Source organism: Lineus longissimus, chromosome 11 (assembly GCF_910592395.1).
Source record: "Lineus longissimus chromosome 11, tnLinLong1.2, whole genome shotgun sequence".
NCBI lineage: Eukaryota > Metazoa > Nemertea > Pilidiophora > Heteronemertea > Lineidae > Lineus > Lineus longissimus.
In genome coordinates this window covers 6711779-6855957 of record NC_088318.1, presented here as the reverse complement: position 1 = coordinate 6855957, position 144179 = coordinate 6711779, and the positions used below count along the sequence as shown (strand labels likewise).

The 144179-nt window shown below is 42.8% G+C and overlaps 9 protein-coding genes and 1 long non-coding RNA gene across 11 annotated transcripts; 5 read left to right on the top strand and 5 right to left on the bottom strand.

The window, feature by feature from the left end:
• The first annotated feature begins 18547 nt into the window (after positions 1-18547).
• On the top strand, positions 18548-19531 carry LOC135496119 (uncharacterized protein F54H12.2-like). Its single transcript, XM_064785256.1, has one exon. The coding sequence runs from the start codon at positions 18548-18550 to the stop codon at positions 19529-19531; it is 984 nt and encodes a 327-aa protein (XP_064641326.1).
• An 18118-nt stretch (positions 19532-37649) lies between these two features.
• LOC135496118 (uncharacterized) lies at positions 37650-39337 on the bottom strand. Its single transcript, XM_064785255.1, has 4 exons — positions 39135-39337; positions 38345-38534; positions 38061-38172; positions 37650-37897 (listed from the first exon to the last, which is right to left on the bottom strand). Exons 1-4 carry the CDS (start codon positions 39335-39337, stop codon positions 37650-37652), a joined length of 753 nt encoding a protein of 250 aa, XP_064641325.1.
• Positions 39338-40497: 1160 nt separating this feature from the next.
• LOC135496117 (uncharacterized) lies at positions 40498-42185 on the top strand. Its single transcript, XM_064785254.1, has 4 exons — positions 40498-40700; positions 41301-41490; positions 41663-41774; positions 41938-42185. The coding sequence occupies exons 1-4, from the start codon at positions 40498-40500 to the stop codon at positions 42183-42185; spliced, it is 753 nt and encodes a 250-aa protein (XP_064641324.1).
• Positions 42186-50550: 8365 nt separating this feature from the next.
• Positions 50551-52563, top strand: LOC135496116 (uncharacterized). The gene has a single exon (XM_064785252.1). The coding sequence runs from the start codon at positions 50551-50553 to the stop codon at positions 52561-52563; it is 2013 nt and encodes a 670-aa protein (XP_064641322.1).
• An 8787-nt stretch (positions 52564-61350) lies between these two features.
• Positions 61351-66112, bottom strand: LOC135496204 (uncharacterized protein K02A2.6-like). 2 transcript variants are annotated; one of them, XM_064785383.1, is made up of 2 exons: positions 62168-66112; positions 61351-62119 (listed from the first exon to the last, which is right to left on the bottom strand). In XM_064785383.1, exons 1-2 carry the CDS (start codon positions 66080-66082, stop codon positions 61931-61933), a joined length of 4104 nt encoding a protein of 1367 aa, XP_064641453.1. In that variant the 5' UTR covers positions 66083-66112; the 3' UTR covers positions 61351-61930. The 2 variants fall into 2 exon arrangements, with proteins under 2 accessions (XP_064641453.1, XP_064641451.1); XM_064785381.1 differs by having other exon boundaries at positions 61351-66112.
• A 4628-nt stretch (positions 66113-70740) lies between these two features.
• Positions 70741-80656, top strand: LOC135495721 (serine/threonine-protein phosphatase CPPED1-like). The gene is made up of 7 exons (XM_064784593.1): positions 70741-70769; positions 74376-74493; positions 76519-76621; positions 76743-76852; positions 77066-77299; positions 77627-77818; positions 78217-80656. The coding sequence occupies exons 2-7, from the start codon at positions 74421-74423 to the stop codon at positions 78426-78428; spliced, it is 924 nt and encodes a 307-aa protein (XP_064640663.1). The 5' UTR covers positions 70741-70769; positions 74376-74420; the 3' UTR covers positions 78429-80656.
• Positions 80657-84340: 3684 nt separating this feature from the next.
• Positions 84341-88159, bottom strand: LOC135495866 (uncharacterized). Its single transcript, XR_010448607.1, has 3 exons — positions 87395-88159; positions 87073-87196; positions 84341-85330 (listed from the first exon to the last, which is right to left on the bottom strand). It is a non-coding gene; the product is annotated as an uncharacterized LOC135495866 (long non-coding RNA).
• A 59-nt stretch (positions 88160-88218) lies between these two features.
• Positions 88219-97433, top strand: LOC135496286 (diphosphomevalonate decarboxylase-like). The gene is given in 6 exon segments (XM_064785540.1): positions 88219-88303; positions 90487-90684; positions 91167-91311; positions 93110-93280; positions 95060-95177; positions 97309-97433. Coding segments are annotated over 4 exon segments (579 nt in total). The 5' UTR covers positions 88219-88303; positions 90487-90538; the 3' UTR covers position 95177; positions 97309-97433.
• A 26682-nt stretch (positions 97434-124115) lies between these two features.
• On the bottom strand, positions 124116-125558 carry LOC135496115 (uncharacterized). The gene has a single exon (XM_064785251.1). It carries the CDS (start codon positions 125556-125558, stop codon positions 124116-124118), a length of 1443 nt encoding a protein of 480 aa, XP_064641321.1.
• A 109-nt stretch (positions 125559-125667) lies between these two features.
• Positions 125668-127032, bottom strand: LOC135496114 (uncharacterized). Its single transcript, XM_064785250.1, has one exon. The coding sequence runs from the start codon at positions 127030-127032 to the stop codon at positions 125668-125670; it is 1365 nt and encodes a 454-aa protein (XP_064641320.1).
• Between the last annotated feature and the right edge of the window lie 17147 nt (positions 127033-144179).

Below are 144179 nucleotides of genomic sequence, written 5' to 3'. Positions count from 1 at the left end.
AGGACGTTCTGACGAGTCAAAGTGTTTGAGCGTTTTTCGAATGCATTTTGTAAATCTTATGAACTTTTCTTCTGATGGCTCTATAGCCGCGACTATTTTTGCAATGATATCCTCAATCAATTCTGTCATGATGTTTCTGTTATCATCAAAAGCAAATGAATTTGTTTGTGATCATCCGAGAGACCCCGTCTGTTGGCAATTTCAATTCATGATTAACCAGATTTTCTTCCAAGACAATTCTTGTTTTCTCCGTAAAAAGCTCAATTTTAGTAAAAAAAAACCAAAAGTACATCGAGAGGTATAAAACTGAAAATGAGCTCCTGCGTCTCTGAATTTCAGACCACGCATGGACGGCTTTTCCGTTGCCTCCGAATCTAATTTAACAAGCGGTTTTTCACCCCTGTCTGCCTCGGGTGCAAAAAAACGAATCGATAAAATATAGTAGCGACTGTACGTCGCGTTGTCTAAAACAAGAAGTTTACGCACTGCTTGGAAAATTACTTTGAATATTAACAATTCTCCCTTTGAATTTAAGCTTTCGTCTTGGCGGCCGTGGTGTCAAACAAGAATGTATTTCTTTCAAAATGTGTTCATAAAGTTTCTTGAAATTTTCGCTTTCAAGCCAAGCGCCTATATTTTTCGCAGATGCAAAGTAATGTGTAATTTCTTACTAACCCGGTAGGAAATGTCAGTAAAACGTCGCGTTACATAACCGTCTTTAACTGTTTGGAAATAATTTTTTGGAAAAGTGATATATTTCAAACTTGTATTTTTCAAAAAATGAAGACTCTATGAGGTCAAAGTGAAATATAACCTGTTTGATGGAACTAACTATTGTATCATTCATTCAGCTTTATGGGGGTTATGGATGAAACTTAAGTTTTTTCCAGCGCGTGCACGGGCATACAGTTGTTGTTGTATATACTTTTTATGAATGATTATATACTGTACTTACAAATACTCAGTCTTACATATAATTCCCTTTAGAATTCCTGAAGTCATAAACACTAGTGAATGAAACAGTTGTAGTACACAGTCACGCTCCAAATGTTGAATGATATATTGAGGCTATACTGTATGTGTATGAGAAAACATCAGGTTGAGCTGTCTGGAAAGAGAAAAACGAGGGTTGACGTTAGTTTGCTGTCAGAGAATATCGCTTACGATCATGTAAAGTAATGTGTAATTTTTTACTAACCCAGTAGGAAATGTCAATAAAACCTCGTGTAACATAAGCGCTTTTACTGTCTGGAAATATTTTTCATAAATGAAGGCTCTTTAAGGTCAAAGAAAAATATCACCTGTTTTATGGAACTAAGTATTGTACCGCGTTCACGTGCATACAGTTGCTGTTGTCTTTTTATAAATGAATATATATGTACTTACAAATACTCCTACATGTAATTCCCTTTTAAATATTCCTGTACACACATGCTTCATCCGTTGAATGATTTTGTGAAAACATCAGGTCGAGCTGTCTGGAAAGAGAAAAACGAGGGTTGACGTTAGTTTGCTGTCAGAGAATATCGCTTACGATCATGTATCACACGCCTTTGTTCCAAAGATGTGCTCTTTGCTTTTTACTTCACATGATCAGGAATTGATGTAATGAGACAGACTAAGTACAGCGTGTCCTTGTCGCATTGTATAAATAATCAGCCTTAGCGCTTGTCTATTTTGTTGAGATGTTATTCTGGAAAATTAAATAGAGAGGATATGATGAGTTGAAAAACAAATAAAAGCCTTTCGTTTAGTAGAGACAGTATTTTTGTGTGTCCTTGTGAGTAACCAAATAGGCCTATACCTTTTAATCGGGCGGGCAGCAAGGGCTGTTTATATCTGCATGGCGCTGGAAGAGAAATATGGGGTCGCATGTTATTTCATTTCCCAAAGGAGAGATGATTATTGTTGAATCAAAATCATACTGAGCCGACAGAACTATAAAAATGAAGGCCCTACCTTGATTCACGATAACATGATGTCTCTCGGCTTTGGGGCACTTGTCTATAAGCCATCCCTCTGAAAGAGAAAATAATGGACGGATGTTACTAAGTCTGTTTCTGAAGACTTTTAGCCGAGCTAACTAAACGGAAAAATAACAGTTATGAGGCCTACCTTTTATCCCGATTGCTTCTCAGCAAAATGTGTGTGCGTAAGTTGCCCGCACATGCGAAATGGGGGAAGTTTTGCCCTCACAGCTCTTAATAAAGGTTGAAATATCCCATTTTTGACCAATCATGGAGGCTAGAAGTGTAGTTTGCCACACAAGTAGTCACTAGACCATGATAGAATATTTTCGTATTGATTTACAAACGAAATCCTTGACCTAAAGCCCTTCGAACTGATCAAGGCATCTCCAGGCACTTTTGAAATTATTCTCAAGAACAATCTCCCACTGATTATATAATAATAATAGCTTTATTCACATAAACTAATAGTTTGTAGTGATTACAGAGGAAATTCAGAGGAAAACTGATTATATAGGGCGCTTAATATTTCATCACAGATCCAAGCTCAGATTAGATATAACTCGGCCGAAATAACAGCCAGTAAAGTGCGAAAATGACTTTTTTCCTGTTCAGGATTCATTATAAAACAATTAGGCACTTTAACTTCACCTTTCGGTCACCCAATAGCTCTTATTAGATTGTGCGTATTAGAAATGATGCCAAGAGAATAAGTTCATAAGAGTTTTTTCGTTGTTGCTAGAACGAAAACAATTGTTATCGCTCCAAGGACGGCTGGAAAAGGCCTAATTTAACATGCCGGTTAACCAGCCTCTCACTAGTACATTCTACCTTTTTGAAATGACGCCAAAAAATCATTTAAACAAGAGCTTGATTTGGCTCATTGGCATACTAAATAGCGCGCTGTGTTTTATCAAATTCAGAGGAAAACTGATTATATAGGGCGCTTAATATTTCATCACAGATCCAAGCTCAGATTAGATATAACTCGGCCGAAATAACAGCCAGTAAAGTGCGAAAATGACTTTTTTCCTGTTCAGGATTCATTATAAAACAATTAGGCACTTTAACTTCACCTTTCGGTCACCCAATAGCTCTTATTAGATTGTGCGTATTAGAAATGATGCCAAGAGAATAAGTTCATAAGAGTTTTTTCGTTGTTGCTAGAACGAAAACAATTGTTATCGCTCCAAGGACGGCTGGAAAAGGCCTAATTTAACATGCCGGTTAACCAGCCTCTCACTAGTACATTCTACCTTTTTGAAATGACGCCAAAAAATCATTTAAACAAGAGCTTGATTTGGCTCATTGGCATACTAAATAGCGCGCTGTGTTTTATCAAATTCAGAGGAAAACTGATTATATAGGGCGCTTAAAATTTCATCACCGATCCAAGCTCAGATTAGATATAACTCGGCCAAAATAGCAGCCAGTAAGTGCGAAAATGACTTTTTTCCTGTTCAGGATTCATTATAAAACAATTAGGCACTTTAACTTCACCTTTCGGTCACTCAATAGCTCTCATTAGATTGTGCGTATTAGAAATGATGCCAAGAGAATAAGTTCATAAGAGTTTTTTCTTTGTTGCTTGAACAAAAACAATTGTTATCGCTCCAAGGCCGACGGCTGGAAAAAGGCCTAATTTAACATGCCGGTTAACCAGCCTCTCACTAGTACCTTTTTGAAATGACGCCAAAAAATCATTTAAACAAGAGCTTGATTTGGCTCATTGACATACTAAATAGCGCGCTGTGTTTTATCAAAGTGATCTTGAACTCATCAACTAAGTAAACTTTCCAAAGCAGTTCAGAACATTTAGTTCTGCAATTAGATAATGAGTTGGTCTTACATCTCGTCCACGAAATAACAATGGGAAGATATTGTGTCAACTTGGCACTAGAACAAGGGTAAAGAAGGCAATTCAATTTCACATTGCGCTAGTAACCTACATCTCATTAGATTTTTCGTATCAGTAATTTGTTTTTCAACAGCAAACTTGTTCTACTTTGTGGAGAAAATCATTTGAGTAGGCCCAGCATATTCTCGTCACAAGGCTATTCTGAGCAAAATGATGTTTGCTATGGTGGTTTTTCTCTTAACCATGATGTGATACGATAGAATTAAACCAACGCGTTGGCACCGCCGATTGTTGCTTTCAATACGACTGATTTGTTAGTGCGCATTTCGTCATCATGTCAGACTAACAACTTTTATTCTATAGACCAAAGATTGTGGATGATCAAAATGATGATGATGAAGCTGAAACACTCATTTTTCACAAATTGAGTGACTTAGCTTCTGTCCCGGAAAGGGCGACGGCACATTCAGTGGGTTTTGACCTGGCTAGCGCCCATAATTACACGATTTTGGCCGGTTGCTCGCAACTTTTCCGCACAGATTTACAACTCGTTCTTCCAAGAGCGTGTTATGGTTGAATCACGACTCGCTCAGGTCAAGCCTTAAACTACATGTATATGACAGCCGTAGGCGCAGGTGTAATCGATTCCGATTTTAGAGGCAATTTGGGTATTTTGCTATTCAATCATCATCCGCAAAACGAATTTCGTATTCGACACGGCGATCGTGTGGCCCAACTTATTTGCAAAAGAGCCCTTATGCCACGTTTTCGAGAATCCAAAGATGAATTGCCCTAAACCCCGCGCGGCCAAGGCGGTTTTGGATCAACTTGCGGCTATTCTACGAAAAATTAAGAAGCCGTGAAATGAGCTTGTGATAAAAACGGACAATCCAAATGTAACGCTCAAAGTACAGTTGTGTTGTTGTCACTATGAGAGCACAATTCTCTTTTGATGTTTTGAAAAAGAAGCCCCATGATTTGGGGTGGAGCCGTTCACTAAAGTCTACTGCGGCATCAGACATGCATTATATTAGTGGGCGAAATAAGAGTTGCCGAGATTTTGCCTCGACTTCGATCAAAGATGTATTAGAACGTGTCTGTCATTTTGGGAATCTCTGCCCCCTATGTAGAGTCGACTGTCCCTGTTGGAAGACAATGCAAAGAGCTTTTGCACTACCTGATCTTTTATTGTTTGCGTTGCAATCATTAGTAAGCGAACAATTGATAAGAAAGAACGCATCTCCTGATGAAAGAAAGAAAACACAAGAGACGAGTTACTCTATCCTTCGTTCGGGTTTACAAATAGATCTTGTCGCCTATCGCGCCATGCAAGATATATTCTGTTTCGTTCCAGAGGAAGGGTCTAACTACGTCAAATTCTAACTGAGACAACAGCTAGACGCCTACCATTTACTAAGAATATTTCAAGGATAGCTTACTTTAATCTTGACCAAATGGAGGAGCAGGAACAAGATACGTATATCGTGTGCCCCTCAAATACGCCCGTACAAAGGGGAAGTCGGCCCAACACTAGTTCGAATTTTAGGATTCCTTTGGCGAAGCCGCTCGATTTCACGATGTCGCCTTTTGCATACGAATGTGGCATCGCGGAGGTCTACTACGCACATTCTTGGTCGAGCGAGATCAACTTTAAGAGGTGTACTTACCAGATAGCGCTGGCAGATTTAAACGAACCCGACAAAGCGCCCGTATTGCTTGATGCCTGCGCGCAGAGCGAAAAATGGGTCTCGTCAATTGAAGATTTGACAACGGCGCTAAATAAATTTAGACAGAAACCAGTTCAGTGGAGTGGTGATTTTCTTCTCACGCGGGGCCAACACGTAGTCATAAAACTGAGACACGGCGAAGCCATTTTGATGGACACTTACTCAGCAGAAGTGCTCGGTTTTGCGAAGGCGAAATATTTTCACGTCGATGGAAAAATTATTATACCCAAGAGTAATTCTGAGGCTAAGAAAACGACACCAGTACACACTGTTGGCAAAGACAGTATTGGGGGAACATTCGGCCAAGGAAACCCAGTGACGGCGGGCCCTCTTGTGGGCAAAAAAAGTTCCGAAGGAGAGGACACCGATCGCACTTTTACAAGCGATGATTTTGGCAGGTCAGACGAAAGTATGGATGATGATGATGATGATGATACGTCTAGTTTACAAGGAGATCAGGCGGCCGTGAATTTACCCCCTCTGTCGAGGCGTAACACGCCCGGAAGAACACGGCAAATATCTCTCCAAATCGTTTGAAAGAATACGCAACAGACCCCTGAGTGCGAAGTGTTTTCAATTCATAGAAATTAACATTTGCGACGATATGGGAAATCTAATCGATTTAAAATTCGGTAAAGTCATTGTGACATTACACATTCGACGCCAGCGGCGCCACTAGATGAAAGGTAGACGATAGCTAGATTACCCGTTGGCCTTGTAAATATCACAAATCATAAAAAAAACCAGGACAGAATCATTTTTAAGCGACAGATGGAACGTCAGGGCTCTATCACAGAGGGAGAAGAAATTAACGTTTACACGTATCTGTTGAGTGTTCGTGTCACCCTCCGCATATCAGCACCCATCAACGCGCGGTTGCAAAAAATATCGCTAATTAACTTCGACGCGGAAAACCGCATCGATCTGACTTCAGAACAAGCCCAAGTGTTGCTGTGCATGAGTGAACAGTTAACAGATGCTTTTTCGTGCCAACATCATTCAGACGAAGAATATCACTATTCGCTCCGTGCAGTAGGACTGCTTGTTAATTTCACCAGAAGGAATAGGCTAGAAATACAAAGCTTGGACAAGTGCCGCCGAATTTCACTCAAACTGCGTGAATTTCGAAACTTTTTAAGAGCCTACGGTGAAGTTCAGAGAAAATTGCATTTCGTAGGTGATCATTTGAACCAACAAGAAGCAATCGAATGTCCTTTTTGCACACCAGACGCCTAAATCCGTCGGATTTCATCAAAGCTTTATATTCAAATATCATGCGGCGTGTTATTAATATCTCTTCGCTCAATTTAAGTAATATGGGCTTTCGAAATCTCGAAGAGTGGCTGTTAGCATCTCGTCGGCACGTGTACATTGGACGAAACTTGACGCATTATCTGAGGGATTCGGAGATATTGCGCTGTGGCACGAATAATACGAATATGACAGAAGAACAACGCAAACGTCAGAAACGCTTACTTCAAGCCATCAGGGATTCTATTCGCTGGCAGAATCCGTACATAATTGACGAAAATACCATCCGAGAACGCTCTTTGACGTTTTATAACGAGTACATACGGCGGAGAAATCTTCTCCGTTACATTCACAAATTGTCGCATGCAGTTCTGGGCTGTTGGTGCAAACCAGAGCGCTGCCACGGAGATCTATTGAAAGCATTGCACGAAAACGAATGCCCTATTTGCAGGTCTGTTGCATGCTAAGTCAGAAATAGTTGCCCGAAATGATCACCAGGCCATCTGCAAACACAAAAAGGAATTAAAGTGATAGAGGTTGACGGAGACGATACCCGTTTGCGGCAGGACCGGTGCCGCATTTGACGGAAATCTTGAAAACGGCTTGAAAATTAGTGATTTTCGAGGTCTATTTTAGGACCTCTTTCTCTCTCTGATAATGGCACTCGAAGCAGAATTCCGTTTAAAAATATCATTCCGAGGCAATCTGGGAACGCAATGGGAACACAAAAATATACACGTTGCAAATGATTTGTTGAAGTTTTTGCACAGGAAGGCAAACGGACTTATTCATAAACGCATTTCTCAGGAATTTGATAGTCTAACTGACGCGAAGAACGCTCTTAAGTATCACTTTGAGGTTCAAGTTCTATTCAGCAAAGAAGTCGATGTCGTGGCAGATGATGGATCCATTATCGAGCGACAATATGAGAAACGCACATCGGAACCCTGGTTTTGCACCCAATACAAAACAAGTTTTCTATAAGAGCCAATTAAAAGACTTGTTACAGACAGATTTTCAAGAAATCATCTCAAAATGCGAGTCCTATCTACACGAAGGTTCGGGATGGGTTTTTGAACATGTGAACGCGTTGAGATTAACGGTGGCACAGTTTGAGCCCCCTGAGGGGTGGCACTTCGCATCCACACCCTTTCTTACCCTCGGCGGTGAGAAATAAACGCGCTTGTATTCAGACGAACATTGATTACGGAAATGACGATAAATGTTTTTTGTTCTGTATCGCGGCCCACTCAGAACGCCTGGCAGGAGGTCGCATCAGATCGGACAGGCAGTTTGACATGAATTCATGGGAAAGACGTACGAAGCTCGATTTGAGTAATATTTCCTATCCAACTAGCATTGGTCAGATTTCCACTTTCGAACGACGGAACAACCTCTCCATTAACGTTTTTCGTTGGCTTTCGAAAGAGAGTCATGAAGTTGCTGGCACAGCAGGACGTCATGCTGTACCGTTGCAAGTACTGCATCTTTCAGCAAACAGGAGATCAATTCCGGAAGAGAAGCATATTGACTTGTTGTACTGGCAAGATCACTTTTTTCTGATCACAAATCTGAGTAGGTTAATAGCTAGTGGTCGCCACGGGAAAAAATTCGTTGGCAGATCGTGTTTGACCTGCTATTCCTCAAAGAGTAAAAAACGTGCTCATGAAAGATGTTGTCTAGATACGGGCCAAGTGTACACCTTTCCGAGGAAAGACCATTAAATGAAATTCGACAATTTCAAAGCCATGTGCACGAGACGGCACCTGATAATATATGATTTTGAAACTTGCCTTACGCCATGCGAATCAACTCTGAGTGATGGTTCAAGCCGCCATATCCCCATCGCGGTAGCGGGAAAACGTCTCTGCGTCAATCCCGATTACAATTCTTCCCTCTTCATCTACGTGGCTCCGATTGTGTAAAGAAATTTCTCGAATGGCTCAATGAACAGATTGAGGAAGCGCACATTATCTATTTGCATTGTTCAAAAGACAGTCTTGAACAATCATATGTCTTCGCGTGATTGGAAGAAGTTTGTCTCGCAGCAGCATTGCGAGATGTGTGGCATTGAATTCACTATAGGCGTGAAATGTGCATCGACCATTGTCACATGCAAGCGGATCGGATACGATACGTGCTCTGTAATCGTTGCAACTTGACTTATGCTTCGGAAAGGGAATTACAGATCAGTTGCTTGGCGCATAATGCCACAAGATATGACAATCACCTTTTTGTAAAGGAATTGGCAAAACAAGATGGAGAATCGAAAAAGTTTCGAACATATTGCCTAAAAACACAGAGCACTACTTTGCCATATATTGTCAAACGTTAGTCTTCCTGGATAGCTTTCAATTCTTGCCCCCGTCTTTAGCAAATCTAGTGGAATTGATGAAAAACAAGACTAGCACTATTGTAGACCCGGAAAGTGGGATGAAGCAGAGCCAGAACGCATTTCCTCTCCTCTCCGAATACGTGAAAGGATCGAGTGAAATGTACGATCTTTTGTTGCGCAAGGGTGTCTTTTGCTACGAATATCTCGACAGGCCATCAAAACTTCAGGAGAGGCAGATTCCGCCGGTCGAGGCATTTTTCGATTCTCTAAAAAACAACCCATTTCATCGGAGGATTACGAGCATGCAACAAAGGTGTGGCGAACAATGAACTGCAAGACCCTTGGTGATTATCTTGTAGTCTATCTCCAAACAGACGTTTTACTACTAACCGATTGTTTTGAGAAATTTCGTGCCATGTCCATGAAACATTTTCAATTAGATCCAGTAAAATATATATCGGCCCCTCACATGACATTCGATGCCATGCTCAAAATGACAAGAGTTCATATAGACTTGATAGAAGACCTGGAGAAATATCTGTTTGTCAAAAAAGGCATTCGTGGAGGTGTCGCTTCCATTTTCCAACGACGGGCCCACATATCTGTTGACGATGATGATGATATTGAAGAGAAGGGGGTATTTTCAGGAGAAGCAGACAAGAAGAGTGGCGCGCAGATATTTGCCATCGACGCGACGAATCTCTACGGCTACTCCCTCAGTCAAGATTTACCGGACGGAAACTATCGCTTGATCGAGGTTGACGACCCGAACGAATTTGATGTTTTGTCTTTGTCAGACGATAGCCCTACAGGATACATACTGGAGGTGGACCTCGAATATCCTACTTGTCTACACGATTCGCACAATGACTTTCCTTTAGCGCCAGAGAAACTGTGCATATGCCCTTCGCAGTGGAGTCCGCTAATGCATGTTTTGGCGGGAAAACTAATGGATCCCCAACAAATACGAAGTGCCGCCAACGGAGAAAAACTGATTCCTCATCTTGGACCGAGAACAAATTACATTGTCTATCTGAAAAACCTGCTATTAATAATATCTTCAGCTGGGCATGATGCTGAGCAAAGTGCATAGGATTCTGGCTTTCGATCAGTCGCCCTGGATGAAAGATTTCGTCAGCTTCTGCACGGAGCAGAGGAAGGCCGCGGCAAACAATCCCTTCGAGTCTGACTTTTGGAAAAAAGCAATTAATTCTTGCTACGGGAAATTCCTCCAAGACAAAACAAAGCACATCAATATGAGTCTAGTGTCGGACAAGAGAAAATTCCTAACAAAAACGAGCAAACCAAATTTCAAGTCAGTAACCATTTACAATAGGAAACTGGTAGGCATACAAATGAAACCCCGCAGCATACTTCTGGATCATCCAATCACAGCGGGAATGGTCTGTCTCGAAACAAGCAAAATGAAATTGTACAAAATGCACTATGACTTCATTAAGCCATTGTACGGGGACCGCTGCCACCTGTTGATGACGGACACGGATAGCCTGCTGTATTTCTTAGAAGAATATGAGGGGAACGTGGACGAGGACTTCTTCGCGAACCGACGCTATTTCGATCTGTCTAATTATCCGAAAGACTCGCCCTACTTCTGCGAAACGAACAAAAAAGTTCGAGGTACTTTCAAGCGAGAGGATGCGTGCGATCCTATTGTGGACTTTGTTGGTTTGCGTGCCAAAATGTACAGCACAAGACATCGGTCGGAGGCAGTCACTAGCAAGGCCACGGGTTTGCCCAGATGCGTTATGCAAAGCATTGGCTTTGAGCAGTACGAAGATGCGCTATACATGAACACATCTTCACAAGCGGCACGCAGTACGTGTAATTTTATATCGATTAGGTCGAAAAAACTAAAGCTTTATACATTAACGCAAGAGAAAAAAGCTTTGTCACCATTGGACACGAAACGCTGGCTGTGCGAAGATAACATTCACACATTCGCCTTTGGACACAACCGCATCAAGAAACGAGTAAAGAAGTCAGGGAATCACATTGTGACAAGGACAAATATCAATAAGTGTATTAGACGCATCTCGCCGCAACATGAGTTCGACAAAGAATACCAGAAGTACAAAAAACATACGCTGCACCATAGCAGTCGGCAAACGGTGCAACGTTGATGTGACGAGCTTTAAAGGTGACACCTGGTTTCACCTCTATTTGAAGAATAATCGTCAAAAGTGCATCAGTTTACTTGGGGAAGACATCGCAGATTTTTTGATGAACGTGGAGAAATTGAAGAAGGCCAGTTACAAGGTTTTCAAAGCAGAACAGCAAAACGGAGAAGGCGATGGAAGAGGAAAGGGGCAACAGCAGAGAGCAGAGCTTCGTTGTAGACAAAACGAAGAACAAAATGTGGAGGATGAGTTTTTTCAGGCCGGCGATGCTAAAAAAGCTCCCCAAACGAGAGGAAGAAAAAGAAAATACGAGTAAAGCAGTGAAAGCGAACAGAGCGAAGAGCAGGAATCTCTCCATAGCGAGGGGACTCTCGTTTCGAGTTGGTACTCGTCGGCTCGACACAACGCAAACGATTAGCCCGTCTGTGAAAAGTGACATGGAAGACGTTCACTGCACTCTTATTTGTTGCGCTCATGTGGAAAGAAAACACGAGCAAGACTTTTTCGACGGGGAAGACAGTGTATCTACGGAGCCACAGGATTTTGTAAAGGAGTTTGAAGCTACACCATCCCCTTGTGAGCCTATTGAAGATTGTGATAAGTAGCATATGACAAGAGAATTTACTAGAAAAACTTTACATTGTACAGCAAAGACTGTATCTATAGTCCAGCACACGCATTGTAACATATAGTTCATAAAACCATGTATTAAGCATATTATTCATATAAGGATGAGTCGTCCTGCCGAGAATGTCTTTATGTTCACGGTCGAGGGTATAATCGCAGCCGGCAAAACAACCATCATAGATCAAATACAAGAAATGACTACCTTCCACGGCGACGATCAACCCTTCAATATTGTTAGCATAAGGGAATGCCTGGACGAGTTCACCTCGTTTCAGGGCCACAACCCGCTCAAAATGTGTTACGATAATCCCTTAATGGAGGCTCCCCTAGCCCACATCCATTTTGTCCAGTCGCTCAACAGAGTCGTCCGAGAGACAGTTCCTCAGCTTTTGAACAAGTTAGCGATGGAGAAGAGGGAAAAGAACACTACAATAATCGTCACGGATCGAAGCCTTTTTTCGCCCCTCCCCTTCGTCAAAACCTTATTCGAGCTTGGGAGAATAAGCTGTTTCTCAAGAGATTTCCTCATCGATTTTGCGATGACAGAGGCCGAGAAGACAATGCAAATGCTAGCACTTCAGATGCACGGTATCTACTTGGTGAACACGCCAACAGACATCTGTATGACACGTCTTGCAAGACGTGGTCGAGAATTCGAGTGCAGCGGACCAAATCCGGTAACGTATTCGTATCAAGAAGCCCTGAAAGCCGCTTATCAAAGGCACCTGGCCAGATGGAAAAACCACGAATTTTGCACACTACAGGAGCATGGGGCGAGTGCAACATTGCCCTAAAGGAGAGTGCCAAGGCAAGCCCGAAAGAGCTGCTAGATTTCATACAGGACACTATTAAAAACTGTGAAAAGTAGCAATGTGAGAAGAGAAAATGATGTCTATAACTGTACAGGATATAACCTCCCTCAGGACCACCTTAGTTTTAAATACTATTACAAGACAAGGTGTCCAAAGAACTGCCGAGCAGCGCAAAAGCAACACCACAGGTTGGGAAGCGTAAAGCGAAAGTAAAACACACGGAGACTGATGAGGAACATTTCAATTCCGACACCGATTATGAACACGTAAAAAAGAGGTGTAATTGGTGTTCTTCTTACTCCTTTCTAATGGAGGGCAAACCGTTTTGTTATAAATGTCAGCAGAGATCGTTTCGCGAATGCAAACGCTGTCACCGGCCATACCCGCAAAAAAGTTACTTCGAGTTGGACGCCGAACGTTGCAATTCTTGTCATAAAAAATTGGAAAAAGAACGAGAAACACGCCGCGTTAAGAAACAACAAGATCAGGCGGGCTCCTGCGCTTCAAAGAGCTCCTGCATAACGCCTTCCCCTGCGGAAAAACTGATGACCTGGGAGACAAAAGATAACAAGATGACAAAAATCAACAAAAAAACAACGATTAAGACCAATGGGACCGAAGACAGCCCCGAAGTGATTCCCTCTACTTCCAAAGGAACTAAGAATCAAACTAAGGGAAAGCAAGTACTAGCCAGAAACACACCAACAAGAAAACGGAAGATGTCCATGGTCAAATTGAACCAAGGCGGCGATAAACTATTGATGCAACTCTACATGATGTACGAAGCTGGCGAGGATACGTTAACAAAACCGAAAATGCGGCGGCGTTACTTGGCCTATCCCGTATTCCCGATCGAGGAAACACCTAGGAAGAAGCTAGGAGCAAAAAAAGGAGCGCAAAAACATATCCTTTTAAGTCGGAACCTGATTCGGACAGCGTGGCAGACACAAGTGCTTCCAGCGGAAGTGAAAACGAGAACAATGAAGATGAGGCGGTCATTATCGTAAGCAGTGACTAGAGATCCATCGATAAGTTTTTTACACTATTTAAAAGAGTATTATCACGTGAAACGAACAAAGACGAAAAAGATCGTATTAATCTTTTCTTGACGGAAATTTACACGGAGCCCGCAAATTCGCCGGCGGCCTTTTCCTCGCTAGAGAGACTTTATAGGGAAGCGAAAAAACGTCGACCCTGGATTACAAGAACTCATGTTAAAGATTGGTCGAGGGGACAAGACACTTATACCTTACATCGAAAGGTGAGATGGCGTTTCCCGCGCAGAAAGACTATTGCAAGGGGAATCGATGATCAGTGGCAATTAGACTTAGTTTCGCTCGATAAAATAGCCGCTCGCAATTCGAATTATAAATATCTGTTGACCGGAATCAATGTATTTTCACGTTTTGCTTTTGCGGCACCCTTGAAAACAAAAACTGGCCGCGAGGTAGCTTCGACCCTGGAGAATATTTTCAGAAGACTAAAACGCCAACCGCGACTTATTCAAGTGGATCAAGGCGGTGAGTTTTACAATGGTGCTGTACAAAGCCTTTTAAAAAAGCGTGGGGTTAAACTATTTTCCGTCTACAGTCATCCCAAAGCGGCTCTAGTGGAGAGATTCAATAGAACGTTGAAAGACAGAATGTTTCGTTTGTTCACGCAACGCAATACACACCGATGGTTGGAGGCACTGCCCGATTTGCTGGCTGCTTACAATGCAAGCGTTCACAGAGTAATCGGTATGAAACCCAAGGATGTGAAGATTGAACACGAAGAGTATTTATGGGACAAACTGTACGGAAAGGAATTTCCGAAAAAAAGCCATTTTTCGTTTCCAAATCAGGGGCGTAGTTCGTATCGCTCGAATTCCCACCAGCCTGTTTGAGAAAGGATCGACTGCCAAATGGACAGAAGAGTATTTTGTAGTCGCACATCGCAGAGCCACCCACCTATAAGCTGCATGACTTACAGCAAGAACTGATCAAAGGCTCGTTTTATGAACATCAGATGCAAACGGATGAGCAGCGATGCCAACGGATGAGCAAACCTATCACGTCGATATTTTAAAACGCCGGACACGCAAGGGAAAGCTCCAATTCTTCGTACACTACAGAGGCTGGCCGTCGAGTGTGGACGATTGGGTGGACAAAGGACAAGTGACTCCCCTTACATAACAGAGGAGGGGTCACTCGCCGATACGAAGGAAGGAGGCCTGAAGGCGGTGAGAGATTGCCAGGCCATCTTCGGTCATCATCAGAGCTTGCTCGCGTTTCATATTAATTTGACTGTGAAAGAAACTTATTGAGACGGATGTCCACATCATCTCATCGTATACTAGTGAAAAAACCCAATTACACCAGATGCCCTCTTTACCATGATGGAAGAAGGGCAAAGTTTCGACGGCAGAATTGCTTTGCCCTTTGGGGCCATAATTCAAGGGGCGCCCTTGAGCGGGAAAACAGAATTTACAATGCGCTTGATCGAAAATGCCAGTCGTATCTTCGATAGACCATTCGACTACATATATCTCTTCTATGGGCAGCGAAGTAAAACCGTGGCTGAAATTGAAAGTGACACGACGAGAAAGCGAATAATGCTAGTTCAAGGACTGCCCGAAAATATGGACGATTACATTCACCCGCAACAGCACAACGGAGAGCAGAAGATCGGATTGCAATATCTACGACGATTTAATGGAGGACGTCTCGAAGAGCAAAGCTATTTCCGATATGGCGACAAGAAAATGTCATCATAATTCACTTTCCTGGATAATTCTGATGCAAAATATGTTCTACCAAGGCTCGGAACGCATTACTCTACAACGCTGCGCCCATATTTACGTGCTATTCCATAGTCCATTAGATAAATCTACAGCCCGTTATCTCGGCTCCAGGATAATGCCGGCCAACCAACGGCTTTTCATGGAAATTTATGAAAAGGCAACTTCAAAACCGAACGGATATCTTTTCGTCGACGGCACTCAAAATAGTCCGGGGGAGATTCGCTTCAAGACAGACCTTTTCGGAGACTATCAAAGAATATTTGTACCACGAAAATTGTACAACAATAGTAAGCGAATTTGGCAAAAAAACCGCTAAGAACAATGTGATAGGCTTCGTTTGGATGCGGTGTGTGAGAAGACAACATTAAACATTGAGTCAAAAGAGATCGTTTCGTGTAATTATATATTACCAGTGCCAGTATAGTTTAAGATGCTACCAAATAATAGACACCTCATGGAGCAATTAATTCGGAGTAAACAGAAGGGGAGACGCAAAGGAACGGGGAGGAGACGGTCTTATAATAGGCAGAGGAATCTCCCTCGCGATTCCACTGCCGCCGATCATATCGATTTTTTATCGCACTTGAGCAAAACTAGCAAAAAGAATCAAGCAAAACTCTTGGAAATCGCCAACGCGGGGCAAATGGACGCTTTGCTCGAATGCATCCACAACGTGGGTAATAGAAATGTGAGCGGCATTTCAGCGGATAAGATCAGGAAATTGCAGAAACACAGCTCTATGGTACAGAAGCTCTTTCGCCCACGAACAAGCCTGCAGCGACGCAGACATACTGGCGACCGAAGGCATCAAAGGAGGATTCTTGAGCGCCTTGATTTCACTGGCCGTTTCGGCGATTGGCAGTTTGATCGGTGGAATCGACAAATAAGTCTTTCCTCCGTTTTCGAAATAGAACTTTAGCCAGCAAAATGGCCAGATATTCAGGACAACAGGACAAAGGGGGATTCGAGGAATGTATCTTAATTCCGTTGGAAGTCTACAAGCGTCGTTGTGCGATGGTCGGTGCAGACATGTCGACTAACAGTTACGATTCATCAACGGCGAAAGCCTTTAATTCTATCAGCAACGAGGCAGCATATGACAAGGAGCAGGAGGAGGAGGAGCCTTCATCGGATCGACTGTTAGTGACGAAAAAATATGCCAATCTACCGGCCGATTTAAAAATGAAACTTTTCAGTCAGGCTCGAAGAAGAGAGACAAAAGCTTTATTCGATCGCGTAGCGGATTACGGGGAAAAGAATGTACTCGATCTGATCGCGCCCACTTTGAAATTACACCACCCCTTTATTAAGGACATCATGAAAAATTACGTAAGACGTCACCGTTCAACGCTAGACTGGGATCCGTTCAGCTACGAATTAATAATCGAGGGAACAAAGTTACCCAATACAAATATCGTACGAAACATTGAATTCCTAATGAAGCCGGAGAGCATGAACTATGTTGTCCCGCCGGGTGCCACCGAATTGAGAGATGCCTTCTTGAAGTGCGGAGTGCCGCCGGGATGGATAGCCTATACACCGGAAATGAAGAGACCGTCTACCAACACACCCCCACTACTATCAGAGGGAAAAAAACCAAAACTTGTCGCTGATGAAGACAGTTCCAAATTGACACCAATTCAGAGCGCTATTACGAAGTCAAAATTGTTATCTCCACTCGCGGGGCGCCCCTTGGAGGAGAGCATCAGCACAGAAGAGGGTGTCTTTTCGCCGTTGATGAAGGCAAAAAAGCAGCCCAAAGGAAGGAAACATCGGTTCTGGGCTTGCCAATACCTCTATCTTTTGCCATGAGCCCACTAGAAAAAGCTACAAGTGCACCAAAATTGTTTAAGGATTCAGAAATACCGAAGCAACGACGCTCGTCACGTCTGAGTAAAACCAGGGAAAAAGCACTTATACTCGGGAGTAAAAAAACAACGCCTGTACAAACTGTGCCCAATTGGTCCCAATAAAAATCATGGAGTCCTCTATTGGAATCAACAGCTAGTCCGAACAGAAGTCATGAAGAAAACGAAGATGAAGAACAATCGGACCGCATAACCAAGTGGGAAAAACGCACCTAGCTCTTAAAGGGTTTGTGAGGGGAAAATATTGTGTTTTTAAAAACAAGAAACAAACATTCAGCCTGTAAAATCGTTCGAGGACAAATTCATCATGGTGATGGTTCCGCACCGTCCGGACTTAAACGCATATCGAAGACACTATCAGACGGGTTCTGGGCTTCCCGTTTTTCGAGGAGATAGCTTATACCAGCATGGCATGGACTCGGAGGCATATTCAGCTCAATATTCAAAACAGTGGTTCCGATGCTGAAAAAAGTCGTGGTTCCTTCCATAAAAAAGGTAGCCGTAAGCGCTGGAAAGAGCCTTTAAAAATGGGGCGCTCAAGCGCTTTCAGATGTGGTGTCCGGTGAAAATGATATTAAAACCGCCCTGAAGGAAAGGGGAAAAGAAAGCTTACACGAAATCGGACATAACCTTAAAAAAGCAAGTTGTGGCGGGATCAAGCGTCAAATCTTAGCGCCGGATAATACAGATGAAGAAATTGGGCAGAGTTTAACGCCCAAAAGACACAAAAAACAAGGAAAAGCTCATGAGTCCCAAGGAGGAAAAAGGAAGAGAAAATCGCGTAAAAACCGACGACAACAGCAGGGAGGCAACATTTTCTTCAGCTAAAATATAAGAGCTATCATGTCGTAGCGAATTGGAACTCTTTGAAGTTAAGCCCACACAGACGAGTACAGAGGACAGTTCATTCAAAGAGTTCCATCCTATCACTTCCCTGGCCAAGGGTGGTCCAATTGAATTTAGGGTCAACGCCGCCGAAGACGAATATTTGAATTTGGGAGACAGCTTTTTATATCCGAAATTCAGGATACTGGACAAAGATGGTGCAGTACTCACGACAGCGGACCCATTTCCCGATAAATCGCTGGTGTTTCCCATCAATTATTTTATCGGAAGCTATTTCAAACAAGTTGAGGTTTACGCCAATGGAAGACAGGTAGGGGGGGGGGGGGGGACGATCAGATGTACGGCTATCGATCGTATCTCGAGTCCACCCTCTCGTTCTCGAAGGCAGCAAAAAGTGACCAGCTCCAAATTGGTGGCTATAACAAGGACACAGCGAACCCCGATCTACAGGGTAATACATGTACCGTGAAAACAGGAACAAGTGCAAACAAAGGCGCCAATGCTCGCTTTAAGTGGACAAAAGGCAGTAAAACGGTAGAATGCCTGGGGCAGATTCACAACGAACTCTTTGCGCAGAAAAAAGTGATTCTGAGTCAAGTAAAACTGACGGTAAGATTGGTGAGACAAGACCCCAGTTTTGTCTTAATGGCAAAGGATAACACACAGGAGTACACGATTAGTTTGGAGGAAGCAATTCTGAAAATCAATATCAAAACTATTGCCGAACATGTTCGCCTTAGCCATGAGGAACGTCTTTTGCAAGGACCCGCCAAATATCCCGTAACATCGGTTCAAATGAAGTTTTATACACGTGGCGCCAACCGTTCGGATTTGTCAGAAAATAACTTGTTACAGGGTCGTTTACCGGGAAGAGTCGTCGTAGGATTGGTGGAGTCCGACGCTTTCAACGGAACGCTGAACAAGAACCCGTTCAACTTTCAACACTTCAATGTGTCGAGTATTACGTTGCGACAAAAGCGAACGCCAGTACCGTTTGAAACGATCAAACTCGATTACGGCAACGATCAGTTCCTACCCGGTTACTTCACGGTATTACACGGAACTAACGTTTGGGGAACTGGCCAGGGAATAGCTATAAACGCGAACGAGGATTATCCGAAAGGATACGCTCTCTACGTCTTCAACCTGTTAGCAGATGATTCAAACGGTTCCAATTTCAACTTGGTACGTGAAGGAAACATAAGTCTTGACATTCGCTTGAAAGAACCAGCCGATAAGAGTATAACTATTGTAGTTTATATGGAATTCGACGCCATTGTGGAAATTGACAACAATCGCACAGTCACCTTCAATGAATAATAAGGAAATCGATCGTCTTCTCAAACGACATTTGGAAACACGAACAACCTTCGTTGACGTTTGCGCGGCTGATACACTGCCGTTAGAGCCAAGAGACAGAACACCATAAGTGCCTCCTATTCTCAAGCGCCTATTTAAATCCAGTAGCATAGACGGATTAGCTCACAACGTATTTCGCTTCTGTCCGGTTCACATCGTTGGCTTCGCTCCCGTGTTCGTGGTGGGTATTGTGTTTGCATTTTACCCGATTTCTTGTTTCACTACGTATCCTAAGTGAACACCCATGAGCGCTCCCTTCATGCTTCATTCAGTTTGGGGCGGAATATTCTTCCGACATGACTGGAGCATTCACAGGTGTCACCTGTTCCCGAGGGTGGGCGGGTGGGAGTGTTGAAAAATGGATTATCATTCTTTGGTGTTTTGCCATACGGGGAGAGATTCCCTTACCCAAGAATGGTGCAGTCTTCAGTTTCAACCTAACCAAGTTTTGGCCTCCTGCTTCCTCACGAAAGAATGACTGGACTACGAGAATTACGCAGGTAGCGCCGTCTGGTGTTAACTTAGGATAACTACGTATCCTAAGTGAACACCCATGAGCGCTCCCTTCATGCTTCATTCAGTTTGGGGCGGAATATTCTATCCTTCCTTCCACAAGTAGCTAGATGTTGGTCCCTTTGTATTAGCATTGAGAGTAAGTTTCCGTCTACCCCGAACTAAGTACCCCATCCTGAGGAAAATTTCTCTCAATTCTAAGACGAAAGAAAAGACAGCGAGATGATTTTTTCATAGTGGTTTTTATTTCAAATTGACTGAATGAATTAATATAATGGTGCGTAATACGATACAACTGATTTCAAGCTTACCGGTACACAGAATATTCAAACTAAACTAACACAGATCAAATTTAGACCATCATGCTGCGAGGCCTTTACTCCAACTTATACATGTATATGGTTGTTGAACGTCCTGGTGATTAGTTTTATTTTTATTTTTATCTTTTATTTTTAATTTTCTTTGCTTCTTTGCACGAGTGCTAGTTAGTGAAGACTTTTAGAATTGGGGTGCTAGTTCTACAACCCTAGTGTTGCTGCGACATGCCCAGTCCCCGAGGACGTTTGAGGACCTAACTCTCGAGATCTTTATATTTTTGGATTATTCTATACTTTTCAGCCAGTTGTGAAATATGACGGCAAAGGTGTGTAGGCCTGAAGATGAACATTGGAAGATGAATAGCTTTTTCCTAAGTTTCACTCAAACAGATGCCATGAAATTTATTGTCTAGCTATCCAGTCTGAATGCTGACTGAAGACAGTTAAAGTCCACAAATTCATTATTTTGGCCTTGGTTAATGCTGGACATGGCCTTGGCAAGGTCGTTTGCCTGGTCGACCTGTTTGCTGCGCGTGTAGTGGTTTACCGAAGAGTCTGAGAACCATCCAACGTGACGTTTTATTTGTTGGTTTGCTGAGGGGTCTGGTCTAGCTAATGCCCTCAAGGAGATGGCACAGCCTGCCCTTATGCTGTGTGGTGTTTCGCCTTCGTCCAAGTTCAGAGTAGACAGGTAGTGTTTTAACCTGTCGTATATCGCCTCGTATGATAGGGGTTTGTCTTCAACTTCTCCTAATTGGTTTATTGGTCTGAAGAGGTAACCGTGGGAGAGGTTTATGTTCAGAGATTGAGTCAGTTCAAAATACTTTTCCAATGCTGCCACCGGGCATATCATTTCATCTTTGCAGCGAAAGAGGGAGAAGACGTTTGTTTTGTCCAGACGGAATGTTTTTCCCCAGGTGTGTTTTATCATATAGCCCGATTTAGAAGGGAGGGACTTTACCTCTTGCGAGAGCATAATGCCAGCATCATGGGCCCGATCTCCGCCAAAAAACATCATTTTAAATATCGCTTGGTCTCGTGCCAAGATATATTTTGAAGTCGGTTTTTGTTGAGTATCTGACAGACGTCTGTCGATATACATGGAGATCAGAGCCAGCTTTTTTATAAAGAGCGGCACCGCCTGTTTTGGGCAGGAGTGTGCGATGCTCTGTTCGTTCTTTATTTGTTTCAGGAAATCAGCGACCTCCTGTGAGTTTGCTGGGTTACCGTTTTTTTCAAAAATATCCCAAGGTTTCTCACGACCCAATTCCTTTTGGAAAATTCGTTTTAGTTGGGAAATTTTCCCCGCTACTGTCCCGAATGCTAATCTCCTGGGACATTTACAGCTAGGATTTTTTGCCGTGATTTCCGGGCAAGAAGTGCTATGCACTATGGTTTTCCCGTTGTTGTCCTTCCACGCGAGATAAAGGCATATATCATATGGGGTGCAGCTTTTTATATCCTTGCCAATTTGTTTAACGAAGTAGTCCAAGTCTTGAAAAAGCTTACATTTGTTTCTCTGATATGCTGTGGCCTGAAAACTGCGTTTTATCGATTGTACCCTTTCGTGCAGCCTTGACAGATTAATTTCAGCACTGGCTTTCTGGAACTGAATTTTGAGAAAGAAGTTTACATTTCACTTTTTATTTCGCTTTAAGTAAGTTGAAACCTTGCCAAATAAAGGTTGTGTGTTATAGTGCTGGAAATGAAACCGTTTTGGGATGGGGCAAGGATACATTCTTCACCTTTGTGAGCCAGTACGGATAATTCTGCATTTCTTTCAAGGTTAGGCCACCATGGCGGTAGGGGTGAGATATGTGGTATGACCAGAGAGAGTCTGATTGGCCTTTGGCATTCTTCTAGAATGAACTTTATTAGTGGGCCAGCCATTGCGTGTGGGGGAAAACAGTAGTAGTTTTCTTTTGGATCCAGAATTTGGGCAAAACAGTTCACTCCCGCGCTGCCTGGTAGATGAAACGGAGTGTAATGTGGCAGGGCTTCGCCCTTGTTGTCTAATTGTACATTTGAATCGAGGGACATTAGGTCAAAGGTGTGTGGTCCGTATCTGTTTTGTACTATTTTCCATTGATGTGGAGACAACATGGAATCGAGTTTGGACAGCTTGCGTGAGGGAGTGTCGGCCGGGTTTTTGTTTGATTGTACGAAAAGAAGTTTTAGGTCGCAGTTTGCTGATACCGTGATTTCAAATATTTTCTTTAGTAACCTGTTTAGGTTTATGTCTTTTGCACCTTCGTGCTCCCATGCTTTCAGGAGCGCCATGTTGTCCACGTATGCATCTACCCTTTTGTCTTTTAATTGATTTGAAACTGAGATCAACGTATTGAGAAGGGCTTCAGCTTCTTTGAGGTGAATGGGTCTGCTGTCTTCTTTGGGAAAGAAGTCGCCAATTTTCATCTCGCCAATGACGCCACCCCATGCGAATTTTGAAGCGTCTGAGGCAAGAGTGATTGAAAAGTGTCGCTCTTTTCTCCAGGGAAGCAGACGAACATTTTCCTCAAATATAAACTTCCACGCTTCGATCTCTTCTCTCAGTTTGCCCGATATCGGGATTGGTCTTGAAGATTTGCCTGCCACAGAGATGGCGACAGCCATTTCTCTGATGAATAGTTTTGCGCCTGGAATGCATAGCTGGAAAGATATGCATTTCCCCATAAACCTTTGTATGATCTTAATGTGGACCGTGGACTGAGCGAGCAATGTGTTCATGAGGTTTTTGAAGGATTCTAATTTCGCGGTCGGAATTGAGAAATGCATTTCCACCGAATGAAGCAGAAAGCCAAGATGTTTTAGCACTTGAGTAGGAACCCAGATTATTTTATAAAAGGCGAAAGTATATCCTAGCAACGAGAGGGTGGCGGTGGATGTGTATAAGGATATACCCGTGCTATTGAATTGGGATGGGGATTTTGTTACTTGCGAAGGGCCAAGGAATCTGTCGTCTAAGTACTGAAACGTAGTTATGCCCCTAGTCCTTAAATATTCTGTAGCCTGCATGCCTGTGGTTTGGTAGATATATGGACTCAGTTTGAATCCAAAAGGAAGGGTTGTGTGAATGAAATACCAGCCACCCCATTCTATTCCGAAATAGGTTTGGGAGTTTTCTGATAATGAAATGCCGTCGTAGGCGGATTTTTCGTCTGTACTTGCCATGAAATCTCCCTTGGAGATTTGTTTCTGAATAATGGGAAGTGTTTCTAAGTTGAAGCTAATTGGGGTTATGAATAAGTTAAGAAATCTCTCATCGTGACACAGCCTGTTTTTGTTGGTTTGTGGAACCGTAATCAAGGGCATTACTAAATGTGGTGGATTTACTTCTCCAACTTTCCCCAACAGTCTTAACGACCCATTCTTCAATTTTTCAGTAATTTGTTGAGTGATTTCGGCCTTGAATGATTCACAGGATTTGTGATTGTTGAAGATTTCTGGAGGAGGAGTGTCATTATTATAAGACTTCCCTTTGAAGTTTCCTTTGAAGTGTTTAAAGTATTTCGTTATGTCTACACCGTTGTTTATCCAATCCATCACGAGTTTGGACGAGTCATTATCAACTGAGTCAGTAACAAATTTCCAATTTTCTTTTTGAGAGTGCAACATGCCAGCAACAAAACTATTTGGATCTCTGAGAGGAAAAGCTTGTAGCAGTGTTTCCCAGTTGCTTTCTGTGAGGTCTTCGTTTTCAATTGGTAGTTTTTTCTCGGGTGGAGTGGGGAGGGGGTGTCCCCTGCAATTTTTCCATGTCACTTCGTTTTTCTGTGCTGATGCTTTTATGGGGTCGAAATCGGGGTTGGTTTCCCATTCGGGGATTACCTAAAAAAAAACAACCAAAAAAGAAAAAATTGTTATTATTATCATCATTATTATTATTATTTTATTTTATTTTATTTTATTTTTTTCTTTTTGCAGGGGACACCCCTTACCCCACTCCCGCGAAGCGTGTGCTTCTGGAGCTTAGGAGCTCCTGGAAGTGAGATTCGGAGAGTCCTTGATTATTTTGGGAAGGACCTTTGAACTATTTTTATTTATCTATTTATTTTTTATTTTTTTTTTCTCTAGTGTCTCAGAGGGAAGGTTCTAATTTCCCCATTAGTTTCTTGTTTAAGAATTTTATCTTTCTTTCAATTTTTCATGATCGGTTATTTTTCCTCAGAATTTGCCGATAAAGCCGCGATTTTTGGGCATTTATCCAGGAAGTGTTCCGTGGATTTACAGACATAGCATTGCCTTGGCCTTGGGTTTCCTCGACTAATACTTCCCCTATAGAAATTGTTCCTACCCCTGTTTTGGAAGCCTCTCCCCCACGTTGGACCATTAAAATTGTTGCCATAGTGTGGTGGAGGGGCCCACCATCTTTGAGGTTGCCAGTAGTTGTTCGGGCTTGAAGGGTTAGAATTATTTGTGAATTCATTATTTGAATCTTGAGTTGAGACTACATTTGTTGAGGGCGAGGACACTTTTTTGCTGATTTTCAACCAACTGTCAACGCTGGCATTTATTTTCTTAGCTACATCCGTACCAATCAATTTTATGACTAGCCCATGCAACGGAACTTTCATGTTGTCTTTAGCTCTGACGGCCTTGAGGGCCATTTTAAAGTGTTCTTTCTCGGCATGATTGTGAATCACCGCAGTGTCGTATAGCACTTCCAATGCTGCTATAAGGGCCGAGTTAGTGGTGGTGATCCTGTCGGCTAATGCTCTCACCTGTGCTAGAGCCGTGTCCACTGTAACCTTTCCGGAGGTTTCCTTCCACGTTTTCATTTGTTGCTCTAAAACAGCAAGTCGTTTTATGCTTGTGGCATCCGCACTTTCCTCTGTTTCAGCCTGAAATTAATATGAGCAAGTGAATCCACATGCATAGGACGATTTTACCTAACGTTTAGTGGTTTAACATTCTGATTGTTACTTTGAGTATGATGGTGTAGAGTTGTTGGCCGAAATTTGTTTCATGGGAGTAGAATTGACCCGGCTTATGTTCTTTCAGCTTCCATTTATAAATGCCGACAAGAATTCAGTCTAAAGCTTGAATGGGCTGTCCCTGATCTGCAAGCGTTGTACGATTCCTATTAACCACCATCATCCCATTGAGCATTTATGGACTTGCAAGTCTGTTTTAACTGAGCCCGCTTAACGCAGTTTTTTTTTTTTTTTTTTTTTTTTTTTTTTTTTACTCACCCTTTTTTCCCCTTTATGAGCTTCCTCGTCAGGCTTGGCCTTTTCGTTTTGGTCCTTCTTCCCTTGGGGCTGTTTTTGCTTATGTGCTTGCGTTGGCGTAGGCATAGAAATTTTTTCGGTGGTGGTTCCGACGGGCATTCCCGGCAGGGTGGCCTCTTCGTTTGCAAATATGATTGCCGCATGACACACTAGTCTCCTGTTGTTCATGTTGTCTTCTAGCCCTATAGCTTGCAGAGTGGCCTGTGGCGATTAAATTTTTTGTTAGAGTAAGAGTATAGCTTGGCCTATCCCGCTGAATTTTTAACGGATCTCATTTGCTCCTAAAAACCGTGAAGGTGCCTGCCGATCCATAAAATCAATTATGCGGCTTTAGTTCAGACTTTACATGAGGTAAAGACTCGATATTTAGTTACCAATCTTTTTTCATAAGGTTGTTTTCTTTTTCTTTTTCTAGGTTGCCATTTATTGATAAGCCCCCCTCGTAGGAGGGGCTCTTAAGATACACGTGTGTGCGGGAGTATATAGTGAATGATTAGAAATAAAGAGAGTAACAATTGTATATCCTACAAACAATTTTTTTTGGTATTTTTCTGAATTAACTCCGTTGAGTTTACCGATTTCTCCGCGATCTTCCGGTGGTGGTTGCTATCCCATTGGTTGAAATTAAGTTAAATTAAATTTAAATCTTCATGGGAATTCGCTACATCATATGCCTAAGAAATTGGCCAATTATATTAATATTTTTATTAGAGAAATATCCGTCCTAAATAATGACAGAAAAGGGTGGTTTATTTCAATTTTGTGTCGACATGGTCGAGGTCACGTGACATAAAAACAAAACAATCGCACACACCCGTCCAAAAAAGGCACTTTAAGAAAAATAAATACGTTTTTCCAGCTTAAAACCACACTGACGACTAAGTTATATTGGTCTACTGCCCAAATCTGAAGTATCAAAATGAATCACAAACTAGAACTAGCTCTATTTAGCTATAGTTGCGTGAAAATTTCGGGTGAGCGACGTACATTCTGTACCCTAGCGGCCAATAAATAAACTACTTTCAGCCGTCTGCTCCGGTCTCGTTAGGGAGTTTTTCCCAAATGTACGCGATGATGACGTGCCCCATTAACAGGACGTGACATCTATTTTAAAATGCGTCTCCAAAGTGAATGCATGAGGACAATCCATTTAAGTGTTGTATATCACTGGAAACGCCCGATTCCCGTGAATAAGGACAATCACAATGTATTACATTACCAAAACAAAAATGTGTCGGAAGGAACTATATGGATGGTACCATCGCACCCCCCCTCCAGCAGTATGACACAGAAGGGCTAGTTGACTGTCCACCGGGGGGGTTTGGGGGGAGCTTCCCCGCAACGCACTGGTAAAAACCTATGTCGACGGAGGGGGGTTTGGGGGGTGTCCCCCCATTGTAACAGCTGTAGTTGTTAGAGCTTGCACTTAACATATGCTCGTAGGGGGGTTCGGGGGAGCTCCCCCGACCTAAAGGGGGCTCACTAAGTCCTTGACTTTACATATTACCGAGATTTTTTAAAGAAATTTGTTTGCTTACCTCTAGGTCAAAGGCTGTTAATTTTTTGAATTCTTGAAATAGTTCGGCCGGACTGTAGCTGTGGAGAAGGTGTTTTTCTTTAAACGAAGCTAGGAGCTCAGGTGCACGGAGTGATGCTTCGATTGCTGTCTCGTCATACGCCCGGACTTTCCCTATCAGTTGTAGCAAGTCCTTCCCGTGAAGGTTAGCGTTCGCGTTCAGCCACAGGCGTGGCTTCAAGCTGCTTGCCTGCTGCTGGTCATCGTGGCACGCCATGTTGACTGTTCTCCAATACGAGTAGAAGTGAGGTCGTCTGTGTTGGCTGTCGACATTTGAGGGGAAAGATTACGTCAATCTTTTCATTCCCTTGAAAGGGTTGACTTGAACCCTCCTGCCTGATGCAATGGTGTGGAACCTATCCATTCAGCGCTTGCCTAGGACGGAGTGCGGTTACGCCTACCGTTTGTGCCAGGAGTGATGTAACCATTTAATAAATTTGAGGCTCTTTTGCGTGCTTTATGTCTATTGGGCGTTGGTTGTTTTATTAGGTTCCAATCAATCTTGTCCGCCCTATCCGCGTGAATTTTCACTGGGACTTAGAAGTCCTGGATAAGAGGGACAGACCAATTAGAACCGAGGCTTTGCCTATAATTTATATTATATTACAAGTTATTCTCCAAGTCTGACCGCCCGGCAGACTATTCTTGGCCCTTCTGAAGATAAGATTAATAAGTAAACTCTGTGGAAAAAAGGAACAAATTCTGTGGGCCCTCCAACATATCAGAATTAAAACATTGAGTTGAGAGGTGAGCTATTTAAACAATAGTTAGCTCTTTAAACAATAAGAATCGAGTTCATACCGATAGTCACCCAGACATTTCGAGATCGAGAATTGCCCATTTACGGTATTCTCCTTTTCATTATAGTTCTGTCTGAGCACCAAGCAGACTTATAGATTATGTTTATTTTTGGTTCGAACACCCAGCGAACCTGATTATATTCTCTCATGTCTGATCCACCCAGCAGACTAGACTATTTTATCTTCAGTGCGATCCAGCGGATCTCTGATTATTTTCTCTAATGTCTGACCACCCAGCAGACTAGTTTATTTCATATCTTTGGTCCGATTACCAAGCGAACCACTTATTATTTTAAATACTTTTTGTTACAAGTGAGGTCCTAGATAAGGTCTGCGCTGTTCGCTTCCTCACGAAAGAATGACTGGACTACGAGAATTACGCAGGTAGCGCCGTCTGGTGTTAACTTAGGATAGATGTAAGCTTTTGTCCGCAGTTAGACTACGCCCTCAATGTATTTCTATTAGGATATACTCTTCGCATGTCTGCGTTGGTTTTCGGTACTTGGTAGTCGGTGCTTTTCCATATTTCTCGTAATTCTCAAATTCTCTTCGTATTTCCCGTCTCATTTCCCGGCTTGAGTACTAGATGTATATTTTTTGGTTTGACGGACCTTAAATTGTCGTTGCGAGCTTTGCTGGCGACAAGCCTGCCTGAGGGTGCAAAAGCCGAGTGGGGGCTATAAACTAAAGCCTGAGTGGGGGCTATAAACTAAAGCCTGAGTGGGGGCTATAAACTAAAGCCTGAGTGGGGGCTATAAACTAGAGCCTGAGTGGGGGCTATAAACTAAAGCCTGAGTGGGGGCTATAAACTAAAGCCTGAGTGGGGGCTATAAACTAAAGCCTGAGTGGGGGCTATAAACTAAAGCCTGAGTGGGGGCTATAAACTAAAGCCTGAGTGGGGGCTATAAACTAAAGCCAGAGTGGTGGCTAAAAACTCTGTTATCTTAGGCCTAGCTGGCACATGTGTGCTTCGTTCTCCTGTTCAAGATAGGTTGGACGAAAAGTTATCTTTCGTTTGCAGATGGTGCAGCCAACAGTTTTAAAGAGGAAACATTCCCTGGTTGGAAAAAGCCTTCTTCCGGTCTTCGCAAGTTTGCAAGCCACGGGAGAGCCAAAAGATTTAGCGAGGTTCACGAAAGAGGAGCCGTTGGAAGGGATGTCCGAGGAAGCTGTCCAAGCAAAATTCAAGGCGCTTACGGGAGAAGAGTTACCGGATATAATGGATGCACTAGGCAGATCGGGGACCTCGGCGACTTTATGCCTCGTCCATTATACTATTGTGACTGCGAACGAGATAGGCCAGCCATCAGGACAAGTTTTAAAGGTAACTCGTCTTTATATATTATTCCATCGTTGCTACCATGGTGATATTTGGTGTCGGGTTCTGAATCTCCGACAACCGTGTGTATTGTCCAAGCCTATCGTCGACTCTGGTTTTATATTCTTTTCTTCTTGTCATAGCAGTAGAGCTGCAGGAGAAAGTAGCACAATGGTGTACTCGTCCTAACGAGAGCATAAAAGCTTCTTTACGGCACCTGTTCATGTTGCGCATAAAAGGGCTTTCGGAAGATTTGTAGCTGCAATTTAATTATGGAATTTCGTTTTCAGGAAACGGCAACAACCTCGAAGGCCAAGTCATCTAGACAGGTGGTGGATAACATTTCAGACGACGAACCCCCACGCAAGGTGCAGAAAAATTTACCGGATGTGGATATGGTGAAAACCGCGAAGTCAAAGGTGCGGTCCCTAGCCCTACATGAGCAACCGAACGAATCACTCCTGTTACTTTATATGGAGGAGTTGGCGTCGGGGGCGGCATCCGACAAGGACAAAGAACTTTATGAAGAATTATTCCGTCAAGCTCGCAGGCATCAAGGTCGGATAGATATGCAAAATTTGGTCTTGACCGTTTTAGGGGGAGGAACAGGTGAACTCGTCACAAAAGCTATTTCAAAGTCCTTGAAAAAGCCTGAAAAGGTTGAAAGTCCAGTTAGGGAAAAACCTCCCGCTAAGCCCGTAGTAGAGCAAAAGTCCCCTTTATCTGACCTCTACACTCAAGTAGCTAATATGGCTTCTTTCCAAAAAATGCTCTCGCCCCTCTTTGACACCTATCGTAATCAGGGTAGAGGTTTTGGAGAAAGCTACAGAGGCAGGGGTAGAGGGCGCGTATGGCAAGCCGTTCGTCCAATAATTAAGAAAACCTAGTTTTATTGAAGAAAACATGGTTTTCTTCTTTAAAAACATAGTTTTCTTCAAGAAAACCATGTTTTCTTCCATGAAACTAGGTTTTCTTCGAAGAAGCATAGGTTGATTAAAAAAACCAAGTTATCTTGTTAAAAAAACAGGTTTTTTAAAAGAAAACTAGGTTTTTTTAAATCAACCTATGCTTCTTCGAAGAAAACCTAGTTTCGTGAAAGAAAACTAGGTTTTCTTGAAGAAAACTATGTTTTTAAGAAGAAAACCATGTTTTTTTCAAAAAAACTAGGTTTTCTTAATTATTGGACGAACGGCTTGCCATAGGCGCGTAGCAAAAGGCCAAGGGCAGGATAGTGTGTGCTATTTTTGCAGTAGTCCAGACCATTTTGTTCGTGACTGTGACAAAATGAAGGCAGCTAAGAAATCCGAATAAGCCTAACCCTCTTCCCGGGGCCTTCTGCCCTAGTGGAGATTTTTTCTTCACGTGGGTTGAGGGATGGGCTCCCTGTTCATCATACTGTTCGTTCACCGCGGGTTTTAAAGCTTCTGTGTTTATCTTTTAGGGTATGGAATCCCAAGGTTATAAAATTGAAGATTGGGAGTTTGACGTTCCTTTTGACCCGGAATATGCTTTCACGTCGAGACATAAAAACCCGCAGTGGACGACCTTGAATGGACAGGGAGTCCAGCCCTCAACCCGCGAATGCCCAAGATTCGAAGACGTTATGGTTAAAGATATTCAGTTTGACACTCGTCAGTTACCGCTTAGAGACCCGAGTTATTTTATGGCAGGCCAATTGCATAGTCACTCTAATGAGTGGTTAGAGATCATCGACAGGATATCTAACTCTAATTCAGTTCCCGATTATGTGCGCGAATGGATAACAAAGGGTGTTGATATACACCCGTATTTTAGGCACTTTAAAGGAAACTTCAAAGGAGAATCTTTTGACTCGGACACCCCCCCCCTTCTAGATATTATCCGAATTCTGGAAACTGCAAAAAATTCGCAGAATTTATAGCCTCCGAGTTGCAACAACGAATTAAAACCGGCGCTATAGAACTATTAGGCAGTGTAGGAGAATGTGATTTGCCTCTAGTTATAATGCTATTGACGGTGGAGCCTACCAAACCTCGATTGTGTATAGATAACAGGTTTCTTAATTAAATTTATGGATAAAGGATTGCCCTTTCCAGTTGGAAACATTAAAGCATGTGTATAGATTAGTGGAGCAAGACGCCAAGATGATAGTAACAGATGAAAAATCTGGATACGACCATTTATTGCTGACAACAGAAACCAGAAGATATTTTGGTTTGCAATTTGGGGGTTGGATTTTCCAGTACAGGTCATTGCCATTTGGCTGGAAAACCTCGGCATTTGTATATCAATCGGTAGGAATGGTGGCCACAACTTACTTGCGATCCTACGGAATCCGGAACACTCAATACATTGATGATCGATTTGGGGTCGAGACAATCCGATCGAAGGACGTGTCTCGAGACATACCAATAGAGGTTATACTCTACGCGCTATTAGAATTACTGACAAGATTGGGATATACGTTTGCTATACATAAGATTAATATTAGCTTTTCAACAGTTCAGAAATATTTGGGTTTTTTGGTAGACTCCACCAGATTGGCTTACATTCTCCCACAATGCAAGTTAGAGAAGTTTGCCGCCCTTGGGGACCACATACTTTCAAGTACAGAAGTGAATGTGAAGACCTTGCAGAGGTTCGCTGGTAATGCGTCTCAATGTTACTAGCTGTCCCAGCGGCTGCATTATACACAAGGGAGGTTAATGCGGCAATATCCGCTGGTTTGAAGAATAGCTGTAACCCCAAAGTCACGGGGAAGTTATAGTTGGAAATAAAGCATTGGGAATTTTTAGATTCCTGGGGGGGGGGGGTTGCCTCCAATGGCGTCAGGAATCCCACGCTCAGATTGTCCTGGCAACTGACGCCTCACTATTCAAGTACGGAGCGGCCGTTATAGGGGGTTCTCAAGCAGGGTTGAAATTCTCAGACTTCTGGGATCACGATGATCACCGCCATATCCTATTGAAAGAAGCTGACGCACTCTTAAAATCACTGCAATCGCTACAGTCAACCATACTCAACATGAGGGTAGATATTCTCACAGATAATAAGCCTTTAATAGATTCGTGGAACAAGCAGGGATCCAAATCGTCGCCTTTGAATGATCTACTAAAAATGATATTTCAGTTTCTCTTTGAAAACAGCATAGATCTTAGGTTAACGTACGTGCCCTCAAAAGTCAACCCAGCTGACGCCCCTTCAAGGTCGTTATATTTGGCGGATATAACTTTATCTCCCTCGACATGGCAAACGCTTGAAGATCAATTTGGCCCTCACACTTGTGATCTTATGGACTTAGATTCAAATTCAATGAAAGATCAAAATCAACACCCATCAAAGCACTTTACACAGGGGCCTTCCCCTTTGACTACAGGTGTAGAAGTTTAAAATGTCCTAGGATAAAATGTCCGGGAACAAAGGATTCTATTATGCGCTTCAATCTCTGAGCTATTGACTGTCAGGGTCTCTATAGAACCATATTGCAGAATACAATAGGGCCGGACACTTTTTCCAGGGGGGACACTTTTTACTTTTACACCGGTATCAATATATTTTCGCCGGACATCTCTCGAGAGAAAAACTCCTACGTTTTCCCTCCGGACACTCTTGTACTACCTGTTATAAATCTCCTTAAACAGCAGCAAATCCCCAGTGTAACGGTGGTAGTATACCTGACACCCGAAGCTTCTATTGCTTTGCCTCTGTTAAAAAGTAGCACTATGTCAAGCATTAAGTTGGGTTCTGTAGGTCAAAAGGGAATACTCGGGTTTCCTACAAAGAATGGTTATCGGTTTGATACAATAGGTCTACAACACCCTTTGTTTGCTTACAGGCTTTCCTTCAATGTTTAGAATCATCATTAGTTCAGAATCCCCTCGATTATCAATCGGGCAGCATTGGCTTGCAAGACATCGATAAGCGATTGCAATATTTGGACAGTTTACATCAGTCTTCCGAAACAATGAAAAGGAAATCTGCTTTGCAGTTGAATTTGGAAATTTTTTTCTCTATCCTGCCATTACCTCCAAACATCGAGTTGTGTAATCCTGGGGATTTGAGAAGATATTTGGTGTGGAAGGACCAGAGTGGGAAGACAAAAGTGCACGATTTAACATGTACATTCTTGGGTCAAAATTTGGAAACGCCATGTTCTTGTCCCATTAGAATGGCCCATGGCTCACGAGTAAACACAGTAAATGCGTTGGCTAGCATTTTTGAGGAAATTGGCAGGGGAAAGCAGTGGGATGTCGCGTCTAATAACGGTAACCCGGCTAGAGCCCCGGTTATCAGACTCTATTTGAAGCAGATAGCGGAAGAACAGGCAAAGGCCGAGATTGTGCCTAAGCAAGCGAAACCACTGTTTTTTTTTCCAAATTAGAAAGAATATTTAAATACATTGACAATCAAATAGCTAGGCCGGATCTTTCTTTAAGACCGCGTTTTGTACTTTTTAGGGATCAAGCGTTTTTTAAGCTTCAATTCTTCGGAGGTGACAGGGTGTCGGATTTGAGTGGAATCCTTAGTCAATCTGTTAGATATCTCACTGATAGTACAGGGATAGCCATCTCGCACACATACACCAAGATAATTAGGGGTGACGGCAAATGCAATAATTTTGTCATAAAAAGGTGCAATCAGAAAGTGTTATGTCCTATTGAAGGTTTGGAAATGTACACTGAATGGGCAAGCTCAGCTGGTGTTAATTTATCATTAGGTTATTTGTTCCGTATTGTATCGGAATCTGGTGTTGTCTTGGACCAATCAGTATCATACCCAGTAATGCACGCGCGGTTGATGGAGTATCTCACAACATTAGGGATATATGACGGGGAAACCCCCACAGTTTGAGGGCTGGTTGCGCTCTCACCCTCAAGTTGTCGGGTGCTTCAGATTCCAATTGGATGAAGCATATTGGCTGGTTCACTGAAAAGTCGTGCTCCTACTAGAGTTGTCCCCTGAACGGGACAGTTCTAGTGTTCCTACTGCACCTGTCTAGTATGGATGTAATAGGGTATTGTGTCGGTTACCACATTGGTAATATTATGAAATATGGCTCGAATTAACACCAAGTCCATTTCAGTATTACTGACAACGGACTGTTACGGTACAATTATCATGGATGTATAGGCCTATTTGTATGCAAACCTGTACGTCCTCACATTTGCCTGGTGTTGCCGAAAGCGGTAAAAATGGAAAACCCAGCTCTCCTTGCCATGGCATATACCATCAACTTTGATGAACTGTGTGAGTTAGCCCAGGCCATTTTTTCGATCGTGGTAACTGAAGACAAGTTTGGGGACATTTATAGTGGATTATTTCAGAGGTTCTATGTCCGTCGGACTGGCAGAGACATTTACGGCGATTTAATGAGGAAGCCCCGGCTTTTTTGGACGGTCACTGGAATTACCCCAGATGGGTTTGATACTATTTTTGTTGAGATCAGAGATGCAATTCTTCCAGGACGTCGTGGACAGGCCTTGACACCAAGAAATATACTTCTGCTTTTCCTGATATGGATGCGACAATATCCCTCCTATGGACTGCTGTCTCTCATTTTTGATGTCAATGAACAGTATAGACAGAAGATAATCACTCCCATGATTCCGCTAATGGCAGTTACATCATATCATCGATATGTCAGATGGCCAAACAGAGAAGAATGGCGCCAGATGACCCCACTAGCAGGGAACTCTTTAGCGATTGTTGATGGCACACCCCATCTAATCCGCAGACCATGGAAAGGGAACCTTCAGCGACTATATTACTCGGGGCATCGAAAGACCCATTTATTCAACAACTAGGTGGTTGTTGATGCGGACAACTACGTCATTTGTTGCCGACCAGGATATCTTGGATCAACCACGGACTAATTGTCGTTCAGGTAATTTTTTAATAGGGTGTTTTCGCACCGATACGCGAAACGCCTACGTGAACGTCTACTCACTGAAAATTGTGTACCTGTGACGTATACACATACGCGAGTGAAAGTCATTTCACGGATAACGTGCGGGCCTTCGTTAAAGCTCTATTATTCAGACGCGCGTTTTTGCTTATAAGGGTGTTTTCGCAACCTCACGCGAAACGCCTATGTGAACGCCTATGTTCACGCACGTAGGCGTTCACGTAGGTTCTGTTTATTTGTTTTCGCACTAGCGCTCGTGTACGTGTACGTGTACGTTCAGTGCATTAAATGGTACAAACAGCGACTCGAGTGATGTTGTGCCACGTATTGTTTAGAAAACAAACTACAGCTGTGGAGTGCGTGAAAGTTGAACGGTATGCTCTTTTGTGGGGAATAGGCATTCATGTTAAACATCTTACGCAATCAAGGCGTGCACTCTTTGATAACGATGTCCGATTCTCGGACCCAAGGAGAAATTGCACATTCATGTATTATACATGACATACTGGTAGCAAGAAAATGGCTGTGTATAACATGCCGATAGAAAACGTGCTGCAACTTGCCGTTGTGCTTGAGGACGACGGGCTACTTTTGGCAGCAGCTGAGAACAAGAAGTCGAGATCAACCTACAACTCGGAAACCCTGCTGTTTGACCTGGAAAACCAAACAGACGGAGAAAACAAGGCAATGTTTAGGTTTTCCAAGGAAGAGATCTGTAGACTTGCCGAAGCTCTTAGAGTTCCAGACAAGATAGTACTCCGCAATCGTGGAGTAACGAATGTAAGTCGGTACTTTCATGCCTATTTTCCGACACTGTTCTTAGACAAACATACACTCAGTTGGCTGTTAAACATGACACACATTCAGGAATGAGAGCGGCAAAGCCATCAGTGGAGCAATGCCGTTTTTTGTAGTCTGTTTTCACTTAAAGAGTATCATTACTGAATGACCACTAACAAAGCTACCATAGGGACAGGGACATCGAAAAGGTCGGAATGGCTTCTGAGCAATTATTTGCTTTTTTAGGGTGTTGAAGCTACATGTGTTCTTCTGAGGCGGCTGGCTTATCCAAACCGTCTGTGTGACCTGGAGGGGGTGTTCGGAAGGCCTGCAAGTACACTATCGCTGATTTTTACTTACATGGTATGTTTTGATGTTGCAAACTTGTTAGTCTAACAGATGCTTCCTATATACATAATATAAGACACCTCGTGGCCGATATAAAAGAGACTGACACGAGAGCACGTACAACACCAGGTGAACCTTTTTCATTCTTAGTGTATGTATTTAGCATGACCGACGGATTTTACACTGTATGGGCAATACAACCCCAAGCCGCGTTAAAAATATCTAAAACTTGTCCGGTGTTTTATTTTCAGGTTGACCACTTGTGCACAACATTCGGTCATCTCCTGTCGAACCTCAACCAGCCTTGGCTTGATGCACAGCACATCCAGACATATGCGGAGGCGGTGGAGGCGAAGGGTGCTCCACTTAGTCATTGCTGGGGATTCCTGGATGGAACCGTCCGTCCCATCTGTCGGCCGGTACAGTTTCAGAGAGTGTGCTACAACGGCCATAAGAGAGTTCATGCACTCAAATTTCAATCGATCATGCTGCCCAATGGACTGATTGGCAATTTGTTTGGGCCAGTTGAAGGAAGAAGACATGATTGTGCCTTGCTCCGAATGAGCGGGCTTTTGCCGCAGTTGCAGGCCTTGGATTTTACCGATCAGGACGGAAATCCATACTACTTGTATGGCGACACAGCCTACCCTATTCGGCGCTGCCTGATAAAGCCGTTCTAGGGAGCGAATTTGACGGAGGAACAAGTTGAATTCAACAGAGGCATGTCGAGCGTTAGGGAATATGTAGAGTGGGGGTTCGGGAACATAGTGCAAGAATTTGCTTTTTTAGATTTTAAAAAAAACCTAAAGGTCTTTTTGCAGCCGGTCGCAAACATGTATTTGGTTGGAGCGCTCCTGACAAACTGCCACACCTGTATTTATGGCAACATCACATCCATGTTCTTCCAGTGTAATCCACCGTCACTCGAGGAGTATTTGCGACCGGTGTGATAGAATCAAATGCCCTCCCTTTCCTGATGCCCGCCTGTATTGTTCGTCTTCGGATTAAGGGTCTTGGCCTCTCTGGAGGCCTATTGAGTGGTGCCGTGTTCTATTGTTGAGGGCATTTAATATCAGGGGGCATCTGATTCTGTTACACCGGCTCCACTTCTACATGTACATTGTAATGTGAAATGTCAAGAATACTTTAACACCAGAATGCTGCTGGAAGCCATTGGATTTGTAAATATATATTATATGTAAAATACATGTAAGCCCTTAAAAAAGAATAAAAAATCAATGAACGTTGTTAGTTGCAAGCATGTAATTTCATTTCATTCTACATGTACATGAAATTGTATAGATCTCTTGAGTCACTTTTTCGCCAGGCAGTCACGCATCATCTGCATATATACTTGTTTTTCTTCTTTCTCCATTTCCAATCTTTGCTCCCGTTCCTTTCGTTCCATTTGGAACTTGGCTGCCTGCAATTTCAGCTCCTCCTTCTTTAGTTCCAATTCCTCCTTCTTTAACTTAGTTTCCTCATTTTTAATCTCTGCATCCTGGCCTAGTTTTTCGGCGAGGTAGTCTGTCAAAGACGTTGTTGATCTCCTTTTCGCACCTGAAATAAGGATTAAACCTGATAAGGATTAAACCTGGTATTTATAACTAATATTTGGCCAGTTATTTGAGGGGTAGGACATCCGTATTTGAGGTGAGACCAAAAGTTGGGTAAACGTTTTGGAAGTCTGCTATTACCCCCGTTCAACATTCAGTTTTCTTACACTGACAAGATCGTGAAGGCTCGCCACCTCGTCCCCTGGGCTTAAGGGGCGAGATGGGCAGGTAGTTCGCCATATTGTAAACGACCATCAACCCCGTCGAGCGGGAAATACCCTTGGAACGAGGTTGGAAGATTCGCTCTGCTAAAACATGACTAACATCGTCCACGGCAGTACTTGGGGTTCACTAACTTCTTGACACCACAAGATTTGTGGAACTGTTTTGCGGCCTTGTTTTGTATTCTGCTTTCTCTCAATACATACATAAAATACAAGCGTAGACATACCTTTGGCTTTGCCCTCTGTTGCAGCTTGCCGAATCGCTTTTCCGGCTTCTTCCAACTGTTTTTCTTTTCATCCTTTGATGGCGCATCCGTTACGGCTTGTAACGCTTTAGCCGCTTCCCGCTCATCAGCCATGGTTACCATTTCACCCAGGAGTTGTTTTCTTTCATCGTACTCTTCAGCTGTACCAGAGCTAAAAGGCGAATGAAGCTTGAACATATCAATAAAGTCGACCCGATTGGTCAGGAGCCTCCGCTTTTTGGGACTAATGACTTGGCCCAACAAAACACTTCCATGCGCATAGAATATTGACAGAAAGCAGAAACTTGTTTTAGTTTGAAGTTGGCGAGTACTTCAAATTGACAGTTTTTTGGTTAGGAGATAATTTACAATGGATGTTGGCCCAAAATACCATGGACATCATACTGTAGGAGAGAAAAGCATGCGCGGACATATTTTGGGACACGCCATAATTTGTAGGCCTAACCATAAAGTCATCGCATTATGCGGAGAATGTGAAATGTGATCTGGTTTTGTAATACCGCAGGCAAGTAACCTCCTCTCGATAGGCCCGAAGTTTAGACCATCCGTTATGAATGATGACCACTGTGAATACTGATTATCTTTCCTCAACGCAATTGGTTAGAAGTTCCATTGGGGCGGAAACTGATCTTAGAAGGTTGGGCTATGGCAACGTAAACTCCAAGTCTAATCTTTAAGTTAATTTTTGGACAAGGCATGGACAGAAAAATAACCTTGCGTTCAAACATTTTAAAAAAGTGGAAATACTTACGATTTTATGGAGTCTAGCTCCTCTTTTTTAAACATCTTTACCAGGCGCTCACATCGCTCTTTTACACATCTTGCTGTGAGCATACCGAAATGGTCCACCACTTCTTTGGTCTTCTTTTTCTCCTTCACCCAAGTGTTAAGAGCTGCTGCTATTGTTTCCCATCTATTTGCATCACCATCTACCGCCACAGCTTCCCGCAACATTGCGATATCCAGCGCAGGAAAAAAACGGACGAATTTTTACTCATAATTGCTCCTGAAATGAAAACAAAGCAAAATAAAGGTTGCAGGCATCTCATGTGTGGATGAAGTATCTAAACTAATAGCATGTAGTCTGTCTACCTAATATCCAGATTGCTTGAGTCGCGGTGCAAATAAATCAGGGCACCCATACACCCCTGTTAGGTTGAAGAGCTTGAAATATAAACACCGAAAGGATAGGCAAGAAACGAAGATTTTCCCGGGGCCACCACGGTGCCGGTGTACACGAAAGAAAGGGGGGGAATTCGGACAACACAGAGACAACGTGGCAGACACATCTTTGAAATACCCATGGGCCATAGTGCAGAACTCACCTCTATCCAGCGAAATGGACGGTCGAATAGGACGCGCATCCTTTATAGGCCTGTGGTTTACGTCATACAGTGCGCATAAACTACTGACGTAACAGTTTCGGGATTCGATTCACGATGAAAGGCCATTAATAGGGTGTTTTCGCACCGATACGCGAAACGCCTACGTGAACGTCTACTCACTGAAAATTGTGTACCTGTGACGTATACACATACGCGAGTGAAAGTCATTTCACGGATAACGTGCGGGCCTTCGTTAAAGCTCTATTATTCAGACGCGCGTTTTTGCTTATAAATGGCCTTTCATCGTGAATCGAATCCCGAAACTGTTACGTCAGTAGTTTATGCGCACTGTATGACGTAAACCACAGGCCTATAAAGGATGCGCGTCCTATTCGACCGTCCATTTCGCTGGATAGAGGTGAGTTCTGCACTATGGCCCATGGGTATTTCAAAGATGTGTCTGCCACGTTGTCTCTGTGTTGTCCGAATTCCCCCCCTTTCTTTCGTGTACACCGGCACCGTGGTGGCCCCGGGAAAATCTTCGTTTCTTGCCTATCCTTTCGGTGTTTATATTTCAAGCTCTTCAACCTAACAGGGGTGTATGGGTGCCCTGATTTATTTGCACCGCGACTCAAGCAATCTGGATATTAGGTAGACAGACTACATGCTATTAGTTTAGATACTTCATCCACACATGAGATGCCTGCAACCTTTATTTTGCTTTGTTTTCATTTCAGGAGCAATTATGAGTAAAAATTCGTCCGTTTTTTTCCTGCGCTGGATATCGCAATGTTGCGGGAAGCTGTGGCGGTAGATGGTGATGCAAATAGATGGGAAACAATAGCAGCAGCTCTTAACACTTGGGTGAAGGAGAAAAAGAAGACCAAAGAAGTGGTGGACCATTTCGGTATGCTCACAGCAAGATGTGTAAAAGAGCGATGTGAGCGCCTGGTAAAGATGTTTAAAAAAGAGGAGCTAGACTCCATAAAATCGTAAGTATTTCCACTTTTTTAAAATGTTTGAACGCAAGGTTATTTTTCTGTCCATGCCTTGTCCAAAAATTAACTTAAAGATTAGACTTGGAGTTTACGTTGCCATAGCCCAACCTTCTAAGATCAGTTTCCGCCCCAATGGAACTTCTAACCAATTGCGTTGAGGAAAGATAATCAGTATTCACAGTGGTCATCATTCATAACGGATGGTCTAAACTTCGGGCCTATCGAGAGGAGGTTACTTGCCTGCGGTATTACAAAACCAGATCACATTTCACATTCTCCGCATAATGCGATGACTTTATGGTTAGGCCTACAAATTATGGCGTGTCCCAAAATATGTCCGCGCATGCTATTCTCTCCTACAGTATGATGTCCATGGTATTTTGGGCCAACATCCATTGTAAATTATCTCCTAACCAAAAAACTGTCAATTTGAAGTACTCGCCAACTTCAAACTAAAACAAGTTTCTGCTTTCTGTCAATATTCTATGCGCATGGAAGTGTTTTGTTGGGCCAAGTCATTAGTCCCAAAAAGCGGAGGCTCCTGACCAATCGGGTCGACTTTATTGATATGTTCAAGCTTCATTCGCCTTTTAGCTCTGGTACAGCTGAAGAGTACGATGAAAGAAAACAACTCCTGGGTGAAATGGTAACCATGGCTGATGAGCGGGAAGCGGCTAAAGCGTTACAAGCCGTAACGGATGCGCCATCAAAGGATGAAAAGAAAAACAGTTGGAGGAAGCCGGAAAAGCGATTCGGCAAGCTGCAACAGAGGGCAAAGCCAAAGGTATGTCTACGCTTGTATTTTATGTATGTATTGAGAGAAAGCAGAATACAAAACAAGGCCGCAAAACAGTTCCACAAATCTTGTGGTGTCAAGAAGTTAGTGAACCCTAAGTACTGCCGTGGACGATGTTAGTCATGTTTTAGCAGAGCGAATCTTCCAACCTCGTTCCAAGGGTATTTCCCGCTCGACGGGGTTGATGGTCGTTTACAATATGGCGAACTACCTGCCCATCTCGCCCCTTAAGCCCAGGGGACGAGGTGGCGAGCCTTCACGATCTTGTCAGTGTAAGAAAACTGAATGTTGAACGGGGGTAATAGCAGACTTCCAAAACGTTTACCCAACTTTTGGTCTCACCTCAAATACGGATGTCCTACCCCTCAAATAACTGGCCAAATATTAGTTATAAATACCAGGTTTAATCCTTATCAGGTTTAATCCTTATTTCAGGTGCGAAAAGGAGATCAACAACGTCTTTGACAGACTACCTCGCCGAAAAACTAGGCCAGGATGCAGAGATTAAAAATGAGGAAACTAAGTTAAAGAAGGAGGAATTGGAACTAAAGAAGGAGGAGCTGAAATTGCAGGCAGCCAAGTTCCAAATGGAACGAAAGGAACGGGAGCAAAGATTGGAAATGGAGAAAGAAGAAAAACAAGTATATATGCAGATGATGCGTGACTGCCTGGCGAAAAAGTGACTCAAGAGATCTATACAATTTCATGTACATGTAGAATGAAATGAAATTACATGCTTGCAACTAACAACGTTCATTGATTTTTTATTCTTTTTTAAGGGCTTACATGTATTTTACATATAATATATATTTACAAATCCAATGGCTTCCAGCAGCATTCTGGTGTTAAAGTATTCTTGACATTTCACATTACAATGTACATGTAGAAGTGGAGCCGGTGTAACAGAATCAGATGCCCCCTGATATTAAATGCCCTCAACAATAGAACACGGCACCACTCAATAGGCCTCCAGAGAGGCCAAGACCCTTAATCCGAAGACGAACAATACAGGCGGGCATCAGGAAAGGGAGGGCATTTGATTCTATCACACCGGTCGCAAATACTCCTCGAGTGACGGTGGATTACACTGGAAGAACATGGATGTGGTGTTGCCATAAATACAGGTGTGGCAGTTTGTCAGGAGCGCTCCAACCAAATACATGTTTGCGACCGGCTGCAAAAAGACCTTTTGGTTTTTTTTAAAATCTAAAAAAGCAAATTCTTGCACTATGTTCCCGAACCCCCACTCTACATATTCCCTAACGCTCGACATGCCTCTGTTGAATTCAACTTGTTCCTCCGTCAAATTCGCTCCCTTGAACGGCTTTATCAGGCAGCGCCGAATAGGGTAGGCTGTGTCGCCATACAAGTAGTATGGATTTCCGTCCTGATCGGTAAAATCCAAGGCCTGCAACTGCGGCAAAAGCCCGCTCATTCGGAGCAAGGCACAATCATGTCTTCTTCCTTCAACTGGCCCAAACAAATTGCCAATCAGTCCATTGGGCAGCATGATCGATTGAAATTTGAGTGCATGAACTCTCTTATGGCCGTTGTAGCACACTCTCTGAAACTGTACCGGCCGACAGATGGGACGGACGGTTCCATCCAGGAATCCCCAGCAATGACTAAGTGGAGCACCCTTCGCCTCCACCGCCTCCGCATATGTCTGGATGTGCTGTGCATCAAGCCAAGGCTGGTTGAGGTTCGACAGGAGATGACCGAATGTTGTGCACAAGTGGTCAACCTGAAAATAAAACACCGGACAAGTTTTAGATATTTTTAACGCGGCTTGGGGTTGTATTGCCCATACAGTGTAAAATCCGTCGGTCATGCTAAATACATACACTAAGAATGAAAAAGGTTCACCTGGTGTTGTACGTGCTCTCGTGTCAGTCTCTTTTATATCGGCCACGAGGTGTCTTATATTATGTATATAGGAAGCATCTGTTAGACTAACAAGTTTGCAACATCAAAACATACCATGTAAGTAAAAATCAGCGATAGTGTACTTGCAGGCCTTCCGAACACCCCCTCCAGGTCACACAGACGGTTTGGATAAGCCAGCCGCCTCAGAAGAACACATGTAGCTTCAACACCCTAAAAAAGCAAATAATTGCTTAGAAGCCATTCCGACCTTTTCGATGTCCCTGTCCCTATGGTAGCTTTGTTAGTGGTCATTCAGTAATGATACTCTTTAAGTGAAAACAGACTACAAAAAACGGCATTGCTCCACTGATGGCTTTGCCGCTCTCATTCCTGAATGTGTGTCATGTTTAACAGCCAACTGAGTGTATGTTTGTCTAAGAACAGTGTCGGAAAATAGGCATGAAAGTACCGACTTACATTCGTTACTCCACGATTGCGGAGTACTATCTTGTCTGGAACTCTAAGAGCTTCGGCAAGTCTACAGATCTCTTCCTTGGAAAACCTAAACATTGCCTTGTTTTCTCCGTCTGTTTGGTTTTCCAGGTCAAACAGCAGGGTTTCCGAGTTGTAGGTTGATCTCGACTTCTTGTTCTCAGCTGCTGCCAAAAGTAGCCCGTCGTCCTCAAGCACAACGGCAAGTTGCAGCACGTTTTCTATCGGCATGTTATACACAGCCATTTTCTTGCTACCAGTATGTCATGTATAATACATGAATGTGCAATTTCTCCTTGGGTCCGAGAATCGGACATCGTTATCAAAGAGTGCACGCCTTAATTGCGTAAGATGTTTAACATGAATGCCTATTCCCCACAAAAGAGCATACCGTTCAACTTTCACGTAAACGTACACGTACACGTACACGAGCGCTAGTGCGAAAACAAATAAACAGAACCTACGTGAACGCCTACGTGCGTGAACATAGGCGTTCACATAGGCGTTTCGCGTGAGGTTGCGAAAACACCCTAATATAGTTTTCGCAAAGACCCCAAAACGCCAACGCGATCTCAAGCATTTTGTTCGGTGCTCGCATCGAACAACGGGGATCATAACTGTGATAGAGGCAGCAGCACAGAGTAATCAGTCCTATATAATGGATGTCTTTTGTGTGGGAAATTGATAAGGACTTGAATGTCCCTTTCAATTCAATAATGTTAACAGCTTTAAGCAGCGACACCTGTTGAGGAATTGAGTTAGGTTCCTCATTGGCTAAAATGCCAGACCCGGTGTGACAGCGGATATAGTCCCCCTGGAGTCATAGTCCGGTAGCATTGTATTTGATCAATTAAGCGGCATGATATATTGTACCGCTAACCCTAACCAAAACATTTAGCAATGCGGGCTATTGTTACACGGACTATCAGCCCTAGGACTACTATCCCTTGCACACCGGCATCGACATTTTTTAGATATCTAATGACAGAACCAAATCCGCGATTGTCAAAAGTAATGATACAGAACACCATCCTAACTTTTGAATAATCTGATTAATGTTTTTTAGGTTGATGCACCCATTTAATGTTCCCGAGGGTGTTAATGTCCAAGCAGATCAGGGTTATCCCAACGAGGCGCCCCTACTTGTGACAGCCCGACAACATGGACGAGAAGTTCGTGCTGCAAGAGTGAGAGTAGAACACGCGTTGCATGATATAAAGATCTTCCGTTCAGCAGGAGTTCGTTGCCGTCACCGACGCAAGACAATTCCATCGATTTTTGGATGTACCTCTGCCCAAGGAATAGGCGACGAGCTGCACTGCGAGTGAAGAATGTTCTACTTGGTTGAATCCTGTGGAATGTGGTAGCGGTATGTATAGTCTAAAGATGCAGCAACCAAGTTTGGACAGAAACATAGTAGCATACAATTGATAACAATAAAGAAACAAGGATTGTTGTTTTTAAAGAAGATATTTCTTTTATCTCATAAAATATACAGTAAAGCAAAGCTACATAATTAAAATCATAGCAAACTTTTGTCATATTCAATCAGGCAGTATATATTTCTACCACAATTCAATTTCTGAATATTCATTCTCTGCCATAGAATTGCCCAGTAGATAAAGTTTATGAAAGATTCTCATCACCATCTTCCCTTCCAGCATCCAACCTCCTGAAGTAGCGTGTCATCAGACCAGACAACTCCCGATTGTTCTGCCATAGAATTGACCAGTAGATAAAGTTTATGAAAGATTCTCATCACCATCTTCCCTTCCAGCATCCAACCTCCTGAAGTAGCGTGTCATCAGACCAGACAACTCCCGATTGTTCTGCCATAGAATTGACCAGTAGATAAAGTTTATGAAAGATTCTCATCACCATCTTCCCTTCCAGCATCCAACCTCCTGAAGTAGCGTGTCATCAGACCAGACAACTCCCGATTGTTCTGCCATAGAATTGACCAGTAGATAAAGTTTATGAAGGATTCTCATCACCATCTTCCCTTCCAGCATCCAACCTCCTGAAGTAGCGTGTCATCAGACCAGACAACTCCCGATTGTTGTCAAGCCTTTCCAGGAATTGACGCATTAACTGCTGCAGTAGGATTTGGTTCTGGACCTGCAGTTGCCGTAACCCTCCTCTGGAAATGGACAGTGATAGATAGATTGAAAACTTTCTAGAAACTCATCACTCTGCTGTTCATTGTTTCATGATTTATCTCTGTGTACATAATAACTGTGAATAAATTGCTGAATTATGCTTTTAATTCGGAAATATGCTTTGACGTTTTTGTATGGAAAGACCTAGATTTTAATTTCCAAAAATGGTAAATACCGATAGGCTAATGAAAAAAATAACAAGGAACAAAAACGTTTCTATAATAAACTCACCTTGGAACTTGGTTTTGGGCATCATGATTCGCTGGACCTGGTTCCTCTTCATCTGGTGGTGGATTTTGTGGGTCATTTTGTCCATTGTTTGCTTGACCTGGTTGTGGTTCGTCTTCAGGCAGATTATTGTCTTGGTCATCATCCTGGTCATCGAGAGGTCTGGCGACGGGGTCTGCTGCCTCTCTTGTCTCTGCGTTTACCATGAGATCCTGAAAATAGCATTTTTCTTTTCACACAAATTTTTTAGAATCATGCAGCAGCCAATGTAGATACTGTAAAGTATTAATTGTGACAACTGTAAAGTATTGAAATTGTGAGAAAATTGTATTTGAAACTAACATGAAGAACAATGAAAAAACAAAGCAAGTACTTAAAAAATAGGCAGATGTGAAGTTTTATCTACCTGCAATGCTTGGGGATTGATGACCTTCTCCAGGTCATATGCAAACCTGGCATCCCTACGATTGGGATCGGGGGAAGATGTCCTGCAACTGCATCTCTCTGCGCGATTCGGCGTCTGACACTCTTCAACCTGTTTCTGATTGGCTGGAGATTTCCTGAGGCATAAATACGCCGAGCATGGGGAGTCAGTTGTTCTTGGCCTCCAAGGTGCGCTGCGATCCTTGCTGCATCGTTACCAAATTCTTGTGTTTCTTCTTCGTATGCACGAATTTCAGCTTCAGTGACCCTGTCCGCTCGAGCCATCATGAATGAATGCTACAATCACAGTTCCAGGCACTGTACTTTCTGCACCGCACTGTTCGAAACAATAGCTGGACTGTTCCGGAATGTTCCAACACAGTTCTGACTTTGGTCATCCAACCATGGTATTCAATAGAATTTTTTAGATTGGACACCCAAGCCTAGACTATCATGATCAGTTGTGGTTGACTTAAGAAGGCGAGTGAATTCAAACAATAGACCTAGTGATTCTAGGCCTAACTGACAACTGTAATTGAGATGTGGTAATGATGGCCATGTCATACCGCTTGGTTATGGTGTGGTTATGGCTATGTTTATTCGTGCAATAGATCTGTAATCTACCCTGGCACGGTAGGAACATTGAACTGTCCCGTTCAGGGGACAACTCTACAGCCGAGAGCAATGTTTAAAAGAGCCGTCGGCATTGGCTCATAGATTAGCTTCATCTGTTGCGCTCACACAAAAGGTGGAGTCAGATTTTAAGACGTACGCCACATTCAACTCTTTGCCCCATGTCATTTCAAAATAGTCAAATAGTCCACGGTCAATCGATCATACCGATATGCTGGTACGGCGTGTTAATTTTGTTTCCAATATTGAAGCCCAAGATGAGATGACGGTTCTATCGGGTATTGATCAAATGTAAATTTATATTGATGTTCAACCGCAATAACTCATCGGATGTTTGTTATTTCAACTGGTTATTTTCATAAATAAATCTATAGTTGTTAAAATGGTTTTTAGCCTTATATTTGTCTGATCCCGGATAGCCAATTGTGCCAATTTCGTTTATAGTATGGTGACCCTAGTCGCCTGGAACTACCATTAGTGCGAGTGATAATGGTCGCGGGCAACAAATCTTTTTCAGTTGTGGGAAGTTTTGGGAAAGTATTGGGAGTTTGTGGAGTTTGTGAATATTTTGCGAAGTTTAGTATAACGGAAAATATTCAGGTTTTCTCCCCAATACTTCAGCGAGATAATAGAAGACACCGAGGGTGTGTATAAACCATGTGCATACGTTGTGAATACGGACATCGCTTCCGTTCCAGGCAAACATTGGATTGGCTTTTACTTCTCTCGAAATCAAATACCCGAATATAATGATCCGTACGGCTTTTTGCCAGCTGTATCAACATTCTACGATTTTCTAGGCACAAGAAAACATTACAGGCGAAATACACGCATGATCCAAAACCCACTCAGTACAGTTTGTGGACAACACGTTATTTACAATATTTTCCAAAAATGTGGAAGCCACACCATGCGGGATATAGTGAACAGTTTCGATAAGAATCGTTTGAACGAAAACGATGAAATGGTGAACAATTTTGTGACAAAAACATTTGCCGCTGATCATAAACCAGTGTTCGATTCCAGTTTCCTCCATTTCCACATCGCAAAAAGCTTAAAAGAGATATTGTAAGGGGCAGACTGACAGCATATATAACAAGCACATCATGTATCCATTAATAATGTGTATCTCTTCTTGTAAAATGAATATTATTTGTAGAACTTGTTGGCTAAATGCATGTAAAGACCATACGCGAGCAAGTAAAGATTTTTAAATTGAGTATTTTTTTTTCTGACGAACTGATTAGCAATTTCCTAAAAAAAATTATTAACGAATTAGATAGTTGCACGCGTGTGGTTTTTAACGGTTTATTTAGAGCTCATCTGAAACCCCGATATAGGTTTCATTGCTTACTATGCAACTTATGTAAATGTCAAAAGAGTAAGACCAATGAAGAAAATGAAATGTTTCTTACCTTTGCTGTTGTGAAGGATGCAGTCGATCAGACGCTAAAATTGTCGCGCTAAAGATCGGGAGATTGTTCCCGCAAAACATCGGAGCGTACTAGGAAAAAGCAACGCCGCATCAGACATCCTTCATTGCTGCATTCTAGACTCAGAATAACAGTAGCTTCATCATCAGTTTCATTATAATGGTGCTTATTAAAACACAAAAATATTGAATGCAAATATATATAGGCCATTGTATACTCTTATAGACCTTCATAAGAAAGGTATACTCTTGTATAACAAAGGTCAATGGAAAATGCCGACCAACTTTATATTATAAGCATAGCCAACTTGAGACAACTATTTTCATGGCGGGTGAACTTCTCCCGAAAAACATAGCAAAATGCGCCATGTACGGCAGGCATCTTCCATTGAGTGTTGATTTTAAAATCGGAATATATCAAGCATTCTATATGGCGTTTATAAAAATAAAACGCGTATACTCGAGCGGTGAACATGCACGTAGACCAAGAGCATTAAGAAGAAGATGTATTCCTCCATATAGTGAGCCAAGCAAACGCTCAGCCAGGGCACACATACAATGTACATGTGCTATCGTCATCAAAAACCCAATCGGGGAAACAGAATAAAAATGCATAAGCATGTCTAAAACTGCATTTTTGTCACGAGGTCGGACGCGCATGGGTCTTTAAGCATATAAAAATGTTATGCATGAAGAAAAATCTAACGAAACGGTGTGAAAAAACAACAGAAATAAAAGTGTTTTTTCATGTCACAAATACGTCGTATGAGTTATTCTTTCTTCATGTGCATGTCAAAATATCCACCCTTCCATCAGGAAAAGGGTGGCGCAAGAGAGTTGTCCTGTCCTCCTCTTCCCAAGCTATACGAACCCGGTCACCATGCGAGACGAAGAGGACAGACTTCGTTGCTTTGGAGCTAAACGGACATTGAGGAGACGGGACCCCTGAAATGTGGCGACGAGTCGAGGCAATTCGCGTCATAATTTTAGCTAAGATGAGCAGTCAAAGACTAGGATTGGAGAGTTGTCCTGTCCTGCTCGTCCCGCGCTATACGAACCCGGCCACCATGCGAGACGAAGAGGACAGACCTCGTTGCTTTGGAGCTAAACGGACATTGAGGAGACGGAGGACATTTGAGTGTTTCTGTTTTTGAGTGTTTCCCCTCATTGTTTGGGAACGCTCAAAAATAGATTGACAAGTTTTTCTGTGTATCCCCCCTATTGAAAAGTCGTGGTCTCTCTAGCTGCCTATTGTTTGGAAACACTGACACATGGGGAACAACCACAGATGTTTCACCGGGGCTAATTCAATCCTAATGCGGTCATCGCGGATACCTGTGGCTATCAAGTTAATCCCCCTCTCTGTAAAATTATCCCAACAAAATCATGAAACATATATCGAGTATTTTAGTTGGTTCTTTCGGTATCTCTCTGCTGAGCGACCGCAGTCCATCTTGCATCGAAACTGTGAGTCAAGATCTCACCTCTGGGTAGGCAAACTTACGTTAAACTGGGTATCGGCTGATGGTTTTATTCTACTGTATTTAGAACCAACATCCAATATCTAGCGATTCTCTCAATCCTTCCGGTATGCCACCACATGAACTCAAATTAAACCTGGGGAAGACGAAAGCGGTGATTTTATAAAAGATAAAAAAGGAGTCATCTATAAAGTCGAAGGAGTATGAATTTACGAGAGTGGTCTTTGGTGTCAACTCGTCTCCTTTTCTCGCGCAGTTTGTGACACAGGAGCATGCTAGACGACACAGCACGGAGCTCCCATTAGCCTCAGAAACAGTATTAAAATCGACATATATGGATGATGGCTTAGATTCAATTCATAACGATGATATCGGAGTACAGCTTTATGAAGAGTTATCTGTTCTGTGGGACAAGGCGGGGATGCATGCCCGAAAATGGGTTTCAAATTCAAAAGCAGTACTTGAGAAAATCCCTGTGGAAGACAGAGCTTCTGAGATAAGTCTAGATGAGGGTCAGTTACCATCAGTAAAGACGCTAGGAGTCATGTGGATGGCGAGCGAAGACGTTTTCACTTTCCGTTGTGTCCCACCAGAAGAGGACTTCATTGTCACAAAGCGTAACTTCTTGCGAAAGATAGCGACAATATTCGACCCAATGGGCTTTCTTTCACCCTTGATAATCAGAGCAAAGATTTTTATGCAGGAATTTTGGACTCTTGGAGTTGACTGGGATGATCAAAACCTCGGCGAAATAGGAGAAAAGCTGAGATGCTGGTTCACGGACCTGGACAACCTGCAGCAGGTGAAAATACCAAGATGCCTGCGCTCCTGCGATGCGGAATGTCCGGTCAGCCAAGAAATCCACACCTTCGTCGATGCATCACAGGACGCTTACGGTGGCATCACATACATGCGGACATGTTATGAGGGTGGCCAGGTGATTGTGAGAATTATCGCATCTAAATCTAAGGTAGCACCACTGGTTTCATGCAGCATACCACGACTGGAGCTGATGGGGGCGATCGTTGGATTGCGACTGACAAATGCAATTTGCTTAGTTTTGGATATCCCATTGAAAGATGTCACTTACTGGACCGATAGCCTCAATACATTATGGTGCATTAGAGGTCGCAGTCGTGAATTTAAGCCGTTTGTAGCGAATCGGATTGGTGAAATCCATCGGCAGAGCAACCCGTACCAGTGGCGACATGTGCCGACTAAAGACAATCCAGCTGATATCCTTTCAAGAGGTGCCAAAGTTCAGGACATGAATGATAGCCTTTGGTGGAGTGGCCCAGAGTTTCTGGTGAAGGAGAAAGATGACTGGCCGATCAACCGCTGTGAAAGCAAGAACATCGATAAGAGTGAATTGAAGAAGGGAGAAAGGACCCTGGTCACGGTGCCATTGAATGAACAGCAGGATGATGAGACCATAGTCCCAGAATGGCGTCTCGATCCATTACGTTATTCAAGTTGGCACCGGCTTTGCCGAGTACAGGCATGGGTATACCGCTTCTTAGAGAACTCTCGGCGAAAAAGAGAGGAGCGTCAGACAGGGGAGTTGACGCCAGACGAGCTACAGCAAGTTCAGAATATCATCATTAGCGAAAGTCAGAAAAAAGCCTTCCCAGGAGAGTACTGGGCGATGACAGAAGGAAAGCCAATCGGAAAGTCAAGCAAAATCCTCAGTCTTTTTCCAAGAATAGACGATGAAGGTGTCATACGCTGTAATGGCCGTCTCAAGCACGCAGAATTCTTGTCATTTGACACCAGACACCCAGTCATTCCACCACGAAAAGATCACGTCACCAAGTTGATTGTAAAAAGCTACCACGAGCAAGGTGGTCACATCACAGGAGTAAACCAGACCTTGGCAGCTTTATCAAGTCGATTTTGGATTGTTGCTGGGCGAGAAGAAATTCGAGATTGGGAAAGAGACTGCAATGAATGCGGACGGAGAAAATGCAAAGTTGCAACTCAGATAATGGCTCCTCTACCCAAGACCAGATTAAAGACATCAGTTCGTGCATTTACAAGAACCTCTGTGGACTTTGGAGGGCCATTCATCACAAAACAGCTGCGCGGAAGGGTACAGTTAAAGAGATATCTCTGTCTCTTCACTTGCATGGCCTCACGGGCTGTGCACTTAGAAATGGCCTACGGACTTGATACTGACTCCTTTCTAAATGCCTTTAATCGCATGGTAAACAGGCGCGGAGTTCCCGAAGAGGTCACATCGGACAACGGTACCAATTTTGTCGCTGGGAACAAGGAGCTGAACGACCTAGTAGAAAATTTGGATCAAGACAAGATCAGCCGCGCAACAGCACGGAGGGGAGTCAAATAGTACTTCAATCCACCATTGGGTCCTCACTTTGGAGGAGTGCATGAATCGCTCATAAAATCAGCAAAAAAGGCAATCTACGCGGTCCTCGGAAAAGCTGACATTAATGATGAGGAGTTAGCTACAGCCATCTCAGGAGCCGAGGCCTTGCTGAATTCCCGCCCTCTTACATACCAGGCAGCAGACTCACAGGACACACCGCCGTTGACCCCGAATCACTTTTTGTTTGGTCAGGTTGGGGGTCAGTTTGCCCCAGAAGCAGTGGACAGCATCAAGTTCAATCCACGCAGAAGATGGCGGGTAGTTCAGCAGCTGATTAAGCATGTCTGGGAGAGATGGCTGAAGGAGTGGCTGCCAATGTTGCACCCAAGAGCCAAATGGAGGGAAGAAATGAAGGATCTTGAATCAGGAGACCTGGTTGTGGTAGTTAGCCCAAATACACCGAGGGGACAATGGCCTCTGGGCAGGATTTTGGAGGTCCTACCTGGCAAGGATGATCATGTCCGCGTCGCAAAAGTCAAGATTGGAGACAATGAATTCCTGAGGCCAATTTCAAGGTTGTGCCCCCTTAGATGTAAGCGCTAAGGACAATTTAGAACATTCCAAGGGACCTAGGAATCATTAAGGGTCTCCTGGGCTATCATATTTCATAATCTGCTGTAAATAATCTGAGGATAGGTCATTGAGGACGGTGAGGATTTAAAAATTGGACTTACTGCATACAGGAGGACACAAGGGCATCGAGGACGAGGGAGGAATCTACATCCTAGAGGACCAACCGAATGAAGGATGTCTTGAAGATCAAGAAGGGTAGCAAGCAGAACTCCATTTTGGCTTGATCACCCAATTTGGTCAGTCTGCTGAGGTTCGAAAGTAAGGCGACCCTCCCCTTAGCCAGCCTCACGGGGCGCTTTTGGGCAAGGAATAGCACCCGTAAGCCCCCCTTGTCATGGGTTACTGACAAACAGCAAGAATCCAATCACAGGAGATCCGACGTCCATCATATGACATTTCAAAGACAATCATCGTGATTATATGACATTTCAAAGACATTCATCGTGATTCAAAACGGCCTATAGGGCATGGAACAATTTATCAGTTTTGTGCATGTTAATTTAACAACTCCAAGCTCAACTGCCTCGGGTTTCTGTTCCATCAGATTTTCTGCACATTCATGCAGTTTGGTTGGGTTTTTTTTAATAGCGTTTATGATGACAAATTGGAACAGCCTATGAATTAAGGGCATTCTCTAACAGAAACCAGGTCATTTGGGTTTGAAAGAGTTAAATTGACTGCACTGTGTGTGTGTGATAATCAGACATTCAGTGGATTATAGTGCGGAAATAACTATAGTACTAGTAGTGAAAAATCGGTTATGGCAATGTGTTTTCGAGTAAAAATATTCATAATCGGAATATTGTGGAAATATTCATTATAGGAATATTGTGCGAGTATTCATTATAGGAATATTGTGCGAGTTACCATGCAAACGGACTCTTGGACTGATAAAGACTGTGGGTAAACATGGCCAATTTACTCCGCAAACCTCAACGTCTGAGATGGATAAAGTCTAATTTGTGCTCTACCCAAAGAGGGATTGGGTTAGCCAATCAAAAGTTATTGTTTTGTTCCGCTTTAACCATTACAGGGTTAATATTGATCTACTATTAACATGGGCTCAGTGTACTGAAATATTTGAATCATTATGATACTTAATTGTTGCGCAAAGTATAATTTAGTTTTTGGACATGCCAATTGGGGGCGTCTAAGAGTAGTCAAGGATGGAAGCTGAGATTGGTACTCGATTAGCAAGCTTATCGGGGGGGGGGGGGGAGAATGAGTTGAAGGACATTAGGTTGTGACTTGAGGACGTCCGGCGAGGACAGAGGTTTTATAGTAGTAGTGTCTGCAACAACGAGCGCTGAACGAACGATGTAAAATTATTTTGTGTTGAGCAATAAATATCAGTTTTTAACGGAACAGATCGATTTGTCGTGGAAAAGTGGATGTTCATCGAAACAGTGTTTCTTATTATTATCTGAATCAAAGGTCGATCCATAGTCAAGTGCTTTTCCCCAAGACAAGCACATTCCTAGCTATCCATTGGAGTGTAACATAATGAATAATATGTAAAGAGCAATCTCTAGTGAACTCACACAACTGTTTGACATGGGGGAGCCCCCCAAACCCCCGTCCGTCTGACGTATATAGCCAGTACATTGGGGATGAGTCCCCCAAACCCCCTCCCCCGTTCTCTGAAAGTGACAGGTTTTAGTCAGTACATTGGGGGGAAGCCCCCCCCCCCCCCCCCCCCCCCCCCCATTGGACTCTAAAAATAGAATTCCTTGGAGACGCTGAACAATAAGGCCCCATAAAGAAATAGTCCCCGCCCCGGTAGCTGTCTCATATCTGCTGAAAGAAGCAGCTCTTTGTGGTGAAATAATAATTGAATTTTCCACCTGCTAGCCTAGATATTATTGTGTATGTTTCTTCACCAGTTAGTTAATAACGAATTTTTGTAGCTGATATATTCTTAATTGTTTGAACGCGTTTTTTTGGATTCGTTTGGCGCCAAAATCAAGAATGGCAAATTTACGATCTTGACACTAGAGGCGCTGATGTCATTCCGGAACGTTAGATGCTAAATCGGATAGCCAGGCGGTACGGGAACTCCTGCACTCTGACCACGTGACCTACATCATTACTTCACAGTTCCGGTGTAATGTTTTTGAGTGTTTCTGTTTTTGAGTGTTTCCCCTCATTGTTTGGGAACGCTCAAAAATAGATTGACGAGTATTTCTGTGTATCCCCCCTATTGAAAAGTCATGGTCTCTCTAGCTGCCTATTGTTTGGAAACACTGAAACATGGGGAACAACCACAGATGTTACACCGGCACTGGGTCGAATTTGGCAGTTACTAGAAATCACGTGACTGGATCTGGATTTAGTAGTGTTAAAACTGACTTTTTTGAAGTAAAGTACGTAAATCGAGAAGAAGAGGACGTTTACTTCGTCTGCAATGAAATGTCACAACTGTCTCCGCCGACGTTGTTGTCCTGTACGTTCTTGCATACGATTTTTAGATACATGATGTCCCACACCCGCACTTCAGGACAGTGGCGCCGGTGTGAATAAATCTACTTGCGTGAATGGTCAATGGCTCATGACGTCATGAAATAATTGCGTCACGAGGAAGGAAACAATGGGAATCATGGTAACTGTGGTTGCGGTGCGTCGTGAAAGCAGGATCGGCAAGCGTGGCCCGTATGGAATGCGACAAACTGTACCGGAACCAGAATTGTCATGGGTCTGCACAAATTTTTTCAGATTCGATGGACATGATGGATATATGAATTTTGTTTACACTTTATACACACGTAACCATTACACTCACTACGTTGTGTGAGTTAATATGTAAAAAGCAATCTCTAGTGAACTCAAACAACTGTCCTTCTGACATATATAGCCAGTACATTGGGGGATGAGTCCCCCAAACCCCCTCCCCCGTTCTCTGAAAGTGACAGGTTTTAGTCAGTACATTGGGGGGAAGGCCCCCCCCAACCCCCCCCCCATTGGACTCTAAAAATAGAATTTTTTGGAGACGCTGAACAATAAGGCCCCATAAAGAAATAGTCCCCGCCCCGGTAGCTGTCTCATATCTGCTGGAAGAAGCAGCTCTTTGTGGTGAAATAATAATTGAATGCATGTCATGACACCCAGGAGCTTTTTCTCATTTCTGAAACAGTTGCATGGTTGGAATGGAATTTCCAAATCAGTCCGTCAAATCTCTATGCAATGAAAATTGAAATGTCACAACTGTCTCCACCGACGTTGTCCTGTATGTCCTAGCAGACGATTTTTAAACAAATGATGTGATTGATATACTTGTAGATTGGACTGAATTATTTCTTCAATGATATGAAAATTGAAAACCCTCTGACATGCCTGAGTACAAAAATGCAGAGGCAAGACACACCATGCATGTCATGACACCCAGGAGCTTTTTCTCATTTCTGAAACAGTTGCATGGTTGGAATGGAATTTCCAAATCAGTCCGTCAAATCTCTATGCAATGAAAATTGAAATGTCACAACTGTCTCCGCCGACGTTGTTGTCCTGTATGTTCTAGCAGACGATTTTTAGATACACTTCAAGACAGTGGCGCCGGTGTGAATAAATCTACTTGCGTGATTGGTCAATGGCTCATGACGTCATGAAATAATTGCGTCAACAACGGGAATCATGGTAACTGTGGTTGCGGTGCGTCGTGAAAGCAGGATCAGCCAGCGCGGCCCGTATGGAATGCAACAAACTGTACCGGAACCGGAACTGTCATGGGTCTGCACAAATTTTTTCAGATTCGATGGACATGATGGATATATGAATTTTGTTTACACTTTATACACATACGTAACCATTACACTCACTACGTTGTGTGAGTTATTAATTGTCTAGACACTGCTCGCCGATTTTAATGTGACAGCAATTATATGCCTTGGTGTTCAATGGTCCGCTGTTTTGCGCATAATATTTCGAACGCACACCAGTGGGCTCGTGTTGTAAATAATAAACAAACCGACGTGAATGATAAAGTTTTAAAAAGTCGAGCAGTTATTCTCCACTTTTTAAAAATATTTTTCAAATTTTGAAAATGGAAATGTGCAATCGATGAAACATAGCATATTGACATAAAATTGATCAAGGTGATTTTTTTATCTTAAAAAAAATGTCATATTTCTGGGTAATCCAGATATACGATCCAGTTTTTTAGGAGGAAAGTTTACCTAGATGCTTTATACGTAACGTACCGTACCATAATTTTTTTGGAATCCTGATTATCAATGAATTATCACGAGTTGAAGTTGGGCAGTTTTGCGCCACTCATTAGTATATATATATAGATCGACCTTAAAAACCGCCGAAACTAGCTGCTGGCTGTTCAACTTTCACAATATGCGAAGGACACAATGTTTTCCCGCTTCTCTTATGATTATTGCTAACGGTTACTGCTGAAATACATCGTTATGTTGCAAATGTACACTGCTGGTAAACAGTAGCCTTAACCAGAGGACCATTGGCATTATTAATCGCACTAATACCTAGCTGTCGGCTGCCCAGTCACCTCCCAGTCCCATTCTACATAAGTAGTTTCCATCAACAAATTGCACACAAAAAGAAAATATCCCAAATCTGACGGAATTATCACACTTTTCCGATGTTGAATCCGATGAGTTGGCTCTCCACGCATGGACTCTTTCCACGCGGAAGAATGCACTGGTGCGTTTTTCTACTATAAAATTGAAAAGCATCAAACACGTTCAGAAAAAATAGTTTACTGATGAACCAGAAGAACATACTGAAATAATAATGCCAATGGTCCTTTAAAGGGGGACAACTTGAGCATTGGGTTTACCTGAACAGGAGGATATCACCCCTGCTTGCCACCATGCGCCGCCATGTGTATTATCACACTAATGCTGGTATCTAATAATGATTTTCTCCAGTGTTAATTTTAGGCAGGGCCCATATGTATAAAACTTCTTAGCCCTTAACTTAGTTTTTCACTTAAGGTGGCCTAAGATTTCCGAGCAAAGGAAATTACTTAAGTGGGATGCATATAACCTATTTAAGGTAATACCTATGAACGAATTTATCCTTAGGCCCATGCTTTTTCCTTACCTCCAAATTTGGTCAGTTTCACGATGATACCTTTTATGCAATAACTCCCAGTCAGTAGAAATTGCTGTCACAAATCAATGTTGGCTAAATTTAGGCAGGGTGCTTGCATAATGATGTCTGGAGAGGTCATCAATACAAAAATAGGCCTAGTAGTATTCTGTTAGGATCATTCACTACCGTGAGTTGAATCTGTACAGGCCAATACAGCTAGGAGAATGGCTTTTCTCAAAAAGAATTGCGCCAGGCAACCGAATTTGACCCGACGGGAGAAAGAGATATAAGAAATTTATTAGTATCGAAAGCGGTTTACGTAATCCGCCTCGTTATCATGAGGCATTTGGATCTGGATGTGAGTTCCGTCAATTACACCAACATCATATCGCTAATGCAGCAGTCAATCAGGACCCTATGCCCCCCCCCCCCCAACCTGGTCAGGCATTCGACACCAATTCGACGCTCAGAAAGATTTTGACAATTTTTCACCCCAGGATTTCAAGTGATTCGACAGAAATTCACTTCTGCTGCAAGGGCTACATGGTCAGAATTCGACCTTTTTTCACCAGCATGAAAGAGTCTTTTCGACATGAGTTCACCATGTGTATAAAAGCTAATTTAAAGAACACAAGAAACCTGACACTTCATGAAAAAACACTTTCTGTCATTTCCTTGATTTCCAATGGAATTCCAAAGAAATATTTGGACTCATTGCCAGTCAGTCCAGCACAATAGTACAGGTAGCAGACTCTAATTCATTGCGCTGCGTCGTTATGCTGGGGCCCAGGGAAGGGACTGGTTCAGTGGAAGTATTAAGGGCATCATGTGACGTCAGTGAAGAACCTCTATAAGGTCGATTTGCGAAGGTAGGCATTATTTAAGGAGCTGTAGAGGCCGGTAGGAAAATTTTCCAATAAGATAGTAGTAATTAGAAGTATCTTGGAATTAAATTATAAAGGGGAAATGAATGCCAAGCAAATTAAACCTTTTTTTAACAATCGGCAAGCCTACAGGCCTATGAGGCCCGGCTGCTATGAGGCTGATCAGACCAGATCTATTCATCTATCCCTAAATATTCCTCAGAGCCGAATCTACAACTAGTAGAGTGGCATGCGGATGCTCGAATAAAGAAGTGCAAGCTGATTCCTCCAATCAAGGCAGATGGCAGCCCTACGGCGGCCGAGAGAGGACATGTAAAAAATAAAATTTATCTCTTAGTACGACTTTTATCTCGTACTACGACTTAGCACGTCTGCGACTTTCTATCTCGTACTACGACTTTCTATCTCGTACTACGACTTTTTATCTCGTACTACGACTTTTTATCTCGCATATCTGCGACTTTTTATCTCGTACTACGACTTTCTATCTCGTACTACGACTTAATAACTCGTACGTCTGCGACTTTTTATCTCGCACAACTGCGACTTTTTATCTCGTACTACGACTTTTTATCTCGCACGTCTGCGACTTCTTTACCCAATCGCAGCCAAGGTAACAAAAGGCGGATATCATGAAGGTCTTGCGGAATGGACATGATGGAGCTGATTCACGATGTAATACGAGTTACTAAGTCGTAGTGCGAGATAAAAAGTCGTAGTACGGGATAGAAAGTCGCAGACATGCGAGTCACTAAGTCGTAGTACGAGATAAAAGTCGGACTACGAGATAAATTTTATTTTTTTCATGTCCTCTCTCGGCCGCCGTACAGCCCAGGTCACCGGTGAAAGAAAAATGAAATAATAAATGTTGGCATTTATATAACTACAGTGGTATGTACGTTTATTGTTCAATGTTTCAAAGCATTTATGAGACAAATGTTGTATCCGGATCACCACTAATTTTGTTTGAACTTTTCAAGACATATATGATGCAGAAAAGGTAGGTACTCTACTCGAAGTAGGGTCTACTGGTACTCAAGCCTGCAAAAGAAAAGTCACCCAACTCAAACAGAACATAATTATCATTTCCTACAAGTTCAGAAAAAAACACCATCCCTACTGTAAATTCCCCTCAGTGCCACCAATCAATATGATGTAGTCCCAATTTACAAAGACTTACTGCATTATTATCATTTTCAACTTGAAAAAGTCCTGCTCTATATCATTATACTAATGCCTTACTCCTCGATCACATCGTGGGCTGATCCAACCCCCCCCCCCCCGAGCATGATCTCTAACAGTATATTACACATCCGATGAAAAGTTTTGGGGGTGAGATTTTTCCTCTCAGTCTCTTAAACAGGAAGCCTGAAGACACAGTTTAAATAAACATACAGACTCCTTGACATCAGGCCAGAGTCCTCTATTAAAACATGTGTACATTACGTGTACATTGTTGTGCATAGGTTTTGGTAAAAAAAATACTCATTGGACCAATCAATCTGCACAAAATTTTATATGTGTCAAGAAGAACCCTTTGCCAATAGCATAATAAAGTTTTAAAAAATTCCAATACCGATTGCCTGAGAAAAAAAGATTTCCGTACACCATATCCATCAAAACGTCACTGGCGCATTGATATGGCCCTGTCAAAGTACAAGTTCTAAACTGACCAGTGAGACCACATTTTCTTAAATATATTATCAAAAAGCATATTTCTGTGATGGCCTGACTCTGTAGATTAAGAATCAACCACAGATTGAGAATTAATTCCACTTTGGTCCATCCCAGCCATGTATTTGCCACAACTTGACATTTTGATATTCCGGTCGTTGATGAATACAGGTCTCTGCCCATCAGTCTGTCATTTCGGCCATTATTAACTTTCCCGCAAGTACATCACTGCGCATGCGTGTTATATAGGTCACAACTTCATGAATATGCATGAACTGACGTCACACGGCATATTTTAGGGACATGCCTCTACAGCTCCTTAAATAATGCCTACCACTTGCGAAGGTACACAATCATGTAAACTGTTGGTTTTTCGATCGTCTCTGCTCGGTATATTTATTCATAATTATAAAATATCCACCATTTAATGATTGACGTTAATTCCCAATGAAAAATCTGCCCCCCCCCTCGTAGAAATGTACGTACACAAAATTGCCCCCCCCCCCCCCCCCTGTCATGTCTTGATCCTTGGAAGATATCAGATTTAGGAACTATAGATGGATTTCATAACAACAATAAACTGGTTTATTGGTGATTATACCGGAAGTTGTGACAAGCCCAAGATGGCTACAACACAAGCACATTTGTGCGACCACTACTGATATTATTATACAGGGTGTAACATAACACAGTATCCAACATTCCTCACCCCCAGAAGATGCCAGTCCATGATACGTGAGCTTGATCAAAACCTAATAACACTGTAACTGGAAACCCACTGACTAGGATAAGTCTATACACATAGTCTCTAAATAATCCAATTGTCTATAGGATTTGATTTACACTCGAATGTGCTAACACAATATTCAGTACACAGTAAATCTGCTCACTGCTGGAGGTAAGTATAATTATCTGGAATACCAACACTACAATTACTCAGTTATAAACGATTGCTTAACTCAACTGAACAATAATGAAAATGGAACACACAATATCCATATGCAATTACAAGTTCAACATAAGAATGATTAGGTACTCATATTGAATGAATGTCAAGAGCCACACTCGCAGCGCAGAATTAACAAAGGATTGACATACTAAGGCAGCGATCCGCCTACACCTTAGACGCCTATTGATTAGCGCTACAGGTCAAGCCTATCTGGCGGATGGCTGACCCGACTGGACCTACGAAGAGGTTGCTGTGGCGGTCCAGCAGATGGCGAAGGTGGGGCAACTACTGGTGGAGTAGCAGCCTGCGGTGTCCTAGTGACCACAGAATCGGAATCTCTCGGATTTCCCTGAATTTCCTCCCGTTGTGGAATGGGCACAACCTGCGGTGGTTGTGACACGATTTCATCCCGTTGTTGAGTTGGCACAACCTGCGGTGGTTGTGTCTCGTGTTCAACCGATGTGTCCTCCTGTGCCTCGTTGAGACGTATAGCATCCTGATGGCGGCGCCACACGCGACCATCCTTCAAACGAATAGTGTATGATACCGGTCCTGATCTTGATGTGATGCGTCCCGGATACCAGTTCAGACCACGATCAGCAAAGTTCTTAGCGAAAACTGCGTCACCAACGCTAAATTCCCTGGCTTTAGCCTTCGTATCATGACGCGATTTCATGGCAGTTTGACCACGTAACACAGATGATGACAGGTCTGGTACTGCCAAATCCAATCTAGAGCGAAGCTGACGATGCATGAGGAGCTCACATGGTGCCATGCCAGTGGTAGCATGGGGCGTTATACGATAACGGAAAAGAACCTCCAGGAGACGAGATTCCAGCGATTGCGATTTCGATGACTTTGACAGTCCACTCTTGATAGTCTGAACAGCGCGTTCAGCGAGCCCATTACTGGCCGGGTGATAGGGTGCTGTTAAGATATGACGTATTCCGTTACTCTTGCAGAAGTCCCGGAACTCTTGACTAGTGAAATTCGAACCATTGTCCGAAACGATAATATGCGGTAATCCGTGCACTGCAAATGTTGCTTTCAGTTTGCCAATAGTGTTCAACGACGTTGCAGAGTTGAGCACATGAGCATCGATATACTTGGTATGTGCGTCTGCAATGATGAGAATCATTTTTCCCTCATATGGTCCAGCGAAATCGATATGAAGACGGAACCATGGTTTACCAGGCCATTCCCATGGGTGAAGCGGAGCGGCGGTTGGTTTCTTCACATGCTGTTGACAACTCTGACAATCTTTCACTTTCTGCTCAATGTCCTCATCCAAGTTTGGCCACCAGATATATGATCGAGCCAGTTTTTTCATCCTGACCATGCCTGGATGTGCCAAGTGCAACTCCTCCAGGAGCTGACGATGACCTTGTGGAGGCACGATGACCCGAGCACCCCACAAGATACAACCCTCGTGTAGAGTTAGTTCATTTCTACGATAGAAATATGGCTGATATTGCTTATCAACCCGCTTAGGCCATCCTGAAAGGATGAACTTTCGAACATTGGCCAACACAGGATGTCTGTTGGTCCAGGTGGCGATCATGGTGTGCGTAACGACAGTGGTGTCAATCTGATCCAATGCATGAATGAACTCTGCCGGTGGTGGAGAAGCTGGTGGGGGCGACGCTGGTAGTCGACTTAGGCCATCCGCGTTACCATTCTGTTGCCCTGGACGATAGACGATTTTATAGTCATATGCGGACAGAGTTAGAGCCCACCTTTGTATGCGCAGTGCGGCCGTTGGTGGTATTGGTTTGTCTTGATGCAACAAACCTACTAACGGTTTATGATCCGTCAACAAGGTAAAAGTTCTTCCCCATAAGTACTGGTGCCACTTTTTGACCGCAAAAATCAACGCTAACGCCTCCTTTTCCAGTTGCGAGTAGTTGCGTTCAGCAGACGATAAGGAACGTGAAGCATACGCGACAGGTCGGTCCTGTCCTTTGATTTCACCAGGATGAGACAATACCGCACCAAGTCCGTAAGGTGACGCGTCTGGAGCTACGATTATCTCCTTTGCTGGATCATAATGCACAAGGATTTTCGATGATTGTAACAGTTCCTTAGAAACCACAAAAGCTTTCTGCTGATCAGGACCCCAATGCCAGGACCCTTTCTTGCGCAAGAGTTCATGTAATGGTTCCAACACGGTTGCACGATTTCTCAAGAACCGTTCATAATAGTTCAGCATTCCGAGATATGCCTGCAGTTGTTGGATGTTCTCCGGTGGTGGTGCCTTGACAATGGCCTCAACCTTTTCGGGGACAGGATGCAAGCCATCCTTATCAATGCGGTGACCCAGGTACACAACAGCATCAGCATTGAATGTACATTTCTCTTCTCTTAACCGCCACCCTGCGTCTAGCAGCCGTTTCAGAACTTTCTCGAGATTAGCCAGGTGTTCCTGAGCGGTCTTGCCCGTAACTAAGATATCGTCGAGGTACACAACGACATGATCAAGTCCTTGTAATAGATTGTCCATTGTTCTCTGAAAGATGCCAGGGGCGGAAGAAATGCCGAACGCTAGACGGTTATAGCGAAATAACCCACGGTGTGTGTTGATAACTACTAGTTCTTTCGAAGCATCGTCTAGCTCCATCTGTAGGTAGGCATCCGACATATCAATCTTGGTAAAGGTCTGCCCTCCGGCCAACTTAGCATACAGATCAGCTATCTTTGGTATTGGGTATTGGTTCCCCCTGGTAGCCTGATTGACAGTGAGTTTAAAATCACCACAGATACGAACTTGCCCATTTGGTTTACGAACAGGCACGATCGGTGCAGCCCAGTCGGATTGAGCCACAGGTTCAATGATACCCAGAGCTAACAATCTGTCAAGTTCCTTATCAATTGCCTCGAGAAGTGCATACGGTACTGGACGCGCTTTATGAAATACCGGTACTACGTTTGGATCGATATGTAGTTTTGCCTTGGTTTTGACCTTGCCTAGGCCTGGTTTAAACAAGTCGCGATACTTCGACAACACAACTTTTATTTCACTGATGCGCTGATTTATCTTCTCATGCACAGAATGAGTCTCGAAAATTGTTTGCCACTTCAGACACAATTTTGACATCCAGTCTCGTCCTAGCAGATTTGGACGATCTCCGGGCACGACTAGGAGAGACAGCTCCGCCTGTTGGTCCTCGTACGTAACAGGAACTACACACATGCCTGATGGTCGAAATTCTTCACCAGTATACGTACGTAACTTCACCGAAGCTGGTTCAAGATTTAAAGTTTCTGTCCCTGTGCGCAGTCTATCGAACTCATCCTGACTCACAATGGTTTTTGAAGCCCCGGTGTCGACTTCAAACGTTATGTTCACGCCATTGATTATAGCATCGACGGTATATGGCGTGATAGGCGACTCTGCCCATGCCTGCTTTCTACGCTTAGGGAACTTGTTTGGATCCTCGGACTCCGTATTGAACAAGTTGTAAGTGTCCTCCCAAGGCCGGTTCTGATTATTGCTGTAACCGTACGTATCGTCATCACCAACATGATGCTGCTTGTGCCTTTGGCTGAATCTCGGTTTTGCTGATTGACCAGCCTGAGTTCCCTGTTTTGCCTGTTTCGATTTCCGGCAAACCCTAGCATAATGGTTCATGATACCACAGTTATTGCAGCTTTTCCCCTTTGCAGGGCATTCGTTCTCATGAGGGTACGGTCCCCCACACAAGCCACAAGTTAAGTCTTTCGACTTCGGTTTTGCTTTGGGTACAAACTTTTTTGGTTTCGATCGATTGTTCTGTGACTCCACTTTCTTGATAACGGTTTCGTGTCCATCAACCATAGCCTTGGCCTGAACCCCGCTAGCCTCTCTAGCCCTAGCATAGGCTAAGAGTTGCTGTAAGGTGAGGTTGGGGTCCCGCAAAGCCTTTTGACGAACTTCAGAGTCACGACAAGTTTGTACGATCTGCGATTTAATCTCACGATCCACATCATGAAACTCACAATGAATGCTCAGTTTTCGGAGCCGAACATGATACTGGTCAGTCGATTCATCCGGCTTTTGCCGAGCCTGACGAAAGCTGTAGGTTTCGAATTCAACGTTCTTGGCTGGTTGAAAATATGCTTTGATTGCATTCTTGCACGCAGCATAATCATCAGCAGCGCCTCGATCAGGGATATTTTCGAATATCGTGAACAGTTCCTCGCCCACACAGTGCAACAACATTGCCCTCTGGCGGATTTGATTGGTGATATTGGTTGCAACTAAAAAGTTATCAAAACGCTTGGTATATTGCTCCCAACGGGAGGCTGCCGTTTCTTTAGGCTCAAGAGGGAAATGTTCCAACTCTGCTAGCTTGGGTTTTATCGACATGATGATTGAAAGGTTATCCCGAAGCTACGATACGATGCACGATCAGGGTTCGGAGAGCGCGATCGCTGCTGGGAACCTTTTGGTCGCTCGTGGGACCCGCTTTGATGATCGCCGCCCAGACCCTCACGTGACCAATTCTCCATTTAAGATGCTGCTACTGCGCATGCGTTATCTATGTGTGGAGCATGGTCAGGCGGTGCATCAACATGACGGCAATCTTAGTTGAATATTCTATTAATAGATAAATTTAACCCTTTCGTGGTATTTACGCGCTCAACTTGGCCAGGGTGAGATCGGGTGAGATGGATCGAGTTGCGCGACTGGGTCTTCGTCAGTGGGCGGGGGGCGCCGGGATCTGTGGTTTCTTGAGCTGTTATTATTATGAACTAACATGTAGACTACTATCTTCACTGTACTGCTGACATCAGGTTACTAGTATTATCGTGCTTGCCCTCTTGTAGTAGGCCTATGGACTTTTCATTTAAGCACTAAAATTATTGAATTTTTCTCTGAAATCTACGTTGGCTGGGAAAGGACATCGAAAAAAAAAATTCTCGGCGGGACGACTTATTAAGTCGGGGGGACGACTTATTATCTCGGGGGACGACTTAGTAAGTCGGGGGGAAGACTTAGTAAGTCGGGAGGACGACTTAGTAAGTCGGGGGGACGACTTATTATCTCGGGGGGACGACTTATTATGTCGGGGGGACGACTTATTATCTCGGGGGGACGACCTAGTAAGTCGGGGGGACGACTTATTATCTCGCGGGGGGGACGACTTATTAAGTCGGGGGGGGGGGGGGGCGACTTATTAAGTCGGGGGGACGACGAATTATGACAGCGAGGGCGATGCCTGGCTGTGACTGTCTCTCATCTCTCTCACCGTGTAGACAACTTGGCAGAGCAGCCAAGACTGATTTGGCCTGGCTGTGACTGTCTCATCTCTCTCGCCATATCAATAACTAGGCAGTGCGGCGAAGACTGATGCGGCCTAGCTGTGACTGTCTCATCACTCTCATCATGTTGTCAACACGGTGGAGCAGCCAGGACTGATTCGGCCTAGCTGTGACTTCCTAATCTCTCTCATCATGTTGTCAACACGGTGGAGCAGCCAGGACTGATTCGGCCTGGCTGTGACTTCCTCATCTCTCTCACCATGTTGACAACTTGGCAGAGCAGCCAAGACTGATTTGGCCTGGCTGTGACTGTCTCATCTCTCTCACTATAATTATTGTCAACTACGTTGTAAACATAATGCTCAAAATTAATTCATGAAAAAGGCAGTAGGGCAATATTATTATTAAGTTGTCAAATGGTGAGAGAGATGAGGAAGTCACAGCCAGGCCAAATCAGTCCTGGCTGCTCTGCCAAGTTGTCTACATGGTGAGAGAGATGAGACAGTCACAGCCAGGCCAAATCAGTCTTGGCTGCTCTGCCAAGTTGTCTACATGGTGAGAGAGATGATACAGTCACAGCCAGTGTGTCTTCTTAAGGATAACAGTGATTACTGCCAATTATCTATCAAGACTATCCAGATAACCAAGTTGATCGCTGCTGGGGACCCTCAGTGTGTCTCCTTAAAGATAACAGTGATTACTGCCAATTATCTATCAAGACTATCCAGATAACCAAGTTGATCGCTGCTGGGGACCCTCAGTGTGTCTCCTTAAGGATAACAACGATTACTGCCAATTATCTATCAAGACTATTCAGATAACCAAGTTGATCGCTGCTGGGGACCCTCAGTGTGTCTCCTTAAGGATAACAACGATTACTGCCAATTATCTATCAAGACTATTCAGATAACCAAGTTGATCGCTGCTGGGAACCCTCATTGTGTCTCCTTAAGGATAACAGTGATTACTGCCAATTATCTATCAAGACTACTCCGATAACCAAGTTGATCGCTGCTGGGGACCCTCAGTGTGTCTCCTTAAGGATAACAACGATTACTGCCAATTATCTATCAAGACTATTCAGATAACCAAGTTGATCGCTGCTGGGGACCCTCAGTGTGTCTCCTTAAGGATAACAACGATTACTGCCAATTATCTATCAAGACTATCCAGATAACCAAGTTGATCGCTGCTGGGGACCCTCATTGTGTCTCCTTAAGGATAACAGTGATTACTGCCAATTATCTATCAAGACTACTCCGATAACCAAGTTGATCGCTGCTGGGGACCCTCAGTGTGTCTCCTTAAGGATAGCAGTGATTACTGCCAATTATCTATCAAGACTACTCCGATAACCAAGTTGATCGCTGCTGGGGACCCTCAGTGTGTCTCCTTAAGGATAGCAGTGGTTACTGCCAATTATCTATCAAGACTACTCCGATAACCAAGTTGATCGCTGCTGGGGACCCTCAGTGTGTCTCCTTAAGGATAACAGTGATTACTGCCAATTATCTATCAAGACTATCCAGATAACCAAGTTGATCGCTGCTGGGGACCCTCAGTGTGTCTCCTTAAGGATAACAGTGATTGCTTTCAGAGCCGTAGAAAATCTGCCACTCGTACGGTTTTCTTATTGGAACCCTCAGCGTGTATCCGCTAAGATAGCAGTGATTACCGGTACAGTGAAATACGTCATCCGAACAGCAAAGACGAAGCAAAAACTCTAGGTACTGTCAAATGTGAAAAAAATTTATTGTACAAGAAAAGTTACATAATTAATAGCACAGTACAAGAAACTTTACATACACGGACATGTAATATGCGTAAAGTACCGACATGATAGTTGATTGTGACGACTACAGATACATCAATGCGGGGGGATAAGCCCATAATTCGTTATAAACCCTCAAAGAAGCCTTGGCAAACCCATACCATAGTTAAAAATCCTCTGGTTGTGACATTGTCCTCAACCGCTCAAGGTGAGACCTTTCCCAAACACACCAAACCCCTCACCTGCACTGCCATCTGTACGAAAGGTGATGAACTAACTAAGTATTTACTTGCAGTTGCACAGCTATCACAAGAGTGTCTACAAAACCAAGACCCAAGACCCAAGACCCAAGACCTACAAAACCAAGACCATAGACCCAAGATGTTGATGGGTCTTGGTTTTGTAGGTCTTGGTTTTGTAGGTGGGGGTCTTGGTTTTGTAGGTCTTGGGTCTTGGGTCTTGGTTTTGTAGACACCCACACGGGTGTCTACAAAACCAAGACCTACAAAACCAAGACCCATCAACATCTTGGGTCTTGGGTCTTGGTTTTGTAGGTCTTGGGTCTTGGGTCTTGGTTTTGTAGACACCCCTATCAGAAAAGTACAGACAGTACATCATAATACAGTGTACATAGTTACATGAATATTACAAGATAAACGACATAATCAATCAATCCTAGGCCTATACGCTTCGGATAACAAAGTTGATCTCAACATTTTTCCTCGAACTTATCAATGAACAGTGATTGTTGCCAATAATCAATCAATAGTAACAAATCACATTAATATATAATTTGCCGGGATAAAATTTGCTAAATAGTAAAATCACGACATGGGTATTGATCTTATTAGGGCCTACAGTGTGATGCCTATGTCTGTAGATTAAACAGTTCCGAGCGGACAAAAACATATTTATTATATGATATTAGTATCCACAATTACGGATCACAAACGCTTATCATTTATCGTATAAATCTATACTCAAATATATCTATAGCCCCCATATTCCCTGGTCCTCCCCCACTGCTTTTCGGTCAACGGCCATGATACCATCATCCTAACTATAACCCCCACCCCACCCTGGCTATAGACCTCCACGGCGCCTTCCCCCATATTATGATATTAGTATCCATCAACCACGGATCACGCACGCTTATCATTTATCGTACAAGTTTATACTCAAATACACAGGGAAAGCATTAAATATGCAGGTCGACCGCCGCCTGGAACAACACCGTCGCCATCTATTAACACGCGGGTCACGTGAGGGTCTGGGCGGCGATCATCAAAGTGGGTCCCACGAGCGACCAAAAGGTTGCCAGTAGCGATCGCGCTCTCCGAATGCATATGCGATGCACTGCACTGGCCGATACGATGTATGATGATGTGCGCAGAGCAACCGAGCAGGGTTCTGCCCCGATTCTACCTCGATTTATGCACAGATACACGCGAGATACCGCTTACGAAGTGATGTTGCCGAAAGTTAGTTTACCCTCGTCGCCAAATGTCATGTCTTGATCCTTGGAAGATATCAGATTTAGGAACTATAGATGGATTTCATAACAACAATAAACTGGTTTATTGGTGATTATACCGGAAGTTGTGACAAGCCCAAGATGGCTACAACACAAGCACATTTGTGCGACCACTACTGATATTATTATACAGGGTGTAACATAACACAGTATCCAACACCCCCCTCAATGTAATTGACTCATGCAGATATAGGCCTATGCGTATATGACCCCTAAACACGGCGGTCAACACAGTCCCCATCCCCTGAGGCTAACGCCCCTCATTGCACATATGAGAAAAATGAAATACCACCAATTTCACCCCCAGCTCCTACCTGTAGTCCCCCTTTAAAAACCCCTTTTCAAACACCGGGAAACAACAACGTGTATTTGTTGACATTTGAACTGCGCACGTGCGTTTGTTTACAATTTCATTTCCCGCGAAATCTCACAGATCACATGACCGAGGCTATTATAATGTACTATTGGATAACATTGACCGTCAGGGTGGGGCTTACCAGTCAGAACGGCCCCTGGTCAAAACGGCCCCCGCTTTAATAGAGTCAAAACGGCCCCGGGTCAAATGGGCACCTATAGCGTCGGAGAGTGGAATCGGAGAGTGTAGGGTATCGTGTGAAGTGGGCGGGTATAGTTGAGTGTATAGTTGAGGCGGTTTAGGGATAAGTATTTTTAGGGGTGGGAACTTCGATCCTGTGATCTAGACCTCAAGAATTTGTAGTCTTCATTCTTAGTACTGTTTGCATGCTTGGCAATGTTTATTCAGAAGTACTTAGTAGATCGAGGGGCTTTTTGTCTGGGCCACAGTCATGCATGCCAATCAACCGTCGTATATCCATACTTCTAAATGAGAAAGAAATGAGAAATGAGAAGACTAGGATCTATATGAACCACCGGTTAGTCGGCATGCAGTCATGAATTGCATCATCATTCATAGTCAAATTGAAGACAAATCAATACGGAATACCTGTTTCGTTTTAACTCATACTTAGTAGTTTATTATCAATTATACCGGTAATGACAACATTTACATACAGTCGTCACTGTTACAGTTCATCAAATCAAATCAAAACATATAAAATACAGGCAGAGAATAAAACCATATCACACTTGTTCATATGCACTTGTTATCTTAAAACAATATGTGTTCGCAATTAGCTCTAATTAGCCGCAATATCAAAGAGACAGTGAATTCGCATCACCTTTGGCATGTGATTAGTGTTCGCAATTAGCTCTAATTAGCTGCAATATCAAAGAGACAGTGAATTCGCATCACCTTTGGCATGTGATCACTGTTCACAATGAGCTCAGTCACAAGATTAAAGAGACAGTGCGATCCCTCTCCACTCTATGTATTTGGTCAGATGTAAAATTATTGAACAAAATAGATGTCTAGAAGTTAAAGGTAAAAGGAACCTCAGCAAATATCACGAAAAGTAGCCTTGATTAATTCCCCTTGCTTAATTAATGATCTTATATTTTTCTGTGTGATCACGGACCTGAATAAAGTTCGATGGTGTAGACCTACATTAGCCCTACATATAGAGAATAATGTAGAGAAGATTAATAATAATAACAATGATATGGGCGAACAGGCCAAAAACCAGATAACGCAACTTCTAAGTTTTAAAAGTGCATAACATCTGCTTTCTTATCTCGTTACCACTGGTTACACGCACGGAGTAAAAACAGTTATCTAGTTCAGATAGGTTACTACCACTGAACTACCAAGGGCCGTTTTGACCCAGGGCCGTTTTGACCCGGGGCCGTTTTGACTCGGGGCCGTTTTGACTCTATTTAAAGCGGGGCCGTTTTGGCCAGGGGCCGTTCTGACTGGATACCAGGGTGGGTATGCGCGACACTAGTATTACTCGTCATGCTCGTAGGGCCAACCGTCGTATCCGGGCCAACTTAAGAGTTTTCTTCTGAGTTTGGCCCCTGGCCTGGTACTTGATTGGGCTTCGAGTTTCAGTTAGGGATACTGAACGGTTGATATATTTTGCCAGTTTCCGTAAGTCTGTATAGTGTTATACAACATACATTTGCATAGGCCTAGATCAATCCATGGTCTTTCGTAAAATTGTAGGCCTAGGCCTAGGCCTACAGGCTTTCCCAAAAAAGCTCATTAGCCTCGCATTGACCTGTTGACCATGTTTGTTGACTTCATACACCGGACCCCAGGTCAGGTGACCTCAGTCATGCCAGTGAATTTCGGTCCGATCTGATTCTTTACTTGGCCACCAAAAGGGGCCAGAAGTGGAAACCTAAAAAGTGGGATATCTCTCTTATGAGTGACTCGTTTTCGATAAATATTTTATGGTAGGTTCTCCTAACAAGGATAGGCCTACAGCAAATATCATAAGGGTGTTTGATTTTACCTAATTTCAAAGGTCATTGAGGTCAAATGGCGTCAATTGGCCATTTGAGTGTAACTTAACTATATGTTTCTTAACCGCTGTATGAACTTGAAATTTGGGTACACATGACTCCCTACGTCATATAACCACCGACACCGAATTTCGGTCTGATATCTGATTCTCGACAGTGGCAACCACGTCACTGAGGAGGCCAAAACTAAAAAAGGTAAAAATTGCAATGTCTCGCTTATTGTTGACTTGTTAAGTTGTTTTCGATGATATTTTTATGGTACATCAGTCCAAGCAAGGATCACATGTCATACCAACTTTGGTTTGACCTATATACTAGGGTGGTCCAGAAGAGACGCAACCGGATACTTCCACTACCAGGTGGTTAAACCATTGATACCACTACCAGTGGCTGGGGAATCTTTCTAGAAGAAGAATGATACAAGATCGACCAGTTTTGTTCAGTAGTTTTTGTTGTAGAGATGATTTTGTGAAGCAAGGTTGGAGTCCCTTGGTCAGGTTCAATGCAGAAAAACAGAACGCTTCTGTTGCAGGTTACAAACCTCTTGGTGGTGTGCTGAGGCCAGGCCATGCTTACACGACCTTTATTCAGTTGCAAATAGTCACCACAGGGACCTTGTTGATATTGTCTCATATCAGTTTTATTACCTTACATTTAATCCACCTACTTACTAAGTTCAATTTACCGGCACAGCTCGATTTTTCCTAAGCGAAGATGAAGCCTGTCTGTACTTCACAAAATAGGCTCTACAACAAAAACTACTGAACCAAATCGGTCAATCTTATTATCATTCCTCTCCTAGAAAGATTCCCCATCCACTGGTATCAATGGTTTTAACCCGCCCAGGTAGTGGAAGTATCTGGTTGCGTTTTTTCTGGACCCCCTGTATACATGCAACATGTTTCTTCCTATGGGTGCCAGCCGCTTATGTAAGTTGAACCCCTGTGCCGAGGCTTTTTAAGGAATAATTTTTTAAAGTTTTTCCACTAAAGACATGGCCCGATGATAGCGTGTCGAATCATAGAATTTCTAAGAGCCAATGACAGAGCCCCTGAAGTCTTCTATATCATAAAATGTTCTAAAATTTTGTATGGACAGATGGGGATCAAATTATTCAAAAAATATGAAATTAAGTTGTAAAACGTTTATTCAAGGTTGACCAATCCTTCATTTAGTATTGAGAACATTGATGAAAAGCAAGAAATTTTCAGGGCTGCATTGAACATTACAACGTCTTTTGGCCCACAACAATGCATTCACTTGGAATTTGCACGTGAACGGCGACGTCAGATAACGTTGTGAGTGAGAACGTGCTTTGCACATTGATTTTGGAAACATGAATCCATGTTTTGTTTATTCAGCTACTGATTATTATATCCGCACTTTCACCTTGACCTAGTTTCCAAGGTCAGAAAGGTCAAACTCTAAAATTCCATTGAAGTTGATACGTTTCACTACTATTTGTCAGAGATTTTTCAAATATTATATGGAGACACCTATTGGGCATCTGTACAAGTTGACCGAATTTAGGTCAATTGTGACCTAGTTTATCAAGTTCACAGAGGTCAAACTCTAAAAGTGTCATTGACAGTACCACATTTTGTCATATCTAAAAGTCAATTTAACCTCCATATGTCATTTCATCTGCCACTAAATGATTCCCAGGTGAGCACAATGTCCCCAGGACATTTCATTTCATTATTTCAGGCACTTTTAACACAAGAACAGCTAAGAGGTAATATCGTGTTGAAAATGGCGGATTCTCCTCCTCGTTTTGGATCATTTGTACCATCAGTTGATAAACAGCTAGGAGGATTTGAATATGGTAATTATAACTTTTGTAAGAAAAGTCGGCGACAAATAAAATGTCCACATTGTTGGGTTTTTAGCTCACCTCTTAGCAGAGGTGAGCTTATCCCATACCGTGGCGTCCGTCGTCCGTCGTCGTCGTCGTCGTCGTCGTCGTCGTCCGTCGTCCGTTAGCAGGGCACGTTTCGTAACTGTTAGAGCTATTGAGTTGAAACTTGGTACACATGTACCCTTATGTAATGACACCTTGGAGACCAAGTTTCGGTCCGATTCGTTTCATTGTTTGGCCACCAGGGGGCCAAACGTTAAAAGTGAAAATATGCAATATCTCCCTTAATAGTTGTCGGGAAATTTTGAAAAAAATATGGTAGGTACTTCTAGCAAAGGTGCATCATATATCCTCCGGGTTTTTGATTTGACCTCCTTTTCAAGGTCACAGAGGTCAAATGGTGTAAATTGGCCTTTAGGATGTAACGATGGCACGTTTCTAAACTGCAATGACTATTGATACCAAATTTGGTACACATTTACCCCTTAGTCAGGTGATCTCGGACCGAAGTTTGGTCCAATATGATTCACCACTTGACCACCAGGGGGCAAAATCCAAAAACCTTAAAAATGTGATTATTCCTTAACTTCTTGCCCGATTGCCACCAATTTGATATCATGGGTACATCTAACCACCATACAGTATATGTCACACAGGTTTTTAATTTGACCTTCTTGTCAAGGTCACAGAGGTCAAATAGCGTAAATTCGCCGTCAGGCCGTAACTATGGCACGTTTCTTAACTGCAATGACTATTGATCACAAATTAAGTACACATGTACCCCTTGGTCAGGTGATCTCAGGTACCGAAGTTTGGTGCGATCTGATTTGCCGTTTGGCCTCCAGGGAGGGGGCCAAATCCTAAATTCTTCAAAATGCCATTATTCCTAGTAATGATTGCCCGATTGGCACCAATTTTATATCATAGGTACATCTAATTCTAACAACCATTCAATGTGTCACCCGGGTCTTCTTTGATTTGACCTACTTTTCAAGGTCACAGAGGTCGAATGTACTGTAAATTGGCCATTTTGGGGAAATTGTAATTGCTTGGACCTACATCAAACCTAACACTACATGACACAATACCATGCTCTTTATCCATCTTTCCTCCACATGAGGTGAGCACAATGGCCCTGGCCATTTCATTTTATTCCAGGTCTCTGGCATCCTGAGGAAATTGTGGGTTTAATGTTCACCACGCAGGGCCGGAGAAGCGAACATTAACCCCTGATTTCCTCAGGATGGGTCTCTGGTTGAATCTTTATGTCTGATAAGATTAGAATCTTAAAAAAAGAATTCTATTCATAGTCGGTAAATTTCCTCTGAAGAAGTCTACAGGCCCACAGTGTGGTTCACTACTCATTGGTCCAGTGGGCCAGCAGACCAAAATTAACTCTATCACATTTACCAATCTTTGAGTTGTAATGTAGTGGGTTTTTCAGTTAAAAAGTTTGCCAGACTCAAAATTTCTGTTTGGTCTTGTTTGGTTGCACAGCCTAGAGAGTTGGTAAAAACTAAACTGGGAGAAATCCAATCAGTCGTCCACGCTCCAGAGCCCCAAATGATGTGGACAAAACATTTCAGAATGGGCCATAAATTGTTTTCACCAGCCTCGTTGCGGTCCCTCGTTTGGTGGGTGGAGAAATCAACAATGCTTCCACCCAGCTCTCCGTGCAAAAATGTTGCCATCAATTGTCTGCAATTCAGAGTAGAGAGGTGTCCATCATACAGAGGTTTATGTTATTGGAAATGTTTTCAAAAAATGGGGACTGACAGACATGTCCGCTATGTGTCAGTGTCTGGCAGAGGTGTCTTCAAGGTGAGGTTCTACTTCCATATCCAAGTAACTTTGTCACAGTGTGCCACTGACTGGAGATCGTGTGAATATGGCTTCCTGCTTTGAGCACCGACTGCCAAGGCAATGCCCCCAATGGGTCCTTTACCATATATATACCATGTGCTGTTACATACGTATGTGTTATTATTTCAGCAAACAATGGTGAATGGAAGGAGCCATTCTACTTTGTTCAAGTAACCGATATTCAGTATGGAATGATGGGAACTATGGTCGGAGGGAATGAAAGCAAAAGAGGGTTAGTAAGGTCTCATGTATCTCAGAAAACAATTCCGTGGCATGTAGCTTCATTTAATGGAAATGGTTACTCGAAAAATACCTTTGTGTGCATTAATTGATTTAAGTATGTTTTTTTCCAGATGGTCGTGGGAGATAGACAATTCAAATAAGTGTGTTGAGGCACTTAATAGGATGGTTCCAAAGCCAAAATTCGTCATTGTGACAGGGGATATTGCCAACGATTTACCAGGTACGATAATGATTCATGCCATTTACCTTCCCAAGTGGGTAGTTTACAATTTGGTATTCCAGATTTTTACCAGTGGTGGTCATCACTGGCAGCATTCTTTTCAACGAACCAATCAAAGGGACAGTTAATATTGTATAAAATGTTAGTTGGAAACCGGCTGTTGCCGAACACTCTCAATCAGTATAATCTCGATAATTTACATATTTTCTTCAGGTCAGCCTGACAGGGAGAACCAAGAATGCGACTTCAGATTGGCTTTCTCAAAATTAGTTCCTTCCATTCCCTTGTTTTGTATCCCTGGCAACCATGACATTGGAAATACACCTACACCTGAAACTGTGGATAGATACAAAGCCAACTTTGGTGATGACTACTTTTCCTTTTGGTGTGGTGGTGTGAAATTCATTTCTCCGAACACACAGTATATCAAGGATCCCAGTAAGGTAGGTATGGGTTTGAAAACGTGTGCACTGCCATGATGATTCAGTGTAGATAATTTTCACAAGCCTCATTTAGGTCTGTTGTTTGGTGCAACTCGCCTGCGCTGTTTTCTGGGTGGAAGACTCAACTGTTATGCTTCCACCCAGTGCAGTGAGTTACTGCCCATCCCTGTGCATGAGATATCCAAGCTACGATCCTGGTGAGATAGATCCATAACGCCTGTCTTAATGGAGAGGTTCTACTGTACTTTCTTTAGCTTGTTATCTATTAATCTTTACCAATGGATGCACCGCCAGTACTTGATATTTCCACATTTGTGATTTGTCCAGGTAGCAACCCTTAAAGAAGACCACGATAGATGGTTGGAAGAAGAGCTAGCAGACAGCAGAGCTAAAGGTTGCAAACAAATCATCCTGCTGCAGCACATACCATGGTTCCTTAAGACCCCAGATGAACCAGATGATCGTTATTTCAACATACCCATTGAGGAGAGGGCCAAATGGCTCAAACTGTTCAAAGAATCAGGCAAGTTTTGGCATTCACTGGGCCATGTCCAGTAGCAGGGTCTTGATATTAATTAAGCCCAATCTAAAGATCCTGACACATCCAAATGGAAAGGTGGAGAGAGTAGGCTATATGTTTTTGCATGGAGGACAACTGGTGTGTTTTGATTTTAGTAGGGACACCCGGGACTTGCATGATAATGTTTATTGGGATTCAACAATGTTCAATCTTTCCTATTCTCAATTTTATTTTGATACATGATGTAAATTCAACTACCCTATCAATGGTTTCAACTCGGTCAAGATCATACATTGAGTGAAGTTGCCTTTATGAAAGAAGCATCCTGCCTCTGTAAATTAGTAGAATTCCATGTGTCACTCAAAGGAATGTCTAATGCTATGAATTGTTTGCTTTGGCAGGTGTGAGGTATGTTTTCTCTGGTCATTACCATCGTGAATCCAGTGGCAGGGATGGGGACCTTGAAATGACTGTGACATCTGCATTGGGTGCTCAACTTGGTAGTGATGAATGCGGCTTCAGGATCATAAAAGTCCATGGTGATCAAGTGACTCATAGATATGTCTCGTGTGATGACGCGCCCTTGGATATAGACTTATCTGTACCCTTCTAACGAGGCTAATTAGCAGGGAAATTCACCTGCATGTTAATCAAATGATACTTCTGGCCTTTAGCCTATTTACTCAGGGGTCTTTGTGCACTTGTGTGGTCAATTACACTAACCCGTGTTAACATCTCGAACAAACCGCTCAGATTGGTAAGTGATAATTTTGGATGGCATCACAGAAAATCACGTGTCTTTTAGATAGAACAGTCTTAAAATTTATTTGTAAAACTACTTACAGTAGAACCTCTCTATTAAGGACACCCTCGGGACCGACAAGTGCTATCCTTAATAGAGAGGTGTCCTGATTTGAGAGGTCAAATTGAATGGAAACAACCAATTTGGGACCAAACCTAGTGTCCTTAATAGAGAGGTTGTCCTTGATAGAGAGGTGTCCGCTAAGGGTGGTTCCAATGTATCTGGAAGTTTTTATTGCACCAACAGTAAAATGAGTAAAAGTACATGTAGTAGTGACACTAACCAATAATTAGTTGTTCTAGCTACAAAAGTAGCAAAAAATAACCATTTAAATGGTTCAGAATAACAATTTCGTTTGTTAAAACCACTAATTTCTCAGTCAGTGCAATAAGAAATACCAGAGTAAAAGAATTACTGCAGAATATTTAATTTTACCCGAACTAATCAATAATATGAGTGTGCCATAACATGATAAGATGTGATGACATCTTCAGGTTTGCTTGTGGGTTTCATATGATTCCATGGATTATATTGAAAAATTTATTTTTGTATGTTCATGTCGGGTATCAATGTGTATATCCAAAGAAAGGTGCTCAATTTTAAGATTATTTGTTTGGCCACAACAGTGTTGTAGTCATGTAGAAACAGAAGTGACACAAAACAGCCAAGTAGACAGGTCGTAGGTCATCATCACCGAATTCAGGTGATCAGATGATCTATGACTCACCAATTGGATGAGCTTAGTGATGTGGGCATATTTAAATTATGTCGAAAGCAATACAATGAGGGGTGCGGGTTCAAATCCCTAAATCTCAATAATTGTTTTTCTCAAATATGTCTTCTGGTAGATAAGTTACAAAGAACACAATTAAAGGCACTTGATCAGATTACAGATCTCAATGGCAATAGTGGCTTGAATAGAAGGCCTAAAAGTTCCCCCATTACGGGCCTAGAAATGTGCACGTGGTAAAGATCTGACTGGATGTTAGAAGTGAGAAACTAGAGAATATGATTTTGTCAATGCCTATGTCGGGACCAGTACATTGGGCAGGATTGCACAAGACTTGTGTCGACCTTGTCTCATCTTCCAACAGCAGGCCTTTGGCTCGCTTCTAAAATAAACAATGATCATCTGATATAATATGTCATCATATGCACTCAATTTCAAAGTAAATTAACCAGCGGGTTACTCTGTGGTGCCCACACAAAATCAATCCATGCATAATTCACAATTTGTTCGTTTTCCATAGGACAAATCAACTGTGCAATTTTCTCTTTATTTGATGGAAATCATATCATGCTTGAAGAACCTTATAACCAGATAAACACAAAAACATTTTGGTGAAAGACCCAACTACAAAGTTTTTCTAACTTTTTAAAATAAAATTTCCTTTCCCAGGACAGGCAAGCTCGGCAAACTGGAAGGCCTGATAAGATGCTCGACAATGTGGGGAATTTATTCTCCAGGGTGACAAAGCCCTGAGAAAATTGGCTCCTACCCAAATGATCATGTGGCAGTCAGACACCCATTGCCAAATCAGAGTCTGTCATTCCAATTGACGCATGATTAGGCACACAGATAACAGCATTACGTATGTGTTAAAACCAAATTATCTACACCGAACTCCAAAACCATTCTGAAACATCCGCCCAGAGGTAGTCCTAACCATCGTTCAATGGTTGATATTTATGATATTGTGATATTTATGACATTGTATGCCCCTGATATGTGGAGGCAGGTCCTGTCACATCGGGCTCTTGAATATAAATTATGTCAAAAGCAATACAATGAGGGGTGTGGGTCAGAATCCCTAAGTCTCAATAATCCTTTAAAAAATTGTTTGATAATTCAAGAAGTTTGTGAAAGGTGTACTTTTACAAAGCATTTTATACTGAATCAATTCCTTTTTTGCTGAAGTCAACTAGCCCGTTGTTTTTAAAACGGTTAATCTTGTACAAATAATTGTCTATAATTGCCTATACCGTTTGTTAAAAATTTTGAATTTGTCATTGAATTTAAAAATGTCCAATTGCAAAAATACATACTAAATATAAATTTCAACATTGCCGTTGTGTAGACTGATATACAAATACTATGAATTTGTATTCACAATAACTGCACTACGGTATTGTGTATTAGTGGATTTCTATTTAAGTCTTTCGCTACCTCAGGGATTTTGAAGTGTACTGTTACCCTGGTCAGCACCCGATATAGACCGGGTGGCCTGGATCCCAACTTGGTTTAGGAAATAACTAGCATTACCCAATCTTAGTGATGAGGTGTGCATGGAGTTGAGTGCACTGCTGCCATCTGTTTTTTTAGCTGTGACCTTCCAAAAAGTTATAGGGACTGGAGACAAGACCACCATTGATTTTTTAAGCCTTTTAGCAGTTAAATTTTCATTGTTTGACCGCATCGCATCAAATACTGCGTGGGGTTGTGAATCTGAAATTTTGATATGATCTTCCGGACAGTCGGGCAAGTTAATGGTGAAAAGTAAACTGGTAGTTGATCACGGAAATTTTTTGATAATCGACAAATTGGACAGACATTGATATTTCCACACATTTCAGCGAACTGGCAGAAAAATCGCAAAACACTATTGCCAAATTGGCAAAATTCAAATAATGTCTTTATATCTGTAGACTTGCCACACCAAATACCTTTTCAATACTTCTCCAAATATGCACTGGACAGTTAAAAACATACTCGCATCTAAATGATAGGTCTGGAACCTCCAGTCCAACCTATGAGTATTTAATGGTTGTCTTGTCTCACTGTGATTGAACGATAGAACTTGGGGAAAATTTAGCAGTACGCATTACTGTGGGCAGTAGTATGCAGTGTACGGGCCCGATATGTACCAGGTGCAGTAGTGAAAGAGGTAACTGGACCACAAGTACTTACGAACGACCTATCCCTTTAGATTACTTGTTGTACCACTCTTTGAATATGTTTCAATTAAGCTGGGAGCAGAGAGATATCTGTGTGATCAATTGTGCTTCTGAACGCATGTGCGACCTGTCACAGCAAAAGGAGGCGCACGTCGCACCGAAGATGGGCCCAAATGAGAATAGGAGATAATGCTGGCATTGGATGTACTCTGATTTCAGCTGGGTCGTTTTGTCCCCTAGCTTCGTTCCACACACATGTACTCAGATTTCAAGGCAGTCAGCAGTGAAATGAACGTCCATTTCATCTTAACCTGCCAAGCTATGAGCGACATGCGCCTGGTTTTGCTGTGACCAGGTCACCTATTTGTAAAATCTAATCAATTTGACAATTGTCACGGACCTCGTCTCCATTTATTTTGGCCTTATGTAACCGAGGTGATCTTTGTGAGCTGACACACTGAGCGCTGAGATTTTGGCCGAATACTTCAGGAAATGTCCAAACTTACATGAAGAAGAAGAAGCAGCTTCTATTTATCATTATACAATGCAATTAAACACCGAATGAGATCTGCTGACTCGGATTTTATTCAATTAGTCCCCACAAGATGGCATATTGGCCACAGATGAGACTGATTTCAGAATACTTTATTTTGGTAATCCACAACAGGATTCTGTTGTGGCACCATATCTTTCCTTGAAATCATCTGATGATTTCTGTATGTTGTATCTGATGTTCTTTGTATGAGTTTTCTGTCACATTAATGAATTCACAATTTGATTGTTAATGTGCACATGCATATTAATTTCGATGAATTAGTTTGTGTAAGTCTTGAAATAAAAACCCAACTCAGTTAATACATTGCCACAACATATTTTGGTTTCAAAGTTTGTGATGGATGGCCAGTGTGCATTAGTCTGCAGGTTTATACCTAACTTTGATGTAAGGTTGCATTTTCTATGTCAAAGTCTAGTCGCTTGTGAAATCCCTATATTTTAGGGTGCATGATACAATTTTGTGATATCTAAGTAAAATATCTTCGGGATCAGGATTCCAGATGCAAGGTAACAAACAGACGTATGGATAGCAGAACAGACTGGTGTCAGAATTGAGATTTTGCTAGACTAACGAGAAACAAGATGAGAACATGACTATCACCTTGCTGATCTACCAGTGTTGTGCTTATTATCCATCCTTCACCGCCGGTAAACTACCCCGTGATCAGCCGCTTGAACCGATGTTACTACATTATTGGTAGTCTCCGTGCATTCCCTTCCTTTCCCACACATCCATATTGTGACAACACTAACATTACACTCGTATACTTGGACTTGCGATCGGGTGTAGTTATGCCCCCGGACACGTGGCAGACAATTGACAAGCGGCTTCATTTTTGGCGGGAAAACGATGGGAGGCCGACTTCAACAATATATCCCGGCACCAGTGCGGTCATTGCGTGTACAGTGTCAATTTTTCATGTTTGTAGTAGGCATCATCATTGGCTCATGTTATGTACATGGTCCCATCTCATGCGGGTGACGCGCATAGCATGTCATGTACATGGTCCCATCTCATGCGGGTGACGTGTATAGCATGTCATGTACATGGTCCCATCTCATGCGGGTGACGTGCATAGCATATCATGTACATGGTCCCATCTCATGCGGGTGACGTGCATAGCATATCATGTACATGGTCCCATCTCATGCGGGTGACGTGCATAGCATATCATGTACATGGTCCCATCTCATGCGGGTGACGTGCATAGCATATCATGTACATGGTCCCATCTCATGCGGGTGACGTGCATAGCATATCATGTACATGGTCCCATCTCATGCGGGTGACGTGCATAGCATATCATGTGCATGGTCCCATCTCATGCGGGTGACGTGCATAGCATATCATGTGCATGGTCCCATCTCATGCGGGTGACGTGCATAGCATATCATGTGCATGGTCCCATCTCATGCGGATGACGTGCATAGCATATCATGGACATGGTCCCATCTCATGCGGGTGACGTGCATAGCATATCATGTACATGGTCCCATCTCATGCGGGTGACGTGCATAGCATATCATGTACATGGTCCCTTCTCATGCGGGTGACGTGCATAGCATATCATGTACATGGTCCCATCTCATGCGGGTGACGTGCATAGCATATCATGTACATGGTCCCATCTCAGGCGGGTGACGTGCATAGCATATCATGTACATGGTCCCATCTCAGGTGGGTGACGTGCATAGCATATCATGTACATGGTCCCATCTCATGCGGGTGACGTGCATAGCATATCATGTACATGGTCCCATCTCATGCGGGTGACGTGCATAGCATATCATGTACATGGTCCCATCTCATGCGGGTGACGTGCATAGCATGTCATGCACATGGTCCCATCTCATGCGGGTGACGTTCTGCCCTTCCAAAATATTGATTCACCAGCACTTGGTCGCCACCGCTCAAAATTGTCAAACACACTGGGGAATAAATACATGTAGTTTCATCCTAGTATAGATGGCGATACTTTCGAATAGTTTTGACCGTTCAGTTAAAGTTAGTTCCACTGTTTATTACTTGTATCGACTGTCAGCACACGGCAACGCTGCCCGAAAAGTGGCTGCTGCAGCAAGGGGTTAGGCTTAAACATTTAGCTAAAACTTCAGTGGTGTGAAAATTATTAACTTAATGGATTTATCATTACTTGTAGTTTTATCATTGGAAAATGAACCCATTCGAGGTAATAAATGAAAGTGCTCTGTCGTGAGACTCCGTTACATCCTTAAATCCGAGAGAGGAATTACAAAAACTACAGTAATACTATTATTTGATTGTATTAAGCTTCATGATGATCAAAGTTCACAATATTTGAGGTTATCACTTGTAAGTGAGATCCTTACACTTCAGAATCTACCTTTACACTAACTACTTCAAACCAAGATTCCTATTTGATGCTAAACATGGGTAGGAGTGGGGGAGATTTGGAGAGACCAGGCCCTGTTCTATTCAGGAATGGGTTACAATCGTACAACTGTCCATCGGTAAAGACTGCAGCAAATTACTTATTTCTTAAAACGGAAGTTATCCGCCTACACAAGAGGCAGCAGAAGGAAAGTCCGATGTGCCGCAAAGCCTAGCAATACAATTGATAGAGTATGTCTTTCATTACTATGACAATATACAGTTTCTCTCCACCCACACCCATAAGAACACAAATTCTTCAATCCAACACAACTTCCTGAATCTGACCGATCCAATCAGGCCCTATTTACAATGTATTTAACTCGAGCGTAATGCCCGGTCAATCTTATTCTCAAGAATCCCGGAAGCAAATGATTTACTGTTCATTTATAAAACACAGACTTGCTACCAATTAATCAAATATCGAAATTTCAAACTGAATCTAAAACTAATATCATTAAGTCCAAATCGTTAGCCACAGAAAGCAAAAGGTCAAAATGGTGCATTCACAAACATTGAGGGCAGCAAAAACAAAGTTGTTTACAGCACTGTTTTCATATCACAGGTTTAAGCATGTCAATTTCTTCACTGTCCATCTTTTCTAATGGCTCCTCTCTGTATGTATGATTGACTATCGATGACCATGAATCATTATGAGTAAGACTGTTTAGTAAATCAGATGAACTTGATTCAGCTGAATCTTCAAAATCACGGAGATTCTCATCTGTTTCGAACTGTCTTATCATCATCGACTCCGTCTGATGTCCTTGACGTCTTTTTGTCAACCGCTGGAATCTGATTAGCGGGTAGCAAGTCACCCAATCCAGATGCTCGGGCACATTTGTACAGATCCCTGGAACAATTTGATAAGAGATGAAAATTAGTAGGCATAAATGGTAAATCTACAACATATTTCTAACAAGTCTAAAGTTGAGCAGAAAGGGTTCAACATGACTTATATTACACAGGGAAGAATGCTTTTAAAGGGGCACACGTTCGTAATTACTTGTCTCAAGTTAAATAGAAATCCACTAATACACAATGCCGTACTGCAGTTACATGTATTATGAATACGAATTTGTTGAAAATTGGTTTTGATAGTATTTGTATATCTGTCTACACAAAGGCAATGCTGAAAATTATATTTAGTATGTATTTACGAAATTGAAAGTATTCAAATTCAATTACAAATTCAAATTTTTTTTTAATGAACGGCGTAGGCCTTTAAGTATTGATCCCCTGTCATTAAAATTTAACCTTTTCTCCTAAGAATCAAAATTCTTTGAATCAATTACCGTATCTAATCTAAGCTGATGTGGACATTTCTGCATAGTCCCAAGAGGTCTTGAATAAAATACAGTGGAACGTCTGTTAGCAGACACCTCTCTATTAAGGACAACCGGCCTCTCTATTTATAGTTGTGGTCCCAAAGTGGTTGTTTCCATTCAATTAGACCTCTCTTATCAGGACACCTCTCTATTAAGGGCAACACTTGTCAGTCCCGAGGGTGTCCTTGATAGAGAGGTTCTACTGTAGCTCAACTCAAGGAAAGTTTCACCCTGGAGAATCAAAAACCGGAACTCCGGGCAATTCGTGCCGAGCTCCAGGTTTCTAGTCATCTGGTATTCCCGACCCAAACAGCAGAAACTAGGTAGGTTGCCATCGCGGTAAGAAAACTTTCAAATGTCAATTCAATCAATATAATGATATTTTCTTTCAACTTCAACAGATAGAGATAGCTTACCAGGAAAAATGCAGTCAGGCCGGTGGGCATAACCTACACATACTTTCTTCACATTCATCATTTTTGTTCTCTGATTTATTCGTTCTCTCTCCAATGTCAGATGTTCCACTTTTATACAGAGTGAGTTTGCTAACTTCGAACTTCAATCCAATGTTTTCACATAGATAAACTGCACGGTGTGCAGTCATTGTAACCGGTATTTCAACGAATGAATATTCATCTGTTCATTGGTGGTATTGACACTATTGTCTCGGAAAGAGACAAGACCACCATTGATTTTTCCAAGCCATTTCCAGTTATTTCAAATGCCCGCCCATCAAATACTGCGTGGGGTTGTGAAATTGAAATTTGGATATGATATACGGGTTAGTCTTGGGAGTAACTGGTGCGATATAAACTGGTAGTTGACCACGGAAATTTTTTTTTAAATTGACAAGTTTGACACAAGTGGACAGTTTTACCCATTTTGGCCATTTTCACTCCAAATTTGAATGACGCCCCCTATGGCCAGGTTGTCAAAATTCAAAATTAATTTTTTTACCAAACAATTTATTTATATCTGTAGACTGTAGACTTGTCACAGCAAATATTTTTTCAATACCTCTCCAAATATGTACTTGATTATTAAAAAACATGCACTCGTCTTGATGATAGGCCTGGACCCTCAAACCTATGAATATTCACTGGTGGTATTGTCTCAATGAAGAGGGATCATCTTGAGATATCAATGAAATATGCCTTTTCCCAAGCATTTGAGATGTCCTGACTAACATAACCAAGTTTCATCAAAAATTTACTTGATTTGAGCGAGCTATTGAGGTTTTAAATTTCGTCCGATACAGACAACCTACCATATATTTCGTCTTCAAATTGTTTGCAGACTGTCTTCAAGTTAAGCTCATTAACTCGTAAAATTCTTAATTGAATGGTACCGAATCTTCGACAAATCAGCAGTCGCAGTGGTCTTCAGTCAATCTGAAATAGGAATTTGAAATAATTTTAATTCATGACAAATATTAAAAAATTTCAATTTTTGGAAAAAAGTTGTCTTTTTAAAGGATGTTCCAATGTTGTGACAGTGGTATCTTGCTCAAAACAGGTCACAACGATGGGACACGACGGCAAAAGACATGCCAGACATTAATAACCGTACTGCCAAGAATGTGAACTTACTACGGATCAACATGAAAGAAGTCACTGATGAGATAGAAATACCAGACGAGACCATTCAGCATGATCATGTGATTTTTGTTGTTCAGACAACCAAACTGTCATCGTCATGCAGTGACATATACTACTTCTTGTTGTTCACCATCTCAATCGTGGTTCGTACACGTATGTAACTGCTTCGACCGTATACTGCCGCTGAGCGAAACCGATACGGAATGAAATAAACAGCTGCCATCCCCTGGTACATTAACTGGCATTTTTTCTGATCCCCCGAACTTCGCGAGTATAGCGTGGGCGTTTCTGTCAACTTTATCATGGTGTTCTTCTTGAAATTTCGTATGTCCCGTTGGTGCTACTATTGGTCGGGTGTTGCGCAGAAAGATCTCCTCCCGGCGAGCGGCTGTCCGGAGCATCGGGATGGTCTTGGAGTTGTCCCTCAATCGCTGGATAGATAAATCGTAATTGTAATCACCCTTTTTGCTGAAGCTAGAGTGGAGACAGTCTTTGCACCAGTAACCTAAGGACATGCGAGTTCCTCAATCAATGCAGGCGCCAGATCCTGGCAAGTACCAAACCATGGCAGTTACAATGAGTTACGCCCCCCTCTTTTTTGCCTCGCTCCATCTGTCCATGCCAATACGAACAAAAATCCGTCACTTTTTGTCTTAGCGAGCATGCTTGTTCTCAATTCGGACACTTTTCACTGAATTCACTTGCTGAAATACAAAAATTAGTGAAAGCTTAGTACCCTGGGACTGACATCTTGGCTTTTTTTATCCATTGATTGGTCAATTTCAGTTCCGCCGGAAGTCATGCAGACGAAAATATCCTGATCATGGCGGGCATCGTACGATCAGATATTTGCCCAGGGAAAGATGCCTCGTAACATGCACTGCTCCCGTTAATATTTCTGTAATTAAGTATTGTAAGTGATATAGAATCTGTAGGATACTTACTTGCGCCATCCCAACGTTATTTGTGCTCTTTTTGGCAGGTTTTGTATCGGACCCAAAAAACATTTTGATTTCATGCAGGCCCGGCCCGTGCAGCACTGACTTATGCACTGCAGGGTGTCTCAAAAAAGGTCATTGGTACAAAAGGCCAAAGGCCAAATTGATGTGTATCTAAAGAAACGATACACACCCCGTAAATCACATTGGAAATTTGACCACTGGGTAACAACCAAATTTTGTAACAAAATACATAGGGCCTACATTGTTACAATTAAGCAGTGGATATTTTGCCGTGAACCGGTTGTGTTATTTTCACTATTTTGCCGTGCACTTCCGTTGGACATGCGCAGTTTGCGTTTTTCAGACTTAGCATTTTTTCAGATTTGTCCGCCGTGTTGACGATCTCACTCTCGACATGCTCGATCGGGGACGAATTTTCCTCATTTCACAACGTTCAGATCGCAATGAGAGCTTTAGAAAAAGAGAAGAGCAGCATATATCATACTGGCGGCGAGATTCGAGGACAATTACTGCTGCCTGGAAAAGACTGATGGAGTGATGCATCTGCCGGAAAATGACGAGATCAAGTACTATGAGTTGCGGTTCACATGCATCAAAGGTGGCCGAAAATATGAACCGCAGCAGAGTTCTGGTCACTGACCCAATCAAAAGTAAGTTGGACTCCCTGGCAAGTCTTGCCGGCAAACAGCATTACGGAAAAACGCTAAGTCCGAAAAACACGAACTGCACATGTCCAACGGAAGTGCGTGGCAAAATGGCGAAAATAACTCTCAACCGGTTCACGGCAAAATATCCACTGCGATACAATAATACATGTAGGCCTAGTCCTGACTAGGCCCTAGAGGAAATCAAAGATAAGACACTTCGGTCCCGGATGTGGATGATGATGCTGATGGTATGGTTTGCGCTAACATGACCTCCTATTGCGCATATCTCTTTCAAAGAAAGCACTGCATTGCGCACCAGATAATGCATGATTCACATCATTTGTTACTAGTCATGGCAGCTGATTGGTCTGTTTGAGTTATGCGCAAACCATACCATAAATCGTCATATCCAGGACTGAAGTTCCGAAGTGTTGTACTCCGCGAACGCAAGTCAGATCGACCGCAAGTCATGAAGTCGCAGATGCAAGGCTGCATTGTATGGATGATTTCAACAAAGACAAACCAGAGCCAAACAAAACAAATGCGCACACTCAGAGTCAGATTCAGAACGCGTCAGAAGGCATAAGCCAAATTCGCACTAGGCCTAAAGTCACTGAGTCCCTTTGTTTCAGTTTTAAAGGGGAACTATAGGCAGGAGGAGAGGGGCTAATTTGGCCATCTTCGAGTGACTAATATTGGTGGCTATTGGTGGCTTTGTGTAACTTTATCTTCCTGCCTAGTTGCTGCCTATATTGTCCCTTTAACAATCCAAAAGTCGCGGATCACGCATGATTGGTCAGAACCCAAACAAACTTCGTCAAAATTCAAGATTAGTGGGGAAAAACTTGTTTTAACATTGTTGATTCGTACACCCGATAGGTTATGCATCCTTATTTTTGTCTGTGTTGATCAGTGTACTGAATGTCTTGATGTGATCTGCCAGTTTAATAATAATATTGTGTTAGCATCCCAATGGTAAGAAATGAATTACCTATTCGCAACCACAATGTAGCAGAGATACCAGCGGTGTATCCCCATTTCGCCTACACCCATACCAGCATGGTCCTTCGAATCGTCCATGGTCAGATATTATCGAACTTGCGGGCAGTTTTGAGTTACATGATTTACCAAGTGAATCGCGGTAATGAGCTTAAAATTCACCTTTTTCAAATTACCATTGCGTGGGTGGAACACTTGAAATGGACTTGTTCTCACAATTACGGTAGTTTCCAAGGTGCAAAATGGAGTGGATTATGCATAGAGTTGATGAAAAATGATTTTCACCTAGAGATTTTCGTGTACTCGAGAAAGGTGATAGACCATAGGATTTTTTAACAGTCAAGTAAGTATTCCTAAAACACCAGGCGGCATGGCCTCGACCGCAATTCATATATGATTAAAATCAAACAAAAATTATATCTGATAATTGGAAGAGTTGCTAGCAAACTAGGTAACCTTTCTCGTTGATTTTCAGTAAGGATACATGCTAGAAAACGACCCCACAATGTGACAGTATCTTGTCGAAGATGGTAACTTGGAAAGTGCATATCTGTTCAAAGAATAACTCCCCAACTGCTGCAGGTCTAGCCTCATCTGCTGCAGGCTACGCTTGCCTTGTTGCATCACTTGCGAAGCTGCTTGGTGTTAAAGAGAATGTCTCATACTTGGCAAGGTAAGTAATATGTTCCTCAGAGTCATTCCATCTCAATTGAGCTTGTTCTAAACAACTGTGTTCAGTTAAATAAAAAGATGTGCCATTCTTAATTGGCTATTTGTCGAGAGTGTTGAATTTAGGCAAGATCAGCCAGTTTTGCTGTTAGTTTGAGATACATGTATTTACAAGTTTGAACTTTTTAATTGTTTGATTTTCACCAATGACTTATTTGCAGGGGGATATGCTGAATAATAAAACGTTTAAGATGCAGAGGTGTCTCAGTGTTTTATTTCAGAGCTGTCTTCAGAGTTGGCATGCAACTCAGTTTAAAAATTCTGGAATACCATCTTTTGGATGTGTTGTAGTGGACATGTGAAGAGCAGCTGCTCATAAGTCAAAAGCAACACATGGACTGTTTAAATTGCAAAAGAGATCTTTAGATGCCTCTTTCCTTCTTGCTGGGCCATATTTTATATTGACTCGATTCTTTGCTTGCAGAGACAAGGCTCAGGCAGTGCATGTCGCAGCATGTTTGGAGGATTTGTTGAATGGACAAAAGGAAGTGAGCCTGATGGGTCGGATTCGGTGGCTGTCCAGTGCTTTCCAGAATCACACTGGCCAGAGATGAGGACACTCATTCTAGTTGTAGGTCGAAAAGACCCTTTTACACCAGGCGGCATAAACCACTGCTGGCCCAAACAAACCTAAATATAGGCACAACGATTGAAAGAACATGCGGTGTGCTACCATGCAGTCTTTTGTTTGCTGCTTGTTAGTTGTGTCCAGCAGTAGTTTCCGCCGTCTGGTGTGAGGGCCTCTATTGAATTGACTGAATTAAATTCATCCAGAGTCAAACTGGATAGGATCCTGACAATTAGGGTTTATAATTGTCTTATAGCTAAGATATGACTCAAAGAAGCCAACTATGAAGTCCATACCTCTTGATGATGCACATTAGCTCTGCATGCATTTAGTTTTCAAACAAAGCTTATGCGCATACATGTACCAGAGGTAGTGACATCATGAATGTGATGCGTCACTGTGCATTTGCAGCTGGGTATTTTTCCATGTTATGCCTTACCCATGGAGTATGTAGAGGCTGAAACCTGATATATTGGTACTCACTCTGGTGTTGTTGTGATGAAGGTGTCTGGTTGTGAACTTGTATTATGTTTTATTGTATGTTATGTTCATGTTGGAAATTACTAGACACGTCGAAGTGTGATACTGACTTTTTACAGCCAAACGATTCTGCTAAAAGTCAGCATACTACCAAATGATTCTTTTTAAAGTGTCAGTGTATAGCATTTAAAATATTTCGAATTACAGTTTACTTGTGAGACGCCAGGGAGATAAATCAAAACTCACTAAATTTCTGTGCATAAATATTGCGTGAAATAATTAGTCAAGTACATCAGGCTTTAAAATCGGCCATTCCGGGGACAAACATCTTGGTGCCAAAAACATACGTTGGCCATGTTGGCGAAAATGACGTCATACCATGTAAAATTTAAGAAGGATGTCATGGAGTCACCGACGGTCGGGCAACTACGGAAATGACACACTTCGCCTCAACCGTGGTCGTTATGACGCAATAAACAATCTTGTGACGTCGCAACATGTAAATATCAGCTTCCATGAACCAGTGCAGGCTTTTTGGCAGGAATTGCCAGCCTAACATAAATGGGCCGATAGTAGACATACGCAACCTGATATCCGCTCAGAAGTTTCTGTGTCGTTTTAAATGCTCACTGTAGTTAAAAAGTAAGAAGATCGGAGCCACACTGCTTTTCATTAATGTAGTCACTGTGAGCATTTAAAACGACCCAGAAATTTCCGATCGGATATCAGGTCGTATATGACTTCTATGGGCCCATTTACATTGGCTGGCAATTCCCGCCAAAAAACCGCACTGGTCCATGGAGGTTGCCATTTACATCGTATGACGTCACAAAACTGTATGTTACGTCATATCGACCTCTATTGCGCCGAGGTGCGTAAATTTTGCAAATACCCGACCCGTCGGCAACATGAGGACGTCCTTCTTGGATTTTACATGGTATGACGTCATTTTCCAAAACATGGCCGATTTAAATCTCCAATATAGGTCTTTTGGCAATATTTTGGCACAGAAATTTGAATTTGATCAGTTGTGATATATCAAGTTAATGTCTCACGGGTAAACTGTAATTCGAACGATTTTAAATGCTTTCTACTTACTCTTTAAGGTAATGAGGAGCAGGTACTCCAATCTACTTACTCTTTAATTTGAACTCTGAAACCATTGCATCTGTTTAGATGATTCATTGAAGCACTGCATTTGAGCAAATTCATCTTGGTTTTTTGCGTATGCAGGTGTAAATTTCATTCATGTCATTCTTTCAGTAAATTTTCCTAAGATTGATACAGGACTTATAGATCTGTTGCTGTTTCCTTCTTTTAGGTGAGCGACCACAAAAACGTCACAGGAAGTACATCAGGGATGCAGAGGTCGGTGGAAACGTCTGATTTGATTGCATACCGAGCAGAGCATGTTGTACCACAGGGGATGAGAGATATTAAGGAGGAAATTGCAAAGCGAGACTTTGAAACGTTTGCTGATATCACTATGAAGGTTTGGAGACCTGTTGTCAGGTAACTGGACACAGACGTTTAAGCTGTTGCTAAATGGGTCTGAAAAATATTCATATGGTCTATTACAAGCCACGTCTTCTGCAATTATTTTCTTGACAATGACATCAACACATCTGTCTGTCTGAAAAGCCAAGATCACCTGCTTGGCACATATAACATCTGATTGTACACTCGCACGTGGGCTTGTTCAAAAGACAGACTCTCAGAATAACTTTGAATATGGTGGAAGATTCTTAAACACCCGAGTGAGGACATTTCATTGTCATAATATACAGCCTCGTTTTCACCACAGAGGTTTGGGTGAGTTAGCCCAAACCCCTTGGGTTGGTGCAAAATGTGGAAGTATTTCAAAAGCATTTAAAACCACATTATTCGATATTTAATTTGAGATATTTTAGAATAGAAATTGATACCTCACTGTCGGTACTGGTTGTCTCACCCAAACCGCCTCGGTTTTGGCCAATATTTTAGCTCCACCCGAGTGGTTTGGGTGAGACAACCATTGAACCAATGTCGATAGTGAGGTATCAATTCCTTAAAGGGAGGCTATTGGAATGATTCCCCATTCGACCAACAGTTACAACCTCAACATCTACGTAAACTGCGTATTCTTAACAACAACTGTGGCTCTTGGTTTTATAAATAAACAAACATTAATGAGTGAAATGGATGATTTTAATCCACTTGTCACTGCTTATTTTTGAATCAAGTATGCCGCCATCTTGGTGGATTTTAATCTGGTCTCTCCTCCCAAACGGAGAGCCAAAGACGTCATGGTTATGGATGCAGCCATTGTGACAATCAGCTGTTCGAACAATGGCGAATGCTTGGAATGACAGCGAAATGACAGATGACAGTTCTTCGATTTCTTCAGGTTCTTCGTCGACGTTCGGCAATAAATCCTTCGATTACAACCGTGCATCAGCAGAAGAACGAGCAGGTCTAAATCCCTATGCGTTTGAGCCAGAGTACACACCTGAAGAGCTGGCTGAACGTGAACTTGATGATGGTGACGGTACCAGGGCAGAAAAAGGTCTGGAAACGAGTAGTACTCGCCTATCATGCCTATAGGGGATCAGTCTCAAAATTACCATGAAAAAACCCCACTGCATCTATGACGTCATTCGCCCGGGAGATTTGAACAAACATGGCTACCCCCGCAAACTGCTTATTAAATGCAATTTTCTGCAGTATCTAGGAATATTCACCATATCCTTGGTGTAGAGTATTTGTTTGTCATGTAACTTGGTATGTATTTGTTTTAAAAAATATTTGATTTTGCTGCATCAATTTATTCCTATACTAGCCTCCCTTTAAACTAAATCATAATAACTTTCACTGATATTGCTAGCATAATCAAGGTGGGGCTTTGGGTTGAAGTATACAGTTCCTATTACTGTAAGTCCTTATTGCCTTGGAGATGGTTCAGGATGAGAGAGCAGGTGAATAGGTCTTGAATAGTTTTTAAAACTCAATCGCCTACAGATGAGATATGAATTAGTGAGAGTTGCAGATGCTTTACACCATTGTAGACTGGATAATGTTTGTGAATGTTTGTTTGTTCATGATTCTGGAGGCAAACCTGAACGTAAAACACATGGAAATTTCAACTCTCGTCGTTAGCCATTAGATTTGTGTAGCAAGTAAGGAATTTTGCTACTTATTGAAAATTAGTGAATTTACCCATTTTGGTCACAGCTAACAATTCCTGGCCCTGCAGTATGCTAGCATTTGTATATCTTGACACTCTTTGTTGCAGGAGAGTAACTAATTCCATGCCATATGCCAAGACACGTACCCTCCAATATACTACATGAACGATACATCCAAAGCTATCGTCCATCTTGTACACTCCTATAATGATTGGCTCCAGTAAGGTAGGTGGTCTAAGTTCTTGCGTATCCTACAAGACTGGTGAAGTAGTCTTGAAAGGACTTTTTGAAGTACAGGCAAATTTCTTTCTAAGTTTCATAACACAAAGTGACCAAACGCATAAATTAGCATGTTTTGGACCAAGAAAATAGTCACTGTATGGCATTCAAGGTAGAATAATTTTTGTTGGGTGTACTTCAGTTACTTTATTCGACACATTCTGATGATGCAGTGGCCGGAGAAAATGCAACTAAAATCAACAAAATGTTTTTCTTTAATTTTATTTTGTACCGGTATTGAAACTAGACGCTGCTCTATGAATTTTGATGATCTAAGTTAACATTTTTTATCCCCGCAATATATTTGGTAACAGTCCACCACGGAAGGGATGCATTTTAAAACTGTCACAGTTTTAGGCAATTGTTTAGTCATTAAGTTTTTTTCTTGTTGGATGTCATAACAGCAATGTTAAATAACTCAGACAGTGGATGTATCTGGTGCATTCAGAAAAACAGTAGGTGATGTTTCAACAGATACAGATATCTATCGCACGGATGGCCATTGAATATGAGGCAGAGATATTGGCCAAACAGAGGATAGCGTGTATAGTGTTCAAAGGTCACCTGAAACAATTTTATAAAAATGTTAACTTTGGGTATAAATAATAGGGCATAACATAAGAAACACATGTGTGAAAACCACATAAAAATCAAACTACTCATCTTAAAGTTATAGCAGTATGTAATTCAAACATTCCAGGTGGTGCAGGAAGAACAAATTAATGATGTTCATTGTGCTGTTCCGTAATAAAGTTTTGATAGTTGCATGCTTATATTCTAATTACCTTGTCACAGGTATACACATTTATACGGTGGCTGGGAAAGGACATCGAAAAAAAAAAATTCTCGGCGGGACGACTTATTATCTTGGGGGGACGACTTAGTAAGTCGGGGGGACGACTTAGTAAGTCGGGGGGACGACTTATTATGTCGGGGGGGACGACTTATTAAGTCGAGGGGACGACTTATTATGTCGGGGGGGACGACTTATTATCTCGGGGGGACGACCTAGTAAGTCGGGGGGACGACTTAGTAAGTCGGGGGGGACGACTTATTATCTCGGGGGGACGACTTATTAAGTCGGGGGGACGACTTATTATCTCGGGGGGACGACTTATTATCTCGGGGGGACGACTTATTAAGTCGGGGGGGACGACTTATGAAAGCGAGGGCGAGGCCTGGCTGTGACTGTCTCATCTCTCTCGCCATATCAATAACTAGGCAGTGCGGCGAAGACTGATGCGGCCTGGCTGTGACTGTCTCATCACTCTCGTCATGTTGTCAACACGGTGGAGCAGCCAGGACTGATTCGGCCTGGCTGTGACTTCCTCATCTCTCTCACCATGTTGACAACTTAATAATAATATTGCCCTACTGCCTTTTTCATGAATCAATTTTGAGCATTATGTTTACAACGTAGTTGACAATAATTATAGTGAGAGAGATGAGGCAGTCACAGCCAGGCCAAATCAGTCTTGGCTGCTCTGCCAAGTTGTCAACTAAACATGGTGAGAGAGATGAGAAAGTCACAGCCAGGCCGAATCGGTCCTGGCTGCTCCACCGTGTTGACAACATGGCGAGAGAGATGAGACAGTCACAGCCAGGCCTCGCCCTCGCTTTCATAAGTCGTCCCCCTGACTTAATAAGTCGTCCCCCCGACTTAATAAGTCGTCCCCCCGAGATAATAAGTCGTCCCCCCGACTTACTAAGTCGTCCCCCCGACTTAATAAGTCGTCCCCCCGAGATAATAAGTCGTCCCCCGAGATAATAAGTCGTCCCCCCGACTTACTAAGTCGTCCCCCGACTTACTAAGTCGTCCCCCCGTCTTACTTAGTCGTCCCCCCGAGATAATAAGTCGTCCCCCCGCGATAATAAGTCGTCCCGCCGAGAATTTTTTTTTTTCGATGTCCTTTCCCAGCCACCGTACATTTAGGTAACATGTGAATGTAAAATTTTAAAATATAGGCATGAAACCATAAAACACTTTATTTCAGTACAGCACAATGTACATCATCAGTTTGTTTTTTCCTGATTTAAAAAGTGTTTCAGGTGACCTTTAAGCCTTTATTTGTTGCAGATTGCCTATACGTTTGATGCCGGTCCCAATGCCTGTATCTACACGCTGGATGAACATGTCTCACACTTCCTTATGTCCTCCTACAACATTTCTTCCCACTGTCAAATGGCGAATGTTACATCACCAATCCATCAGATGAATATATTCACCTGAAAAAGGTAAAAATCGTTTCCCTTTCATGGTGTATTCGTAGTGGCCGCCATCTTGTTTGCCTTGGTCAACCAGTCACCCAACCAACCTGGATATCTGTCTCCCAGTTTTGACCAACAAAGGGTACTGTATTTTTGCAGCGGGCCTGCTCGTGCAGTCAAAGCCCTCATTCAGTGGAGCTTTCCCTGCAAATGAACATAGCTTAATATCTTTATTACCGCCGACCGCTATAGCGGTCACAATCAAATACACGTGTTTACCGCCTACCGCTTGAGCAGTCGCTATTGTTTGGTATGATCTGGCTCGGCTGTGCTGGTGTATAGTGATGCAGGCATGTCGTCTGCTACCCACCAACTTGAACTAAGTCATATAGATGGTGCTGCGGTGACGGCGAAGACGGAGGTTTTGCCACATGCACGTGGCTGCACAATAATACCCAAAAAGCCCCCGGTATGGAACGGTTTTGAAGGTAGTCAAGAGGTTAAGCAATCTTAAGCTGCAATAATCTTTACTGAAACGTTCTTGATTAGTTTTTCACATCAGGTGACCTTTTCAGTTCCGACATTGAAATGGAAGTTTCTTTAACTAATCTATTTTCTGAAAAAAATTTTCTTCATATTTCAGATATTGTAAACAAAGTCAAGCTGGAAACGCAGACTGGTCCTATTAAGTATATCAAACAAACCAAGGTCAGTAATGAATACCTTATCTGTCTTGGCATTATTTCATTGAATGATGAGTTACATCGTTTTTGAATTACCTCTGATTGTCGAGTCGAGCATAGTTGTGGAGTCAAGCATAGTCATATATAGTTTACGCTCAGTGCTCAACACAATATTTTTGTGGTCTTACATAAGCCTACACGATTCATCACGTGGGTTTCTAGACTCAATACAACCACACTTTGGTCAGGATATGATTCAGCTACTTATATTTGTCCGGTGATTGCACTGGGCGTTTTTCTGCCCCACTTACTGATATATCTAATTTTTTACTTTCAGGATGGACCTGGTCCTCAGGTGCTTGAAAATGGGCCGAATCTTCTTGGAACAGATGGAATGCCACTGTAAATTGGTGCTATAGATTTCTGAATAAAAAATTCTGCTGCAAAGTGTGTCAAGGACCAATATCGTTGAATAGAAGACCACAAATAGATTCTTTAATGTACTGATTGAACCAGCTGTCAAAAATCAACTAATTTTCTCTTTTTTTCGAATTTCATTTTTCAAAATGGTGTCACAGTTGCTTAGTCCAATATCTGAAATCGTTTTTAGCTCACCTCTTAGCAGAGGTGAGCTTATCCCATACCGTGGCGTCCGTCGTCCGTCGTCGTCGTCGTCGTCGTCCGTCGTCCGTTAGCAGGGCACGTTTCGTAACTGTTAGAGCTATTGAGTTGAAACTTGGTACACATGTACCCTTATGGAATGACACCTTGGAGACTAAGTTTCGGTCCGATTCGTTTCATGGTTTGGCCACCAGGGGGCCAAACGTTAAAAGTGAAAATATGCAATATCTCCCTTAATAGTAGTCGGGAAATTTTGAAAAAAATATGGTAGGTACTTCTAGCAAAGGTGCATCATATATCATCCGGGTTTTTGATTTGACCTCCTTTTCAAGGTCACAGAGGTCAAATGGTGTAAATTGGCCGTTAGGATGTAACGATGGCACGTTTCTAAACTGCAATGACTATTGATATCAAATTTGGTACACATTTACCCCTTAGTCAGGTGATCTCAGGGATCGAAGTTTGGTCCAATATGATTCACCACTTGACCACCAGGGGGCAAAATCCAAAAACCTTAAAAATGTGATTATTCCTTAACTTCTTGCCCGATTGCCACCAATTTGATATCATGGGTACATCTAACCACCATACAGTATATGTCACAGGTTTTTAATTTGACCTTCTTGTCAAGGTTACAGAGGTCAAATGGCGTTAATTCGCCGTCAGGCCGTAACTATGGCACGTTTCTTAACTGCAATGACTATTGATCACAAATTAAGTACACATGTACCCCTTGGTCAGGTGATCTCAGGTACCGAAGTTTGGTGCGATCTGATTTGCCGTTTGGCCTCCAGGGAGGGGGCCAAATCCTAAATTCTTCAAAATGCCATTATTCCTAGTAATGACTTCCCCGATTGTCACCAATTTTATATCATAGGTACATCTAATTCTAACAACCATTCAATGTGTCAACCGGGTCTTCTTTGATTTGACCTACTTTTCAAGGTCACAGAGGTCGAATGTACTGTAAATTGGCCATTTTGGGGAAATTGTAATTGCTTGGACCTACATCAAACCTAACACTACATGACACAATACCATGCTCTTTATCCATCTTTCCTCCACATTAGGTGAGCACAATGGCCCTGGCCATTTTTGCAGTATGCTCTGTTCAGGAATTTATTGTCATTTCAGACCAAATATAGTTTTCCCTTGGCAAACTTATCATCTACCAGCCCTCATTTTTAGCTCACCTCTTAGCAGTGGTGAGCTTATCCCATACCGTGGCTTCAGTCGTCCGTCGTCCGTCGTCGTCGTCGTCCGTCGTCCGTTAGCAGGGCACGTTTCGTAACTGTTAGAGCTATTGAGTTGAAACTTGATACACATGTACCCTTATGTAATGACACCTTGGAGACCAAGTTTCGGTCCGATTTGTTTCATGGTTTGGCCACCAGGGGGCCAAACGTTAAAAGTGAAAATATGCAATATCTCCCTTAATAGTAGTCGGGAAATTTTGAAAAAAATATGGTAGGTACTTCTAGCAAAGGTGCATCATATATCCTCCGGGTTTTTGATTTGACCTCCTTTTCAAGGTCACAGAGGTCAAATGGTGTAAATTGGCCGTTAGGATGTAACGATGGCACGTTTCTAAACTGCAATGACTATTGATACCAAATTTGGTACACATTTACCCCTTAGTCAGGTGATCTCAGGGACCGAAGTTTGGTCCAATATGATTCACCACTTGACCACCAGGGGGCAAAATCCAAAAACCTTAAAAATGTGATTATTCCTTAACTTCTTGCCCGATTGCCACCAATTTGATATCATGGGTACATTTAACCACCATACAGTATATGTCACACAGGTTTTTAATTTGACCTTCTTGTCAAGGTCACAGAGGTCAAATGGCGTAAATTCGCCGTCAGGCCGTAACTATGGCACGTTTCCTAACTGCAATGACTATTGATCACAAATTAAGTACACATGTACCCCTTGGTCAGGTGATCTCAGGTACCGAAGTTTGGTGCAATCTGATTTGCCGTTTGGCCTCCAGGGAGGGGGCCAAATCCTAAATTCTTCAAAATGCCATTATTCCTAGTAATGACTTGTCCGATTGGCACCAATTTTATATCATAGGTACATCTAATTCTAACAACCATTCAATGTGTCACCCGGGTCTTCTTTGATTTGACCTACTTTTCAAGGTCACAGAGGTCGAATGTACTGTAAATTGGCCATTTTGGGGAAATTGTAATTGCTTGGACCTACATCAAACCTAACACTACATGACACAATACCATGCTCTTTATCCATCTTTCCTCCACATTAGGTGAGCACAATGGCCCTGGCCATTTCATTATCAAAGCTGCCAACCCCTGCGGTTTTAGCGGAGTTGCTCCAGTTTTCACCCAAAAAGTCAAAAACTCCCTGCAAAAAAATCCGCATTCTGGCGATGAAGGGTTAATTAGCTCACCTCTTAGCAGAGGTGAGCTTATCCCATACCGTGGCGTCCGTCGTCCGTCGTCGACGTCGTCGTCGTCGTCGTCGTCGTCGTCCGTCGTCCGTTTGCAGGGCACGTTTCGTAACTATTAGAGCTATTGAGTTGAAACTTGGGACACATGTACCCTTATGTAATGACACCTTGGAGACCATGTTTCGGTCCGATTCGTTTCATGGTTTGGCCACCAGGGGGCCAAACGTTAAAAGTGAAAATATGCAATATCTCCCTTAATAGTAGTCGGGAAATTTTGAAAAAAATATGGTAGGTACTTCTAGCAAAGGTGCATCATATATCCTCCGGGTTTTTGATTTGACCTCCTTTTCAAGGTCACAGAGGTCAAATGGTGTAAATTGGCCGTTAGGATGTAACGATGGCACGTTTCTAAACTGCAATGACTATTGATACCAAATTTGGTACACATTTACCCCTTAGTCAGGTGATCTCAGGGACCGAAGTTTGGTCCAATATGATTCACCACTTGACCACCAGGGGGCAAAATCCAAAAACCTTAAAAATGTGATTATTCCTTAACTTCTTGCCCGATTGCCACCAATTTGATATCATGGGTACATCTAACCACCATACAGTATATGTCACACAGGTTTTTAATTTGACCTTCTTGTCAAGGTCACAGAGGTCAAATGGCGTAAATTCGCCGTCAGGCTGTAACTATGGCACGTTTCTTAACTGCAATGACTATTGATCACAAATTAAGTACACATGTACCCCTTGGTCAGGTGATCTCAGGTACCGAAGTTTGGTGCGATCTGATTTGCCGTTTGGCCTCCAGGGAGGGGGCCAAATCCTAAATTCTTCAAAATGCCATTATTCCTAGTAATGACTTGCCCGATTGGCACCAATTTTATATCATAGGTACATCTAATTCTAACAACCATTTAATGTGTCACCCGGGTCTTCTTTGATTTGACCTACTTTTCAAGGTCACAGAGGTCGAATGTACTGTAAATTGGCCATTTTGGGGAAATTGTAATTGCTTGGACCTACATCAACCTAACACTACATGACACAATACCATGCTCTTTATCCATCTTTCCTCCACATTAGGTGAGCACAATGGCCCTGGCCATTTCGTTTTTTTGTTGCATCTCCGAATCCTCTGTCTGTCACAATTCCTCTTTGATCCTGGAGTGTCTCGCTCACTGCTTACATTGTGCACTCTATGGACATGATGGCGTGCATGTGTATTCAAAGAGTGATTCATTTTGTGTGTGCGAGACCAACAAAAAGGCCAGCGCTTATGGTATTGTTATTGAAATTTCTTCTACATGCATGAGACGTGACCCTTGGTTTTGATTATGAAGCCTGTACCGTAATGAGAAGAAAACAGACTTCATGAAAAAGTAATTTTCGTAGTTAGTTTCCATTGCACCATCAGTGGAGTGAGGTGAATTGCACTTGTTGTGAAGAAAAACTAAAAACTCCAAATTCACCCCCTGAAAATCTGAAAAATATGGAGTTTCTGGTAAAAAAAAAAACTGAAATGGATTGGCAGCTCTGCTTTATCCTTTCTTATGAGAAAAGAGATAGTAGATTTGACACCATATTGTTTACTGTCAGAAGAGTTGCTTTACTCTATATATGTGACCTGCTGCATCGAAATGTGGCTTTTGGGTTAATTTCAAAAAGTTAAGTTCTCTGCATTTTCTAATAGCCTGTGAAGAATCCTTTCCAAAACTGCAAACTTTTTCAAAATCGGTCCATTAATGGTTGAGAAATCGCATTTTGAAGTTTGGGAAAGGAGCATTATTTCTGGCCTCTTTATCTGAGAAAAGGAGTGACAAAAGGAGTGACAAAAATCTTGCTTAAATTTGTGATATATGTATTTCAAAACTACTTAGCAACCAGCATTTTTTATGAAGGTACACCAACAATTTTTTGTCAGGATATTCTACACATCATAACCTTTCAGATTTCATGGTTTCTTACCATGACCAAACCGAAATTTTGGGGCAATATTGACTTTTTCTGAGAATATCAAAATATCGAAAAACTGCCATTTTGAGGTCAAACTTGTGCCTTTCCTGATGAACTGTTTGCTCATAAAACAACTGGCAAATTCTTGGTGATCATGACTGCAGAAAGGGTTGATGCTAACACTTCGAACCTCTAAGGACCCCACCCACCCCGCTTCCGCCTCTGGGGCGGGGGAGGGGGGAGGGGTGTTGAGACCTACATTTCTTGAAACCAATTTTTAACCCACATATATTGTACATAAGATGAACTTTCAAAGATAAAGACTACATTTACATGTATTGTTACTTGTAGGAAGTAACACAGAATACACAACAAGTTGCATTTAAGCATCATAAAATTGCTGGCAAAAACTAACCTGCATGTTTCTCAGGTGGCATAAGACCTTTCTGTTCATAGTGCTTCTTTAATCGGGTGAGGACATTCTTACTCGTTTCGATGAGGAAGAAGAATGTGTCACGGCAGATGCGCTTGTGGCCGACAAAGAAGGAGCGAATCCCTGTGGTGCGTTCTGTTTGAGCTTTCTTCTTAGACTTCTCAGTCATGGCGGAATCATTTAGGCTCATGCAGATCATGCCAAGGAGAATCAAAGTATCGGGTATCAGGTGTGGTTGTAGTGTCTCCTTTGTTGCTTTCTCATGAATTTTCAGCAAGTATCGCATTGTTCGATCAAATCGGCTATCTCAGCATTGATGCCAGGCCAGTATACACAGTCTCTAGCCCTTCTTCGGCAGGCTTCTATGTGGAACACACACGGGGTTGAACACAAAACTTCCCAACACTTGTATGCGACTTATACGCTTTTAATGTAACTATTATCTCTGACAATTGCAATTAGACCGCCGGTCTTGAAACGGGTCACAAAAACAATATCACACACCCAACTCGCGACGGCTTCTACCCCCAAGTACCACCCTTAAAGGGCCACTATACACAATCCTGCGGCGTGCGCTCACCACACCATCCCCACCACAAAAAGCGTCATGGATGGGGTGCACATAAAGAATTCAAGGTCAAAGCCCAACATTGAAAGTCCAAATTAATATAAAACACAGAAAATGAAACCATCCTAAACACAATCGGTACAGATTACAACTGGAATGTCCTCCAAATGATAAGATACAAATTTAAGTGTCCTCCTGATTATGCACCAAAAACAAAAGGTCCTCCGAATTACTACAGGTACGTCCGAAGCAGCGGGCTAGGGAAAGGGACCCCAACAGTGCCGGGTAAATTCACTTACCCCCTCTATCTCTGGAGAACCAATGCGGACCAGAAGAGTAGGCACTGAGGTTCCGCTTCCCCTACGTCCGACGCACGTGTCCTAGAACGAAATCCACCACTCGATTCATCCCGTCAGACGTATAATGGAATCGGTCGCTCTGGTCAAACTCGTCGAAGCCCATGGCCGGATGGCTGATGGGCCGAAAGCTGGTTGAATGCTTCTCGCTTCTCCATCTGGGCGGCGTTTTGGTTTAGGGACGGAGAAATAGGCGGCTGGAGGTGATAGAGCTGGGAACACTGCCGCTTCAGCACCTTGAACAGCTCCTGAATGGCTGGTCCAGGGTTCTCGAAAGAACGGGTATGGTTCAAGCCATGCGTCACAACAATGGCACTGGCATCCAGTCTCATGTGGCGCATCGTTTCCAACAGCTGTTCCACCCGCTCTCCCGAATGGCACATCGAGATCAGGCCCCGCCTGGCGTTGCATCGAAGAAACATGGAGTCCCCAAGAAGCACCACTGGTTTCTCACTATTCCCTACCAAATCAGACTTTATTCTCTGCAAGCGAAGCAACACTTCAGAGCGAATACCTCCGAACTCATCAAGGACCACGTTGATCTGGCCTTCTACTCTCTGTATGTCAACGAGACTGAGTGGTTTATCCTTCTGGTGGCGACCAATAAGGTCTTTAATCCGGTTATCATCACTCCCGTGATACAGCGGCCAGCATCCATTGCATGGTGACAGGCGATGGCTTGCAGCTTCTTCAACTCGGTCCTTGGCACGGCGATGTTCCTGTGCTGTTGTAGGCTCCTCCGCAAGTATGTATAGAAACCATTCTGCGCCTCGCGTTTAGCTGTTCTCAGGTCGCCCGGCATTCCATCATCCAAAGCCACCACATCAGCCATTATGCTGAAACGAGAAATCATGGATTAGTCGAGGGGTAATCATCCATCAGACAGTATTAATAATTCATCAGATTACACAACAGTTATTCCAGTGCACGCAGTTCATAACCACACGCCAGCCAGCGCTCCTTGGAGGCCTTGATGCGGTCCCGTCGACTGGTCGCATCCGAGAGTCCACAGAACGCCAATCGAGAGCCGATACCGCTGGGGTCGTTTTATCTTCTCTCTGGATCTGAGGCTCCGTCTCTGCGGTTGGGGATCTGGCTGGTCTGCTGTAACGTTTTCGTTCGGTCTTCGCCTGAGGGTGTGGCTCTGCGGCTTTCCTCGAGTTCCTCGTCGGCTTGAACTGTTCCGCTGGGTTCAATGTTATTGGCATCCACATCGTCTTCAGGCTCATCATTTTGTCCGATCAGCTCGTCCTCTGCAGATGCAGTTTCGTTAACTAGGAGTTGCGTCTCCATTCCCGGTTCCTCAGCAGAACTATCTTCAGACTCCGACTCTTGGCCTGTTTCCCTCACAAAGTACCGTTTCATGTCGTTAACGTGCACGACCTTGGTCTTCTTCCGTGTCCCATCCGCCATGATAACCCTATAGTTGGTCTCGGTTATCCGCACCAGAACCTCATAAGGGCCCCTCCACTTTCGATGAAACTTTGACACCTCCTTTGTCTGGATTGCATGGTTCCTCTGCTTCCTGTCGTAGAACTGTTTTTGCTTCCGCTGGGCCAGTTTCAGGTTTTCCCTCACACGACGGTAAGCACCCTCTATTCTAGACTTCAACTCAGTCACATGAGCCGTGGAGGGTTCAGCTGCGGGTTTCAGGTCCAACACCACATCCAGGGGGATCCGCATCTCTTCTCCGAACATCATCGCAAATGGGGTCTCATTCATAGAAAGATGTACGCTGGATCAATATGCCATCAACGCTGAGGGCAAGTGGAGGTCCCAATCCCTTCCTTCCTCATCAACCATCGTGGTGAGCATTGATTTGAGCGTTTTATTCAGATTCTCGACCTGCCCATTGCATTGGGGATGGTAGGCAGTTGTTCTGGTCTTCTGGAGCCCCAGTAACCTGCACATTTCCTTGAACACGGCGGACTCAAAGTTTGTTCCTTGATCAGAGTGCAAGGTCTCTGGGACCCCGAAACGGCTCACATATTCATTCACTACCACCCTGGCGACCGTTTTCGCACGTTGATTTCGCAGCGGGTAGGCCTCGGGCCACTTGGTGAAAGCATCCTCCAGGACTAGGATTACGCTGTTCCCTTTTCTTGATGGAGGGTTTATTGGCCCCACGATGTCTATGTGAAGTCGCTGGTTTCTGCGTCCAACGAGGAGGCTGTGCAATGGTGCCCTGGTGTTCTTTGGCGGCGACTTGCACTTCTGACACTTGTCACACGAGCGTATGTGACCCTGGACGTAGCTTCTCAAGCCTGGTCGCCAGCACCTTCCTCTCAGCTTCTGCTCTGTCTTGAAAACACCAAGATGGGCACCGGCGAAACCCTCATGGGCCATCTCCACTGCCGACGGCATCAGTGATGCTGGAAGAACAACACGTGTCCCGATCGAGACAGGTTTCCAACAAAGAACTCCGTCTATCATCTCCAGCAGTTTCCTCTGGGCCCAAACAGTCCTTTCCAGTGTACTCGCTGTTTTCAAGGTCTTCTCAGAAGGTTCACCTCCCCCAGCCAAAAGATGTTCGATGATTGGATGTAGGTCGGGATCCTCCCGCTGGGCGATCTCTTCGTTACTCCACTGAGGAACCACTTGGCTTCCAGGACGTACTTGAACTGGACATGCCTGGACAGAAGAGCCTGGTTCCATCAAGTTCTTCCTCGGCTCCCCAGTTGGTCCACAGCTTGGACAGTCACCATGTTTCCTAGTCTTTCGCGGTTTTCTCGAAAGTGCATCAGCATTTCCTTGCTTCACACCCGCACGATGCTCAATGTCAAAATCGAACTTGGCGATTCTCTCTAGCCACCTTGCGACCTGGCCTGATGGCTCCTTGAAGTTGAGTAACCAGGTGAGGGCTGCATTATCCATCCTGACCAGAAACTTCTTCCCGAGTAGATAATACCGGAACTTCTCACAGAAGGTAACTAACGCTAGCATTTCCCGCCTGGTGACACAGTAGTTCTTCTCGCCTTCTCATGAAGGCTCTTGCTCCCAAAAGCGACTGGGCTTTCGGTCCCATCGGATTGTCTCTGGGAAATCACTCCGCCAAGGCCAAAGTCACTGGCATCCGTATCTAGCACAAACATGCCTGCCTCCTCCTAGAAATCTGGATGCGCCAAGATCGGAGAGCTCACCAGCAACTGCTTCAGCTTGTCAAATGCCATATCATGATCCTCGGTCCACTTGAATATCGCGTTCTTCTTCGTCAACGCATGAAGTGGGGCTGCTACTACTGAGAAATTTGGTACAAAGGACTGATAGTAGCAGGCGAGTCCCAGAAATGATCTGACTTCGGAACCGACGTGGGCATGGGCCACTCCTTCACCTTCCTCACTTTCTCCAGGTCGGTAACAATTCCCTCGTCTGAAACGACATGTCCCAAAAACTTGACACTTTTTTGGAACAGCTTGCATTTGGACGGCTTCAGCTTGAGGTTAGCCTTATGTAGACGCTTGAACACCTCCTCCAACTGGTCGATATGTTGCTGGAACGTTGGGGTATGACATATAATATCGTCCAGGTATACTAAGCCATACTCCAGCCCGCCTAGGACTACATTCATCAACTTGGTGAACGTCGCTGGAGCTTCTGTAAGTCCAAATGGCATCGCCAGCCACTCGTACTGTTTCACTCCAGTCACAAATGAGGTCTTCGCTCTATCCCCCTCCGCAACGCCCACTTGCCAATATCCACTGGCACAATCTAGTCCACTGAACCAATGTGAACCAGCCATCGGATTAAGGTGTCATCCACCCTTGGCAATGGCTGAGCAGATTTCAAGGTCACACTGTTCAACTTTCTGTAATCCTCTCAGGTTATGTTGTGGAACCTGTTGATCAGTGCCTTGCAAAACTCCTCATAGGGCAATGATGACGGCAAGTTCAGATTTGCCACTGCCACATATGCACCATGGTCTAGCCCGACAACAACTGTTCACGTTTCTCATGCAGGGGAATCTTTGCCAAAGCAACATATGAATCAAAACGTTCCAGCCAGATTTTGAAGTTCTGATTCGCCTGAAAATTGTTTGGTGGCTTAACCTTCACCACCGTACTGCTCACAGGCACACTGGTTGACAGCTGCGATTGAGATTGAGACAGCCTAGTTTTCACCAACTCTGTAAAACTATCCACAAACGCGTCCATCATACCGGTACCAGATTCCTGTATTGTGCGTGGTGATGGCTGGCTACTAGTGGCGCCACCTTTTCCGGCGGCCTCGAGGGATGCCATCCTTGGCAGCGGCCGCATTTGATCAACCTCCTCTGGATCATACATTCTCACACTCTTTGGGGAACTATCTTGGGTCCCGTGGGGGCGCCGACCTCATAGCAGTGCTATGTCTGGGTGCCATCTGGCTAGTAGGGGGCGTACTCCCACTACCCAAGCCACTATCTACCCGGACCTCCATCAGGGGCACATCATCCTCAGGTTTCATTGCCATACTTAGATACGGTTACACACAATTTTACAAAATGATAGTACAAATTTATGCAATTCAAAATTATACCAAACAACAGTCACTAACACGGGCCAAATAATAACACAATTAGCAAACTGGTGGACATGAACATGGGCAAGAATTAATAGAATAATGGTAGCATTCAACTGTTCAATGACACACAACTGCCAAGTGAATCAATCAACAAACAGGCACCGTTTTGGCACCAAAAACAACACGAATGTATACAAAACAATTTTCTACAGATCAATAATCAGACTGGACATAGGCCTATACCATTTCTAGGCTGAACACTGCATTCCAATCACGGCTACAGCTAGCGAAGAAAGGCCAAAATACTCATGCATTCACGCTAAGCAAGTCACAGTCTTCTTCACAAAAACCACGTACATAATGCACAGCACAAAAACTACAATAGTCAACACACACAAAATTTGGCCGTAGCGAGGTCAACAAAAACAGGCTGGAATTTCGATAATCCAGACCGCTGCCACCATTTGGAACACACACGGGGTTGAACACAAAACTTACCAACACTTGTATGCGAGTTATACGCTTTTAATGTAACTATTATCTCTGACAATTGCAATTAGACCGCCGGTCTTGACACGGGTCACAAAAACAATATCACACACCCAACTCGCGACCGCTACTACCCCCAAGTACCACTCTTAAAGGGCCACTATACACAATCCTGCGGCGTGCGCTCACCACATATGCCATCATGTGATTGATGCCGGCGTTGTAGGATTTTACTTCATAGATCTTGGAACTAGGCATTGCTGTTGTCCTCGAAATATTATGTTTTCCGCAGACAACTCATCTCGAATGTTGAAGTAGGGCGTGCACGCAGTTGTCACATCTTGTTTGTTGATCGGCCACCCTTGCAGGATGACAGACTTGAGTTCCTGGAGATCTTCATCATCCTGTGTGGCACATTGAATTTCACTGAGGGTTGTACTTGAAATTGGTGCCGTCTCTCATTCGAATTGAACAACATTCTGACGGGTGTCATGGTGGTCTTCACTCTGGAGATAGGCTCTGCTTAGTTCGTATGCTAAAAACATTTTGTTTCCTTTCTTGCACTTGATTTCGAATATGAATATGAATATGAATATGAATATTTATTCGACCAACAAAATTTACAAGGTGCATTAATGAAATACATAATATTGATTGTGGTCGGGAGCAGAACAAGACCAGATTGGCCGTTTAATGCCTGCTCCCTTATGAATTATATGTAGTACAATGTTAATTATCATATACAGGATTTACAATTTAATTTCCAAGACAGTTCTATTTTACAGTTAAGGAGTGAGTAATAACAGTTATAAGACGAAAAAAGTTTAACGAATGTCGCAAACATAGCAGTTGCGAATTTGGCACTTTTTATTATAGAAACCCAAAATTTCATTTTTGTAGTATGTTGAAAAGGATTTTAAGCTAAAATTTGAGTGGATTTTGTTTAGAGTTTGTTTTGAGAGAGAATTATATAATTTAGTTAAACTGTATCGTGGTGTCATTTTGGCATATTCGTGTCTTACATTTGGTATTTTAAATTTATCATTAACTCTTGTGGGATAGTTATGAACATCACTGTTAAATGAGAAAAAATTGTGCATGAAGTACACTGGTAAATCCTTTTTAAAAATCTATAGAGAAATTTTATTTCAATTAATTTGTGTAAGTCCGGTAGTTTAGAGTAGTTTCAGCTTTATGAATAAAGGGTCAGTGTGACTAATAGGATGACTGAGAGTAATGGCACGAATAGCTTTCTTTTGTAATTTTAAAATTTCGTTGTGATCATAGCCCCAAGATAATATTTGATAGTTGAGATGAGCAGAGATAAGAGAGTGGTAAATCGTTATTAGCATTTTCTGTGGAATAAAATGTTTTAAATAATTGATAATGCCGGTTGCCCTTGATATATTTTTTGAAATATGATTTATATGTGAAGTCCAAGTAAGATCCTTATTTATAAGTAATCCAAGGAAGTTAAACGATTCAACACATTCAAGTTTCGTGCCTTCAATTTGTAAATCTAGGATGCCATTAAGAATTTTGTGTGTTCGTTCAAAGATCATCAATTTAGTTTTTGAGATATTTAAAGATAATTTATTTGCTTTTAACCAGTTTGCTATGTTTAATAGCTCGGTGTTTAATATGTGGTTTACCTTGGTAGAGAAAGAATGTAATTCGCTAAGTGAAGTTGTATCGTCCGCAAACATTATAAAATTGAAGAATTTACTTGCTTTGTTTAGATCATTGATGTAAATGGTAAAAAGGAGAGGCCCTAAGATCGACCCTTGGGGTACACCCGTTTTAATGACAGCATGGTCGGAGGTGTAACCAGAGAAATCAACATATTGACGTCTGTTGGATATATAAGTTTTCATGAGATTTAGAGCAGAGTCAGTAAGACCGTAAAGGCTAAGTTTATGTAATAAGATATTATGATCCAATGTATCGAAAGCCTTGGACAGATCCATAAATATGGCAATTGATTTCTTGTTGTTATCCAAGGTTTTAGTTATTCTATCAATTAACTCTGCTGCGGCGAGGTCTGTTGAGTGTTTTTTTCGGAAACCATATTGACTTTCAAAGATTATGTTGTTGTTGACGAGATATTTAGTGAGTTGATCATGTATGATTCTTTCATAGATTTTTGAGATTGATGGAAGAAGGGATATTGGCCGGTAGTTGTTAAATGAATCTTTTTCCCCTTTTTAGCTCACCTCTTAGCAGAGGTGAGCTTATCCCATACCGTGGCGTCCGTCGTCCGTCGTCGTCGTCGTCGTCGTCGTCGTCGTCGTCGTCGTCGTCGTCGTCGTCGTCGTCGTCGGCGTCGTCGTCGTCGTCCGTCGTCCGTTAGCAGGGCACGTTTCGTAACTGTTAGAGCTATTGAGTTGAAACTTGGTACACATGTACCCTTATGTAATGACACCTGGGAGACCAAGTTTCGGTCCGATTCGTTTCATGGTTTGGCCACCAGGGGGCCAAACGTTAAAAGTGAAAATATGCAATATCTCCCTCAATAGTAGTCGGGAAATTTTGAAAAAAATATGGTAGGTACTTCTAGCAAAGGTGCATCATATATCCTCCGGGTTTTTGATTTGACCTCCTTTTCAAGGTCACAGAGGTCAAATGGTGTAAATTGGCCGTTAGGATGTAACGATGGCACGTTTCTAAACTGCAATGACTATTGATACCAAATTTGGTACACATTTACCCCTTAGTCAGCTGATCTCAGGGACCGAAGTTTGGTCCAATATGATTCACCACTTGACCACCAGGGGGCAAAATCCAAAAACCTTAAAAATGTGATTATTCCTTAACTTCTTGCCCGATTGCCACCAATTTGATATCATGGGTACATCTAACCACCATACAGTATATGTCACACAGGTTTTTAATTTGACCTTCTTGTCAAGGTCACAGAGGTCAAATGGCGTAAATTCGCCGTCAGGCCGTAACAATGGCACGTTTCTTAACTGCAATGACTATTGATCACAAATTAAGTACACATGTACCCCTTGGTCAGGTGATCTCAGGTACCGAAGTTTGGTGCGATCTGATTTGCCGTTTGGCCTCCAGGGAGGGGGCCAAATCCTAAATTCTTCAAAATGCCATTATTCCTAGTAATGACTTGCCCGATTGGCACCAATTTTATATCATAGGTACATCTAATTCTAACAACCATTCAATGTGTCACCCGGGTCTTCTTTGATTTGACCTACTTTTCAAGGTCACAGAGGTCGAATGTACTGTAAATTGGCCATTTTGGGGAAATTGTAATTGCTTGGACCTACATCAAACCTAACACTACATGACACAAGACCATGCTCTTTATCCATCTTTCCTCCACGTGAGGTGAGCACAATGGCCCTGGCCATTTCATTTAAATAACGGAATAACTTTTGCTATTTTAAGATTGTCTGGGAAAATGCCTGATTCAAGAGAGCGGTTTACTAAAGCTGTGACAATGTCAAGAATTTCAAATTTGCACATTTTTAAGAGTTAAGTGGATATACCATCCCAGCCACTGCTAGGTTTCGGATTTAGATTGTCAATTACTTTAGCAATATCCATTCGGTTTATTTTCGTAAATTGAAAGGTCTTATCTCTTTGATTATCAAGGTAATGTTTGAAATCAGTGGTGATAGGCTTTATGTTTTTTGAAAGTTTAGGACCGATATTTACAAAGAAGTCATTAAAACCATTGGCTATAACTGTTTTATCGGTTGTTTGTACATTATTTACACTGAACGAACTTGGTATTTGTTCACCCTTATTGTTTGATTTTTTCTTTATGATCGAGTTTATATTTGACCAGGTTTTTCTGCTGTCATTCGCACATTTGTTGAATTGCTCAGTGTAGTATGACCTTTTTGCTCCATGAATGAGTCGTCTTAGAATCTTATTATAATTTCTGAGTTGATTATGTCTTGTTTCATAGAGTTGACAGTTTCTTGGAGTTCCTTTAAGTTTTTTGTTGAGTTTGTCCCTTTTCGTAATTGATTTGACAAGAGCGCTTGTAATCCAGGGTTCCTTTTTATGTCTATGTTTATTAAACTTAACAGATATCAGTGGAAAGTGTTTCTCTTTGCACTTGGTAATTATGGTATGAAATTTATTGAAGCTATCATTTATGCTCAGCGTTGACCAAGTTGGATCATGATGGAGATTTGCTAGGGTTACACTTAGAGTTCTTTTAAAATTCATAATATTTTCAGTGTTGAATATCCTGAATTGAATGTGTTTAGGATTGTTAGTTTCATTGCAAATCTTCCGGTCATCTTTTATTTCCAGGAAGTAAGGTTGATGGTCTGAAAAACGATGGTTTAATATACCAGTTGATAGTGTTGTGAATGTCTTTGAGAATCACCATAGGAAGTTGTCAATGAGAGTTGCACTATGTGGGGTTATTCGCGTCGGTCGGGTTATTGTTGGATAGATTGATAGTGTGAATAAGTTGTCGATGTAATCATTGATCGCCTTTTTTTCTTTGATTTTCAATAGATCAATGTTATAATCTCCTGCTAAATAGCATTCGCTATTCATGTTTTTGAGATTTACCATCAGCTCGCTGAATTCATTTATAAATTGATAATAGTTTTCGTTTATGTGCTATGGCAACCTGTAGATGTTTCCTAGGATTATTCTACTTTGGTTAGTTGACTTCCCTTTGATTTCAATAAATAGATTTTCCCATGAGGTATGAGTTGGTAAGTTTGAAAGTATATTAAAATCATAGCCCTCTTTGATATAAATTGTAAGGCCTCCATGAGCGGAGCAGGTTCTTTGTTGGTGGACAGCAGTATAACCAGGGATTTTATAAAGGGAATCAGCAAGCGATTTGTCTTTGATCCAGGTTTCTTGGAGGCAGATAGGGGTGTATTCAAATTTTTCCTTTTTCAAGCGTTCCAAATATAGTAGAATTTCATTAAATTTTGCGTTAAGACTTTGACAGTTCATGCTCAAGAATACAAGACTTTTTAGCTCACCTCTTAGCAGAGGTGAGCTTATCCCATACCGTGGCGTCCGTCGTCCGTCGTCGTCGTCGTCGTCGTCGTCGTCGTCGTCCGTCGTCTTCCGTCGTCCGTTAGCAGGGCACGTTTCGTAACTGTTAGAGCTATTGAGTTGAAACTTGGTACACATGTACCCTTATGTAATGACACCTTGGAGACCAAGTTTCGGTCCGATTCGTTTCATGGTTTGGCCACCAGGGGGCCAAACGTTAAAAGTGAAAATATGCAATATCTCCCTTAATAGTAGTCGGGAAATTTTGAAAAAAATATGGTAGGTACTTCTAGCAAAGGTGCATCATATATCCTCCGGGTTTTTGATTTGACCTCCTTTTCAAGGTCACAGAGGTCAAATGGTGTAAATTGGCCGTTAGGATGTAACGATGGCACGTTTCTAAACTGCAATGACTATTGATACCAAATTTGGTGCACATTTACCCCTTAGTCAGGTGATATCAGGGACCGAAGTTTGGTCCAATATGATTCACCACTTGACCACCAGGGGGCAAAATCCAAAAACCTTAAAAATGTGATTATTCCTTAACTTCTTGCCCGATTGCCACCAATTTGATATCATGGGTACATCTAACCACCATACAGTATATGTCACACAGGTTTTTAATTTGACCTTCTTGTCAAGGTCACAGAGGTCAAATGGCATAAATTCGCCGTCAGGCCGTAACTATGGCACGTTTCTTAACTGCAATGACTATTGATCACAAATTAAGTACACATGTACCCCTTGGTCAGGTGATCTCAGGACCGAAGTTTGGTGCGATCTGATTTGCCGTTTGGCCTCCAGGTAGGGGGCCAAATCCTAAATTCTTCAAAATGCCATTATTCCTAGTAATGACTTGCCCGATTGGCACCAATTTTATATCATAGGTACATCTAATTCTAACAACCATTCAATGTGTCACCAGGGTCTTCTTTGATTTGACCTACTTTTCAAGGTCACAGAGGTCGAATGTACTGTAAATTGGCCATTTTGGGGAAATTGTAATTGCTTGGACCTACATCAAACCTAACACTACATGACACAATACCATGCTCTTTATCCATCTTTCCTCCACATGAGGTGAGCACAATGGCCCTGGCCATTTCATTTGGGTATTAATTTTTAGAAGTACATCATCTGAGATATAAGGGGAGTCTTTTAGATTTATTAAAGGTTCCTGTGTGTTGTCTTCTGGGTCCATAAGAAAGTCAAGGAGAGATGTCATTAAGAGAGAACAAGTAGGTGTGGAGTGAACTGCCTAGAAAAGAAACAATGTATACGATTGTGTCAGCCATAAAATGACATAGTGGAGATGAAATAACAATATGTAAATTTATCCTGTACATGTATATGGGCAAAGGAAACAGAATTAAAAGTGCTGAAAGGTTGGTTAACAATTGTGGAAAATAATGACGTGATAAATATTTACAGTTAAGATTTAAGTGATAGATAAACATCAGTTGCTCGAAGAAGATGAGCCAGAAAAGGTCGTGCGCTTGAAGGCTGAGCAGCATTCGTTGTAATCGCTTTGGCGCTGACAAAAGGGTTTTTCTGGATGGATTCTAATGGGCGATGGTCTGATTCAACTATCACCTTTCGGCCGTACGTGTATTGATGGAACTTCTTTGTCACATAAACAATGGCCAGTAACTCCTTTTCAATTTGAGCGTAATTGTGCTCGGCCGACGTGAGAGCCCGGCTAGCGTAGGCAACAGGTTGTTCCTTTTGCATTATAGCCGCACCCAAGCCAGTGTCGGACGCATCACATTGTATGGTGGTGTCTTCATGGACATCAAAGTATCTGAGCACTGGAGCTGTTTTTGCCAAATATTTCAACTTTTCAAAGGCAGCGTTGTGGTTTGCAGTCCATTACCATTCGGCATCCTTCTTGGTTAGTTCTCGGAGCGGTTCGCAGGCATCTGATAGGCCTTTTAGAAATCGGGACAGGTAGTTCATCATGCCAATGAGACGCTGTACTCCAGCAACATCTGTGGGCTTTGGCATGTTAGCGATGGCTTCGACCTTCTGAGGGGCAGCTTTGAGTCCGTTCGTCGAGGACAAGTGTCCACTAAAATCAACTTATGAAAGTTTGAACTTGAGCTTGGCCCAGTTAAGTTTTGTGTTGTTCTCTCTGCAGCGTTCGAGTAGAGAAGTGATGTTTTGATCATGATCCTTGATAGCATTTTCTAGAGTGTCTCCTTCTCCAGTTGTGAGTATGTCATCAGCTATCAGTTCAACACCTTCTGCGCCATTTATGACTTGGTCGAGGTGGTGCTGAGAGATCTCAGATGCGGGTTTCCCTCCGAATGGGAGTCGCAACCACCGAAAGCGTCCAAAGGGGGTCCCAAATGTAGTTAGAAGCGAGGATGGTTTGTCAAGTTCTACGTGCCAGTACCTGTTTTTCTGGTCCAAGACGGAATATACCTTCACATTGGCAAGCTTGGGCAGTAAGTCGTCCACCACAGGTAATGGATAGTGGCTCCGTTTTAGTGCACAGTTTAGTGGTTTGGGGTCAATGCAGATTCTTAAGGTTCCATTTGGTTTCTTGATTGCAACTAGACTAGAGACCCAATCTGTGGGAGAGTCCACATTTTTGATGATGTTGAGACTTTCAAGTTTGTCAAGTTCCTTCTGGAGCGGTTTTTTTTAGTGATATTGGTACTTTGCGCACATACTGGTTGACAGGCGGAACAGTTTCGTCAATTTCGGGACGCTTCGGTTCCCCTTTAAACCGACCAATCCTCCGTCGAATACTTCCGTGAAACGCTTGCGCAGATCCTCCTTTGTGAGGCCATGGCTAGAGTCTATCGCAGCAATGTTGTCATGACGTACCTCTATTAACTTCATGTGCTGTGCTGTGCAAGCACCTATGATTGGTTGAGCTTTTCCACCAACAACCACGAATTCAGTGCGATGCTTCTTTAGAGTTTTTCGATAGTTTTGTCAAGGGTTAGCCCGTTCCCTTGGCTGATACATTTCGTACGCACTCTGTCCTCTTTTAAGCCAAATACTAGAGTGTCTCACAGTATTTCCTTTTGGACATCAGCAGCATAGCCACAATCTGCTAGTGAGAGCCTGGCCTCGATCAGAAATTGCTCAAACGATCTGTCTCCTTGTTGGCTCACCGTAGGGGAGTCTATACGATACCGCAGTGTCCGTCGTCCGTCGTCGTCGTCGTCGTCGTCGTCCGTCGTATCCTAGTTCAAAAACAGTGGCACGTTTTTTAACTGCTAGGCCTATGAACTTAAAACTTTGTACACATGACCCCCTAGGTCAGATGACCCGTGACACTAAATTTCTGTCCGATCTGATTCTCTACTTGGCCACCAGGGGGCCAAATGTGGATATCTAAAAAGTGTGATATCTCGCTTATTAGTGACTTGTTTTCGGTAAAACTTTTGTGGTAGGTACTCATTGCAAGGATACATCATATATCTTACGGGTTTTTAATTTGATCTACTTTTCAAGGTCGCAGAGGTCAAATGGCGTGAATTGGCCGTTTGAGTGTAACTATGGCACGTTTCTCAACCACCAAAGCTATGAGCTTGAAACTTGGTACATATAACCCCCTATATCAGATAACCTCTGGTGCTGAATTTCAGCCTGATCTGATACTTGACTTTGCCACCAGGGGGCCAAAACAGAAAAAGTAAGAAGTGCAATAGCCTGCTTATTAGCAAATTGTTTTTGATGAAATTTTTATGGCAGGGACCCCTAGCAAGGTTACCTCAGATGTTGCACGATTTTTCGGATTTGACCTACTTTTTAAGGTCGCAGAGGTCAAATGGCGTAAATTTGCCGTTTGAGTGTAACTATGGCACGTTTCTCAACCGCAACAGTTATGAACTTGAAACTTTGAACAAATGACCCCCTAGGTCAGTTGACCTTTTACACTGAATTTTGGTTCGATCTGATTATTGACTTGGCCACCAGGGGGCCCAAACTCAAAACTCAAAAAGTGTGATTTCTCGCTTATTAGACCATATCCACAACTCCGTGGATATGGTCTATTGTTTTTACTGAGCCGATCGCCAGGACCCGAGGGATGTGGTTTTCGACACGTATCTCCGGAACTGCCGCACGGAACGACCTGAAATTTGGTTAGGTTTAAGGAATTGAACCCGAGGCGGAGGACCTTGGTTGAGTTACCAAGACACTCTCGGGTGGAGCTAAAATACAGTCCAAACCCGAGCCGACAGGCGAGGGTTTGGACGAAATTTTAGCTCCACCCGAGAGTGTCTTGGTAACTCAACCAAGGTCCGAAGCCGAGGGTTCAATTTCTATTCTAAAATACCTCAAACTTAAAAAGATAGGCCACGAAAATAACTTGAATATGTGCGAATTTGGCAAATTCCATCCATCGCCGGCCCGGCCGGAGCGCCGGTAGCGCCATTGTTTACATCATGTTACGGCAACGTTACAGAAAATGAGACATGTACATTTTGTACAGCGCGCATAGGAAGTCCGCATCGGCTCGCTCAAGTGATGCTAAAATCCGCGCAAATGGGCTATTTGGAGCGTTTTTCTCGCCAAATATGTGTAGTGCTCATTAAAAAACTTAGGGTGGTTGATGCTTCCTTGACTGATTTGTGTTTGAAGCAGTGTTTTGAGAGCCTCAAACTTCTGAAGTGAGCTGAAATTCCATTGACGTGACGTGTGCATGGTTCCACATTTTAGTGCAACCCGAGGGAACTTTGGTAGAGCATCTTGGTTGCGTGTCCAAAACACTCCGCTCTCAGAACGAGGCTTATGCATTTTCCATTTAAAAGTTGACTTTACGGTACCAAGGTATTTTAGAATACGTTTCATAACCTGCTAACGAACAACGTGTACTTTATTTTTGCAGCCGTTGCTTACTTTTTTAGTTTTCGGGTGATTTTTGATGAAAATCGCCGGTTCTGAACCGTTCCGGTAATAGCACTGCCTCCCGCGTTTTTACCGATTAGGCAAGTTGCTCAACGTTGATCTGTCCCTACCTGAACAGGTGGGAGGATACCCGCTACATGGAAGAGCCAACAGACATTTCGTCTACGCATTCTAGACTGGGTGAGTGTGATTTTTTCGTGATTGTAATCGCCCTCAAATTTGTGTTGAAACACTGCATCAGACAAAATTAACTCATCAGAGGTCAAGAAAAGGATCTTAAGAATATATATTCGCTGTTAGTTTGGGTGATTATAGGGAGCACGTCCATCTTTTGAGGCAAACTTGTCATCCGAAAGTTTCCAGATCCCCGCAATGGCGGATATACATTCATCAAAAAAATTACGAATTCGGGCAAGTTTCATCAAACTGTGCGCCTTAAACACCTAAGAATGTCTCAAAATCACCCAGACTCTACACATGAGATATACCTTCACTGAAAATAATTGCTAAAACCTCGCTTAACGTGTCGCGAGTGCTGAAAGCAACAGTTTTGGAGATCGTTTTTCTGTACATCCTGCTCACTCCTGTAGAAATGTACAGTAAAGCACGTATACACGTGCAGTGTAAATGGACACACGAATGTACACACCTTCTGAAAATATTGTCAGCAAAGGTGATAAGTGTTTGTTCTGAATTATGACAATGAAATTCATAGACTATTAGCAGGTAGTCAGTGTCTGTTGGTCTGAATAATGAATGATAAAACTTCTGGTGAAGTTAAAATATTTCCTCGCTCTGTTTTACAGCCTGACGCAGTGACGGGGATGATCAGCATCTGTTCTGTTCTGCGACCGCATCAGTCACGGATATAGGAGCCTTGACCACGAGGAGCTGATGAGGCAAAGTCGTATAACCGTCTTAACCTTGACATCGGTGCAGTGCTGAATTTGCCGTCCGAAGACAAACCAGTATAATATTCCAGCCGTATTTCGTTCTTTTCACTGTAATACTTTTACTTCAAAAAGACTGAATAAATAAACCTACTGTGGCAGTTAGTTTAAAAAGATATTATTGCATTTTACGTTTTTACTCTTAGTGCTGATCGGTCATACCCCTTGGGCCTGGCCGTAACCTTGCATACTGGTTGTCTCGATGCCGTATGCTATGACCATGTATATATCTACTGGACTGGTTTGTTGCACCATGTCGAAGGAATTTTATGTAGAGATCAAGACACTTCCCTCACATCACAATCTACACCTCAAAAGAATGGTTGTAAAAATCCTTGCCATGATTCCCGGTTGCCCCTATGTTGTGACCATGCATGCATCAATGGCCTGGGATGTTGCAACCTACACTTCAAAGGAATGCGAAGTCTAAATCACATTTATTTTTTGTCCCCAGGTTGTGACTTTCCTAACAGCAATTGCAGACCATATCCCTGGTGATAGTGTTTTGTCATCTTAAAAATGAGCACCAGGACAAAGCACCAAAAACCTGCCACTTAAGATCAGATCAGAAGTTACCTACGTGGTGCCAGTACCCACAAGTGCATGATTGACACCTAGATCATTTGAAGAAAAAATTGGCAGCAGAACCATGTGTGCATGGAGGGAGGTATTATAATATAAATACTGTGGAGACGCAATGTATTATTGGTCGTCCCAACATTGGGAGCTTTCATCCCCACCAGCCATATCAGATGGCCAACTGGTTTCCCTCACTCGACCAGAAAACTCATCAAAAGATACGAAAGATGTTGAGATTCAGATTACATTTGCTTGTTGTCTGCTGGATTCTGACCATCCATATGCTGAGTTGTTGCAGTCCCAGAACCATCGCTAATTCTAGTATTTATGATGCACCTACTGTCACAACCTAATTCAGCTGGTTATTCAGGGTTATTTGCCTCTGATTTATCTGGTTATATCCTGGTGCAAACCTTATTTCTCAACATGACAAAATACTTTCACCAGGGATATGGTCTGCAATTTGCTGTTAGGCGAATTGCCCAATACTAGTTACTGATTTGTTTTTGATAAAAGTTTCATGGTAGGTACTCCCAGCAAGGATACATCACATATCTTACGGGTTTTTGATTTGACCCACCTTTCAAGTTCACAGAGGTCAAAGTTGAAAACTTTACCGTTCTTGGTACGTTTTGTCGTTGTTCAATGTAAAGAGTTTTAATTTTGTGTAATGATGCATCTAAGAAGCCACTATTTGTATGCCAAGTTTCAGCCAGATCGGAAGTCAAATATGGCCGAAATTGCATGTTTTGTGGGTTTTTCCTCGTATTGTGGCAATCCAAAGGTCGTGAGTTCAAACCCCGGTCAAGGACAGCCAAAAATATTTTTATTTTTCATCTTTTCCTTTTTTCTTTTCTGAGTTCTATCTTACATTTTCTTCATTTTTTGATTTATTTGGTGCCATAGATTTAATTAGGCGGCCATCTTGGAAATCGTTTTTTGCCGATTGCTGTAGTGTAACGAGTGATGAAATTGTTATGGTCAGGTGGATGTGTCTACATCACATATCACCCTGGTTTGTTATTTGACCTACCTGTCAGGGTCACTGAGGTCAAAGTTAAAAATATATTCACCATTGTCATGGAGTGGCACGTTTCTTCACTATCATTTTCACCTAGACTCTACAAGCCTCGGATTCACCACTTGGCCAGGGCCGGCTCTGAACTGGTCACAGATGCATGTATGAATTATGAGAGGCCTACATACTGTAGCACTTTCTGTAACTGTCTACTAAAAATACTTACGGTGAGCACAATGGCCCCTGGCCGTTTCATTGTAATCTGTGTAACTTGTGTCGTGCAACGAGAAAGTTTGCCTGAGGGTTAACATACTCTTCGAATTTTGACCAATAGTTCTTAAGTACTTTTTGATCTGCTGCGCTGAGACCCCATGAGTTGAAGAGGTCCAACCCACGGTCTCCAGCCCAAATGAGAAGATATTTACACTTAACTTCTTCATCCTCTGCCTTTAGAGGTCCTTCGAAGATAACTTCCACTTTCTGCTTCCACTTTTTGTAACGTGATAAAAGTTCAGTCCCAGAGTCCCAATCAATGGACGGGCCTTGGTTGATGGCTGCAAGGGCTGCTGCCATTGTGAAGCACGAATGTATTGGAAAATGTACTGGATCCGCCCCTTAGTGCATTTGTACAGACTATGTACATGCACTGCGGAGAACAAAGGAATCACAAAGTTGCAAAGTTAATGTTCATTTTCCACGTCTCCTTGGGCACGGTTCGGAAAAACACTTCTGACACCATGTTGAATGTTCCTTATCGAATCCTTGTAAATGAAATTGACAAACGTAGAGTTCTATATATCACTATTATTCATGATAACTAATAAGAGGTAGTACAGTACAGAATGTAGCTGAAGCCATGTTGTCTAAGAAGGAAGTGATGCTGAGTTAGTTACAGCAAGATAATGATAGGTGGCAATAGTAGACATACGGTAGTATGAGTCATCATACAGTAAGGTTAAACTGAAACATCTGATAATACTACAGATTTGTGAGTTTGAGAACTGACTTGCCCATCGGTACAATCTTATCTGAGCTGTAAGTAGTAAGTTGCGTATCGGTGGGGCTTATTTTAGTTCCAAGCGGCAGATCTAGTTCACTAATAACATTGCAGGTGGCACCGCAGTCAACTTGAAATATAGTGATGCACTAACCCTTCTCACCAACACACATTTTCGCGAATATTTTGCGCTTGTAACCCTTGTTTGAGTTATCGATAGATGGAATGTCCTCATCGGTGACAGTTTCAGTTTCCTCGGTAGTTTCATCATCGAGGGCATGGACATGCTTGTTTCGCGACTGTAATTGCGAATAGCATGTATAGCATATAACTTCAACGAATATTGTCCCCTTAAAGAAACACACCTTTATTCAGTCCTTTATTGGATCCTTTATTCAATCATAATCGATACATCAATGGTGATCTGCATGGCGTTAATCCTTGCGTAACGGCGGTTCAGTAACATGATATTGCGATCAGGTGTTAGGCGATTCAATAAAACTGGGGACTCTAAGTTTCTCCAAAAAGGCAATATCTAAATCTTGGTAATAAAATGGTGTTGTAAATGATGCAGCTTGGACATTTCAATTAACATCTTGTCTTCTCTGCTTCTGATACCTCAATGAACCCAAAGGAGCGGGACCATGCCGCGGCCGCCCACAAAAGGAACCAAATTCTTTCCTAGGAATTTCCTGTTGATTATACATTTGTTTCTTAAAGTACCAGTCACCAGAGTACGTCCAAGCTATAGGCCTATCATTGCTAATTAATTTTCGCTGAAATGTCCTGTTTGAGACCATCCTAAAGTATGACAATTGCCATGCATGACTCCAGTGAGATGCTCAGAATCTCAGGTCACTTGGTTCAAAGTAGATTTTGGCTGTAACATTCCGGCCCCATAAATGCGTCCTAATCTAGCATTTACCTATTAATAATATTGAAATCTAAGTGAGACAAATCCTAAATAATTCTACATAAAATGCTATCATATTCATAATGAATAGTATCAAGCCTAAAACATAGGCCTACATGCATACCATAAAACATATCATGGGTGATTATATGTCGACCAGGCTGCGTGCATCAAACCATTCAATGCCAAAATAAACACATCTGGCCATGCTCATTAAATAAATGTCACATCAGTTCATTTAGACATCAGCAGACGACTCAAGTAAACAAAGCTTGCTAATTGGTCTCGTCAGCTGGTTGTGTTGCGTTTTGATTTTGGCTGACCTTACCCGACCATCTTTTTTCCAGGATAAGTTTCTATGACTCGTCCCAGAGACCAGGAATTCCTGTCATCAACAATCAGAACCAGGTCGTCTGGGCTCAGGTTTTGGCTAGCATGGCACCACTTCTGACGTTCTTGTAACGCAGTCAGGTACTCCTTCCTCCATCTATGCCAAAACACGTCTGCAAGATATTGCACTTGCCTCCATTGTCGTCTGTATAGGTCTGTCTCGTCAAATAGTCCAGGTGGTAGACACAATCCTGGTCGCAAGAGCAGCGAGTGGTTTGATGTGATGGGTTCTACTGGGTCATCTGACAGTTTTGTCAAGGGTCGTCCATTTATTATGGCTTCAACTAGACACATCATGGTATGAAGCGTGTCGTCAGTCAAGTTCTGAAGCTTCATAATCCCGTCCAAGACCTTTCTAACCGACCTGATCTGTCGTTCCCATACACCTCCCATGTGGGAAACTGCTGGAGGATTGAACTTACATATGAGCTCCCTCTGCCGCATATATTCATCTGTTTGTTGAAGATTCCAGGCCTTTATGGCATCCTTCAACTCTTTCTGGGCACCAACGAAATTAGTACATGTACCATTATCGGAACGGATCTTGATTGGTGTACCTCGTCTGCTTATGAATCTCTGCAAGGCATTGATGAAGGAGTCTGTTGTTAGATTCTCCGCCACTTCAATGTGAATGGCCCTGGTAGTGAGGCAGGTGAAGATGCAGCCGTATCGCTTTATCAAACTTCGACCTCGTTTGACATGGTATGGCCCAAAGTAGTCCAGTCCCACATGACTGAACGCTGCTCTTGGAGACGCTCCTCGATCAGTGGGTAGATCCGCCATCTGCTTGGTCATTGGTTGAGCATTTCTCTTCCGACAACGCATGCATTTGGTGATGTTCCTTCTAACTGCAATCCTGGCCTTGACTATCCAAAACTTCTGTCTGATTTCTGTCAGCACCCTTTCTGACCCGGAGTGGCCAGTCAAGTGGTGATAGTGTCTAACTATCAGGTCCACCACGTGGTGCTTCTTTGGCAGTATGTCCTGGTGCTTGGTCTGGTCAGGCAGGTTGGAGTTTCTGAGGCGACCACCCACGCGTAGGACACCATTTGCATTCAGTATGGGATTCAGCTTCCTCAGTTTACTGCGCTTTGACTGGACATCGTCAAATGCTTCTCTTTGCACGAATTTCAGGACCTCCCGCTCGGCTTCTCGCAATTCACTCACCGTGAGGCTATCACGGGGAGAGACTGGGGTTGCCTGATCATCTTTGTCTTTGAGTCTCTTGCGTAGCAGCTTCTTCAAACGCAGCATCCACGCCACTCCTTTCTTTAGCCTGTACCAGCAGGAATAGTGCTTTACCATCCTGCTGATAGGATCGTTAGGGGTCTCTCTGGAAGTATGGAAGACCTTCACCTCAGCTTTGACCTCTTCCATCCCTTTGGCCTGGCTCTCTTCAATTATGTCGGGTTGTTTTGGCCAGTCGGCCTCTGGCTTCTTGAGGAACTCTGGTCCGTGCACCCACCTGTCGCTGGTAATTAACTCCTCAGCTGTCATACCCCTGGATTACGTCATCAGCGGGATTCTGATCAGTGGGTTCATGCCTCCATTGAGTGGACACAGTACTCTCATGAATTTTAGCCACCCTATTGGCTACGAAGGTCTGGTATCTCTTTGACTCGTTCTTGATGTAAAACAGCACAATCATGCTGTCTGTCCAAAATACCGACTCTGATATTTGGATTTCAAGTTCGCTGCGCAGGAGTTTATCAAGTTTCACAGCTTCGATGGCAGCAGTCAGCTCCAGCCTCGGAATGGTAGTGGTCTTCAAGGGAGCCAACTTTGCTTTGCTCATAACTAATGAGCAGTGAACACGCCCATTGACGTCCTCCTGTCTGAGGTAACTTGTTGCACCTAGACCTCCTTGCGACGCATCCGCAAAGTGGTGCAACTGGCTATGTATTACAGTGCCAAGCTCATCCGAGCGCAGGCATGGGGGCACGGAGAAATTGGCCAGCCTAGGCAGATCTTCACGCCACCTGCTCCATCTCTCCAGATGTTCCCTGGGCATCTCCTCATCCCACGTCAACTTGGCCCTGCACAGGTCTTCGAATATCATTCTGGCTTCCAGAACAAAGGGGCTGACCAGACCTAGAGGGTCATAAACTGAGCTGAGAATACTAAGCACCCCTCTTCTGGTCAGTGGACGATCATTTACCGCTATACTTGGCTTGAATTGGTCCTTGTCGACGTCCCAAATCAATCCAAGCGCCCTCTCAGTGGGTAGGACATCGCTGTCCAAGTCCAGATCCTTGGCTTCTTTCACCAGCTCTGTGTGGGGCATGGCCTTCATCAGTGCGCGGCTGTTGCTGATCATCTTGGTGAGGCGGAACCCTGCCCTTTCAAGGAGCCCACATACATCACTGGAGAGTTCGACTATCCACGTGCCATCTCTTGGAACCGACTTCAGGCAGTCATCAACATAGAAGTTCTTTTTCACAGTTTCTACTGCATCCAAACTGAAGTCATTCTTGTTGTCATCAGCTGCCCTCTTTATGGCATAATTCGCAGCACTGGGGCTCCAGACTCCTCCGAATAAATGGGACTTCATCCTGTGGGTCCTCGGTTCTTTGGTAAGGTCTCCATTGTCCCACCAGAGAAATCGCAAAGCATCTCGGTCGTTCTCTTCGACTAGTACCTGATTGAACATGCCTTCAATGTCCGCTATGAAGGCAACCCTATCTTGTCTGAATATGAGTAAAATTCCCACGAGTTTGTTGGTGAGATCTGGCCCCTGAAGGACGTTGTCGTTCAGTGATATCTCCTTGTATTTGGCTGCACAATCAAATACAATCCGCGTCTTGTCTGGCTTCTTTGGATTAAAGACCGGATGGTGTGGAAGGTACCACATGCCTCCATCCCTTCTACTGATCTCGGCCTCAGGAGAGCTTCTGCATGGCCCTTCTCAAGCAACTTGTTCATCTCTGTGGTGTATTTACTGTGCAACCCAGGATCTCTCTGAAGTCTTCCTTTCAGACTTGCAAGTCTTTTACAAGCCATGGTGTGATTGTCGGGAATTCTCGGGGGTCTGTGCTTGAATGGTATCGGGAGGGTGTAATGTCCGTCCTGTAATACCGCTGTCTTATCCCAGAGTGCTATCACCTTCCTATCGTCCATTGATAGGTCAATCCCATCCCCTAAGTTGTCCAGCTTCCAAAACCTTTCAACCTGTTGTTGTAGACCGGTGTCATTATTCACAAAGTGACAGCTGCGCCGACCAGTCCCTTCAGTTGCTTGAAATGGTCCGTTCAGGGTCCATCCAAGAGACGTCCTCACAGCATACGGCATTCCCTGGGGGTCCTCTTGGTTGCTTTTGACTTCAATTGGGATCAAGGCTTCTGGTACGTCTTGTCCTATCAGTAAGTCTACTTTGTCTGTATCTACAGTCGAGATGTCAAGTCCGCGTAGGTGTTGCCAGTCATCTAAGTCAGAATGTCCAATGTCATTAGGCCTAAGGTTCAGACTGGACTTCGAGAAAACATGGGGAAGAGTGACGATCTCCTTACCACCAAGATCAGTGATCTCCAACCCATATATTGTGGTCTCGAACCGACTGTCCTTCTTTTCTATCGCCGTCAGGTCAGTCACGGCACAGTGTGGCGGTGGAGCAGTTGTCCAACATGGCATAGGTCAGCACTTCTTCTGTCCCTCCAATTCCCTTGACCTTCACGGGGATGATCGGTGAGGCTATTTGCTGGTAACTGGCCCCAGTAGACAGGCTGGTCGCTGCATTGTTGGTCCTTGTAAGCTTACTCGTTGCTGGTGGTGTGACCTCCGCCTTCTTTTCTTTGTCATCATCAGACCTCTCTGCCTGTGGCTTGACGTCTCGATGAAGGAATGTGCTGTGCTTCCTGCCACATTCCGAAACCGTGCATGCAGGTGGTCTCCTGCAGTTAGCAGCAAAGTGTGACCCCTTCAGACAGTTCGAACACAACTTGTGGTCCCTAACCGCCACCCATCTCTCATCCTGGTTCATCTTCTTTAACCTCTCGCAGACCGTCATATGGTAAGGGCCCTGGCATACCACACATGTAGCTGTCATCGGCTTGTCACTTTGTCCTTGATTCTTTGCTACGTCAGTCTGGATACTGAACGTCGTACCGGGGCGGGGCTTTGGCTTGGTGCTTTGCTTTGTGTGAGTCTCCACATTTGCTTCCTTGGCTCCACACTTGCCAAACACAGGGTCGTTTTCCTCTTCCAGCCACCTCGGAGATGAACTGCAGGAGATTCTTTATCCCCGGAGCCCTTGAACCATCATCTCTGGTTCGGATCTTGTGGACAACTCTTTTCCACCTATTCTGGAGATATGAGGGTAACCTACCTACAATATGTACCAGGTATGAATCATTCAGGCGATCAAACTGCTTCATAGAACTCAACGTTTCAACGCAGTTCTTTAGATCGTCTGAAAGATCCCTTATCCCCTCAGGGATCCCTTACTTGTTTCCTGCTCACGATTCGGTCAACCCAGGATTGGCTCACCACAAAGTCATTCCCAAACTGTTCCTTCAACAGTTTCCTGGCAAGCCTGTAACCCTCTGCAGGGTCCTTTACAGCACAACATTCAATAACCTGCCTGGCCTTGCCGGTACAGTAGCGCAAGAGCCTACTAAGCTTCACACTGTCATCAATAAGTTCCTGATCAACTGAGTTTTCAAATGCCCTTATGAAAAGCCAATACTTGAGGGGATCACCATGAAAGGTCATCAGGTCAACCTTGGGCAACTGCAGTGTGTTTACCAACAGCCTTTGTTGTTGTTGCCCTTGATGCAACACCTCGATTAGGGCATCTGGTATGGTGCTTTCATTGGTAACCTCATTTACTGGCATGATTGGCTGGTTACCAAACACGTGGCTTCCTGAAACTGGAACGTTGACAGGTGGCACGCTTCTTCTAATTGGAGTTGACTGATACTCGGGAATGACGTTGGCAGCGGCACGTGTTTCGAATTTGGGTCGAGTGGGATCTAATCTACTGTCTGTCACTAGGCCTACCGTCTAAGGTGCGACCGACATATCCGGTGCCGGTGCTGGTGTCAGTGAGTCATTTGCGTGGGAGGGATTGTCTTTCCCGCCTGTCCTGGAAATGTCCGCCCTGTCATGAGTGGATCTGTATGACGTCACAGAACTACGTGGCTTACAGCAAACCCTTTCTTTGGCACGAGCATGCGCTAACTTAGCTTTGAGTTCTAATTCTTCTCGCTGTTGGGTGATTTATAGCTCGTTCTTGGCAAGGGCTTATCTCTCCGGCAACAGTGAGGACTCAACTTCATACAGCGCTCGATTGGCTGCTGCTTGCATCTGAGCCACAGACACACCGGACCTGTGGCTGCCACGACTACCATGACTACCACGACTACTAACAGACCTGTGACTAGAAGACTTAGGAGCTATGTTCGATACTGAGTCATCTGGACAAACATCATCTGAGCTTACATTTGAACTGACATGACTTACTGCTGAGAGTTTTTCCATTAAAGCCTCATACCACGCAGATAGTTCTTCCAAACGTTGATGCATAAAACGCGCAACCCTATTGACATACAATTTTGATTCAGCAATATCTTCTGCACTGAAAAGTAACCCACAATATGCATTATGGCATGCTAAGAAATTTGTGAACAGCCTACCTAGCTCTTCTCTCCTAGCTGAGTTAATTTACCCAATTCACATTTCTCAGTGCAGTCCAACAATAAAGTCTGAATTTCATTTGATCTCTTAGTCAATAGTCCTTTGGCGGTTGAACGTCTTTGTCTTAAAACCTTTGCTTCCTTTTGAATTTCTTTCACGTTGGAAGCAGTCATCTTGACTTGAAACTATCCCGCACGGCTCACACAGTTCACTCAAAGCTAACTCAGGCACAGCGACTCCAAACAGCAGCTTCTCTGATTCCTCTAAGATCTAGTCACTCTTGGTTCCTTCTTCTCTGAAAGTAGCAGCCTACGTAGACACACCCAACATAAGCTCGGACTTGATTTCCGTTATATAACGTATCCTCCGTACTTCGAAAGATCCAAAAAGGGGCATTCCATCCAGAATTCCCTTAATTGAACAGAAATGTAATTGCGAATACAATGTATAACATATAACTTCAACGAATATTGTCCCCTTAAAGAAACACGCCTTTATTAAGTCCTTATTGGATCCTTCATTCAATCATAATCGATACATCAATGGTGATCTGCATGGCGTTTATCCTTGCGTTACGGCGGTTCAGTAACATGATATGGCGATCAGGTGTTAGGCGATTCAATAAAGCTGGGGACTCTAAGTTTCTCCAAAAAGGCAATAAATTATCTAAATCTTGGTAATAAAATGGTGTTGTAAATGATGTAGCTTAGATATTTCAATTAACATCTTGTCTTCTCTGCTTCTGATACCTCAATGAACCCAAAGGAGCGGGACCATGCCGTGGCCGCCCACAAAAGGAACCAAATTCTTTCCTAGGAATTTCCTGTTGATTATACATTTGTTTCTTAAAGTACCAGTCACCAGAGTACGTCCAAGCTATAGGCCTATCATTGCTAATTAATTTTCCCTGAAATGTCCTGTTTGAGACCATCCTAAAGTATGACATGCATGACTCCAGTGAGATGCTCAGAATCTCAGGTCACTTGGTTCAAAGTAGATTTTGGCTGTAACAGTGACTTTTCTTTTACGCTTCAAGAGTGGCAATTGCGGCTGAAATGCTGAACGTGATTGCAAAGGTTACACTTTTTGTTAAGTGCAGGACACTTGTTCCTGTCTTTATCATGTTTATAGCCACAATATCAACAGTCAGAGTTTAGTCATTTGAGTTTTAGAGGTATGTTTGGAGCTTCCACCTCTTCCACGATTATGTTGACCTCTCGAAGAACCTTTAGAGGATTTCCTGCTTGAGATTTTATGCACAGAGATACTTGCACCAGATTTCATCGCCTTGACTTGAGCGGTAGTGGTCTCAGCTGCACGGCAAATGTCAATGCACATCTTTAATGTCAGCTTGCTCTGTTGTAGGAGCTTCTTGTGTACACCATCATCCGAGATGCCACAGACAATTCTGTCTCGGATCAGTTCATCCTTGAGATTTTGAAATTCACAAGTTTGCGCGAGGGTTTTTAGTTGTGTACAATATTCATCTATCGTTTCACCAGACTTTTGGTCAAGATTGTTGAATATGTACCGTTCATAGATCGTGTTCGTTACACCGAGACAATGCTTTTCCAATAAATCAATGATTTTAGTTATATCCTGTTTGTCCTCCTCTTCCTCGAATGGTAGGGAATTGTAAATCTCTAGGGCCTCTGGGCCGACACAAGTGACGAATGTCGCAGTTCTGTATTCGTTATTTTGCACTCTAAGATTTGGGACGATCTCATAATATTTCCATACTTGTTTCCAATTCTGGGCAAGGTTTCCTTTGACATCTAGCTTGAGGGGAAGTGGAACTGAACTCTGTTTGATCGGAGGGGCAGGATTGCCATTAACTGCATTTTCAGCTTGAGCTTCGTTAGGCATGTTTGCATATAGCGTGTCCCTTTAAACGTGTATCGATTAGTCCTGGAGATGAGGTTTCAGAAGTACATTCAAACGTGGCAGGTACTACGAAAATGCCATTACTTTGAGCCTAGGTCGAGGTTGGCTGTAACAATGGCAGCTTCCGGGCGGGCCCGTTTTTCAGAATTTGAGAGGCGAAGTGTGGGGGCTTGAGACGGCTAGTTCACTGAAGAATTAGCTCTAGAGAATCTTCACCATCCCCCTTCTGACACCTGTTACGAGTCTGTGAGCTAGATAGGGCTCGTATTGATTGAGACGACTCAGCGTTGGTACAAATACATTTATTACCAACTACTGAACATAGAAGGGGACACAACTCGGTCTCACTATACAGTGATATCGTAACATTATGCTCGTGTACCTGGTAGTGCCAAGTATCACTTTCTACAGCCTAAAATGGTAAGTGTATAAGAGCTGCTGTAACCACAGTGAGAATTCAAAATGACAAAGAAACTTCTGAGTGGATATATCAGGTCACATGTGGCTACATGTACTATGGGCCCATTTTTGTTTGGGTAACAGTACATTGTTCTGCAAAAGTAATCGCTGCTTTGTTTTCACTTTTTATGTCCAAAACTTGCCCAACATGGAATTTAGGCCCTGATGTTCCGTCAGTGTAGTACACTGCCACCCATTCTCCTTAAGACTTAAACTTGCACTCGCCGAATTTCATCTTCTTCACAGTCACAGGTATTGGGTCTTCATTATTAGCTCACCTCTTAGCAGAGGTGAGCTTATCCCATACCGTGGCGTCCGTCGTCCGTCGTCGTCGTCGTCGTCGTCGTCGTCGTCGTCGTCGTCGTCGTCGTCCGTCGTCTTCCGTCGTCCGTTAGCAGGGCACGTTTCGTAACTGTTAGAGCTATTGAGTTGAAACTTGGGACACATGTACCCTTATGTAATGACACCTTGGAGACTAAGTTTCGGTCCGATTCGTTTCATGGTTTGGCCACCAGGGGGCCAAACGTTAAAAGTGAAAATATGCAATATCTCCCTTAATAGTAGTCGGGAAATTTTGAAAAAAATATGGTAGTTACTTCTAGCAAAGGTGCATCATATATCCTCCGGGTTTTTGATTTGACCTCCTTTTCAAGGTCACAGAGGTCAAATGGTGTAAATTGGTCGTTAGGATGTAACGATGGCACGTTTCTAAACTGCAATGACTATTGATACCAAATTTGGTACACATTTACCCCTTAGTCAGGTGATCTTAGGGACCGAAGTTTGGTCCAATATGATTCACCACTTGACCACCAGGGGGCAAAATCCAAAAACCTTAAAAATGTGATTATTCCTTAACTTCTTGCCCGATTGCCACCAATTTGATATCATGGGTACATCTAACCACCATACAGTATATGTCACACAGGTTTTTAATTTGACCTTCTTGTCAAGGTCACAGAGGTCAAATGGCGTAAATTCGCCGTCAGGCCGTAACTATGGCACGTTTCTTAACTGCAATGACTATTGATCACAAATTAAGTACACATGTACCCCTTGGTCAGGTGATCTCAGGTACCGAAGTTTGGTGCAATCTGATTTGCCGTTTGGCCTCCAGGGAGGGGGCCAAATCCTAAATTCTTCAAAATGCCATTATTCCTAGTAATGACTTGCCCGATTGGCACCAATTTTATATCATAGGTACATCTAATTCTAACAACCATTCAATGTGTCACCCGGGTCTTCTTTGATTTGACCTACTTTTCAAGGTCACAGAGGTCGAATGTACTGTGAATTGGCCATTTTGGGGAAATTGTAATTGCTTGGACCTACATCAAACCTAACACTACATGACACAATACCATGCTCTTTATCCATCTTTCCTCCACATGAGGTGAGCACAATGGCCCTGGCCATTTCATTTCTCTTTGAAGGGTTGTGATTCTTGTCACTCTCCATCTCTGTAAATAGAAATAATGGAAAATAAACTATCGGGCTATTTGCAACATTATTTTGGGGGTCGAGGCTCTCCTTCTGGCGTTAATAACACTGAATACATCGTTTTTATTGAGGTATTGGATCTCATTGTTTAGGGCTGCCTTTTTCTTCGTTTTGTTCCCACATTTGCTGAGGAGGAGATCAATGTCTTTGGGACACAGGCATCGACCAGCGTTCTCCTGTTTTTCTCTGAGCGTCATCTGAATTGCCAAGATTCAGTCCTGGTGTTTCTTCTTCACAATAATTTCGTCTAATTTATGCTTCTCCCTCAATGCCGGTGCTTTCTTAGCTGATCTGGAAAGCAGCACATGCTGCTCAATTTCAGACTTCAAGTTTAACAAACTTCTTATTGGTTTGTTCCTCATCATCATATTTGTCATGCTTCTGTGATGGAGAGATGCATTACGCTTTGTGAACAAACTAAAGTCTAAATCGGCCAAGTGAGCTTCACCTGTAAGGTCGTTAGTTGGCAATGTTCATTTTTCTTCACTGTTCTTCATCTTGGACATCATGATAACGCCATCCAGGAAGAAATTCTCTAAGCTGTCGATCAGTCACTGCCAAGAATCCTGTCAAAGGTTTCTGCAATGTTTCTTTGACCAACTGTCAGTTATTTCTTTAAGTTTGGCACATTCAGCAAGACGATCAACATGAAATTTTGGGATGATGGAACTGTGGTCACCGTCAACCAGGGCAGAGGCATCTGCAGAATACTGAACGAACTTTTCTCTCATTGGCGCAATGTACTTATACAGATCAAGGTACCTGACATCACTTGTAACGAGTTTCCAATATGGTCCAGTTACAACATGGAACAGGATGCCAACAGCAGATAGCAAGTTGTCTACGACATCAGACTTGGAGTCAGCAAGAACACCTCGGAAGTTTAAGATTTGGGGTAGCCCTGTAGTCCGAGAAGGAGTCAATTATGTTGGACCTGTGGTAGTGGAGTGCCGATGCTGCTTCAAAAAAGTTTTTATATCGATTCCCTCTGAAGCTCTGGATATGTTATGTCGTTTCCTTTAGATCACAACAGGCCTCCCACGCTGAGCGACAACCATTCTTCTCATCACTACGAAGGTCTAAGACATCACAGGCTGTCCTGATAAGCCGAGCTACTGCCGATTCCCCTGCTGCGCTAAAGGATTTGAATACTGAAAGAGCGTCCCTTCCCAGCTTATCCAGAGGCTTCTGCAATACTTTGAGGGCTTTTTCAGCATCCGAACTCAGACCAAGTAAGAAATGGGCACTACAAAACAGGAACTGGAGTTGGTGTTCTTTGTTGTCATCTTTTAGCCCAAGGGTCCTGTTCCTCTCTTGGTTCATGGCAGTGGCAAAACTCTTCATCACGCTCGCCCTATCTGATATCAAGCCGATCATTTTCTTGAGAAGTCCTTTGTAGATCAGCTGTGGGTCATCATCGTCGTTTGCGTACACATCAGATAGCTCCATCAGCAGGTGAGTGGCGAGATCTAGAAGTGTTTGGGTGTCCTTGGTTACAACCATGGTGTAACGAAAACTCATGACGCGACCAGAGGATGTGATGGCCTGATTTCAAACAAAGCTGGTGTTGCTCCTCATTGTTCCATCGGTGTGCAGGTCCCAACCACCTGACTCGAGAAGGGTTTCAGCAAGATTTCACAAAGCACATTTCCTCTGTCTGCAGATCTCATGTTTGACCTATTTGATGGGACATAGTTTTACTTATCTTGCAGTGTAATTTCGAAAAGGCATTCACTGACACATTGGATGGCTTTGGAAGCACAAGCAGGGATCTCTACCTCTCCTATCAACTGAATGATGCACTTGACCATAGCATCTGTGAACTTGTCCCCAGCTTTTGTTGACAAGGTCTTTGGATCCATATCCTCAAGCTGTTATTGTCACATTCAGCCTTTAAAGTGATAATTTTCTGCTTATCCTCCTTAGCTGCAGCCCTTAAACCCTCAATCACAGTTTTTGATTTGGATATTTGAGCCTGTTGGTATTTTATATTTTGTTTCAAGTTACTGATTTCCTTGGAGCAAGCATCCCCACTGTGTTTTTTGAAAAAAATTTCATATCTATAATCATAAGAATCTTCCTTTCTTTTCTTCTTCTTATTGTAGGCACTCTGCTGGGCAGCGCTCAGTCCAGATTGCAAACGTGCGCACTCAGCATTTGCCAACCTAAGGTTTTCACTCACAGTTTGTAAGTCTGATTTCATTTTGAGAAGCTGCCCCTTAGACTTTTGTAATTCCCATCCCGTTGAAATCACCTCTTGTTGCTTTTCTTTCAGTTCTCTTTGTTTGTTTTCTCTCTCTTTGGTCATGTAACCCCCAGTTGCAAATTTGTGTCAACACTTTGTTTTTCAAGATCTCCCAATTTTCCCTTTCACAAATCTTAACTCTGATCTGAAGAGGGCCAACTGGCTGCTGGCTCTGCTATCTATCAACTCTTCACTACTGTTCACTGCTTCTATCACTGCTTCTCGATTGTTTGTCTCCTCTAATGGCGGAACTAAAGCTGGTCTGTCTGTGTCATCAGTGTTACTAGCAAGGCCTACAATGTGTATGGGAACTGCGGTGGGACCAGTAAATGTTGCACTGCAAAATTCTTTGAATTTGACTTTTCCTGTACTCTTGTTCTTGGATTTTTATAACGAGGCATACTTGTCGATTAAACTGTCAATACTCTTCTTTGCTTTTTGTTCTGAGCACTGAAATTCAAAATTGCAACACTTCAGCCAGTCCCGTTTATGTTGAGAAGTCAAGTTTTCCTTTTTCCGTAAGCGTTCCAAGTTTTGCAACAAATTCATTGGATACACACAATGTTACTTTGTTATTTTTTTTCTCAGTAGGCCTACATCAAGACCTCCCAATAAGTCTGTTTGCGTAATTGTTTCTAGGTCATTGCCAATACGTTTGGCATATTCTTCAAAGGGACCCTCTTTGATAGCTGTGTTATCGTCCGCTTCTTCTCATCATGGAAATAACACTTGAAGACACTTCTTTCCTAGAGGACTGTATATTTTAGACTAAAAGTATTGACATTTTATAATACACGTAGACAAATTAAAGGTATTACATCATGTAAAGTTATAAAAAGGTTACAACCATTAACCATTATGTTGAGTAAAAGCCTGTGGCCTAACTATGAGTCCAGTTCACGCCCAAACAATAGCTGTCTGGCTTAGGAAGTCCTTCAGAATATCATCATTTGGAATGGTTCTCAAACACCGTTCAGATATGCTCCGAAATTGAAGGTCTGTCATTTGACTGGCCATTCCCGCCCAAAAGACTGCACTGGTCCATGGGGCCGCCATTTACATGGTATGACGTCACAAGATTTTATACTACGTCATAATGACATCTGTTGAAACAAAGTGCGTCTTTTTTGCCGGTACCCGTCTCCTTGATGTCTTTCTTGGATTTTACATGGTATGACGTCATTTTCACCAACATGGCCGACGTCTGTTTTTTGTGCCAAGAGGTTGGTTCCATGAACGGCCGATTTAGATGCCCAATGTATATTTCTTGTAGCAATCATTCTGCACAAAAATTTGGTCAGTTTTGATTTATATCGCTGGTGTCTAACAGGTAAACTGTATTTTTAACGATTTTGAATGCGTTCTACCGACTCTTTAAGCGCCTTCAAACAGGCAATTCTAATTGCAGCGACCTGTGGTCATGATCGCATGCGACAAAAATTGCTTGTTTGTGGTGGTAATATTCTGCGGTTTTTACTGCTGACAAGAGATCACCAGCAATTATAATCTGAGAACGCAGTGATTTAAATTGCTCGTTTGTGCTGCCCTAGACCAATCTCTTCCACTCATTATAAGTGTAACTAAGATTATACTATGATTGCAGGAGGACTTGATTTCGCCTTCAGTTTGCAACTGGTTTTAGGCATCTTGATTTCAGTTGTATTCAGGGGATATATTTCTTTTGCATTAGATATACATTAGAACTACTATATACAAGCCTTAAGGCAGTAAACTACACTGTAAATTCCATGCTTGTTGCTGAAATTTAATGGTTATTGCATTATTTGGCCACACTCTTAATAAGTTGGATTACGAAACTTCAGATCCAAAACCTATTGTTCAATCTCAAATCCTATGTGGGGCGGGAATAAGAAAAATAAAAATTGGTTGAAATTAGTGGTCGGGAAAATATATTTTAATTTCTCTCTATTTTATGGTCGGGGGAGAGAAAAGTCTGTCAAAAAAGGTTGTCGGGACTTTTTAGCTTCGCTGGCAATTCGCGGCCATCTTGAGAATTAAACAAAGTCGGATTGCAACCAAATTTCATGTGCTTGTATATCTATGTACTCTCTACAACATTCCTGATTTTCAAAATTAAAAGAATTAAACAAAGTCCTATTTCTTCGATACTAATGATCATATTGCAACCTAACTTCATGTGATTATGTATCTATGTACTCTTATCAATATCCCTAATTTTCAGTAAAGTCCAAAGACAAATATGGCCGCCATCTTGAAAATCCAATGAAGTCCTATTACTCCTAAACTGCGGAACAGATGTCAACCAATTTCCATGTGACATGTACACTCTTCAATAACCCTGAAATTCAGTCAACTTTATAACCAAAATGCTATACTTAGATGGTACCGGTAATTTTCTTTTGTGCCATTGAGCCGAGAAGAATATTATTATTCAATGAAATTAAAACTGCTAAAAACTAGCCAGAAACTATTCTCCCCATATCCACTGCAAATGACATGCATTACATTACCCGAGGTGAGCACATGGTCCTTGGACCGTTTCCTTCACATGAAAGTATTGCTACCAAACAACAAACCAGGCTGAGGAATTAATGTGAGCATAGTTCCCAAATAATTGAGTTGTCGCATAGAGTTGTCGATGTAATTTTATCTAGGGGGATTGTAAATATTCTGCACTAATTGTAGGATGCTTTTTAACCATGAAACTATCTGTAAATGTGATGTGGTTAGGAAAATGTTAACGTCAACAATCCAATGTCACCTCCGGAAATTCCCGAACCAAGGCGAAGATGACGTCGATTGGTCATGTCATCTCCTGTCAAAATGGCGTATCGTTAAATTTCTAGAAATTTTTTGAAGTAAACTTCATCTAAATTCACCGCTTTATCGACAGAATATCTTATTCAAAGCCAGGTACTTTGATTATTATTAGTTTAGAAACGTAACTAGTGTGTCATATCTTTATTTAGCGATATTTGTCTGCATTTTGACGGCTTTGATCTCCGCCACCCTCCAAGAGAAGCTCCCAGGCCGACAGGCCTCTAGTTTTTCTTCACTTTCCATGAAAAATGACCTTGGATTCGTTATACAACAAATAAAACAACTGCGGCCTTAGAGTTGAAATTTTATTGAGTTTAAAGTTGACATTTGCCTCCCAAATCATGAAAAAAAAACGGTCGCAAACATTACCGGGTAAACAGTATACATTGTTAGGGAGTCATAGTTAAATTCCAGTGATTTGACTAGTGGTCTGCTAAAGAGTCTAAAAAATTAGTTTAAAATCTATTACTGCTATTGTGATTCTATATGTAAACCTTTACATCAGTTTATCAGAATAAAATATGATTTATTTTCAGTAAATCCTTTTTTGTTATCAGTCATTTTGAAGTGGGTCGATTTGGGACAGATACACCAAATTTCTCTTGGACTGACTTGCCTCGAAATTGCCCGGCAGTGTGTGAAATTTGGCGGGTATTACTGCACTTCTCAATGACTCGGCCCTACGTGATGCTTAAGTGACCACTGTCATTAGTGTGGAGATTCGCCTCAACTGCCTTCCTTCTTTGGTGATGGTTTGTTGGTTGAGAGCTTTAGATCTAAAGGCAGTTCCCTACAGAGAGAATAACAAACTCAGCTTGGCAAATGTCATGCCTACATGTAAATCCGCCTCCGGTCATAATGCTTCATTTTTTGTATGGAATATACCCAGTTATCCTGCTTAACCGGGTTGGTACACTTGACCACTGCCTTTGGTAGGAATGCCCTGCAGTAGGTAGGTTTGGTAACGACTACAAGAGGCTTCCTCTTAGCGTCCGATTTTCTATTTATGGCTATACTACACAACCAGGTCTATGTCCCTTATAAACCTGGCTGTCGTCTCTTGTTTCTCCAACCTACCGAAATCCGTTCTAGTCCACTAGCATAACTGATGAGGTCACCCCTACACCGAAACCGTTCTCTTGGCAGACTCGAACCCTACTTCACATATACCACAGCAAGTCACTCAAGCGCACACCCTTTATTCCTGGAATTTCCCTTGACGACCACATGAGTTAAGACCGGGGCATCACCACCACTACGAGTGACGTCACAAGGGACATCCGACGCCACACAAATGGAAGAGGCTAGAGAAGCAGGTCCAGGAGAGATTGCCGCGAAAATTTATAAGCCCCCCTTTAGGAGGGGCTCTTAAGATACACGTGTGTGCGGGAGTAGATAATGTAAATGAATGATGAGAAATAAAGAGAGTAACTATTGATTGTATATCCTACAAACAATTTTTTTTGGTATTTTTCTGAATTAACTCCGTTGAGTTTACCGATTTCTCCGCGATCTTCCGGTGGTGGTTGCTATCCCATTGCTTGAAATTAATTTAAATCTTCATGGGAATTCGCTACATCATATGCCTAAGAAATTGGCCAATTATATTAATATTTTTATCAGAGAAATATCCGTCCTAAATAATGACAGAAAAGGGTGGTTTATTTCAATTTTGTGTCGACATGATCGAGGTCACGTGACATAAAAACAAAACAATCGCACACACCCGTCCAAAAAAGGCACTTTAAGAAAAACAAATACGTTTTTCCAGCTTAAAACCACACTGACGACTAAGTTATATTGGTCTACTGCCCAAATCTGAAGTATGAAATTGAATCACAAACTAGAACTAGCTCTATTTAGCTATAGTTGCGTGAAAAATTCGGGTGAGCGACGTACATTCTGTACCCTAGCGGCCAATAAATAAACTACTTTCAGCCGTCTGCTCCGGTCTCGTTAGGGAGTTTTTCCCCAAATGTACGCGATGATGACGTGCCCCATTAACAGGACGTAACATCTATTTTAAAATGCGTTTCGAAAGTGAATGCATGAGGACAACCCATTTGTGTCGTATATCACTGGAAACGCCCGATTCCCGTGAATAAGGTCAATCACAATGTATTACATTACCAAAACAAAAATGTGTCGGAAGGAACTATATGGATGGTCCCATCGCACCCCCCCCCTCCAGCAGTATGACACAGAAGGGCTAGTTGACTGTCCACCGGGGGGGGGGGGGGGTTTGGGGGGAGCTTCCCCCAACGCACTGGTAAAAACCTATGTTGACGGAGGGGGGTTTGGGGGGTGTCCCCCCATTGTAACAGGTGTAGTTGTTAGAGCTTGCACTTAACATATGCTCGTAGGGGGGTTCGGGGGAGCTCCCCCGACCTAAAGGGGGGCTCACTAAGTTCTTGACTTTACATATTAAGCCCCCCTTTAGGAGGGGCTCTTAAGATACACGTGTGTGCGGGAGTAGATAATGTAAATGAATGATGAGAAATAAAGAGAGTAACTATTGATTGTATATCCTACAAACAATTTTTTTTGGTATTTTTCTGAATTAACTCCGTTGAGTTAACCGATTTCTCCGCGATCTTCCGGTGGTGGTTGCTATCCCATTGCTTGAAATTAATTTAAATTAATTTAAATCTTCATGGGAATTCGCTACATCATATGCCTAAGAAATTGGCCAATTATATTAATATTTTTATCAGAGAAATATCCGTCCTAAATAATGACAGAAAAGGGTGGTTTATTTCAATTTTGTGTCGACATGATCGAGGTCACGTGACATAAAAACAAAACAATCGCACACACCCGTCCAAAAAAGGCACTTTAAGAAAAACAAATACGTTTTCCAGCTTAAAACCACACTGACGACTAAGTTATATTGGTCTACTGCCCAAATCTGAAGTATGAAATTGAATCACAAACTAGAACTAGCTCTATTTAGCTATAGTTGCGTGAAAAATTCGGGTGAGCGACGTACATTCTGTACCCTAGCGGCCAATAATTAAACTACTTTCAGCCGTCTGCTCCGGTCTCGTTAGGGAGTTTTTCCCAAATGTACGCGATGATGACGTGCCCCATTAACAGGACGTAACATCTATTTTAAAATGCGTTTCGAAAGTGAATGCATGAGGACAACCCATTTGTGTCGTATATCACTGGAAACGCCCGATTCCCGTGAATAAGGTCAATCACAATGTATTACATTACCAAAACAAAAATATGTCGGAAGGAACTATATGGATGGTCCCATCGCACCCCCCCTCCAGCAGTATGACACAGAAGGGCTAGTTGACTGTCCACCGGGGGGGGTTTGGGGGGAGCTTCCCCCCAACGCACTGGTAAAAACCTATGTCGACGGAGGGGGGTTTGGGGGGTGTCCCCCCATTGTAACAGGTGTAGTTGTTAGAGCTTGCACTTAACATATGCTCGTAGGGGGGTTCGGGGGAGCTCCCCCGACCTAAAGGGGGGCTCACTAAGTTCTTGACTTTACATATTAAATAGTTTGGGAAAGTCCCTGATGACATCATTATGGGGTTGCCTGCTTTGCGGGAAATATCAACCCAATATGGCGACCAATATTATGACAGCTGCCCCTCCGGTTCAACCGGAGTGGCAAGCGTATTGGGACGCAGAAATTGACGATTCATCTATGTATAAGGGTCAGACGAAGTTCAGAACAGAGGCTGATTTATCCCGTATTCATCTCCCCATCCGGAGTTTCGAAACTGCTACGAAAACTACCTTTATCACGTATTGGAAAGATCCCGACTTTGGCAAATTCCTCAAAGGCATGTACATGACGTATATATAATACATTCAAAGTACATGTACATTGTCATTGGTACATCGGTCCTTGTACATCACGATAGCCTCCTACATGAATTGCTATTGCTAGCCCATTGCTAGCCAGGCATATATATTTGGCATATATATTTAAGTCATTATCATTTCGACTGCAGGCGTCTTTGCCTCACATACATGCTTTTATCATCACATCATGATGTTGGTAGGGCCTACCTACAGATTTATCGATCATAATATTTATGCACATATAAGCCTAGGCCTATACTATAGCCTACACGTACCCGGCATACAGCCGGGTACGTGAAGGCTATAGGCGTGTAGGCTATACGCCTTACAGACTAGCCGAATCATATGTCAGTCCCATATGTCAGTCTTGCCCAGGGCCAGGGGGCGGGCAGCGCTGCCACTTCCCACTCTTCTTTTGTAGGGCCTAGCCTAGGCACCCCTAGGCGTAGGGCCTCTTGGTCTATAGCTCAGTAATGCTGCCCACCCGGCCCTTTATCCCCCTTTATCTGAATAGAGAGTGTGCCAGGGTGCCATGGAGTCTACTCACTGGTGTTCAAAAACACAAATAAGATCTTGGAGTTAAGTGTGAAAGGGCTTAGACTTGGTTTCCTTAAAAAAATATTTCAATATTTCCTTTATTTCCCTTGATATTAATTCATTTCATTAGCTGTCTTCCACGTAAACAAACCCACGTGCATTGATCTATTTTAATCAACGAGAATTCCCTAGTGACGTCATCAGTGACATCACAGTGTTTCCTAAGCTATTTATAAGTTTCCCGAACTATTTATAAATTTTCGCGGCAATCTCTCCTGGACCTGCTTCTCTAGCCTCTTCCCACACAAATAGGGTGGGGACGTCAAGACGTCAGGACACACCAACGATACTTTTTCGGATCTGACACAACGTCAGTCACAACAGTCTTACCCTTTGGACAAGCAGCATCAAAAACTCGTTCTCATATAGTCTCTTGTTCCTACCTTGATCACCAGAGCTCAGTCTTCAATGATGCCATGTATGGCCATGTGGACAATCTCTCGGCATCCCAGAGCGGGCAGTGACGCGTAGTCTTCGTGAGCGTTGTTCCCAATTAAGTGCATCGATCTTTAGAAACATTTTGAGGCTAATCTTCTGTTTTCTTCTTGTGGGAACTCCTTGATGGCCTTGAATGAATCAAAGCTTCATTATTCTATGCAATGAGAGACTTGCTTGCCTCGGCATTGATGACAAGAAAATGGGACTTCCACAAGCTGGCCATTGACGTGTTGCAACCTTTCGGTGGTGTCAAGCAAAAACGCATTCTAGATGACCTAATGCAAGCAGGCTGCAAAGATGACTGAAATCATTGTCAGCAGGAAGCTAAGGGTCTGCATGAAAAACAAGTTGTCCGCCTCATTTAAGACCGCTATTGGTCCCCCTAGGATGATACCCTGTGGCCTCTCCTTTTCACCGGCTATCTTGCTGCTGCACTCGCACCCATCCGAGAAAGCTACTTCCCACCCAACGCAAAAGTCTCCAACCTGGGTCTGTTGCTAAAAAGTGGAATACGTAGACGATATTGATTTCCATGGACCAAGAAAAAAACCTCGGGACCAACTCCAGCCGCCAGCAGCGACAGAGAAAGTGAATGTCGTCAACTTGATCAAGACCGAGTC

Bases quoted from the DNA above. Each gene is read 5' to 3' on its own strand.
- LOC135496119 (XM_064785256.1), top strand. From the start codon at position 18,548: ATGTACGGCTATCGATCGTATCTCGAGTCCACCCTCTCGTTCTCGAAG.
- LOC135496118 (XM_064785255.1), bottom strand. From the start codon at position 39,337: ATGTTGCGGGAAGCTGTGGCGGTAGATGGTGATGCAAATAGATGGGAA. The intron at 38,535-39,134 runs GTAAGTATTTCC...TTCGCCTTTTAG, and splicing joins GAGCTAGACTCCATAAAATC to CTCTGGTACAGCTGAAGAGT. The intron at 38,173-38,344 runs GTATGTCTACGC...CCTCGTTCCAAG, and splicing joins AACAGAGGGCAAAGCCAAAG to GGTATTTCCCGCTCGACGGG.
- LOC135496117 (XM_064785254.1), top strand. From the start codon at position 40,498: ATGTTGCGGGAAGCTGTGGCGGTAGATGGTGATGCAAATAGATGGGAA. The intron at 40,701-41,300 runs GTAAGTATTTCC...TTCGCCTTTTAG, and splicing joins GAGCTAGACTCCATAAAATC to CTCTGGTACAGCTGAAGAGT. The intron at 41,775-41,937 runs GTAAGAAAACTG...TCCTTATTTCAG, and splicing joins GCCTTCACGATCTTGTCAGT to GTGCGAAAAGGAGATCAACA.
- LOC135496116 (XM_064785252.1), top strand. From the start codon at position 50,551: ATGGATGATGGCTTAGATTCAATTCATAACGATGATATCGGAGTACAG.
- LOC135496204 (XM_064785381.1), bottom strand. From the start codon at position 66,082: ATGTCGATAAAACCCAAGCTAGCAGAGTTGGAACATTTCCCTCTTGAG.
- LOC135495721 (XM_064784593.1), top strand. From the start codon at position 74,421: ATGGCGGATTCTCCTCCTCGTTTTGGATCATTTGTACCATCAGTTGAT. The intron at 76,853-77,065 runs GTACGATAATGA...TATTTTCTTCAG, and splicing joins TATTGCCAACGATTTACCAG to GTCAGCCTGACAGGGAGAAC. The intron at 77,819-78,216 runs GCAAGTTTTGGC...TTGCTTTGGCAG, and splicing joins CAAACTGTTCAAAGAATCAG to GTGTGAGGTATGTTTTCTCT.
- LOC135496115 (XM_064785251.1), bottom strand. From the start codon at position 125,558: ATGGAAGAGGTCAAAGCTGAGGTGAAGGTCTTCCATACTTCCAGAGAG.
- LOC135496114 (XM_064785250.1), bottom strand. From the start codon at position 127,032: ATGTGGTACCTTCCACACCATCCGGTCTTTAATCCAAAGAAGCCAGAC.